A 144,179-nucleotide genomic window follows, 5' to 3' on the forward strand; every position below is an offset into this window, starting at 1 on the left:
CCTCTGCTTATACTCGTGGTCAATCAGCGCATGTATGCGTTCACAGGTGTCATCAATTGGTGTCACCCTGGAGTAGGAATCCAGTTTCTGCTAAATATCAACACTCAAATACTGTTTCTGGCATTCATAGTCTAATTTGTTTGATTGATTTATTATTTTTCAAAAGTTCATCAGGCAAGAGAAAGATGTACTTGTTCCTATATAGATAAAATATATGCCAAATATATCAACACATCCATTTTATTAAATAGGTTATCAATTAATCCCTTTGGTGAGTAGAATACATAACTATATGATGTGACTACCTTTTAATTTTGATTTTCTTATACTAGATTAAACAGTAGGAAAAATACAGACCTAATAGAAAACCATAGCTTATGTAATAAAAAAAAATAGAACAAGTATTTTTATAATAAGTGGTCAGCTATTAGAGTTCCAAAGCAGTAATATATATTGCATTATTTTTTCTATAAAAATTTAAAGAATTTACATAGAAGTTTCTAAGTCTTTCTGATTTCTTAATATAAAAATTTCAGTGTTTTTCTATTCTCTTTTTCTAAAAGCCCCATTGATCCAAATGCACAGAGAGGAAAGAGGACCTGTGGGTTACAAAGGCAATATGAGATTGTCTGAGGGATCCCCAAAGCAGATTCCTTTGCAATCACCGAGGCCTCTTCTCTGGGTGATACCATCCAGCCATCTCTTCTATAGATGTCCCTCTAAGCCATTGTTTCTAATGACCTTGGCATACTCCTTGGCTGACGTGTAAGGGACTCTGGGTCTAGCTGGGTCTTCAAAATCAACGTGGAAGAAACCAAACCGAATGCTGTAACCCTGGTTCCACTCAAAGTTGTCCAGAAGAGACCAAGCGCAATACAATTGAAGGTTAACTTTGTCAAGCTGGATAGCTGAAATTCAAAAGAAAAGGAGGGAACTATTACCATTTCTAGGAAGGTTTGATGAGAATGCAGACAAAAATCACTGAGGACCAGTGTGGGCATCTTCCTCATGCAGGAGGTCAAAAAGGGAACAGAACCAGCCTCTCAATCCCCTTTTCTGATTTACTGGTTTAACAGAGCAGGGACTTCATTGAAGAAGTGAAGTTACATATTGTTATTATTAGTGGATTATTTATTCATTTAGATACTTGTTTTATTTATTCACTAGAGGCCTAGTGCATGAAAATTCACGCACTCGGGCAGGGGGTCCCGTCAGCATGGCCTGCGCCCTGTCACAGTCTTGGACCCCTCAGGGGATGTCCAACTGATGGCTTAGGCCTGCTCCCAGGGGATTGAGCCTAAGCTGGAAGTCCGACATCCCTCTGGCAGCCCTGGAGCCCTTGGGGGATGTCCAACTAACAGTTTAGGCCCACCCCTTGGGCCGTTAGTCAGATATCCTTAGTGCTGCCATGGTGGCGGGAGAGGCTTCCGCCACTGCCACTGTGCTGGCCAGCCATGAGCTGGCTTCTGGCTGAGTGGCACTCCCCCTATGAAAGCACACTGACCACCAGGGGGCAGCATCTGCATTGAGCATCTGCCCCCTGGTGGTCAGTGCGTGTCATAGTGACCGGTCACGTTGTGCTGTTAGGGTCAATTTGCATATTACCCTTTTATTATATAGGATTCCTTTACTCTATACACATCTCTACAATTTCTACTACTTTTTAGACACAAAGAAACACACACACAACTGAGTTTCTTCCTGGTGCCTAGAATGACATTCAGTAAAGGCCCTGCCCAGCATCTAAGTACAGTTTCCAGATAATCCAGAAAGCCAACAAGTAAAGGAAAGAGGCCATAATAACATGAGAAGGAGGCCATCACTTACCTTGTGATCAAATGGAGACATGTCTTATAATTCTGGAAATAGAAACTCCAAAAATGAAAGAGGTCAGCACGCAACGCTGGCTGTGCCTGTTTCCTAGACTGAGTAGGCACGAAAATGCTATGCCATCTCCTTTGCCTCATGTCTAAACTCAGAGTGCTGCTTAAGCCCTCTAAGAGCCTAAGCAATGACACCCCCCCCCCCCCATATACATGTGCACAAACACAGCATTCTATGTAATTTCATTCATGGATGCCCCAAAGCCTACCTATGGACTCCATAGTAAGATGCCAACATGTAGAGAATTCTCTATGCAGTTTTACACTGGGTCCATCACTTTAGTCACAGAACTGAGCTCATTTTTATTAGTATTTTAAGTTTGGCAAACTCGGAAGTTGTGTAGATCTTTCCTTTGAGCATTTTTGTAAATGAAAATAATGAACCATATCTATAGGGTGCACTCTTATCCACTTCTCCATTCACAAACTAAACTTAAAAGGGAAGCTTACTTTATAAGATAGACATATCCTATAATAAGTTGGGTGAAAATGGACATTCATGTAACAAGTCAAATTTGCATTGCACTGGGGACTACTTTCAACCAAAGAGACTCCTCTACCTTCAGAAAAGCAAGACCCACCCTTAAATTTTTCCTTTGGTATAAATCTGTATTTTCCAGGTCTCTTGTAAGCATTACATCCATATACAACTACATCTGTGATGGTTTCCAAATCTTCTCATAATTTTATTGTTTTACTGTGGATATTCCATAGACAAAAGGTTCCTGTCAGGTTCATTGATGCATAACCCCTCAGTACCTTTGTGCATGGAGGCATGAAAAGTGCTTTACTTATGAATGGCCTTGGGGCAGAAATGAAGCCAAGCTGGACTGGCTCTTATGAAGTATTGTTGGAAGAAGAAATATATAACATGCAAGCACATCCAGATTTTCAGGAATATGCATTTACTCGATATTCCCTCTTCTCCTTGTCCATGTTGCCATGTGAGTCTTCTCCCCTCTCCATCACCACCAACTGCAAAATACCCCTTTTTAAAAATAATTAAAAAAACAAAACAAAACAAAAAAAACCTGACAAGTTCTGGATGATATATCCCTAAGAATTCAAACAACCAAAGGCAAATATCAGGCCAGAAAACAACCACCTCTTTTCACTGCCTTGTAATCCCATCTGGCGACATGTGAGGATCTGCATATTTTCTTTCTCTCGTTTGCAGAACTACTGCCCAACAAGCACGCCTGCTAGGTACAAAGCCAGCCAGTTTCTGAAAACATGCGCAGTCCCACTGATCAAATACAAAAGGATTGATTCATGTGCTAAACCGGGGTCTAAAAAATGGTGCCCTGCCTGCTTGGAAGGGAACAAAAAGGAAATCTGGACAATTTCATTGTTAACTGCCAGGAGTTCCGCAGCAGGTACTAAACGGGCCGAGTGACACTGGTGGATGTCTCTGCGTTTTCGCTGCAGGAACATTCAAGTAGAGAATTACTCAGTTAGGGCCGAGGAGCTGGCCTGCTGTGGGATTCCTTTGCGCTGCGCCACCACTGGGACAAATTACAAAAGCGTGCTGGAACCTGCGCGCCTCTCCTGGTCCAATCTCAAGAACAGAAAGAGACCGTCATCGCCTTTCTTGTCACTATGATTTATGAGGGTCCACATCTTAGCAGGGAAAAAAACACTTCTGTGGGTTCCCTTTCTTTCTTTAACCAGAGTTGGAGGCAAAGTAAGCAGGGACTTACAGGAAGTGTAGGTGGGTGCAAAGCGCACTGGGATGAAAGTGACACTCCCCACGGAGTCAGAGTTGGTTTGGGACTAAAAGGCCAGTGGAAAGGGTCTCACAGCAGGTTGACTATTAAGACACAAAGAGAAAAGTATCTAATCTTGCTCATATGTTATAGCCTGAGTCAGGCTGTCCTTATTATAAGAACCCCATGCCAGTATTGCATCACACACACACACACACACACACACACACACACATATATATATCTATAATAATATAAGCAAAATATGCTAATTAGACCAGATGTCCTTCCAAATGACCTTCTGGACGAAGCCGGGGCTGCAAGGGAAGCCCGGGTCCTGGATGCCTGCTGGAGGCTGGAGGGAAGCCTGGGTCCTAGGTGCCAGAGAGAAGCTGGTGCTGACAGCTGGAGGAAGGAAGGCCTACTCTTGCATGAATTTCATGCATCGGGCCTGAAATACACTGGAGATATATATATATATATATATATATATACATATATATATATATATATATATATATATATATATATCGTCTGCCAAATTGAAAAGGTTAAGGGCAGAGTCCTCCACTAGACTGCTCAAACTTTTGACATCAAATGCAAGTTCAAAGGTTTCCCCAAACCACTCTCAGTTTCAATAATTTGCTACAAGGACCCACTGAAACTTATTTTTCTCACAGTTATGGTTTATTACAGAGAGGATATAGGTTAACATCAACCAAAGGAAGAGGCACACAGGGCAGTGTCTGAGGGGTCCCAAACATGAATGTCCCTTGCCTTCCCCCCTGGGAGAGAGGACCTCCTGCTGTGGGCCTGTGACAATGCACACAGGGTGGGGCTAACCAGGGAAGCCCACCTGAGCTTCAGTGTCCAGACCGTTTAATTGGGCTTCATTGCATTGCCATGCTTGATTGACTGATGGCCAATGTAGATGAACTCGGTCCCCAGATTAAGGGGCACTGTGTGACTCCAAGTCCCCACCCTCAATCACATGATGGGTCTTTCTGGGGTGACCAGCTCCCACCCTAACAAGGACTTTCTGTGTCAGGTATGACAAAGATTTCTTCCCCGAAGCTGAGGGCAAAGGCGAATTTACTCTCTGGGCAAAACCGCATTCTTTACTACTCTCTCTCTCTCTCTCAAACACATACACACACACACACACACACACACACACACACACACAAACATGTTTTAGAAGCTCATTGTTTCATAATACTGGGCAGAATCTTCTCAGCTTACTGGTTTATAAAGTGCTGTGATCATGTCTGTGTTTGTCACATTACAAAAGGCTAAAAATTGGGCATTTGGTCTCAAGGGATTTATATCCCCCTGGTTACAAACAGAGATCGCCTTGTTTTCCAGATTGCCTGGGACTTACAGGAGATATCCACGAGTGAGGCATAACTATGAAGCTATCAAACAAACTGCTAATCCACAGACCCAAGCTGCCGTGACGAGAACCAGTGGAGAGGTTCAGGACCATGTGAGAGGCAGCAGACCTCCCGGGAGAAAAATGAACGAGATAGAACCCCAGAAGGAGTGAGAAAAAAATACAGTGTCTATGTTTCAGGCTGCATTATTTGAGCAAACTCTTCCAATGAAAACAAGTAAACATGGACTGGAAAAAATTAAAGACAAATCTTCAAAACGATGGAAAGCTGCCAGTTTAGTAGGGAATTACCAAGCCGAAGCAGAAAGTGGACATTGAGATTGGTAGCCCTGGCAGCTATGTTTGCCTGATGAAATTTTCCAGTCTTAGGAAATCAGAACCTTTACTGTTTTCTAGGGTGAGCATAGGTGTCAAAGCACAGAACCACACCATGTCAAAAATGTAGTATGAGACCTCACACCCAGAAAACTCATATCCCCAAGGACTAAACTATCAGGAGAAGGGTGAGCCAGAAGCAATCTGGTCATTGGAAAGACTCGAGTCAGCTGATGATTCGGAGACCATCAAGTTTGGATGTTGAGTTGAGGTGATTCCAGACTGGAGTACCCCAAGTGCCTGGAAGATATAGATTTAAAATTTTTCTGAAGGGATATACCTAAATTCTAAACCTCCTATTGTTATAAATATTTTAAGTGTAATTATCACACATTATCAAATATAGCCAGACAGATATGGAAACATGATGGCATTAAAAAATTACCATAATTAACAGACAACAGAAACAAACCCACAAAGATCTCAGTTATTAGGATTGTTAGACAGACTATCAAATAACCAAACCATATTCATTATGTTTAAATCATAGAGACCAACTTGAAACATCTTTAAGGTTCAGGAACCATAAAAAAGTGATGTGGCAGCCCTGGCTCCTGGCTGGTTTTGTTCAGTAGTTAGAGCATTGGCCCCATGACCAAGAGGTCCTGGGTTCAATTCCTGGTCAAGGGTATGTACCTCAGTTGCCAGTTCCATCCCTGCCCCTGTTCCAGGGTGCATGCAGAAGGCAACCAATGAATGTGTCTCTCTTGCATCAATGTTTCTTTTTCTCTCTCTTTCTCTCTCCCTCCCTACCTCCCGCTCTCTCTTCCACTCTCTCTATTAATCAATGGAAAAAAATATCCTTGGGTGAAGATTAGCCAAAAAACAAAGTGATGTGGCAGATTTGGGTTCTACATGCTTGGGTTTGAATCGCAGGGGCCTCAGTAGTTATACAGGTGAAAGAACTGTCATTTCTCATGCTGTAAGGATTGAGTGTGATAGCATGGACCCAGCACAATAACTTGCCCATGGTGGGCTTCTGCTGCTTTCCTCTCTGGCAACCCCTTAGGAGAATGCAGAATCCAAAGGAAAAACACACTCTGATGTGTTTTCTCCCCCAACCCAAACATTTTGATAAAGTAGAAACTGGTTTTATATAAAAATATTAGACTGTGTAAAAGGGGAAAAGGAGTCACAAAGGCAACATTCAGCCTGAGAAAGGTGAGTTTAAGGGTGAAGGGACAGATATAAACAGACTATATATACCTGAAAGCAAGGCTCTTTATGTAAGTTGACAGATTCCCTTTTTTCCCCTCCAGAGTGACATATCCAAGTCATGGCCTGACTTCCCATCTCACTGAGTTCTGAAGAGTGATCCTGAGATGCCCTAAAGCACTGAATTTTAGAAGTACAAGTTCTCAGACCTGCATGATGTTAGCTGAGCTGGTGCATCCTGGGGATTAGCTCTTGAGCAGAAAATCCTATCTCAGATGGGGAAAAACTAGTAGAATGAGAGTAAGTCAAGATAACATATATATTATTGATTTCAGAGAGGAAGGGGGAGAGACATAAAGGTAGAAATATCAATGATGAGAGAGAATCATTGATTTGCTGCTTCCTGTCGCTACTGGGGACTGGGCTGCTGGCAATCTGGGCATGTGCCCTGATCAGGAATCAAACTGTGACTTCCTGGTTCATAGGTCAATGCAAGATCTTACCCACACCTGCTGGGCAAGATCCTTAAGTAGTATGTAACTAAGTCATTGTTCTAATAAGTCCAAAAGACAGGATCAAAACAACCTCAGATTAAAAGTCAGTAAAATAGAAAGGAAACTTCTGAGACAAAGACACAGGAGTTAGGAGAGGTCTTGGGGAGTGACTGCAAAGGGTCATGGAGTATCTTCTATTTGCATTAATTTATTGCTAAATATGTGATGTGGAAAAATCAGGATAGTTTAAAGACAAGACAGAGTCAATGCAAATGTTAAAACATCTCAAAGTGTAGACTCTGACCACTTTAACCACTTGCAATTACCTGGGACATAGCTTAAAAAGTTCACTGGCCCAACCTTGTAAATGAGAATCCCTTGGTTGTGTTATGGGCTAAATTCATATATTGAAGCACTAACTTTCAGTATCTCAGCATATGACCTTATTTGAACAGAAAGTCTTTAAAGAGTGGATTAAGCTAAAATGAGGGTGAGCCCCAATACAATATGACTAGTGTCCTTATAACAGGAGAGAGAGATACCAGGTGCGATGTGCACAGAGGGAAGATAGTGAGGACACAGCCGGAAGGTGATTATCCCAAAGCCAAAAGAGGAGACCTCAGAAGAAGTCAAACTGCTGATACCTTGATCTTGGACTTCCAGCCTCCAGAAATGTAAGAAAATAAATTTATGTTGTTTAAGCACCTATTCTCTGGCACTTTGCTATGGCATCCCTACCAAATTATAGTATAGATTATGACCTGATAACTTCTGTTTATCCTTAATAAACTCCCTGAGTGATTTTTATACTTAATCAAGTTTGAGACTCTTAAGTCTAGAATAAGTTCTGACAGTCCACTACAATTTTTTGAACACCATTTGCAACCCCAGTGGCATAAATATTCAGGCTATAAATGTGGGAGAATATCCTTTAGCTCCTCTCCCTAAGAGTCACAGCCAGAGAATCTCTGGGCAAAGAGACACACCACCTTTCAGAAATGGATGGCTACTGAGAGCCTAAGGTGGGGATGGTGAATACTCAGAGTTGGGGGTCGGGGGGGTGTTGTCAAAATGCCTTTCATCCCACTGTTTTGTCAAAGCCTAGCCCTATTCCAGTAGATTATGAGAAATCCTCTCAAGTCATCATATGTCATGAGTTGGTTGACTGACCACACAAAAGATTTGTCACTTGAAGCCTGTAAATGTAACCTTATTTGGAAAAAGGGCCTTTGCAAATGTAATTAAGGTGAGGATTTCAAGGTGAGATTACCCTTGTTAATGGTGAGTCCTCAATCCAGTGACAAGTATCCTTATACAAGAAGAGAAGGAAGGAACACAGGGGAAAAGGCAATGCAGAGGCAGAGGCAGAGACTGGAATGATAAGTCTATAAGCTGAGGGACACCAAGGCAGCCCCCAGAAGCTAGGAGAGAGACAAGGAACACATTCCCCCTCAATGTCCAAAAGAAACCGATCCTACAAATGCTTGAATTTCAGACTTCTGGCTCCCAGAACTGTGAGAGAATATGTTTCATACACTTATGTGGTGCTAAACCACCACGTTGGTAGTCAATTGTTAAGGCAGCCCTAGGAAACAAATGTACCAGCGGTTGCCAACTAGACTTCGAGTCCCAAAGCAGCCACCTGATTTTGCTGATGGCTTATGAGAATCTCTCTCAAGGCCTGTCAAAGCTGGAGAAAGTCTTCCCAGGACACAGTTTGAAGCAGATTTCCTGGCAATTGCCCTGCATGGTAACTTTAAATATGTTTCCCTGAGTTTGGTTATAATGCACAAGAGCACTACACTACAACTGGAGGGCAGCTTTAAATGAATAACAGTTCCTGCAAGAGAATTCGTTTTTGTTTGTTTGTTTGTTTGTTTGTTTGGAGGAAAAATGAATTTCCCCCCTTTCTTTGGAGAAAAATTAAGTCAAACAACATCAGGAAGATCTAAACATAGAAAATGCGGAATAAGCTCTCCCCCCAACTCCAGGTGAATGATAGTGGCTGGACAGCATCTGTGAAAATGCCCAAATCATCCCCACTGGCACATGGGAACTACAAGTAGCAAAAACTATGACTTTCTGAAAAGAGTGTCTTTGAAAACCAAAGGCTAAAATTAAATATTTTATAGGAAAATGCCAATTAACCAGAAACAAGCCGTACAGATTTCTTAATTATCTGTATTGCTCCTTTTACTTACATTAGACTTTGGGGGAAAGAAGCTGCAAATAGCAAGCAGTTGAAAGGGATCACATTAAACTATCTGAATTATAAAGCTGATCTGAGGATAGCTACACATTCAGTGCCGTATCATAATTACGCCATCATTCTTACTTTTACAATTACTTCTGTTGTAGGAGAGAAGTTCTTATGGAAATCAAAGTTCTCAGCGAGTGAAGCTCTCTTCCACCAGGAAGGCTTCTATCCTTTGTCTTCCTCTCCCCTTCCTCCCTTCATACCTCCCTCCAAATATTCCTTCCTTCTTTCCTTCATCCCTCCCTTCCTTCCTTCTTTCCTTTTCCTCTGGGACTTACTTTCCCCTTCTAGAAAATGCAGGTCTTACTATCTTCTCCCTCGGATTGTGCTGGGTATTAAATAAATTAATATATATATAAAGCTCATTATGAACTAGGTGAGCACTCCATGTACACCACTTGTGTTACTATTGTTATTTCTCTCAAAGTCTGGAAGGGCACTGGATGAGACCTATTTTATCTCTTCCTCCCATCTGGCTTCCAACAGCTTTCAGAGGATGCAGAGTCAGCATAAAATGCTCAGTGCTGAGAACCAGAGAAATCAGGGCATCGAGGGAAAGTGTAGCATCTGGGGCAGGGTTGTGCTCTGTGGGAATGGGTCAGCTGTGGGTCATGAGAAATAAATCATTAAAGAAAAGGAATTGAGGGTGAAGCTGCCAGGAACACTAGTGCTGCCGAAGCTCCTGTGCCCCAGAGTGGTCAGAAGTGGGGACGACATCGTTCAAGATGTCTGGGACCCTAGGTAACAGCCACCCTATATTTATCAAGTACATGTTTATTGGGAATATAATAGTGGGAAAACTACACAACCCCTGTTCTTATAGAACTTAATAACCAATGCATATCTTAATCCAATTACCATCTGTGAGCCTTTAATGACATGTGCAAGTTATTATGAAAGAAAAAAGAGAACTGTGAGAAAGAACATATTCACTAATACTTATTGAACATTCAGGTACCACTTCAAGGGTTTCCTGTATGCATGAATTCATTCATTTGATCTTGATAGTTAGCCCATGAGTTAGACAGATTGTATCATTGTCCCCATGTTACAGAAAAGGGAATTGATTCACAGAGAGGTTGGGTAACAACCGAGTCTGCAGGCCAAGTCATGCCACTACTGAGTCTTGACAACATGTTCCAGTGGAAGATGCTCTTAGTCAGCAAGGGTGGGAGAATGGGGTGAATGGAACAGTTTCCTGGATGAACTAGAGCTGAGAGCTCAAAAATTAGCTGGAATTCTCTACTGCAATCAGCCAGAGTTCTTTCTTAGTTGTAACAGAAGCTGACCTTGGCTGATGAAGCTGAAGAATGAGGCTCAAACACACCTTTCAGGAACCACGCTCAAAAGCACACCACAGAACTGGTGGGTGGAAGAAACTGCTTTAACTGCCAATAACCCACTCATCACTAAGTCCTTCAGTGCAAGTTGTTGCCATCTGGACAATTTCTGCACCAGAAACTGGACATTACAACCACTGTCGTTCTCAAAAGCTGGATGCTCTGCTGCCATCCTCACCAGCACAAAGGGTTCTGCCTTTCTCAAGCTGTTCACTTTCCAATTAAATTCTCACAAGGATTAAGTCTGATAGGTAGAGACTAGCTCATGTATCTATATTCTTACTCCAAAGAAACTTAGGGAATGCCATCCTTTACTTTGCCTAGAAAAAACTCTTAAGTTTTTATATTCTTCAAATGTACCAAGTATATTCAACAAGTGCTAGACAGACAAAAATATGACATATTTTTTTTTTACTAGATGAAGAAGGACAAGAGGATTCCAAGAAAAAGAAAAGCATGCATGAAAGATCAGACACGGAAAGTTCACAGCACATGTAAGGAATTTAAAGAACACAGTTCAGTAGATAATAAAGAATATAAGAAATGCCCTGGCTAGTGTGGCTCAGTCAGTTGAACATCATCCCATGCACCAAGAGGTTGCTGGTTAGATTCCCAGTGAGGGAACATGTGCAGGTTGCTGGCTCAATCCCCAGTAGGCAGTGTGCAGGAGGCAGCCAATATATGTTTCTCACTCATTGATGTCTCTCTCTCTCTCTCTCTCTCTCTCTCTCTCTCTCTCTCTCTCTTCTTCTCTCTCTAAAAATCAATAAAAGCATCTTAAAAAACAATATTAGAAACTTTTGGAAACAAAGTAGAATGGTGTTTACCAAGGTCTGGCAGTGGGGGGAATGATGAGATGTTGCTCAAAGGGTGAAAACTTTCAGTTTTAATATGAATAAGTTTGGGGGAACTATGCACAGATGGTGATTATAGTTAACAATTCTGTATTATAGACTCAAGAGTTGCTAAGAGACTAGATCTTAAAAGTTCTCATAACAAGAAATAAAAGGTAATTGTGCAAGGGATGGAGGGTGTTAGCTAATGCTATAGTGGGAATCATTTCTCAATATGTAAGCATATCAAATCGACACGTTGTACACCGTAAACTTATACAATGTCATATGTCAATTATATCTCTAAAAATCTGGAAAAGGGAAAAAAAGGAATTATCGGGAGAAAGCCACAAAGCAAGGGCTGAGACTGTATGTCCTTCTAAAAATTTTAAGATTTTGATCTTTATCTTAACAGCAATGTCATTGAAGAAGTTTACACAAGTCACTTTGGCTAATTTGCATTTTTAAAAGATTACTGTGACCTCTGTGGAGAATAGATTTGAGTGTAGCAAGAATGGAATCTCAGGGAATTTTTAGGAATGATTGTAATAAATCACAAGGGAAATGATGGGGGGGGGGGTCATCTGGGGTAGCATAGGTGAAAATAGATAGATAAAATTAACAGGACTGAACATTTCACTGGAGATCAGTGGTGAATGGGATAAGGCAGCATTTAGCACAATTTAATGGATAATATTGTCAGTCTCTGAGGTAGAAAACTGGTCATAGAGAAGTTTTGGAGAAAAGGCAGAGAAGATAATAAATCAAGCTTTGGTTGTGATGACTTTTAGGTGCTATTTTTGACCTCCAAATGAAGAGCTTAATAGATAGTTGAACAAATAAATAAAGATTTCAAACTAGAGTCTGTAGTGGAAATGTGAAATTTGGAATTGTCATATGGTAAGATATGGTAATTGAAATCATAGTGTTGAATAGAATTTATAGAATAAGAAAACAAAACTTTTGTGCAAGAGGTATGGTATTCCATCATTAAGATAAGCTGAAAAGAGATATTGAGAAGGAGGGTCAGAAGTATCCTATGTCCTTGACCTGATACAACCATAGGTGATATATTCTGTAGATGGAATTTGATCAAAGTCACACACTAAAAGAGGAAAATTTAGAAATGACTTCAAAGTTCACAATCCTTATATCAGAATAACATGGTAAGATTGCAAAGCTAGAAAGACTGCAAATCTAGGACTGAGGGTGTCATCTAAGGGTCAAAGTCACTGTGAGAAGTATATAGCCAGACCTTAGGGAGAGCACAAAGTGGGCGGAGGGAAGGCCAGCACCTATAACATCAATCTCCTAAGAGTAATATCTGGGTATTGTAGTGCAGGGAAAATCCTCAAGGCTTCTCCATGACTTCTACAATCCCCTTATGTATCCCCAGGAAATATTCAGGATCAAAACCAGAAACCTTCTCCCAGGGAGAAATTTAGAGGACAGTAATCACACCACGTTTTTTCTGGGGTGGCAGTTTTAAAGGGAATCAGATTATAAAGTTACAGCCTCCATGTGAAGCGGGGCTCTTTTTCACGCACTCCTGAAGTCAGTGGTAAGATGGCACCGATTCTCTCCCCCTTGGAGCACACTTTGCCAAAGCTCATACTTTGTTTAAAAGTCTCTCCTTATTTCTCAATAGTTCCAAACTTTCTTGACTTGCTTAGGCCCAGAACAGAGGCAGGCTTGGTGGGGTGTGATCTGTTGTTCTGATTCCATTTCCTAGGACTTGGTCTAGTGATGTGGCTTTCGACCTATTAGAAAGACAAGTTCAGAGCTCCTAAGATGAATTTAGGGGAAACTGTGGCATTTTCAGTGTTGTTTAACTCTGGGCTTTAGACGAATTCTAGCCTGCCTCAAATCTAGGCCAAAAAAAAAAGTCATGGTTTAGACTAGCTCACTAGATTTCTGAAGACAATTGGCGGCCAAAGTCCCAACTAAGAATAAAGTTTTAATTTACTCTCTTTTTAGTGTATATATCTTCATTGGGGGGTGGGAGGGGGTGTTGATGACTCAGCTGTGGCACAATTTTGGTCATGGGTCCTCTAGTCAAAAACTCTGTGATGATTCTAAATTTTATATCTCCAATTATGGCATTTCTCTAACTTACAAACATCTATATATATAAAAGGCTAATATGCTAAGTGTCTATCTGGGTAATGATGTCACATAGCAATGCCTGGCTTCCTCTCCCTAGCAACTAGCCTCCTTGCAGTTTCTTCAGCCCAGGAACACGACTTGCTTTATAGCCAGGTGGCAACATTTTACACTTTAACCAAATGTTTGTGAAGTATTTTCCCATACCTCATCTCATTTGGTCCTTACAGAAGTCCTGGAGTAGGTAGATAGGAGACTCGGTGGAATCCTATTTTCTTTTCTTTAGCCAGAAAATAGAGACTTAGAAAGCTTAGAAACTTGACCCAACTGAAAAGAAGTAAGAAATGGTGGACCTTGAAAATGACTTCAGGTTTTCTCACTGTGCAGAATATAGTCAAACACTGCTGCAGTTAAATATTGTATCCTTTGTTCTCCCTGTGTGACCTACAATAATAATCTGCTTCGTGTTGATATTTACTTCTGTGTTGCTGACAATTATCTGAAAGAGAAGTTGGGGTGCTTCACTGGGAGGGAAAGAGTTTAGCTAAATCAGAAAGCAGGTCTAATTAAGCAAGTTTAGAGAGAGAGAGAGAGAGAGAGAGAGAGAGAGAGGGGTTAAGTTGATTCATGCATGCACCATACATATAAAGCTCTTGCTGGCGCAAATTGCATGCATATGTTTCAATCTGTCATTGTCAATCATAAATTTGGCTGACACTTCTATTATAGAGAAAGGGCGAATAGCAATATTAAAATATTTCTTCTAATTAATTTCCTTTCAATGTGCACTAATTTGTACACTGGGCCACTAGTCTATAAATAACTGACTATTTGACTTCTCTCTTTGAGGGTCTAAATGACATTTAAACTTTCACATGTATATTTGTACACTAATGTTTAATGCAGCATTATTCACAATAGCCAAAAGATGCAACACCCAAATGTCCATCATTGGACATGGAAAAACAAAATGTGGTATATAACTGCAATGGAATATTTATTTTTCATGATTAAAAATAATAAAAATTTTATAATTTTAAAACATGGGTGAACCTTGGAGAAACTATGCTAAGTGAAATAAGTCAACCATAGAAAACATATATTATATGGATCCACTTATCTGAAATACCTAGAATGTCAAATTCACTGAAAAAGAAAGTAGAATAATAGTTACCAGGGATGGGGAGGAGGCAATGGGGAGTTATTGTTGAATGGATTTGGAGTTTCCGTTTGGGTCAGATGCAAAAGTTCTGGACATGGATAGAGGTGATGATTGCACAACAAGAGGAATGTACTTACTGCCACTGGATTGTACATTTGAAAATGTTACAATGGTAGATTTTGTTTAAATATTTTTAAATGTATTTTCATTTTGAAACTTTAAAGTTAAATCTAACATTTAAAATTTTATCTAAAATTTTTAAAATAATAAAATTTGTGTATAAAACAGAACTCTTGACTTTCAACTCACTCCTCAAACCTGTCACCACTTTAGCTTTTTCTAATCCCAATAAATGGCACACATCCATCCAGTTCTTCAGAACACTTAAAAGTCAATCACGGTTGATTCTCTCTTTTCCTTATCCTCTTTCCCTGCCCACTGTAGTGGCTCTGCCTTGATCCACTCCTCTGTCCTCTAAGCTAGTACAACAACTTCCTTACTGGGCTCCCTGCCACAACTCTTGCACACAATGTAGCCAGAAAGTATAATCTTTGAAAAACCAATTTAGCTCATGTCCTTCCCTTGTTGAACTCCCCCACTCAATGGTTTCCTATTTCACTTAGTGCAAAATTTTAAATTCTTATATGAGCTTCAAGAACATATGGGATCAGGGTCTGCCTAGCTTTCTAGATTTTTTTCCTTTCTGTCATCCACTTACCATTCTCCAGGCACTCAGGGCTTCTTACTCTTCTTGAAATTTTATTTTGGATTCCCATCTGGGTATTAGAATCCTAGTACATCCAAGCTGAACAACCAATACTTCAATAGCCATTGATTCCAAGCCCCACCCAGCATCTGAGTCCATGTTATTGCTCTGCTGGGCTGTCCCTATCTCATCGGTAATCAGCCTCTGCTTCCAGTGCCAACCTGCCTACTCCAACTTTCCACCCATTCAGATCTGAGATTCCCTATCACTTTCCATTGGCCTCCTACTGTCTGACATTTCCCAACAGCTTCTCCCTGGTCTTAGCTGCTACTGCCACACTTCACCTCTGATTCTGGATATATCCCAAAGGACCATTTATTTGGCTAGTGGCTGTTTTTCTAGGGTGGTTCCTCTCATTTTCCCTTTCCTGAAAACTCTGAATGATCTTAATACAATTGAGCCATGTCTTCCCCTCTCCTGGACACAGTACTAAGCTTGAACGGTGGTTCCTTGGTCCCAGAAATCCCTTAGGTACCATAGTAGAACTCCAGAGGAAAACAATCTATCACGTAACCTTATCCCCAGGCCTGAGGTACATACTTTGGAATAGCTATCATTTTTAGACTATAAGAAAATTGATTCACTTGTATCTAGAAATAGCCTATCTATAATAACTATAGTCACCAAAGTCTAGCCCTCAAAGAAAGTAGCTGGTGCCCAGATAGAATATCAGACTCCTGTATTTCCATACACAGGTGAAGAGGTTCTAGGTTCTATGGCTCTAGAAGTGGGGATATAGGCACCATAGGTGAATAAAAATTGACATACCTCCACTAAAGGGCAAAGAAAAGTGTGTAGTTTTTCTCTAAAACTGATGTAAAGCTTTAGAATGCTAATTTGTCAAACTGTATGATAAATAAATGGACTAATATTAATACCTCCTTCTTCTTTCATTCCTCCTTACAGCCACAAAATATTAAGTATTTACTATACACCAGTTATTGTTTTTAGGCAAAGTGATTCTCATATGGGGAGAAAAATTCAGTGTAGACCTTGCCTCAAGGTCAAGTACTCAAGTAGAAGAGCAAAGACACCATATAGGTTCCCTGATATGTGCGTTCACTCAACACCTTTAACTTCCCTTTTGTAAGATGAATAAGACATGAAATTAACTATTTGTTCAGTGTCTGCCTTGTACTCCAGACTCTAAGCTCCATGGGGGCAAGAAGCACATGGATCTTATATTCAAGAAAGCCTAGCATAGTGGCCGATGAAGGACAGGTGTTTAGTGTATATTGCTTAAATAAATGAATGACTGCTAATAGATATAGAATACTGAACATACTGTTAGCAATATAAGAATAGGCACCTTGGATGAATCAATAAGAGAAAAAGTAGTTCTCAAGAAAGCAAGATTATTTTCTTGGCCAAGTTGACAAAATTCAATTCCCCAAATTCACCTTGTCCCAATAAAGTGAAAGAAATGTCTTCTTCCAATCTGTTCAACTCACTGCCTATTTTGTATGCCAGAATATCTTTCCAGGATCCCTTGACTCCAAGATCATGTCCCTTGTCAGTTACTGATATTCCTATACATATACAATAAATGCTGAATAAATTATATTAAATGCTCCTTAAAAAGCCATTCTCAGAGGAGTCAATGACACCTTTTGTTAATGACAAAGGGAGAAGGAGCAAGCATTAGCATTATCCTCACCACAATAACACCACAAAAACACTTGTATACAGCAGCCACTGTAATTGCATAGAGTTGAAAGATAGAAAAAAAAAGTGAGTAATGGAGAGGTAAGAAGAAAGAACAATGATGCCTCTTTAAAATGCTACTGTGTGCCTTTTCATATTGTTGGCACTAAGTTCAAGCCCAGGTGGGTACCCTTCCCCCAGACTGCCTGTCCTGGCCTACTGTACAAGTCTCACTAGTCTGCTTTTTAAGGACAAGGAAGGACACTGCTTGGTGATGTGGCCACAAGCTGTTCAGGGAAGAGACTTTGCTCAGCACATTTCAGCTACTGAGCAGGGCTGGGTTCGCTTCAGAGAGCCACAGAAAATAAATAATCATGCAAAAGCAGATTTGTTCTGATCTGGCTCTGACAGCTGCTCTGAGAGGTGGGTCCTTGCAAGCCCATCTTTCAACGGTGAACTGACCCAAAGATCCAGGCAAGCTCCAGACAGGACCATATGGCCTGGAATAAAAACATATTTCAAACTCTGTTTATTATGCATATCTTTCAAAGGTTCACTACTCTGTGATGAAACATTGCACCTGCAAGGCTTTAATAAGCTTCCCAAGCAGGGCAATTATAAAATTGCAGGCACCTAAAGAATTTGTCTTCCCTTACACTTAGCCATGCACTGCCCACCAATGACTGGTCTCATTCTTTTTAATTATATAGGTTTGCAGTCTTTTGTAAGCTGGATCAATACTTATTCATATAATAAAATTCCTTATAGACTTCAGAGTGAAGGCCATGAAATATCTGTCCTCCTAAACTTTGGGGACTCCAACATTATGGCACATAGAACCCTCCAGTCTTCCTGAAAAGAAAGCAGCCAATTCAATCATGCAGCCCTGCAAAGACAGGAGAGCATTTGACATGAACTTACGCTGAGCTTTATCCATCAGCAATGGCAGGGGGGGAGGGAGCATGAATAGTTTCCCTTTACAAGTGAGCTCTGTGATTCCACATCTGGTCCAAATATTTGAGAGGCACAGTTTGTTCATTATTCACTCAACAAATATCCACTGAGCAGCTATTATGCATCAGACTCCAGACTAGGTATGGTGGTTCAGAGATGAATAGCATGCAGTTTCTACCCTCAGGAGTTGAGTGTCTCACTCATAAGACAGACCCCCAAAGCACTTGTTTAGGAATACAAAAGGACACTCAGGGGGTGAGTTAGCTCTCCTGGGAAGTTCAAGGACAGTTTTTCAGAGGAACAGAAATTTACATCAAAACGTGAAAGAAACATAAGTAAGAGTTCACTAGCTAGTTAAGTAAAAGAAGATATGAGCCATATCAGGGTTAGAACTTTGTGCATGTATCAATTTTAAAGGCCTCTCCCAAGGCCATGAGCAGTGTGATTCAGCTTGAGGCTCTGAGTCCTATTTCTATCACTACATCTAATTAGCTTATGCATGAACAAGACAGGTGTGTCTGAGGTTGTTCACATGACCCAATGATGGTTATAGAATGGGGGCTCTTGTAGGTCTATTGGCACTAGAATGTCTTCAGTGTTCTTCCAAAACTAATAGTCTACATAAAATTCAGAACTCTTTTAATTCTCCACCCCAAAACAGTACACAGAGGTATATCTCAGGATTTTAGAAATTAATTTTATGAAAGATGGATTAGCTTACTCATTATACAGAGTGATGGAGTGGCTGAGTTTCCCCTGCTAAGATCCTGTCTTATTCCTCTTGAGCCCATGGTCCCACATCAAAAGAGCCTTTACCCAAATGATTGGTATCATGGTAGGATTATATCATATCCAACCTTCAAAATGAAAAATACAGGACCAATAATGGTAGATGAATTAAAGGTTTTGACCATGAAATTATATGGTAGTCCTGCAGACATGTAAAAGAAGCAACTGTGGCTTCCTACAGGTACTGATGATGCCATCAGTAATATGAAAGAAGATGAGCTTCTTTGACTAGGAGTTTTTATTTGATAAGTTCATGAGGGCATCAAAAGAAGAAAGGGTTGAAGGGAGGGAGGAAGGAAGAAGAAAGGAAATAAAGAAGAGAGGAGGCAAAGAGGGAGCTAGGAGGAAAGTAGGGATAGAAGAAGGAAAGACAGAGACAGGGAGAAACATCAATAGTATCTATAAACTGTGTTTATCTTCAGGCTCTCCACAATGGCTCACAAGTATGTTGCCAGGGCACTATCTTTTAAGTCTTTTCAGACTCAAGGAGAATAGCAGAGTTATTACCAAAAGATGGCACGTGATACTGCCCAGGTACAAAGAAAAAGGAACAGCTTAAAAATTATGTTCTTTCCAACAGCCCTTAAAGATTGATGGTGTTATGTCCATTATATGGACACAGAAAATGAAGTTCAGAGAAAGTAAAGGTGTCCAAAGTGATCAAGGAAACAGGTAGCAGAGAAAGGATGGAAACAGAGCTGTCTGTCCCAAAGTCCATACTCCTCCCAAGACCCTATCCTTCCCTTTTCCTGATTCACTTTTATGAGAGTTCACATCTCTGTTTAGGAGGTAAAGAATAGCCATTGTTTTTTCCACTGTATTTATTCTTTGAAAGACTGTTGATCACAGCTGTGTAGGTGGCCACAGCAGATGAGTGTCAGCAGAATCTGGATGAGTGCTGGGCGCTGAGCATGTGACTGACAACAGCATGCCCAACCAGTGCCTCTTTTCATTTGACCTCGCTGTCTCTCATACATCATTTAATCTTTTCTCATTTGGGGAATTAAGAAGACAATACTGTTTCAAAGAGGCATCAACAGAAAGGGAGATAGAGTAGAGAATGTATGTGGGAGTTGAAAACCTTATATCTTACTGTGAACTGGAGGCAGAGAAAAACATCAGACAAAGACAGATTTTTATTTTCTTTGGCTTATGCCAGAACTCTGTACGTTTCTTTTAAATTCTTTTTTTTTCTTGATAAATATTGGCTTGTTTGGATTTTAATAAATCCACTATTTTACGAGCTACTTCCCTAAAGTTAAGAAAACTTACAGACCCCTCTCCCACTCAATCTTTTATTGACCACCTCCAAGAGCAACATTCCTAACAAAGGAAATGGTGAATTTACTCCCATTTTGGAGCTAATAAGAGAGTAGTAATTCACATTCACTGAGTGTTTACTAGACCGAGCACTGTTTTAAGAGTTTTATATGCATATTTCTTTTGCTATTTCCAACAACCCTGTAAGTAAACCTCTTATTATTCCCATTTTATAAGATCAGAAAAATGAGACATGGAGAGACTGTCACATGCCTAAGGTCACACATTGGATAGTATACCTCAAGCGTGGGCCCTTTGTAGGCCTCTTGTAGAGTAGAAAGGATTAGCAACTTAGAGATGATACTTTAAGAATGACAATATTATCTTATTCTCTTTGAGAATAATATTTATTCTTTCATTCAATCAACATTTATGTTTTTAAGATACTAGGAATACAGACACAAGGAGAATATGATTCTAATCCTTAAGGGTTCCTCTATCGTATAAGGAAGTAAGACATGTAAAAGAGTAGCTGTGATACAATGGGATCAGGGTAAACACCAGGTGTGATAGGCCATAGAGGAAGACTCCACCTCAGTGAATGCTTTAGGGAAAGAGGATGTCAGAAAAGGCTTCTTTACAGGAGGGGATGCTAAAATAATCTTGAAGGGCAGCTAGGAGATAATGAGGAGTAAAATGCCAGAAAGCACAAGAAAAAAAAAAGACAAGGACATGTTCTGGGAACTACATCTAATTTGGTGTGACACAAGGCATCCATAAAGGTAAAAGGGCAAGAATGACCCTGGGGAAGTGCGTGAAAAGTGTGTAAAAAGCCACATCATGTGAGACCTTGCTTGTCATGCTAAGAAATTGGAATTTTATGCTGAAAGCAATGAGAAACCACTAGGGAGGTTTAGGTAGGGGGATGGGAAGATTGAATTTGCATGTTAGAACCATCATTCTGCCAGCAGACTTGGAGACTAGGGGTGAGGAGGCCAGTTAGGAGGCTGCTGAAGACTGATATTTAAGGAAATTCCAATGGGATAAGAGAGAGGGGCCAGACACTAAAAATATTAAGAAGAATCCAATCTTACAGGCCAGAAATTGGGAGGAAGAGTTTATGATGACCTTGGTTTTATAGTTATGTCAACTGGTTTAATACAAAAGATAATTTAATAGAAGGATCAAGTTTGGGCAACTCATGGCAATAAGAACATGATGATGCTTTAAAGTTTACCAATGAAATGGAGAGATTTTGTTTTATTTCTTTAAACAACCCTATGAGGTAGGTGTTCTCTTCATCTCACATGAGAGCATTGAATAGAGAGATGCAGTGGCCTGTTCACGCCCCCAAAAGTAGAAGAGGGAAGAACTAGAAGTTGAACCTTTTTTAAATCTCACTTTATTTCCACTACATGACCTGATACATATAATAATAATAGCAAAATAATAATGATGAGAGTTAATGTGTGTTGAATATCCATGCCTTCTTTTAAGAACTTTATATTTATCAACTCAATCCTCACAACTACAGTACACAGTAGGTATTATTATCTCCATTTTATAATGGAAACAAAGAGGTGCCAGCAATAAGCTGTATCAGTTTGGGCAAAAAATCAGCCTGCTGGCATTTATCCCTTGGGGGCGGGGTTGGTGCCATGGCAAACATCTTTATATTTCTTACCAGAGACCATGATTCCTTCAGAGCTTGTGGGTTAGGGGAAAATGTAGACACAGGCCCTGACTGTTTTATTTTTATTAAATATATTTTTAATTGATTTCAGAAAGGAAATGGATAGGGAGAGTGAGATAGAAACATCAATGATGAGAGAGAACCATTGATTAGCTGCCTTCTGCATGCCCCACACTGGGGACCAACCCACAACCCAGGCATGTGCCCTGACCAGGAATTGAACCATGATCTCCTGGTTCATAAGTTGATGCTCAACCACTGAGCCATGCCGGCCGGGTGACCCTGACTGTTTAAATCCATATATGAAAGATGGGGATAATTTTTCCCCCACACCCCCCCCATTTCCTTCAGTGCACAGGAGAGGATACCCAGGTCCTCCTTGCTGGGCTGCTGGTGTTGCCTTCTGAAAGCCAGTGCTAGGCTCCGCTGATCCAGTTTGAGTTTTCAATAAGGAAGCGTTTTCTAGCAGCATTAGTGTGCTGTGCTGTGCTATCCCAGAACAGGATCAACAACCCTAGGCATCACTGCTCAAAGCTGTGGAGACAGCCTTCCCTAGGACATTACTCACAAAAGCCCATTAGCCAATTACTCAGAGCCCGTTCAGTAGATGAGCTTTTCCTGGGTACTGATTGGAGTCATTTAAAAGTAACTTGCAGTGAGAAGCTGGCTCTTTGTGGCCAGATGCCTTTCTCCGCAGCACTCAGAATCAGGCACGCTGGAAAAGGCAGGGTGGGGTAGTGGTACGGCCACAAGCTCTGAGCCTGGGCCGCTTGGATTCAGATCCCAGCTCTGGTATTTATCACCCATGCGGCCTTCAGCAAGTTATTCTGTCCTTAGTTTCCTCATCGGAGAAAGGAGGATCATAGGACCTATTTCCTAGGGTTTGAGGGGTTGAAAATCAGGTATACACCTGTGTTCAGCACGTAGGAGCTATTCAATAATGTTAGCTGGTATTATTTACTTCCCTAGCATATTATGTAGAACAAACCACCTTAGTCCAAGGAATTTGACATAAAAATATATAAGGACAGAGATTTAATTTAATCAGGTTGGAGTTAATAAATTTACTCAGGGCATCTATGATGTCTGCTATACCTTTCATGTGACAATTGACATATGCTTTACTATTAGCTTGTATTACTGTGTCGCTAAATGACTTTTCATGTACCTAAGCATTAATTATCTCATCAACTTAATTGTATGCTTCTTGAAGACAGGTTCCATGTACCCTCATGCCCCCCAGTAGCAATGAAACACTCAACAGATATTTGTTTGTTGACTGATGTCCTTGAGTCAATTTCTGTCATTCCTGATGAAAACCCCCTGGTGAGTTAGGCCTACTACTCATGAATACTTGTTCTTTCGGATGAAAAGATCTCAGACTTTTTAACCTCTATTCATACTTCAGTGTCAAATTAAGCATACATACAGTCAGATACATAGAATATGATAGCAATAAAACAAATTAAGGCAAGAACTTATGCACCTGAGCCACAGGTAGTTTATTTTAATAATAAGGTTAAAGTAGATGATACTAAAGCCTTCAGGGTCTTAACGCCACTGGAGTTAGACACCAATTAGTCCAAAAAGTAAAACACAATGAAAAGTAAATTGAAGTTCTGCCTGAATTATTGTAATTGTCACTAAAGTTATGCAAATTTGATCAAATAGTTTTATTGTCTACGAAGTTTTAAGTATGTTCTAGTATGCATGAAAAATATGTTTGGTGTTATTGAAAAAATCATTAACTCAGCAACCACTTTATAGGTTTGAGTACTTCATGATTATTTACAATTATAACTGTCAAGGTAAACATTGAAAATAATAACTTCATAATGTGGTAAAAGCTAACTATTGATATTTATTCTATTTTAAAAGTATAAAAATATAACTTGATTTGTTTAAAGAAAAAATTTTTAAAAGTCCACATATTTAAGCATAGGGAACAGTTGAATGGAAAAGTCAAAACTGTACTTTCAGGCCTGTCATTCAGACAGAGTTAGGTAACTGGTTAAATTACTCTTTTATTATCAATTTTCTATGGAAATAACTTTGTACTTTTAAAAAGAGAAGAAAATCCTGAAATAGCTTCCTTTCATAAGTGTGATCACTTTCCTGATTCCACAAGCAGAAACAGGTACAATGCAACCAGCTAATGACAGCTGAGTAGACTTAAAACTATGCCTGAACACTGGACAATCAAATTATGCAGTAGCACAATAGCCAAAAATTAAATCAACACACAAATGCCACTTATGCAATATTATTAACACAAATAAAATGTACACCTACAGTACTGTGCATTAAAAATAACTTCTCCCACATCAAATAGTAGTATTTTGCTATGCCAATCAAATTAAACCACTGGAAACATACAGAAAGAAAGCAATTCTATAACAAACCTTTGAAAATTATGGCATTTATCATGTTCAAAACAGGTTAATTACAGTTGTAAACAAACATCCTTCCAAGTTGTGGCTTTTGTTTTCTGTTCTTTTCTTTTCTGTGCTGAGAATGTACTCAACACAAACATTCTGCAATCTAGCCATAAAACCCTTTTCTACCATCCTATGTGAATTAAAAGGAGAAAAACAAAAACAAATCAAATATAGATACAGAAAAATAGATATAGGGATAGATATATATTCAGTAATTTCTCACTTAACATTGTCATAGCTTCTGCAACTTTAAGTAAAAGACATATAACGAAACCAATATTACCATAAGCTAACTGATATAAACAAGAGTTAAGTCCCTATGGTACCTCAACAACATAACAAAACAACATTATTCAAGGACCTGCTGTGTGTGTGTGTGTGTGCACATGCATGTGCGCGCACACACACATGCACTCACATAAATCTACATCTCCAATAATAATCCTACTGGACCCAGACAAATTTATCTGTATTGATTTTAAGCAAAGGTAAACTAAATTCTCTGCCTAGAATGAGAGTGTAAAAATTCTGGTGAGAAGTGTTTATAGAAAAAGTTTATACACTTTTCCAAGCCTGAATCATGAAGAAATAGAAAATATGAAGAGACCAATTACTAATAAGGAGACGAAATCAGTCATCAAAAACTTTCCAAAAAAAACCTCCCAAAATTCCAGGACAAGAGAGCTTAACTGGTAATGTCTACCAAACATTCAAAGAAGATTTAATACCTACTCTTCTCAAATGCTTCCAAAAAATTAAAGAGAAGGAAGTGCTCCCAAACTCATTTACAAAGCCAGCATCACCCTGATACCAAAATCATACAAGGACACCACAAAAATAAAAAATTACAGCCCAATATTCCTAATAAAAGTAGATGCAAAAAATTTCAACATAATCTTATCAAAACAAATCAATAATACATTAAAAGGATCATACACCATGATTAAGTGGATTTTATTCCAGGGATGCAAGGATGGTTCAACATCTGCAAATCAATCAATGTAATGTACCATATTAACAAAATAAAAAATAAAAGGATATGATCATCTCAATAGATGCAGAAAATTATTTGAAAAAAAATCAATATCCATTTATGATTTAAAATAAAACTTTCAACAAAGTAGGTATAGAGGGATTGTATCTCAACATAATGTAGGTCACACATGCTAAGCCCACATCTAACATTATACTGAATGGTGAAAACTTGAAAGCTTATCCTCTAAGATCAGGAACAGAAAAGGGAGCCTAATTACCACTTTTATTCAACACAATATTGAAAGTCCTAGCCAGAGCAATTGGGCAAGAAAGAAATAAAATTCACTCAAATTGGAAAAGAGTTAAAACTGTCACTACCTGTGGATATGATTTTATACATAGTTTGCAGTCTATATCTGCAGGTTTTACATTTGTAGATTCAACCAAATGCAGATCAAAAATATTCCCCCACCAAAAAAATCCCAGTGGTTTCTGAACAGCAAAACTTGAATTTGCCATGCACCAAGCACAACACTGAATTCATGTGAATGAAGTGATATGTAGGCATACACTCCAGTGTCTGATATGCAAATATAAGTAAATGCAAATACTATGTCCTCTTATATAAGGGGCTTGAGCATCTTCAGAATTTGTTATCCATGGAGTGTCCTAAACCAATCCCCCATAGACACCAAGGTACGACTGTATAGAAAACCCTAAAGATTCCACCGAAAGAACAGTTAAAATTAATAAAGAAATTCAGTTAAGTTTCAGGGTACAATATCAATATACAAAAATTGATTGTATTTCTATACACTAACAATGAACTATCAGAAAGAGAAATTAAGAAAAAAATCCCATTTACAATTGCATCAAAAATAATAAAATACTTTGGAATAAATTTAATGAAGGAGGTAGAAGACCTGTACACCAAAATTGTAAGACATTGTTGAATAAAATAGAAGAAACAAATAAATGAAAAGGTATCCCATACTTATTAACTGAAGAATTAATGATGTTAAAATGACCCTATTACTTAAAGCAATCTATAGCAATGCAATTCCTATCAATACACCAGCAGCATTTTTCAAAGAAATAGAATAAATAGTCCTAAAATTTGAATGAAACTACAAAAGACCATAAATAGCAAAAACAATCTGGAGAAAGAAAACAACTGGAACCCTTCTTCTTCTTTTTTATCTTTATTGATTAAGGTATTACGTATATGTCCTTATCACCCTATCCTCCCCCTACCTCCCCACTCATGCCCTCACACCCCTGTTGTCTGTGTCCATTGGTTAGGCTAATATGCATGCATACAAGTCCTTTGGTTGATCTCTCCCCTTACTCCCACCCTCCCCTACTTTCTCTCTGAGGTTTAACGGTCTGATCGATGCTTCTCTGTCACTGGATCTGTTTTTGTTCATCAGTTTATGTCGTTCATTATATTCCATAAATGAGTGAGATCATGTGATATTTATCTTTCTCTGACTGGCTTATTTCACTTAGCATAATGCTCTCCAGTTCCATCTGCTGTTGCAAATGGTAAGAATTCCTTCATTTTTACCACAGCATAGTATTCCATTGCGTAGATGTAGCACCATTTTTTAATCCACTCATTTGCTGATGGGCACTTAGGCTGTTTCCAAATACAGTATTAGCTATGGTAAATTGTGCTGCTATGAACATAGGGGTGCATATATCCTTTCTGATTGGTGTTTCTAGTTTCTTGGGATATATTCCTGGAAATGGGATCACTGGGTCAAATGGGAGTTCCATTTTTAGTTTTTTGAGGAGACTCCATACTGTTCTCCACAGTGGCTGCACCAGTCTGCATTCCCCCCAGCAGTGCACGAGGGTTCCTTTTTCTCCACATCCTCGACAGCACTTGTCCTGTGTTGATTTGTTGATGATAGCCATTCTGACAGGTGTTAGATGGTACCACATTGTCGTTTTGATTTGCATCTCTTGGATGATTAGTGACTTATGTCTCTTAGTCTCCCTTCTGTCTTCTTTTGAAAAGTATCTATTTAGGTCCATTTTTTGATTGGGCTGTTTATCTTCCTTATGTTAAGTTGTATGAGTTCCCTGTAAATGTTGGAGATTAAACCCTTATTGGTGATAACATTGGCAAATATGTTCTCCCATGCAGTGGGCTTTCTTGTTGTTTTGTTGATCATTTCTTTTACTGTGCAAAAGCTTTTTACTTTGATGTAGTCCAATTTGTTTATTTTTTCTTTAGTTTCCATTGCCCTAGGAGTTGTATCGGTGAAGAAATTGCTTTGGCATATGTCTGAGATTTTGCTGCCCATGGATTCCTCTAGTATTTTTATGGTTTTCCGTCTTACATTTAAGTCCTTTATCCATTTTGAGTTTATTTTTGTGTATGGTGTAAGTTGGTGGTCTAGTTTCATTTTTTTTTTGCATGTATCTGTCCAATTTTCCCAACACCATTTATTGAAGAGACTGTCTTGACTCCATTGTATGACTCCATTGTATACTTTGTAGTCTTTCAAAGTATGTAGCACAAGAGTCTTGTCTGCAAGTTATGAGTAGATGAACAATACAGAATAGGCAATAAAGACCAATGTCTGCTCTAAAGTGCATACAAAGTAAGATGAAGGGAGGAAAATTTGTATTCACTTTAGGGCAAAAAGAGACTTTCCCAGTTACCCAGTCTGGTTTTGTAGCTGCCATCACATGAAAGTGTGGGAGGAAATGTGGACTGTAAGACTTTCTCCACTGACAAAGAAGAAATGAATGTACAATGCCAAATGCCCCTGGGGCTTCTCAGCATTTGTTCAGGTATCTGGTTATTCTTCACAAAAACAGAAACAGTCAGAGCTGTTGTGTCAAAATGAAGGGAGGAGTTGGATTTTCACTTGGGAATTTGAAATTTGCATTCTGTTAAAACCAGTCAACTAAAACTTCAAAGTAAGTTTCTTTGTTTTGCCTCAAATTTACCGTGGACATCATAATTAATTCATCAGTCCTTCACTTATTAAGCTAAAAAATATTTACTGAGAGCTACCAAGTATCAGGTACTGCCCTGGAAGCAGGGTTATAGCTATAAACCAAACAGAGAAAGTCCCTGGGAAGGGGTGGAAATAAACAAGTACAGACATGCATATGTCATATCAGATAGTGATAGATGATATAAAGAATAAGAAATTGGGGTAAGAATTGAGATTGTCAGAAGATGTTATTTTATATAGGAGTGTCAAGGAAGGTCTCACTGATAAAGTGACATTTGAGACAAGATTTACAAAAGAAAGGGAGAAAATCTTGAAACTATACAATAAGATTTTTCTAGGCAGAGGAAACAGCAAGTATAAAGGCTGCTGGATAAAAGGTTTTGACATGCCCAAGGAACGACAAGAAATCCAGGCTAGATTTGAAACAGAAGAAGAAGAGTGTTAGAGCATGAGTGAGGGGCACGTGGGGCCAGGTCAGGTGCAGGTCTTACAGGCCACAGGAAGAACTTGGATCTTATTCTGAATGAGATGGAAACCCATTAGAGTGTTTTGAGCAAAGAAGTGACATCTTCTGACTTGGCTGATGTGAGAAGAATGCACTACTAGGAAGCAAATACAGTTCAGAGAGCAGCCAGTCATCAGAGGCAGCCACCTTCCCAAAGAGCTGGCTTCAGTCAAGTCCTCAGTTCATCACCCACCACCATGAACACTGTCAACACCTGCACCCAACCCAGTATCTATGAGTAGAACCAGGAGAGAGAAGGCACCTTATGACAGTTGGCAGAGGAGCAAGCATCCTTTCTCCACCATCCCCTTCTGTAATACTGAGGGAACCCCATGGCCTTCCCCACGTTGCTAAGTCAGACTGGTGATTATTTCTTATCTGATGGGCTGAGCAGAGTGCTCAGTATCACAAAGATGTGGGATAATGGGCAGGAGCCAGGTGGCAGAGGTAAGACGGGCAGTGGTTTGGGGCCTGCCTGCCCTAATGAAGACTATCATAAAGACATAGGTAGTTCCTATGGGTTGACCAGATGCCACAAGATAGATGGATAAAAACACTTCCACAAGAGTCACTCAATAAATGAGGGGACCCTGCAGTAAGAGGACCCAGGTGAGTCACCTGCCCGTGGTCTGCAGTGAAACTGGCAGGAAGAGGTCAGGACTAAGCCACATATCTGGGGCCAGTAGGCTGTGTAGTGAAAATGTGAGGAGGGCTCTCCAGAGAGTACTCATAAAAGGAACTTGCCACACAGAAGAGTGTCAGCCAGTCAGTAAAAGAAAGCAGACTGATGCATTCTGAGAAAGCCTGAAAAGCCCCTTACCCTAAAACCCATGCATTTATGTCAGAACAATGTAATTCTAGTGATATCTGTGGACGAAAGGGGCCACATGCTAACCTGAAAAGCTCAGGGGAGGCCTACATGGCAGTCTTGCAAAATCAGAGACCTAAAATAACTACAAAGGATGGTCTGAAATTAAACATTAACTAAATGCAGTTATGGTGGGCAGTTAAGTCCTAGGCCAGTATCTACCCTGACAAGGTCAACCTTTACCTTAACTGATACTATCTGTATTTTTGCATCTATGATAACATACCCTTGAAGTGTCTGGGTAACTTGTAACTTCCCTTTTTCTGGAGCCCTTGGGGCACAACCAAACGTGCTGGGCGCCAGGACAGATACCACAAATTCCAGTATCATGTTAATTGTTCCTGCACCCATCTAAGTATGTGTCCATCATTTTACTTTTTATCCAATCCCAGGGGTTTCCCCACTTTGCTTTCTCCTGCCTCTCTAGTCTATCACCAATGGATTTCATGTAACCCACCTATATCTCTTCCTTTGATTGCAATGTATAAATACAGACGCAACCCGCCATTCTCTGGAGCATTATCTCAATTCGTTGAGGTTCTGCTTCCCGGCATATGTCGACAGTTTGGCTCAAATAAACTCACAAAAATTCTTTACAGGTTTCAATGGTTTGCATGAAAACAATTTAAATTGTGAGAATACCCCAGTGAAAATGTTCTACATAAAAGTCATCACAACAGATTGATTAAATAAAGCTTATATATTCTCCTCTTACAAAATTAAATTCAAAACAATTCAACAGAGAAGTTTTAATGGTTCTCTCATGAAGTCACATTCACTTGCTCTTGGAGACTTTCCAGACTTTTTAAATTAGGCAAAAATATCACTTTTAAATTGACTATTTTTTAAATCCTATGTATTATGAACCTAAGAAATGTCCTAGTCTGGAGGAAGGGCATTAGAAAAGTGTTAGGCTGGCTCTACCTTTTTTAGCTGTGATTCTATGGACAAGGTACTTCCTTTTTCAGGGAGTACATTCTCATGAAGGAGTTCCTACAAAGTGCTCCTAATGTGTGTATTTGTGCTCCTCTAGGCGGGAAGGGCAGGAAGGGGAGGAGGGGGAGGGGTCCTCCTAATGCCTTCTACCTCCCATTCCGTTTTGACTATAAGGTATGTGGGAATCACGCATGAACTTCTCATAGGCATGTTAGTTTTGCTGCCCCTGCATCTACCTCCCATCAAACACTTGTAAGAATGCCTCAGTTTTTCTGGACTGCCCACACTCAGTGTTCATGATTTAGATGGGATTGGCCCAATCCCCTGAATCCAAGTGTGGACACAAGATCTATTTTGGTCAACCAATATTTTCCAAAACTGAAGTCACAGTAATTGGTCCAAAGATAGACTCCTGACTCAAGCTATCTAATCAGCACTGAACCAAACTGGAGAATGATGTTCTCTTCCCTCTGATCAACCTCCAGGCTATAAGCCAGATCTGCTAGAAACCATAAGGATTAAGTCTGACAGTTGAAGAAAATCCACAGAAAACAGAGCCAAGAGATGGAGACGTAATAGATCTGTTTGGGCATCTGAGTCCAATTACTTTAAAGAACTTGGACCTTTCAGTCACTTGAGCAAATAATTTCCCTTATTTTTTGTTAATTTTTTTTGTAACTGAAACCAGTTTCCGTTAAGTTTTTGTAGACTAAAAAGAAATGTATTAGGTATACATGATCTATAAATTGAATAATTTATTCAGACTAAAACAGGGACATACAAATAGTTTTATAAGATACGTTGATTTGCCAAATAAAATACAAACAAGTGTAAAAGTTTTCTAAGACTTTTTATCAGGATTTTTTCAACCAATAGGATAGTAAAGGAACAATTAGAAAAATTTGGAAGTTCCTTCAAGTTCTAAAATCCTAAGATGTGTAAGAGACCTTGCATTACATAAATGGAGGTATAAACCTCTGCCCAAATTGGCACAAGGGATATTTTTCCTCAGAGATTAATCATTAAGCAGCTGTGTCCCTTTGCCTGATATTGTGAAATATAATAACTTTGAGACAATGATGTTACACTGTGGGTTTTGCAGATTACAGATATAGAAAGAAGGCTATGAATTATGAATAAAACGAAAAACGTTTAAAATCCAAAAGATGCCTTTTGTTTTTATCCTTTTTTTTTTTTCTTTTTGCCAGTGGAGATTTCACTCTGGGTAATATAAATCATCAATGTGCTAATTAAGCTGTATTTCTCACTTTAAGGTCTTTTCGCGCTTCACTCAAAGTGATAAAAAATGGAGCATCATCATTTTCCTTAGATCTGAGATCCCAAAATGTCCACAAGCAATATACAGTTGTAGGGACACAATAGCCAGCAAAATATGAGGCTTTCAGTATCACCCACTGAAAAACTTAGAATATAAACTGTGAAATTTACAGAGATATGACTAATGGGGTGATTTCTATTTTCCCAGCAACTGAATACTCAGTCCATGAACTGAGCACATATAACACTTAGAAAACAGTCTTAGAGAAACTGACAGATATATAGGGCATTTTATCTTGCATTGTGTGATTTGTAGAAGTAATCTCAATTGGAAGTACTTCAAAGGAAGGTGTTAAACAAGTGTAAAAATAACTAATCTACAAGTATTTATTAAATGTTTGCTATGCTGCAGCCAAGTCCAAAATGATTGAGGAGGAAATAAGAAAGTGAAATCTGAGGACCCCGCTGAGGATAACCTGAGAACTATGTCCCCCTATTTTAGGTGCCTCACTCCAACAACTATGCATGGGACTCCCTGGGTAATTGATTCAAAGCACATTCTGACTCATTTCACTCTCCAGCTCAAGTATCTTCAGTGGCTCCCTATTGCCCACTAAATACATTCTGGATCTCTCAGGTTGGCATAAACCAGTCCCTACCTAATCTAGCCTTATCTCTCGGTGTGTCCTTTTTGAGTGACCTGGGTATAGATTTGCATTTTTATCTGAAGAGGAATTGGTTCGAGAACGACTATGATGATGAGGAGGACAATGATGATGGAGAAGAGGAGACTGACATTCTGAATTCCTTGATTGGTTATCAAGTGTTAGTCATTGTGCTAAATATCTGAAGTCCTGTGGGCATCATTTTGTGATATATACACATATCAAAATTTATGCAACGTTATATGTCAGTTATAGCTCAATAAAGTTGGAGGGAGAAGAAAGTGGCATTTTCTTGGCTCCCCCAGAACAGCTAGAGACAGCCTAATTGAGTGATTAGGGTCATGGAATCAGAGTAAGACTACCTGGCTTCAAACTCTGGTCCCTCCATTTATGGAATTAATGGGCAAGGGCAAGGTAATATCTACTCCTCAGTATACTCATCTATACAATAGGGGTAAATATAGCTAAAGGTAAGCTTTGATCCAGCAGCTCAGGTGATCTCAGCAAGCATCCAGGTTCTCTCCATCTATGTGTTCTGACTTCCATATCTGCTTCTATTTCAGCAGCCCACAGAGCCCCCAAAGCTCCCCTGGTGAATATAACACAATGGCCAGAGTTTCAGACCTCTCCTTCTCACACCACCTGAGAAAGACCAAGGGTCCCCTTTAAGTGCTCCAATGGAAAAGGGGGGAATCACCTGTGTATAAACACCAACAAACGTGTTTTTGCATCCTTTACCTCTGTCCATGCTCCAATAAGACTGTCTGAGGAATGAGTCTCTGATGGACTTAAGCTAATTAGGGCTCCTCTCTGAAGCTAAGGGTGAAGTCATTCTTGCCAAAAGTAAGTGGCTGAAATGGGGACGGAATGAATTGCTCAAAGGAAATGCGAGCCAATGTCAGAAGATGTGGTACATATGCATTAGAAAGGGATATGGTAGAAAACTATTTTAGGCTGTTAATACTTTATCAGGATACCGGTATGTTCACTGATTGTCAGTGATGGCACCTGGCCTGGTACAAGGCAATGAGGAGAAGTATGTGCGGAGGATGTAAGTCTGGGTGGGAGTTGGGGAGAGGGGCGCACATTTCATCTCCTGAGGCGAGAAGTTGATACAACAGGCAAAGGCAGAAACTGGGGCAACCTGAGAGGGCTGAGTGCCTTGGGTCATGTGTGAGGATCAGAAGTTAGGAGGCAGAATAAGAGGGGGAAGGCAGAAAGGTGCTGGAAAGAGAAACTGCCTACTTGACAATTTTTGTCTTGTGTGTGAAGCATGAGCTAGAGGACAAGCAGGCTACAAAATGAGAAGAGATCGACTCTGCAAAAACAAGCATACATTATAGCAATTCTCAGATGGGATGATCCTCCAGAGGATTTAGTTATGTCCTAGCTAATTAGGCAAGTAGATGATTCATTTTACTCCTGAGATTCCAGTTTTTCCTGAGGGGGGGAAAAAGTCAAGGTCTGCAAAAACAGAGTCCCAGATTACTGTGAGTGTTGCTAAACACCAAACATCCACCCTCCAGGGCCTGTGCCCACCAAGGACAAAGCAAAGATAAATTATCCAGTTTTGGGGAGTAGCTACTCCCCTCACATTTCCCTTCCACCTGATTTCCCTGTCCCCTCCCCTAGCCTTTAGGCCTGGAGATACCCCATGCCATGGGAATGCAGATCTTAGAGACAATTCTTTTTGTGACTGCCAAAATGTTCAGCAGGCAGTCATGCAGCATGATGTGGGTGGAACACAAAAGACATGAGCCGTGCTCAGCCAGTTAGAGGAGCATCACTGTGTGGCAGTGGGTGCGAGCAGACAGCTGCAGACACGCTCTCGAGCAACACAGTTTCCCTCAGCACAGACAAGGGCTAACCAGGGCCACAGGAAAGGTGTGGTCATACCTAAAACAGGATGCAACAAGGAAGAGAAATTTGGCCCTGAAAACATTTGCCAATGTGTGTCCACCACATGCAGTGACTGGATGCCCTGAGCAGCTAATATATATATATGTTTCTCCCCCCCACCCCAGGTAGGAATCCTATCTAATAATAGACAAATATGGTAATTAACCGTACCTCCAACACACCTCCCATTGGCTAATCAGGGTGATATGCAAATTAACTGCCAACCAAGATGGCGGCCGGCAGCCAGGCAGTCAAAGCGAACAGGAGGCTTGCTTGCTCCAGTGAAGGAGGAAGCCAAGGTTTCCTGCCTGCCACTGCTGGGCTCTAAGCTTGCAGTCTAAGAAACAATGTTGTAATTATAGAAGCTAAACAAACCCCATGCTTTCACCCAGACGGCCGAGCTGGAGTTGCAACAGTGTTTCAATTATAGAAGCTAAACAAAGCCCAGATACCTGCTTTCAGCAGCCGAGGTCTCAGAGCTGGAGCTGAGCCTCAGAGCTAAAGCCGGCTCTCAGTTCCAGTGACAGCCATAGAAGGTAAATAAATCCCAGAATAAAAAAAATAAAAAAAGGAGAGGTTGGGAGCTTCAGTCACCCACCAGCCTGAAATCGGCCCTCAGCCCTTAACCCAGACAGGCCAGGCACCCCAGTGGGGACCCCCACCCTGAAGGGGGTGTGACCAGCTGCAAACAGCTATCATCCCCTCATCCAGGCTGGCCAGGCACCCCCGTGGGTACCACCACCCTGAAGGGGGTGTGACCAGCTGCAAACAGCTATCATCCCCTCATCCAGGCTGGCCAGGCACCCAAGCGGGACCCCCACCCTGATCCAGGACACCCTTCAGGGCAAACCAGCCAGCCCCCACCTGTGCACCAGGCCTCTATCCTATATAGTAAAAGGGTAATATGCCTCTCAGCACCGGGATCAGTGGAGCCATGAGGCCTCCTGGCCCCTGGAGCAGCATGACAAGGGGCAGCGCCCAAATCCCCTGATCACCCTGCAGCTCTGTGTGTGTCAGGGGGCGGGGCCACAACCTATCCGCCCTGCTCTGTTCGTGACAGAGGAAGGCACCCCAACCCCACGATCGGCCCTGCTCTGTGCCTGATAGGGGGGAGCTCCTCAGCCCCCTGATCGGCCCTGCTCTGTGTGTGACAGGGTGCGGTGCCCCAAGCCCCCCATGGGCCCTGCTCTGTGAGTGACAGGGTACGGAGCCCCAACCCCCCTGATGGGCCCTGCTCTGTGCGTGACAGGGGGCAGCGCCCCAACCCCCTGATTGGCCCTGCTCTGTGCGTGACAGGGGGTGGCGTCGCAACCTCCCCATCAACCCTGCCTTGAGTGTGACAGGGGGCAGTGCCCCAACCCCCCAATCGGTCCTACCCTGAGTGTGACTGGGGGTGGCATCGCAACCTCCTGATCCGCCCTGCTCTGTGCATGACAGGGGGCGGCGCCCCAACTCCCCAATCGGCCCTGCTCTGAGCCCGACCAGGGGCTGCACCTAGGAATTGGGCCTGCCCTCTGCCACCCAGGAGCGGGCCTAAGGCAGCAGGTCATTATCTCCCGAGGGGTCCCAGACTGTGAGAGGGCACAAGTGGGGCTGAGGGACACTCCTCCCCCCCCCCCCCCCGCCCCGCCAGTGCACAAATTTTTGTGCACCGAGCCTCTAGTATCTTTATATTGAGTTTGGAACATCAAGCTAAATGACTCTATTGTTAGTCCTTCCTGCACCAGCTAGCCAGTTTTTAAGCTTTTCTTCTTCTGTTTCACTTATAGCTTTCTCCCAGGAAGAGGATGTGTCAAGTCAAATAACTGACACAAATATCTTATGTCCTCAACAGTTGCATTTCAAGTCATAAATTAATAAATTGACATTTTGGTTTATATATCAGTGTCTTGCAAGTTAGTGCTATGAGTCTGTTCTATGAGAAATATATATACTCTGGGAATGCTCACAACACTTCAGTTCTGTGGACACTATCACTGGCCTGATAATATCTTCCACAGGGCCTCACCCGACTGGGCGGACTTTCTAGGTATTGTTCCTTTTGCACGTGCCCTTCATACTACATACTGCATTCTACATAGTACCTCATACATACTATATATAGTACAACAGCCACACAGCCTCATCAGCAAGGACAACCTCATTGTGAAGGATTATCCCCCAAATCCAAGGATTAGTCTAAGAGAGACTTTTGCATGCTGAAATTTTGTGGTCACTTTATTTAGAGTGGCCACCAGTCAAAACATCATACAGAATTTAAAAGCTGTTAGTGAGCCCTCATTCCAAAAGTGATGATAAAGTCTCAAATTAGTCAAATGACTTGTTGATGGTCACATATTTTTGGCAGAAACAGAGCCTGGGATTCTTGGTTTAAGCTAAGGTTTATTTTCCACTGCAACACAACAGTCCCCAAAGGCCATCCAAGGTTATCACCCTCGGCACAAAAAGCTGTTTCCACAACATCTTTTGCATTCACAGTTAATCTTAAGTGAATGACATTTGAAAATACAGCCAACCCCATTTGTTTGTCATCCCTCCAACAATTGTGCAGACATTTTTATTATATTTATTATATTTCAAAAGTGAAATGCTCTGACTAGTCTATAACCAAATTATAAATTCTCTTATGGGTCCTAAGATTTCATATAAAATTTCAATATTGATCAAGTGAAATCTTAATCTCAATGAGCTGTCGACTCAACATGAGTTTTTATTTTCACATGGCACAGAGTAAGTTACTGATAGTCACTGGCATGTATCCTTTTATTGGGTAAAGAAAAGGATGCACTTATTAGGTGTACCGGTTAATAATGGTGGATTTTGTAATCAAAGAAAACACGATAATTTCAAGAGAAACATCAAAAATTCTTTATTCAAAGTAATGTCCATTGCTAGCTACACATTTTCCCCATCTTTCAGGTAATTTGTGGATACCATCCCAATAGAACTTTTTTTGTTTTGAGGCAAACCATTCAGAGACCCAATTTTCCACTTCTTCATGTGTTTTGAAGTGCTGCTCAGAAAGTGCATGTGCCATCGACCAGAAAAAGTGGGAATCTGAAGGAGTAAGGTTTGGTGAATACGGCAGGTAGGTTAATATTTCCCAGGCAAGATCTTTTAACGTCTTTGGTTTTGAAGTGTGTGATGGTGCATCATCATGAAGCAAAATTACTTTGCCGTGTCTTCTGGAACATTCTGGTCATTTCAAGATCAGAGTGTGGTTCAAATTGATTATTTGTTGTTGCTAGCGATCAGTATTAACAGTTTCACCTGGTTTTAGAAGCTCATAATACACCACACCTTCCTGGTCCCTTCAAACGCAGAGCATTCTTTCTGAAGTGATTTGGCTTTGCAGTCAATGTTGATGGTTGACCTGGATCAACCCATGATTTTGTGCATTTGGGATTCTCAAAATAAATCCACTTTTCATCACCAGTCACAATTCGATGCAAAAAAGACTTTCTTTCATGCCGTTGAAGCAGCATTTTACTGATGACTTTTCAGTTTTCCACTTGTCTTTCATTCAGTTGATGTGGCACCCATTTTCCTTCCTTTAAAATCTTTCCCATGGCTTGTAAGTGATCGGAAATTGTTTGCTGAGCAACATTTAATCTTTCTGCAAGTTGTTTTTGAGTTTGACATGCATTTTCATCCAATAATGCTTGTAATTGTTGGTCTTCAAACTTTTTCGGTTGACCTGGACATTCTTTCTCTTTCACATAAAAATCATCACATTTAAAGCATTTAAACCAGCATTCACAAATATCTTGATATGGAGCATGATCACCATAAGCTTCCCAAAGTATAGGATAACTTTTTCTTCAAAATGAAGTAATGAATTAAAACTTCCTTTAAATACTCTGTTTTTGGCACAAAACTCGACATTTTTAAGCGTAAAAATATCTATGATGTTAACACCTTCAGCAAATTTGACATATGAGATTTTGAAGCTTGCTGTCAATACAAAGTAGCATACATATCAAACCACATATATGTCAATGTATGTGTAACGCCATTTATTGAAAAAAATCCTCATTATTAACCGGTACTCCTAGTATAGTATTTTCCTTTTGTCCTGGCTAGTAGGTGACTCAGCAGTGATCAGGAACAGGAATTATGCTAACCTAGTATTTTTGGTTTATTCACACCCTTCACTCTGGCCATGCTGGGCTCCTGCCACATTCAGACAGAGCTACCCCCACCCCCCAAAAAAAGACACACAAAAAAACCCAAAACCAAAACAAAACAAAAAAACATGTATGAATCATGAAGAGTAGAGGGCCTGGTAAGAGGATCTGTTACATGTGGGATGAGTTAAATAACTAAAATCCTAGCAAGATGAAAAATTGGGTAATTAGTACAAAGAGTATATCAGACTGGAGAAACTACAGGCAATAAAACAGGAGTGAAGCACACGCTGGTGAGAGAAAATGAAATCTAAAGAGAGGGGCAGCTAGGACAAGAACCTGCTGAATTCAGCACCAGCACTCTGCCTTCTTCCTTGTGAGTGTATTGATTGGTTCCCCAGCCCAGCTTACATTTCCAAAGTCATCATCCCTTAGTTTTGCACTTTTGTTGCTAATCTGCCTAATTGTATATGTTAATTGTGTTTCCATAAGAAAAAAATGTTTGAGCTGTTCTAAATTAAATTACAGCTGGCAGGAGGAAGAAAGAAAGAGACAGAGCAGTTAGCCTCTTAATAGCCACTCACATTAAGGACCACTCACATTCCTATGTATGTTGGAGCTGTTAATCCAGGCTTCTACCAGTCCCCCCTGCTTATGCATGAACTTCCAGGACTGTGCCAGTAACCAATCAAAGTGGTAAATATTTCTTCCTTACAGACTGTGCTCCTATCACAGAACTGCCTCCACTCCACCTAATCCTGCCCTCTTATCTGTAATCAATGTAGTTTCTTTCAAAACAACCTTTCTTTCCCCATTTGATGTATAAAAATAAAAGCATGTCAATCTCAGGAGGGTAGACCTGTGGCCTTTTCTATCTAGTGCCGTTGCTCATGGTTTCTATTTCATTCCCCAGGAGCTGGTCCTTCATGGCCCAGTAGACCCTTTGTTTTCAAAAGGCTTTCAACCATGGAAGTTGTTTTTTTGTTTAGTGGTTTTAAGCTCCCTCTACTCCTATATGAAAGCAAGTAGACAGAGTATAAAATTCTCATTTAAAAATATACGATGTTTATAAGAGCTAACGTGTAATGCACAAACTATATGTGGTTGGGCTAACAAACACCTGTCTTTAAAAGTATGACTCTGACCCTCACCCTAGGCAGTTATGTGCCTGGAGTATTGAGAAATAGCAGGAAGGTAAGTGTGGCTGGAGCAGAATGATGCAGAGGGAATCATTGAAGATGAGGCCCAAGGGTTTGAATAAGAAGGTGACCGTGTAGGACCCTGTCAATCAATTAAGGGTTTTCACTATTACTCTGTGTGATATGGAAAGCCAGTGAAGAGCTGTAAGCAGAGTATTTGTATGATTTAAGAAGATAAATGGCTGCTGTAAGATGGAGAAATAAGAAGTCAGTTAAAATCCTTTCCCATTACTCCAAGAAAAGATGATGATAGCTTGAACGTAGGTGGTTGGAGATTAACTTACTGAGAAAGCACAAAAGAGAGAGAGGAGAGGAAAATGACTCCATGAAAATGACTCAAGTCACTGGAAGCTTGGAGTTGCCATTGAACGAGATGATGGGCCTTGCGGGGAGCATATAGAGATGAATGGGACACGGTAGCTCTGAGAACCCACCCTCTAGGAGAGGTGATACACAAGGAAAAAGAGCCAATAAACGCAAGTTCCATTCCTTAGACACTGACTATGTACCAGACACTGAACTCAGCATTCCGCAAATATGACACCAGGCAGTCCTCATGATAACTTCATGTGGTCGATACAATCAGCTCTATTTTACAGATGAAGAAAATGGAAGCTCAGCAGAGTGACATGACTCGCCCAAGATCGAAGAGCTGAAAGACGGAGAATAGCTTTGAACCCATCACTGTCCAACCTCGAGCTGAGCTTATGCTCTTAACTACAGTCCTTTAGTCTAACTATGGCTCAACTTAATCTGAGGAAATAAGGGAGGCAGGACATAGGAAGCCGGCCCATGAGTATGGGAGCAGTTTACCTATGACAGCATGATTGCCTGATGGCTCTTTTTTTTTGTTTGTTTGTTTTTTTTTAAAATCTTTATTGTTCAGATTATTACATTTGTTCCTCTTTTTTCCCCCCATAACTCCCCTCCTTCCAGCTCCCACCCCACCCTCCACCCTCACTCCCCACCCACTGAGTTCATCCATAGGTGCATGATTTTTGTCCAGTCACTTCCCGCATCTCCCACACCCCTTTTCCCCCAAGAATAGTCAGTCCATTCCCTTTCTATGTCCCTGATTCATTATAGTCACCAGTTCATTCTGTACATTAGGTTATTTATTCACTTGATTTTTAGATTCATTTGTTGATAGATGCATATTTGTTGTTCATAATTTGTATCTTTACCTTTTTCTTCTTCTTCCTCTTCTTAAAGGATACCTTTCAGCATTTCATATAATACTGGTTTGGCGGTGATGAACTCCTTTAGTTTTTCCTTATCTGTGAAGCTCTTTATCTGACCTTCAATTCTGAATGATAGCTTTGCTGGATAAAGTAATCTTGGTTGTAGGTTCTTGGTATTCAGCACTTTGAATATTTCCTGCCATTCCCTTCTGGCCTGCAAAGTTTATGTTGAGAAATCAGCTGACAGTCGTATGGGTATTCCCTTGTAGGTAATTGAGCCTCTTTCTCTTGCTGCTTTTAAGATTTTCTCTTTGTCTTTTGCTCTTGGCATTTTAATGATGATGTGTCTTGGTGTGGTCCTCTTTGGATTCCTTTTGTTTGGGGTTCTCTGCGCTTCTTGGACCTGTAAGTCCATTTCTTTCTCCAGGTGGGGGAAGTTTTCTGCCATTATTTCTTGAAATAGGTTTTCAATATCTTGCTGTCTCTCATCTTCTGGCACTCCAATGACTCTGATATTAGTCCGCTTAAAGCTGTCCCAGAGGCTCCTTACACTATCTTCACACTTTCGGATTCTTTTTTCATTTTGCTTTTCCAATTGGGTGTTTTTTGTCGAATCTTTGGTTTGATTCTTGTGCTCCTCTGGTCTGCTATTGGGTATAATATTCTTTATTTCAGTCCGTGTATGCTTACTTTCTAATTTCTTTATTGTAGCATCGAGGGTCTCATTAGTTTTCGTGAGGCTCTGCACAAATTTATGGCAAGCCCTCAAAATTGCGATTCTTAGCTCCATATCCTCCATTTCTGTCATGTTTTTTTGTCTCCGCATCTGTTATGCTTTCTTGGTGCACCCCCTTGTGGTCTCTGTGCGCAGTCTTGTTCTAGCCAAGCCTTAATTGTTGTAGTTAACACTAGAGGGATTTGACCACCAGGCCGACTGGCGGTGGAAATCAGCTGTGGGAAAACTTCAGTCCTCAGGGGAGGCGCTAGTCCAGCCCTTGCCTGAGGCGATCGGCAGATGGCTGTGCGCAGGGTTTGGGAGGGGCGGGCTCAACAGGGCGGCGGGGAGGGAGCAGCTGTGGCCGCTCTCAGTCCGTCCCCAGGGGCTCTGCCTCTCTGTCCCAGCAATCGCTGCAAACCTCGGAGGGGCCGTAGCCAGACAGTCCCGCTTCTCCCGTTTGAGTCTGGGTCCCTAGAGACTCGCCCGGATCTGTAGCCCAGAGTCTGAGACTCGCTCCTGATTGAAAACGACAATTGCGCCCTCAGCCGCCAGCCCGCTTTGCGCGCGCACCCTCACCACCGCACCGCCGTACCTTTAAATTTTCCACACTGCGCCTCCGCTGAGTGTTGGAATGCTGTTGTTTTTGCTTCTAGTTGAAGAGTCTCTCCTCAGCCAGCCTTCCCGTGGTTCTGGTTGATGTCCGCTCCGACTTTTAGTTGTATTTTTGAAGTGGTTGTCCACGGCGGCAGTCTCCGGTGTTTACCTATGCCGCCATCTTCGATTCTCCGCCTGATGGCCCTTAATCCATAAAACCAGAAGGATGGACTCTATGATTTCCCCGGTTTCCCTCAGCTCTAAAAGCCTATAATTTTAAAACATGGTGATGCTTCTTTTCACTGAAGTGAAGGTCATTTTTATTCCTTAAGACTGACTAGCATATAACGCAACTCTCTTATTTATACAAAGCTATTCTAAGCCCGGCTGAATGAAGCCTCAATCCTTGCAGCTTGCCCATTTTAAAATAGAAAGAGTGTGAAGAGTAAAGGAAGGACTGAACAGAGAAGGGTGAGTGAGGAAAAAGAAGAGCACATCCAGGAAATAAAAATGAGGTTTGAAGAAACTTTCATTTTCCAGAAAACTAAAGAATTTTTACATCTGTTATACTGAGGCATCTTGATTGCTGACTAAAAAGTTTAGTGACAACTAAAAAGGTATCTTGCATGTGAACAGAAACTTTAATTTTCATCGTCTTTGTTGTTCCAGATCCCAGGTTGTAATATCACACCTTCGATTTATGACAATAGCAAAATCATATGAAAATAATTTCACCCAGAGAGGATCCTACACAGCCAGAAAAATATAAAGCAATATATTTATGTTTGCTTTGGATTTGGAATATGTCAGTGAGATTGAAGTAAAATTTGGCCTAGATTTAAAGAATCATAAAAACAAGTTAGGGTTTCATTAGGAAGTAACAAGCAGCGTACTTTTCTTCATCATCATCACTACATTTATAATGGGTGTCCACAACATACGTATGAATCTCTGCAGCAGTTGGCAGCTGTGGGGATTTGCTGACATTGAAGGTGAATAAAGTTACAGTGAAATTATTCCCAAGTGTTTTATTACTGTGAACAGCAAAGGAAAATCTCTAGCCTGGTGTTTAAACTGTGCCTTATGGAAGGGGAGTATCATAGTCCTCTCTCTCCCCTCTCCCTCTCGCTCTCTCCTTCTGTCTCTCCACCCTCTATCCATTTTGGATGCCTTCATATAATGTCATTTATAGAACAACACCTTAAAATCTCATTTTAAGGTTTAAAAAATGTGTAAAATTACCCTGGCCAGTGTTGCTCAACGGTCAGAGTGACAGCCCGCTCATGGAAAGGTCTTGGGTTCGATTCCCAACCAAGGGCATGTGCCTGGGTTGCAGGTTTGCTCCCTGCCCCCTGTCAGGGCACATGTACGAGGCAACCAGTTGATGTGTCCCTCTCACATATATGTGTTTCTCTCTCTCTCTCTCTCTCTCTCTCTCTCTCCATCCTCCTCTTTCTACCCCCTTCTTCCACTCTCTCTGAAAAGCAATGGAAAAAATATCCTCAGGTGAAGATAACAAAAACATGTGTAAAACTGTAGCTAAGATTATAATGAATGGATTCCATGTTTAAAAATATAAATAAAATTGATGACTTCACCTCATCTATTAAAATCATGATTATCTCAATATACTTTATACTTTCTGGGGATTGCTGGGGGAAATTACACTTTGTTATTATTTTCTTAAAACACATGTTAAATGGAAAAACCACAATAGAATGTTCAGGGGACACGATAGACACCCCACATAAGAAATTCAAATAACAAATTAATAAAACATCCAGTATTCCCTGAAATTAAAATAAATGCGAATACATACACTGAGTGGCCAGATTATTATGACCACATAACATTTGTAGGCAAATTAGCTATAATTTCGTGCTGAAGTTGCTAGAGGGCCAGACCATTATAAATAGGGAAGCAGGTTGTTTACCAGGACAGTAGAAGTGATTTTTTTCTGAAGATATGGGTAAACAATGCGATTTAATAGCCTTTGACCATGGGATATATATATATCCCACAACCTGCTTCCCTATTTATAATGGTCTGGCCCTCTAGCAACTTCAGCATGAAATTATAGCTAATTTGCCTACAAATGTAAGGTGATCATAATAATCTGGCCACTCAGTGTATATGCAAATGTATATGTCATATTAAATTAGCAAACTTTATGATGCCACAAAATAGGTAAAAATATTTCCTAAAAAGTATTAAGGAAAATAAGATTTCCAGACGTCAATTTGAAAATATGTATCAAAATGTTTTTAAACATACATAATTTTTGACTCAGTAATTTTTCATCTAGAGCTATATCATAAGGAGATCAACAGAAGCTGGGTCAAAAATATTTTCCAATGATTTATCATAACTTATAAAAGCTATCAATGTGAGCAAACAGACAGTAGGCTAAACCTGCATTAAGTCTTAAAGTCATAAGGATTGGCTCCATTTGCCAAAAAAAATGTAAGGTTTCTTGTTAGTCTGCTGGAGAGAGAGGGCAGGGGGCACCCGAATGAAGGAAGAACAGAGGGTGGATCAGTGAGGACAGAAAGTAGAGAACACACCTGTGGAAGGTGGACACTACCAACAGGAAGATCACAGCCTGAGTTCCTCCCAGATGAAGAGAAAAACAATTAGACCCTGAAAAGGAATTGCCTATCATAAGAAGGGAACTCCTGAAAATTTGAGTAAAGGCTTCACACAAAAAGAGACTTATTGCAAGGAAAGTATGCATGGTAGAAAGTTTATTTTCCCGTTTTTTGTTGAATTTACTGGGATGACACTGGTTAACAAAGTTATACAGGTTTTGGGTGAACAATTCTACAACACAGCATCTGTATTCTGTATTGTGTGTTCACCACCACAAGTCAGATCTCATCCATCACCATTTATCCCCTTCAACCTCCCCCCGCCCAGCAATCACCATATTGTGGCTCATGTCCATGAGTATTTCCTTTCTTTTCCTTTTTGCTCAATCCCTTCACCCCACTCCAGTCCCTTTGCTTGAAAAATATGAACATTTATTGTATTTATTAAACTAAAGTAACAGGCTTGAGATCTCATGGAAAGTACACATGGAGAAAATAAATTGCTGAATCAAAAACCACTCTGGTGGTAGAGATCAGATCATCAGGTATAGTTGAAACTCAAATTAGTTAAACAGAACGACTGGAAATCTGCACAAACCCCTCAGAAAGGCAAAAAGACTTAACCATAAGAAAAATAAATAAAAGACACAAAGAACAGATGCAGAGAAGCCAATACTCTAAATGTAAAAATTAGAATTTCAGTTAGAGGCCATAGTAGAGATGAAGCAGAACTATTAAATATATAACAGCACAAAGTTTTCCTGAGCTTAAGACAAACTAAAATTATTGTTGCAAATGGCTAGTGGTATTCTGTGTTCATAAAAAGACAGGAATCATCTGTTATGTATCTCAAGAATAAATAGATATTCTCATAGGCTCCATGTAGATGCTTGATCCCCTACAAAGAAACACAATCAATCTACAAACTTTGCTTCCACACACTGACATCCCCAAGAAAATGGATCAAATCCTTAATTCAACAGAGAAGAACAGGATAAGGAGGGTGGGGAGGAGGAGAATTGTAGACACACACTGATTGCTATTTATGTGCAAGGGCAATAGAAACACATTTCAGAAATGCTCTGAAAACATCACACCTGTACAAAACTCTTCCTGAAGCATTTTTCAAAAAGATTCCACCATTTCATGACTGCTCAACATCAACGAGGACACTGACCTTATGTGTCTCTTAGAAACTAGGTCTTTTTCAATTCTCAGATCCAGACTGTCTATGTTCTATGCAAATGATGCCCCACAAATAAAAACATGGAAAGTTTTAGATTGCTCTTTAATATTAGAAGATCAAAGCTCTTACACCAGTGATACTCAGCTTTATCTGCACTTTAGAATCTCCTGGGAAATGTGTGAAATCCCTAAATCCCAGGACACACCCCAGACATTTAAATTAGAATCTGTTTCTGCATTGTTCACAATGGCCAAGATATGAAAACAACCTAAATGTCTGTCTAGGGGTGAATGGATACAGAAGATATGAGATGATAGATGATAGATAGATAGATAGATAGATAGATAGATAGATAGATAGATAGATAATAGATAAATGATAAATAGACACAATGGAGTATTACCCAGCTATGAGAAAGCAGGAAATCCTGCCATTTGCAACAACATTGATGAACCTTGAGGGTATTATGCTAAATGAAATAAGTCAGCAAGAGAAAAACAAATATTGTAAGATCTCACTTATATGTGAATCTTTTTAAAAAGCCAAACACAGAAACAGAATAGAATGGTGGTTGCCAGGGGCTGGGGGTAGGGGAAATAGGGAGATGTTGGTCAAAACACACAAATTTCCATTTATAAGATGAATAAATTCTGGGAGTTGAACATGCAACGTGGTCACTATAGTTAACAAAACTGTATTATATACCTGAAAGTTGCTAAGAGAGTAGATCCAAAATAAAGAAAAAAAAGATAATTATGTGTTAACTAACCTTATTATAGTAATCATTTCACAATATATACATGTATCTAAACATCACTTTGTGTACCTTAAAATTACACCATGTTATATGTCAATTATCCCTCAATAAAGCTGGAAGAAATTATAATCACCGGCGGTAGAGCCCAGTACTTTTAAAATCTCACCAGTTTATTCCAATATATATAGTCAAGATCAGAAGCTCCCAATCTTTGCTCTATCTAGAGTGAAACATTGAGTACTAAAAAGGAGCAATGTAGGGGTAATGTTTTCTTTCCCAGTCAGAGTGTGCAAATTTCCATTTCAATGTTTTTAATTTCCCAGAGGTATTACTTTTGCAACTAAGATCCTTTTAAAATACTTGCATGTCATCCTAAAGGGACAATTTAGGCCTTGCTGGCAGGTCACCCTTCAGGATTCCAAAGCAATGGCTTGGGAAAGTTGTCTCCCTCAATCACCACCTTTGTACTATATTCCTTACTTTGAACAGATGAACTGGAACTGCATTTGGACAACATAATTTTAAACTGGATTAACTTCAGGGTCAACAAGTGAAAAGTAGACACACACAAAAGGACTTCAGCCAGTAGAGGAAATAACTTGGTCCCCAGACTATATGATCAAGGAATATTTTTAAAGACTGCTCAAGTATCTTATATTTTTACTCATATAATAATGAAAGCAAAGGTAACTGTCAGGGGCTGTACTCTACTCAGGGTCAAAGTAGCTCCCAATGTTATATTATGCAGCCTAAGGAAGCACATTAAGTCCTCAGGTCACTTTGATAGAATGTACAACAGTGACTGTGAGAAATATTACATATATTAATGAGATTCTACCACACCTGTTTCAGAAGTGTGTGAAAGATAGGACATACCCCTGCGACAACCAAGGTCATGTCTTCAACATAGATCAGAGGATTAAGACCAAAATGTTATGTTCATAATGTGATATCACAATCTAACCCCCAAAACTGTTCCACAAAAGATATTTATGTCTTCTACTTCACTGAAAGAGGTTTCCATGCCATTCTGTGATTGATTGGAGATATGATTTTAAAGAATTATGTGCTTACTTATCCTATATAATAAAAAGCTAATATGCAAATAGACTGAACAACAGAACAAACAAACTGAACAAGTGGTCGCTGTGACATGCGCTGACCACCAGGGTGTGTGTGCGCAGAACATGGCGGGTGTTGGTCACAGTGGGATGGTGGAGCAGGTGAGTGGGTGTGCCAGACCAAAGCGAGGTGCCGGTCGCTGCCATCAGGGTGAGCCTCTGGTGGTTACTGAAAATTCTTTGCTCCCGCATACCATGGTCCCGCCCAGTACTTGCACCTGCTGCTGACACCAGCCCAGCTTGCACCCACTGCCAGTGACCAGCACTGGCCCCAATCGGACAGTGCCATCAGCAGCTGCAAGCGGTAGCTTCTGGCCCCAATTGCCCTTCAGGGCTTCTCCACCTCTCCCTGCTCCTGAGGGGAGATCAGGGCCAGCAGCCACCTATCGCACCCACTGCTGGCAATGGTCCTGCTTGCACCCACTCCCAGTGCCAAGCCACCACTCCAACCCACTGCCAGTGCCAGCTCGGCTTGCATCCGCTGCTGGTACCTGATGCTGATCCCTATTGCTTGGTGCTATCAGCGGGTGCTAGCAGCAGCTGCTGACCCTGATTGTCCCTGAGGGCTTCTCCACTTGCCCTGCTCCTGAGGGGTAAGCAGGACAGCAGCTGCTGCTCACACCCACTGCTGGTACTAACCCCAAGTGCTCTGCACCTTCAGGGGGTGTGAGCAGGGACAGTGCTATCAGCATGTGAGAGCAGTGGTGGGATCAGGGCTACCAGCAGACAGGGGACCAGTGGCCACAGCTGGAGGTGCCAAGTTGGGGTGCAGAGGATGGGCCAAGACCCACACTTGTGTCTAATGCAGCTTTGTGGCCCACAGTTCCTTTTAAGGTGCACAAATTCGTGCACTGGGCCCCTAGTAATTCCACAAAATCTCTATTTTTATTAAAAAATATATTTTATTGATTTTTTACAGAGAAGAAGGAAGAGGGATAGAGAGTTAGAAACATCAATGAGAGAGATCGATCAGCTGCCTCCTGCACACCCCCCAGTGGGGATGTGACTACAACCAAGGTACATGCCCTTGACTGGAATTGAACCTGGGACCCTTCAGTCCATAGGCCAACGCTCTATCCACTGAGCAAAACTGGTTTGGCCAAAATCTCTATTTTATAATTCATGTTTTTGTCATCAATGAGAATCACAGAGGTCTAATTCTAATAACAAATAATTATCTCAACAGAGTTTGATGAAATAAAACCAACAAAATACATCACCCTGAGCTCAGCATTCACACTAATTTTCAAGACCAGGAGAGAAGAGAACCAAAGAAAAGATAATAACTTGCTATCCCACCTAATAAAAGAGTAATATGCAAATTAACCATCACACCCCCATTCCCTCACTGCATCAGTCCATCACAAAGATGGCAGCGGCCATGGAGCTTGAGTGAGCAGGAGGCTTAGGTTGCCCCCGGCGATGGAGGAAACCAAGCTTCCCACCTGCCGTGGCCAGCCCTGAGCTCTACTCAAGGCTACAAAGTTTCAATTATAGAAGCTAAATAAACCCAAGATACCTGCTTCCAGCCCATAGGCATGGCCAGCCTGAAAAAGGCCCTCAGCCCCTCACCAAGGCTGGCCAGGCACCCCAGCAGGAACCCCCACCCTGAAGGGGGTGTGGCCAGCCTGAAAAGAGCCATCAGCCCCTCACTCAGGCTGGCCAGGCACCCCAGTGAGGACCCCCAGCCTGAAGGAGGTGTGGCCAGCCTGCAAACAGCCCTCAGCCCCTCACCCAGGCTAGCCAGGCACCCTAGCGGGACGCCTACCTTGATCCAGGACACCCTTCAGGGCAAACCAGCAAGCCCCCACCCATGCACCAGGCCTCTATCCTATATAATAAAAGGGTAATATGCAAATTGACCCTAACAGCAGAAAGACTGGGAATGACTGGTCACTATCACACACACTGACCACCAGGGGGCAGACGCTCAATGCAGGAGATGCCCCCTGATGGTCAGTGTGCTACCGCAGGGGGATCTCTGCTCAGCCACAAGCCAGGCTGATGGCTGCCAGCACAGCGGTGGTGGTGGGAGCTTCTCCCGCCTCCTCAGCAGCACTAAGGATATATGACTGCAGCTTAGGCCTGCTCCTCGCTGGTAAGTGGATATCCCCCAAGGGATCCTGGGCTGCCAGAGGGATGTCTGACTGCTAGCTTAGGCCCATTCCCCTGGGGAGTGGGCCTAAGCCAGCAAGTAGACATCCCCCGAGGGGTCCCAGACTGCGAGAGGGAACAGGCCAGGCTGAGGGACCACCCCCCCCCCCCCAAGAGCACAATTTTTTTGCAACGGGCCTCTAGTATGCTATAACCCTCCATTGTCACAAAAGCAAAGCCACTAGATCCTAAGTATTCCAAAATCTAAAAATAAATGATGATTATATGACATAATAGAGGAGCTATTTATCACTATAATGGCAACCATATTACAATATATAAATGTACCAAATCAGCATGTTATATACCTTAAATTTATAAAATGTTTTATGCCAATTCCCCCCCAATAAATAAATAAATAAATAAATAAATAAATAAATAATTAAAAATGCTAAAAAGCAAAGTCAGAGCTTAAATAAGGAGACAAAAGTAGGGTTTGGCTATGAAGTGGTATTCTATTCTATGTTCTTCCTGCTGGGCATGAGGTTAAGTATTACAAGTAGGTTGGCAGTGTTTTGAGACCTCCTAACTTCAGACAGCTCTAATGTGGAATTGGTAAGAATTACATCAAAGCCTTGGCTAAAACTCCCTGAGATCCACAGAATTTAGGTCTAGAAGTTGATCGTGTGCAGACAGCAGCTGTGCCGTATATCTCTGTAGCCTCGCCTCAGAAGCAAGATCACGGTGGGTACTCAATGAATATTAGGTAGTTGCCTATGCTTGTGAGTGACCCTCCCACATGGCGCAGGCATTCTCTCCACAGTGTCTCTGACAGATGGGCATCCGGCATCTGCTTCCACACCATCTATTGACAGGTACCTAATGATCTCCTGAGGACATTCATTCCCTGACTCAGGCCCACTGATTGTTAGAAAGCTGTCTTCTGTTGAACTGAAACTTGCTTTCATGTAATGAGCCCCCACTGGCCTGAGTTCTGCCCTCTCCAACAACACAAAATGAGTCTTTTTAGCCTCCCACCTGACAGTTCTTTAACAATTTTAACCAAAAAACAATGAAGAGGGCTGTCCCTATTTAAGCTCATCCCAGGCAGTCTTTTCTGAGTACAAATTAAATTGTTAATATTATCGTTAATACTCAGTGGTTCCATGAATGAGAGATCTTATTCCAGATACAAACTGAGAGTTATATGTTGCATCTCATAATTGGGAGATTTGCCACGGTGCAAGCAAGGCAGGTTTTTAAGTGGCTATACATACATGTTTTCCTCCATGGGGCACATTCCACAATGGCTACCAGGCTTCTAGTCTTGACTCCTTCCAAGTTTCATTCCTAAACCAGGAATTTGATCATGCCACTTCCTTATCTAATATTCTTCAATGATTCCCATGATTTCCTTTCAATCAACAAAAAAAAAATTTAGTAAGTTTATATTATGTGCAGGAGCATTCTATGTCCCAAAATGGGCAGGGAGGCATGGTCCCTTCTTTTGTCAAGCATACAGTCAATCTATGCAGATGTGTCAAGGAATGAGTAAACAGCTATGGTCAAAATATAGGTTAACAGCTCAGGGTTAAGAACTAAAAATACAGGTAAACAACTAAAGTTAAAAATATAGGTTGCCCAGACAGCACAGCTCAGTGGTTGAGTGTCAACCTACAAACCAGGAGGCCATGTTTTGATTCCTGGTTTGGGCACATGCCTGGGTTGTGGGCTCAATCCCCAGTGTAGGACATGTGGGAGGCAGCTGATCGATGTTTCTATCTCTCTCCCCCTCTTCCTTCCTCTCTAAAATAAATAAAAATATATACTTTTTTAAAATACAGGTTAAGAAAAAACAGGTAAACACTGATCAGAAATGGAGGCCATATATTAGATCCTCAGTGAAAGCGTCTATGAGGGGGTGAAACTTAAGCTAAGACCTATTTGCTGAAAATGAACCATCACAAAGTAGCAGCAAGCATGTTTTTGCTCTCTCCTAACGAGCTTTATGTCATCTGCAAACTGGAAACCCATTCCTTCAACTCTTCACCCACAATCATTGATTAAACTGTTGCATGTGACAGGGTCAAGAAAAAAAGAAACTTTAGGCACCTAGAGAGTTCCCTGGTAAACTATCTTGTACAACATCTAATTACAAGGGCTTTGCAAAGCAAACATTATGCTTTCAAGATTTCCAAAGCAGGGCCGATTTATCCCTTATTAAACTCCTGTAAACAATAGAGGGTACACCGCACTTCATGTCTCTGGGTTGTTTTCATCTCCAGGCAAAGCCACCTAGTGAGGACCAAAGGAACTTTAGATGAATACACTTCTATGTATTGATACTTGTAGCACCAGCTACAGTGGGAGGCTCACAGCTTGGTTCCTCAGCTCAATACAATTCAAGCTTCCTTTCCCAGAGCAAGGGCACAATTTGTCCTTCCTTAGTAGCATGCTGTTGAGTTAGTACATGAAGCCCAGCAGAAATCTATACTGTATGTGTGTGTATACACAGGGGCTTGAGGACAATATTCTGGAAAGGGGGAAGTGGATGGGTAATACCCTCTTCCATCTCCACTTGACCTTGCCACTGGTCCTCTGTGATCTGGAGAAAACAAACGCCTTGTACATCTTTCTTGTGTTCTCCATTGATAACATGTCTCTAAAGAAAGTACAGTTTTTCCCAGTCGCATGTAAATACTAAGCACACCTATTTTATTTAGATTACAGTTGCTGACCTGTTAAAACCCACTAATTCACCCAACTCTCTAACATGCCCTGCATCAAGGACTTGAGCTTAGTATTACACAGGTTTACCTTGCACATGGAGGACATACTTGACATAAGGTCACTGTAGATTTCTTTAGTCATTGTGACCAATTTCCAAAAATTATGAAGTGTTTTGAGGAATGGGAGCCTCATTCTAAATGGTACAAAGGCAACATGGGGCTAGCTGTAGGGCAGCTTCAGGAACTCTCATGTATGAAATGCCTTTCAACCATATGAGCTCCTCAAGGTTATTCAATGCAGCACTGTTTGTAAAAGTGAAAAAAATAGCCATCATTCGGACCCCCAATGCCCACAGCATAAGAATCCTATATAATAAAGAGGAAATATGCACATTGACCATCACTCCAACACACAAGATGGCCGCCCCCATGTGGACACAAGATGGCCATCAGGGGAGGACAGTTAGGGGCAACCAGGCCAGCAGGGGAGGGCAGTTAAGGGCAATCGGGCTGGCAGATGAGCAGTTAGGCATCAATCAGGCTGGCAGGGGAGTGGTTAGGGGATGATCAGGCTGGCAGGCAGGCGAGCAGTTGGGAGCCAGCAGTCCTGGATTGTGAGAGCGATGTCCGACATCCCTCAAGGGGTCCCAGATTGGAGAGGATGCAGGCTGGGCCAAGGGACACCCCCTCCCCCATGCACAAATTTCGTGCACAGGGCCTCTAGTGGGTAAATAAGTAGAGTCTGTTTATATATCAAAATTCCAGAGATCCATTAAAAAGAGTGACTTAAAGCTAAAAGTATGTTGAAAACAGATATATATAGTGCAACATCATTTATATAAATAGTAAAATACACAATAAATATACAAACTGGTGATGGGCACATGCATTTGTAAGAAGATATATATCTGTGGTAGGTAGATACTCACCAACTTCAGGGTCATGGTTATCCCAGGTGAGGGAAGGACATTTGGGAAGGGTACAATGTGGTTTCACCTGGATGAATAGTATTTTTTTCTTTTGTAAATGTAAAATATATGTGGCAAAATATTACCATTTATTAAATCGGGATCACAATTATATGGATCCCTATATTTCCTATGTGTTGTGATAACTTTTCTTAAGTAAAAGAAAAAGGAAGTTAAACTTCATTTCCCCAAAGGAGCCACTATGTTTCTTCCCTTCTGATAATGAGATCCCCATTATCCAGTGCCTTTCCGAATCATTTTTGGAGCAACAGAGTTTTCATTTCAAATGAACATTTTTTTATAGCTTCCTAATGTATACAACCAGTAAACGCTGAGGTGCCCTGGAGCCCTGCTCTCTCACCTTCTCTCTATGCAACCTAACAGTGTCCCCAAAGATATCTCCATGGAACCCAAGGCTCCACAGAGCGCAATTAGAAAACTACTAATGTAACTAATGGTGATTCCCTTTTGACCTGGAAGCCAGAAAGCTATGAGCCAGTTTTCAAGGTTTATGCCAACATCTATGGTCAAGTCAATTGCATTCTCCTTTTCCCTCCTGTTTGTGGCTTACTACCTGTTATTTCTTTTTATCAAAGGCATGGATATACTAAAATGGCCCATCTTCAAAAATTGGCAAAAATTAATACCTCTAAACAAGTTTAAACTGGAAATTCTTAACTGTCCTCCTTACCATTTTTCTGAATAACAGAGTTCACAGTGCCTGTGTTCCCCCAAAAAAGATTTTTTAAAACAGAAGTATAAAAGAAAGATATTTTTAAATAAACACATCTTCCTTAAATAAAAGGAAAGAAATAAATGACTTAGAGTGAGTGCAATTACATATAAAAAGAGAATCCAGCATTAGGAATGTCAAAAGTTAAAAAATAACTTCCACTTATTGTGGGGTGCATTTCACAATATTTACAAATATCAAATCATTATGTTGTACACCTAAAACTAATATAATATTATATGTCAATTAAACCTCAATAAAAACATTTTTTAATATATTTTATTGATTTTTCGCAGAGAGTAAGGGAGAGGGAGAGGGCTAGAGAGTTAGAAACATCGATGAGAGAGAAACATCTATCAGCTGCCTCCTACACACTCCCTACTGGGGATGTGCCCATAAGCAAGGTACATGCCCTTGACCAGAATCAAACCCGGGACCCTTCAGTCCGCAGGCCGACGCTCTACCCACTGAGCCAAACCGGCCAGGGCTCAATAAAAACTTTTTAAAATAAAGTATAAAAGCCCTGGCCGGTTGGTTGGGCATTGTCCCATGCACATAAATGCTGCCTTGATTCCCAGTCAGAAAACATGCCAGGATTGTGGGCTTGATCCCCAGTAGGGGATGTGCAGGAGGCAGCTGATTGATGTCTCACTTTCACATCAATGTTACTCTCTCTCCCTTCCTCTGTCTCTAAAAATCAATTAAACATATTAAGATAAATAAATAAGTAAAAAAATAAGAAACATTATATAAAATTCTTTCAACTACTGACAAACACAAATATTCAGTATGACATTTCTGTGACTAATAACATACAGGTACAGAAAACCAATAAAGATATTTTAATGTCAATTTTGTAAATGTTCTTAAGTTTTAACATTTTATATTAACATAAATATATTCATTGTGCCAGGTGATCTGATTCTATATTTATAAAAATGTCATATTTGTTTAAAAAGCCTATTAAAGATTGCAATTGGCCATTCTAATCTATGTTTGCAGTTGTCAAATAGGCGTATCTCTACATGAGAAAATATATCTCTACATGAGAAAAATCACTTTGGGGCAAAATTACAGACAATGGCAGTAACAGGAAACTTACTTTATTGACTGAAGGATAGCCACCTAGTGAGTGAAGTCTTAGATACATCACAGTGTTAGAGTAGAATGTTAATTGTTTCTTTCGGGCTGTACACCTATAACCCCCACCCAAGACATCACCAAGAAAGACCTCTACATTGAACAGAATACCCTAGCCAATCCTGCCTTCATACCAGGGTCAAGTGTTGCCGGGTTTGGAGAGTAAAAGGAACTCTTTACCACCTATTTTCCCCTTGGCCTTGCTCTCCCTTTAAAGGAAACAATCAGCCTCCTTCTACCACCACCATTGCACTCACTCCCTTGGGTATGTCAACTGGCATGTGAAAGACATCATGGAAGAGAAGACTATTGGGTTGGAAGGAAAGGATTTAGGGCAAAGTAGGGATTTAAGGAAAGGCAGAATGAGACCAGACAAAGAAGGACTGATGAATGTTATGTCCTATGGTGATCAATTAAACCAATGAAGTCAATCTGCTTGCCCGAAAACATACCTACTAACTGAGGTCACAAAGGGACAATAGTGCTGATAAATTTTTGAAGAGACATTATTTTTAACACAGGTCAGTTGTTAAGCCATATCTTAAAGCAGCCTAGGACATTATTGGGGGAGGGAGAGAAGGAGAAAAACTGTGGTAAATGAAAAGAAGAATCACAAAAAGTGCTAAATAAAGTACAAAAACTTTCATCAAGAAGGTTACATAGCCTAAAAAGCCCAGTGAAGATAAATTTAAAGCAAGACTGGACAAAGGTAAAGACTGATGAAACCTCTAGACAGATTATTAATGTCAGTTGAGATGACCATCTCTAGAAATCCATAGGAACAGAACCAACAACCTTATGAACTAGAAAACATAGTTACTCATCCAAACAAAATCAGATTGGATGACCAGCATTATGACCTTGGGATCAAGAATATGCAAGGAGGATCTTGTGTAAACTCAGACTATTGTCTAAGAACATTTAAATATTAATTCTAGCCCGGCCAGCATGGCTCAGTGGTTGAGCATTGACCTATGAACCATGAGGTCACAGTTCGGTTCCTGGCCAGAGCACATGCCTGGGTTGTGGGCTCAATACCCAGTGGGGAGCATGCAGGAGGCAGCTGATCAATGATTCTCTCTCATCATTGATGTTTCTATCTCTCTCTCCCTCTTCCTCTCTGAAACCAGTAAAAAATATATATTATTTAGAAAAGATTAATTCTAGAATTTCCAGCAGGCAATAGGTTAACACATCAGCTCTGAGAATGGACATAGTACCAGTGTGAAGTGAACCTAACCAGCGAATGCCCAGTTTATCTGCAGGGCAGAATTTCGGGTTCAACAATATTCAATAAACTCTTTATTAGTCAGATAGTCAGGAAGTGAAGTGCTCCAGCTAATCAAATATTTTTTGTTAATTGTTACCACATGCAGAAGGATTACAAATTTTGGAAGAATGAGAATAAATTAAAATACACTTTATACTGAAACTAAATTGATTATAATGTAATCTTCCTCTAATTATTCAGAATGTATTTCAGGGTCATCAAGAGAAGCATAAATTATCAGTGCTTGATGACTGTGCAGGAAGTCACAATTTTTCTAAAATCCTGGCTAATAGATGCTGGGTAACAAAGAATTCACTGCAATACTCATCATTTGGGGGATTTATGTCCTAGGCATTTTGCTAGGATATGAAATATATCATTAATCCTTACCAAAAAACAAAATGTTACAGATGGTGAACTGATATTCATAGAGTTAGAATAAATTGTCTGAGATTACACAACGTGAAAGGGTGTTAGAGCCAGCTTTGGTATGCAGAACTGTCCTAAAAAGAATACTCTCCTTCACTATCTCAAACCAGCAAGTCCTTGTTGTGTAAAAGTATCCATAACATCTGCTAGCTCTCTGAACAAAACTTATGCCCATTCAATGCGTCACGTTGTTTGCTTTTCCAGGAATGCTGAGAGATTTTTCTGAGCCATTCTTCAGATTGTAACATGTATTCATTAGCAATGTATTCAAGGCAAACTTTGGCCATAAACTATTTTTTAATTTTTATTTAAATGAAAGGCTAACAGCTCATTCAAAGGATGAACAACATAGCCTGAACATCTTGGGAAGAAAAAGGTTTTAAGAGACTAAGCCAATAGAGCCTTAGTCCCATAACCAAATGATCTACCCAAAAATGTATATACTTAACATACACTCATTGCTCATATTTTATGTGATGATCGAATTTTTGTGTCTTTCCACTTATTTTAAACTATAAAACATATTTGATTTGACTATTACTTGGGAAAAAGAAACCCTGTTCATTTAAAATTATTGAAGACTTTAGGCTGGTTTTAAATCCATTAAAGAAATGAATTCCACTTAATTCGGAGAGAAAAACGTTATTTCATCAACTGAGGTGAGACATTCCTCCTCCCGTCATCTACTTGTTAGTCCGAACTCCTCAATGGTTTTGTGTGTGTGTGTGTGTGTGTGTGTGTGTGTGTGTGTGTGTGTGTGAATGTATGCATGTTCACAGGCGCACATACTTGTGTAGGTTTTTTCTTTATTGAGAAACTTAAGACTTTGCTACATCAAATAAAACCAATTTCTGAGAAAGGGTGCACATTAAAACCCAAAATAGAAAAAGAAAAGTTAATACTTTCTTGGACACAGCAGAACCAGATAATGTATATATTTTTAAATTTATCTTTATTGTTGAAAGTGTTCCAGATTTTCTCCTTTTCTCCCATTCACCCCTTCCATCCCACTCCCGCCACCTCCCCAGGCCTTTCTTTTAATTGAAAACCTCTAGGTGCTTCATACATGCTCATTATGTCTAGAGAGAAGCTGCCCAGAGGTGGGCACTGTTGCTGCTGCTGCCCCTTAGACAAGGAAAACCCCAACTCCTTAGTGTTTCCATCTGAAACATCTATGGCTTTCTGTTCACCTTCACTCACTAGTACTAATTAAAATTCTTCAAGGTTTAAATGCCTTTTCTTCCTCCACCTATAATGGTTTCACTTATCTCTAAAGAAGCCAGTGATTCCTATAATGGGATTTCACAAACACAAGGGGAAAATGGTTGAACTTTAGAATGGCACAAAATAATCTCAGGCCACGATACTGGTTCATTAGCTAATCTCATTCACACACAGGACACTGCTGTTGCTGAGGTGACCCTATTCAAAGAGACGGGTCTCCTTCCCCCTCCTCTGCTTGTAGCACTTCCAGATAAGCCTTAAGAATTACTTTCTATTGCAAAAGAAACTATTTTCATCTCTAGTACAAGGCTAATATTTTTATTGTATTAAAGAAAATGCTACCTAAACAGTAACATGGGGTAAAAGGAGTCCTGATTGGAGTAAGCTCGGGGCTCAAAATTCGGAATAGAAAAACAGACTGCCCATGTATGAAGTCTCTACACAGAATTATGGTAAGTAGATAATTATGAAAGTGCTACAACTTGATCCTTCCTTCTAATTCAGGATCTCGCTCAGAGACAAAAGTTTCACGCTCAAGTTAAATTTAAAGAAAGTTAAAATTACCATACTGCCTAACTGAATTAAATTATGCTATTATGGCAAAGCTTGAAAATCATACTTAACTGTCTTAAAACTTGATAGATTGGGTGCTGCTTGCTTTGCTCATGTTCTGAAAGGAGAGTTCACCGCTCAAATGTTTGGGACTGAATTGTCCATTCAATTTCCTCTCTGAGATTTTATGCTCTCTACAGTAACTTTGTTAAACTTGAATCTGAGATGGCCCTTCTGACTCTGAACTCTAAGGAATAACTTTCTCAGAGGACAAAAGTGGACTCATTTTCAATATAAGTGAATAGCAGAGGTAAAATCTAGATTGGGAGTAAAAAAAAAACAAACCTAGTACCTGAATCAGTATCAAGAGAAATAGTTCATTGAAGATCAAGGTTTAATTTTATGTCCAGATAAGAAAGTGTTCATATTTAAAATGGAGAAGCTAGATCAGAAGAAAGAAGAAAGTAAAAATAAGACTGTTAATTATAATCTCATACTTAATTTTATAGTCTAAGAAATTATGAAGAGTTCTAATAAAATGCGATTTAAAAAAAATATTTTTATTGATTTCAGAGAGGAAGGGAGAGGGAGAGAGAGTGGTAGAAACATAAATGATGAGAGAGAATCATTGATTGGTTGCCTCCTGCATGTCCCACACTGGGGACGGAGCCCACAACCCAGGCATGTACCCTGACTGGGAATGGGAATGGAACCATGACCTCCTACTTCATAAGTTGATGCTCAACCACTGAGCCACACCATCTGGGCAAAAGTATGATTCTTGATATGCCTAGAAAAGATACTTAGAGGACCACATAATTCTTAAACTGGAAAAATTTCCCTAAGATAGCTAGTTCAACCATTTTATTTTTCAAATAAATAAACTGAGGCACAGATAAACTTTAGAATATACTTTAACTATTGTCACAACAAACCCAATTTTAACATCAAAGGGCTAGAAGTAGCACCCATGCATAATCTCAATGTGTGGAAATTGTTCTCATAATTGTAAAAGCAATCTACCATTTATTTAAAAAAAATTTTTTTTAAAAAGGAAAATGGTGGTATAAACCTAATTATTTCAATGAAATTCCCAGGAATAATCCTGTTTTCCTGCTAATCTAGACTAAATCTCCTAGTCACTCCTTAAACATTAACTGAACAATTACTGAATGATAAGTATATAGCTCAAAACTCCAAAATTTTATCCTAGTCAGAATTTTGTCTTTAAAAAATCCTACATAATAAGAGAAACATGCAAATTAACCATCCCTCTGCTACGCTCAAGCCACGCCCACAAGTCAATCATGAGCAAGTATGCAAATTAACCCAACGAAGATGATGGCGGCCACGGAGCTGGAGCAAGTAGAAGGCTTGGGTTGCTCCTGGCGATGGAGTAAGCCATGCTTCCCGCCTGCCCTGGCTGGCCCTGGGCTATGCTCAAGGCTACAAAGTTTCAATTATAGAAGATAAATAAATCTCAAATACTTGCTTCCAGGCTGTCCTGGCTGAAAAAAAGAAAAAAAGGAGAGTCTGGGAGCTTGGGTCGCCAGGGGGCATGGCCAGCCTGAAAATGGCCTTCAGCCCCTCACCCAGGCTGGCCAGGCACCCCAGTGGGAACCCCCAACCTGAAGGGGGTGTGGTCAGCCTGATAACGGCCCTCAGCCCCTCACCCGGGCTGGACACACCCCCATGGGGTGAGGGTCCCTGCTAGGGGGCTTGACCAGCCTGCAAACAGCCATCAGTCCCTCATCCAGGCTGGCCAGGCACCTCAGTGGGAACACCCAACCTGAAGGGGGTGTGGCCAGCCTGATAACAGTTCTCAGCCCCTCATCCAGGCTGGCCAGGCACCCAAGCAGGACCCCCACCCTGATCCGGGACACCCTTCAGGGAAAACCAGCTGGCCCCTACCCATGCACCAGGCCTCTATCCTATATAATAAAAGAGTAATATGCAAATTGACCCTAACTGCAGAACGATTGGAAATGACTGGTCACTAGTACACACACTGACCACCAGGGGGCAGACACTCAGTGCAGGAGATGCCCCCTGGTGGTCAGTGCACTCCCACAGGGGGAGCTCTGCTCAGCCACAAGCCAGGTTGATGGCTGCCAGCACAGCGGTGGTGGCGGGAGCCTCTCCCGCCTTCTCAGCAGCACTAAGGATGTCTGACTACAGCTTAGGCCTGCTCCCCGCTGGCAAGTGGACATCCAGAGGGATGTCTGACTGCCAGCTTAGGCCTGATCCCCTGGGGGGCGGGCCAAAGCCAGCCAGTGGACATCCCTGAGGGGTCCAGACTGCGAGAGGGCACAGGCTGGGCTGAGGGCCCCCCAACCCGGGGTGCACAAATTTTTGTGCACTGGGCCTCTATTAGTGAATAAAACCTTGATACACACTGTTCCTACCTATGAGTGCCTATACCATTTAATGCTTTCCATTTCCTTCTAGAATGATTTTTCCCTTCCTTTCAAGGATTATAATGGGTATCATCAACAATAATCAAAATACTTCTCAAGTTCTAGATATTCAATTGTCTTATTCAATAAGTACTTAATAGTGACAGGGCTATAGTTGTGCAAGAGGCCCATGAATCAGTTTTGACACCAGTTAATGTTTTTATTCAAAATGTTGCTGATTTTCTTCTACACAATGTCACGATCTTTATTGGAAAAATAATATAGGGCATAATTAACCAGTAATTTACCCAGTAATGAGTCTAGAAATGCTGACAGAAACAATATTTATGTCTCTATAGAGTGACTGATCAGCATAAATAAAGTTGAAGCAATAAACAGGTAAGATAAGAAGACCATACAGAGAAAAGCTATAGATCTGGTGAGATTCACACTGTTTAGGGTTTGATTATCAACACTACAAACCCAGAAAGATATTTTAGTGCACTCAAAATTAATCCTCACTGATGAATTTTCAAGATGATGATTTATAAAACATAATGTCAATATAATAATTTACAATAGGGAATATCCATTTCCAAGCTTTGGAAAACTCAAGTTAAGTTTCCTGAGTAGAGAGACTAACACCTTCCCATCCATATCTCCCTATTCTTTCTATGATCCCACAGCTGTCCAATAGAATCCTTCTTAAAAGAGATATCCAGGAAACCTCTGCTAATCACACTAAGATAAATTCTATTAGTCTTGTTCAAAGCAGTGCTTTCTTTTATTCTCAAGATAACTAAGGGGCCAGGTAGTAAGCAGGTTATTTTGGAAATGAGGATTTAATAGCTAATGTAGGCAGATGTTTGAGGACCACTTCACCTAGGCCTTGGGAAAACCTGATAAGTTCACCTTCTCTCAATTCCAACAGCCCCCACATCACCTGAATATTCTAGCTCTCTCCTGGAACAGGTTTAAAAACATCATTATCTATTCAAAGTCCTCTTTTCATTTTCTTTGAATATATACACAGAAGTGGAATTGTTGGATCCATACTAGTCTTATTTTTAATTTTTTGGAGGAACCTTGATACTTTTTTCCATTGTAGCTGGACCAGTTTACATTCCTACCAACAGTGCACAAGGGTCTCCTTTCTCCAGATCCTTGCCAACACTTATCTTTTGTATTCTTGATGATAACAAAGACATACAAGCACTCCTATGTTTTATGTAGTATCATTCATAATAACCGATATATGGAAACAATCTAAGTGACTATCAACAAATGAATGAATGATTGAAGTTGTGAGAATATATATATATATATATATATATATATAACCTAATAATAGACAAACATGGTAATTGACCATACCTTCACTACGCCTCCAATTGGCTAATCAGCGAGATATGCAAATTAATCCAACTAAGATGGCGGCCAGCAGCCACAGAGCTGTAGCGAGCAGGAGGCTTGCTTGCTTCAGTGATGGAGGAAGCCAAGGTTCCCTACCTGCCGCGGCCCGGCTCTGAGCTCCAAAAGCAACAAAGTTTCAATTATAGAAGGTAAATAAACCCCAGATACCTGCTTTCAGCTGGCCGTGGCCACGGAGCTGGAGCCTTGGGTTGCCCCTGGAAATGGAGGAAGCCAAGCCCTGGCAGCTCTGAGCTCCACTCCAGGCTACAAAGTTTCAATTATAGAAGGTAAATAAATCCCAGAAAAAAAAAAAAAAGGAGAGGCTGGGAGCTTCTGTCGCTGGGGAGGCTTGGCCAGCCTGAAAACGGCCCTCAGCCCTTCACCCAGACTGGCCAGGAACCCCAGTGGGGTTCCCCCACCCTAAAGGTGGTGTGGCAAGCCTGAAAACAGCCATTAGCCCCTCACCCAGGCTGGCCAGGCACCCTAGTGGGGACCCCCACCCTGAAGGGCAAACCAGCCGGCCTCCACCCATGCACCAGGCCTCTATCCTATATAATAAAAGGGTAATATGCAAACTGACCCTAACAGCAGAAAGACTGGGAATGACTGGTCACTATGACACACACTGACCACCAGGGGGCAGACACTCAATGCAGGAGCTGCCCCCTGGTGGTCAGTGCGCTCCCACAGGGGGAGCTCTGCTCAGCCACAAGCCAGGCTGACAGCTGCCAGTACAGCGGTCGGGATGGGAGCCTCTCCTGCCTCCTCAGCAGCACTAAGGATGTCAGACTGCAGCTTAGGCCTGCTCTCCACTGGCAAATGGACATCCCCCGAGGGCTCCTGGGCTGCCAGAGGGATGTCTGATTGCCAGCTTAGGCCCAATTCCCCGGGGAGCGGGCCTAAACCAGCAGGTGGTCATCCCCCGAGGGGTCCCAGACTGCGAGAGGGCACAGGCCAGACTGAGGGACCCCCCCCCCCCCCGATGCACAAATTTTTGCGCACTGGGCCTCTAATATATATATATATATATATATATATATATATATATATATATACACACACACACACACACAATGGAATATTATTCTGCTTTGAGAAAAAGAAGTATTGTCATTTGAGACAACATAATGGGCATTTAGGTCATTATGCTAAGAGAAATAAGTCAGAGAACAACAAATGCTGTATGATATTACTTATATGTGGAGTCTTTAAAAAAAAGCCAAACTCCTAGAAACAGAGTAGAATGGTGGTAACTAGAGGCAGGGGTGGGGTGTAGGGTTGGGGATTAGGGATATGTCATCTAAGCATACAAACCAAGAACTAATAGATCATCAAGTACTAGAGAACTAATGCATACCATGGTGATTACAGTCAACAATACTGTATTCTAAACCTCAAAGTTGCTAAGAGACTAAATCTTAATTGTTCCCACTACAGACAAGAAATGATAATTATGTAATGTGATAAATAGAGGTGCTTGCTAACAGTAGTGTAATAATTATATTGCAATATATAAATAAACATGCACACCTTAAACTTAAAAATGTTACATGTAAATTATATTTAATTTAAAAAATAATTATCAAATTCTTCCTCTTTTTCCCCTTTTTGACAAGATTCCATTGAGTCTACTCTTCATATTGGAAAAGTAGCTTTCCTTCAGATAAACAATACCTCAATTATTTTACAGTCCTCTTTTAAGTTATAAAAACAAAACTGAGGTCTGTTTGCCACTCTGTCACACAAACACTCCTGACAGACTGTCATTAAAAATGGAGGGCACATTTTGAATGATCTGAAATTTTTTAAAATGTTTATAGTCATTGTGCAATTCACTGGGCTTGGGGTGATGGGGGACCTTAAATAATGATCCCCTCAGAGAAGCCCAAAGGAATGTCCATCTGCAGGGGCACAGCTTACGTATTAGAGCACAATGGAAAGAGAAGCTGAAGAATGGTTTCCAATCAGAAAGCACCAGGCAGATTCTCTGACATGTGCAAGAGCTGCTTTTCACATGGGCAACTCCATAAAGCCTGTTCCCAGGAAACCAGGGCACCAGGATCTAGGTTTCTAAGAGGGTGTGCCTGCTAAATGGTCTGTCCCTGATCATATTAATATGCGTCCCACCTGGATGAGCCTGATGAAGCAGCTCAACAACAATGTGTGTGTGTGTGTGTGTGTGTGTTTCTGAGCTTATCTAATCTAATTGTGCTGCACCAATCACCTGATTATAGTACACATCCTCCAAGACCCCTAAATTGATCATTCTGTCCTAGCAGTTGAGAAATGTGCAGAAAAAAACACACATAGAATTTGAGAATTGTAGATGTTGAAAGAATAATTTGCAACACTGAGGTCCAGATCATGTATTTTGGGCAGAGAGAAAAAAACTTAAAGGTATTTAGTAAATATGAAAATAACATTTAAGATTTGAAGGTGTTCAGAGCATACACATACATAAATTCTCTCATTGTATTTTCACAACTGACTTTGGGTTAGGCAGAATAGCAATTAGCATTAGTCCCATTCAGCAGGTGATGGAGTTGACCTTCAGACAGCTGTCATGATAACTTATCCAAAGGCTCACTACTAGAACATGGACTTAGTCCCTGGCTTCACTCTCCAAGTCCTGCATACTTCTTACCCCATCATGCTTCATTTGGGCAATGGAAGGCAAAGGTAAATATGCCTCTGAATGGGAAGTAAAGGAGAAGAAATCAGGAAGGTCATCTGGCATATCTGCTCCAGGTGAGCTCTATAATCGCTGGCTGTCTGAGTTCCTGTGTGATGTGAGTGCGTAGGTTTGTGAAACACAAATATATTGGAAGGTGTTTTTTTCATGACCTCAAATCCCACAATCTGTAAACTAGCACACACTAACAATTCTCGTGCACAGCCTTCGAATCTTATTCTTCCTTTTCTGTTCTGACATTGACTCCTCTTTGCTGGAGGCCACCCATTCCAGCCAGGGGCAACAGTACAAAGTACAGTGGGGCCTTGACTTACGAGTTTAATTCGTTCCGTGACAGAGCTTGTAACTCAAATTACTCGTATGTCAAATCAACAGTGAACGAGTGAGACACGTGATGCTGGGCTGATGTTGTGGCATTCACTGTGACATTCACTGCGCCAACTAGAGGTGGGGTATCTGAAGCTGGCTCGTAACCCGAATTTTAGCTCGCAACTCAAAGCAAAAAATCGGCTGAGAGATGGCTCATATCTCAAAAAACTCGTTAGTCGGGACACTCGTAAGTTAAGGCCCCACTGTAACTCCAACATCCCCCTCCACGTACCCTAAGCTGCAAGCATCCATGAGCTATGAGATGAACTGCTTCACAGAGGCTAAGCTGACAAAGATGTACTTTGAGAAGCAATAAAACAATAAGTATAGAGTGGGCATCAATATTCAGGTACTTGGGTCTCTATTCTGAGCTTGCAATGGATTTTTAATTGGTTGGTTTTTCTAAAAGGTCAATGCATTAACCTTTGAGATCTTCCCTTAATTCTCAGAATTCTTACATGCACATTTAGAAAAACACGGGTGTTTAACACATTTTGTCCAGTTAAGTGGGCCTCTGTGATCTGAAATTGACATAGGCAGGTGGCTGCCAGGTCTGCACTACGTTGGGAAATGGATGGATTTCTCCGTTACCCCTCTCCATGGGAAGGAGAAGTGGAAAGGGGAGGAGAACGCTGACAGACAACAGCAGGGTGAGTCTGTGCTCAGCATCTTGTCCTGGTGGTATACCCAAGCTGCAAGATTTATAGCCTTCTTGTTGCCATGCATCAGCTTCAACACTTCCAGTGAAGTCTTCAATAACTTTGATGACATCTTGCTGAGGGGTTTTGTCATTAAAAGCCGAAAGCTGGTCATTAACAAACCTTCTCTGCAGTCATCTACCGCTGTGCTAAGTCAGGCGCGGATCCGACTGGAAAGTTGGGCTTGCTCACAAACTTTCCAGAAGGCTGCTTTTTTTTTCCCCTGTGGGGGCTATATTTCTTTAGGGAAAGAAAATACAGTTCCCAATCATTTAATCATTTATTTCTCATTATCCATTGACTAACTCTTCTCAGATAGACACAACCAAATTCAACAAGCATGTGGAGAACACCTACCATCTGACAGAAATGATGCTCAGGACTGAACATAGAATTATGAAAATGACACGGCTCCAACTCCAAGAGGGTTTATAGGGCACCTCCCAAAACACAAACAAAAACAACAATAAAACCTTAATCTTGCCTAATGTGCCAGACTCTGTGTTTAGGCTTTATAAGCATTATCTTATTCCCTTTTTTTGCCACTCTTTAGAAGGTGGATGGACTTCTTATCCCCATTTTAAAGATTAGATGGCTGAAGTGTTGTCTGGTAAAGAATTTTGCCAAAACTATTGAGCTCATAATAGGCAAAACAGATTCTAAACCCATGTCTTGCCTGACTTGAAGAACCAAGTTCATGTATTCCAAACAGCAGGATTAGGCCAGGCAGAAGGCAGAGACTGTGGCATTCCAAGGTGAGGAAAGCTCATGAGCCAAGAGAAAAGCAGGTGGCCGCTAGGGAGGTGTGAGGCAGGCTGAACACAGGCTTGAATCCCCTTGGGGAGAATTTGGTCTTGCCGGTGTATTGCCCATTGGGAATAACCTTCATCCACTTCTTGCCTCCCCATAACACTCAGATTAGTAAGGTACCCATTTTCATGTGTGTACATATGGACTTACACCTGCTGCTTGCTCTAGACCAGCAAGGACTGGTGTATATTAAGGAGAGAATGAAGATTCCTATGATGTGAGAAAACTTAAACTCTCTGAAGATCACTGTTGCCTGAACTTCCACGGAAATTCACGTGGCAGAGCCATCCAGCTACCCAGGTGCCTGACAGTTGTTTCTGCTGTCAATGACGTGACTGTCACCTAATCTGGCGACCTCTCTGATGGAAATAATGAAGGAAGGGAGGTGGTTGCTGCTTCCTCCTCCACAGGACTCAACCATCAATGTTACAACACTCATTCAGAGCTTCCCCAGAAAGAATGACAGAGAAACATGCCGACAGGAGGAATATTCTGCAGTAACTTTTAGAGACTTGGTGGTGGGGTGAGTTAAAAAAAAATGTCTTAGAATGACATTTTTAAAATAACGAGGTGATAAATATATTCTTAAGAGTGCACATTTTGTAAAAATAATTATTACCATTGGTAGAGGGCCTACAATGTGTCAGGCAATTGCTAGGGGGAGGTTCCACAATAGCTCATTAAATGAAGCCTTTACAACTACCACACCAGGGGAAGTGTTATCCCATTTTTATAGATGAACTAAGAGTTTGGGAGGGTGAACCATTTGCCTAATGCCTCTCATTGAATATTTAGCAGAGCTGGAATGCAAGCCTACTCGTGTGTTATTTCAAGTTTTTGGTGTCTTCACTGTTTTGCTTTACTCTTATCTATATCTACACTAATTAAAACACAGCCTATTTAAAGGCATTTAAATAATGTAACAATTAAAAAGACATTAGCTGACTTCCTTTCCTCCCCTCTGTGAAATGACATTTTACTCTTTTCTTTTCCCGAAAGGAGACAGAAGCATTATCTTACTTTTTACTCCCCAATTAACTGCTGGGGATTTTACCTGAAGAGATCAGTAAGACCTCTAAGCGGATGCCATTGATCCAACTATAGTGTCGTTATGTGCCTGTCCATATGCGTGATGTTGAAGAGAAGGATTTGTTCATGGAAATCACAAAGCCATCATCCATCTGACTCCCTGGGTTCTGGTGGGCTCTCACCTGCAGCAATTCCCAGGAATGTCTTCGTTGGCCTGTTATTATTTTGAGTTGCTGATGGTGTGCTTTTTACTAAGAAAGTACTCAGCAATCAAGATCATCAGTGCTACCTCCGAGGAATCTCTGGAATTCCATTAGTAAGCACAGCTCTACTCCTGTGATAGCAGGCAGGATAGGGGATGTCTGAGCTCTGTCCAAGGTCACAGGACCTGACAGCTCATGTAGAGGCAACATGAAACACTCTCAAAGACTCCACGTCAGCAAAGAGTGCCAAAGATGAGCAAAAGGTTCTGTGTGGTGGGACAACAAGCTCTCTGAGTCAGAAAGCAGACCTTACCAAACACCTAACTAGTAGCAGTACTACTAATAATAATGCTCACATCCTACCTTCTTCCAGCAAAAATTACCTGGTAACTTTGTGATCTTGAGCAAATGACTTAGCCTTTTTGAAACTCAGTTTTCTCATCTGTAAAGTAGGAGCAGTGACCTCGCATAACTTTTGAAAAGGAAATGAGATGGAGTCAATTAAGACTCATTTTGTTCCAAGTGAAAGAAACCCAGTCAGAATCAGGTGAAGCAGAAAGAGCACATAATTAAAAATAAAAGTAATGTACCTCAGGAACATATACACAGCTGGGTTGAGGAAACACTGGAACTAGAGGCCCAAGTGCCATCATGAATTTCTCTTCATTTTCTGTGGCCACTTCCCCTGAGGCATCTGCAGCCCTTCCCATTGCTCATAAACTGAAGAGGCAGGACATGGCCACCAATGGCCTCCAATGTTACATCCCCCACCAACTCAAGTGAAAAAACAAGCAAACTGATTGGTCCAAGGGAAGAAATGGGATTGGCCCAGCTCATGCCATGTGCCCAAATCTAGACCAATCAATTATCTGCTGACAAGGAGCAGTATTTTATTCTACTTACATGGCTGTCCCTATGGGTAAGCCTGAGGATGGGGAAGGTGGGTATTTCATAGAAGAAAGAGGATTAGTTACAAGAAAAGAGTTTTGTGACATATGAAATAATTGGTGTCCACTGCAACAATATACGAAAAATAGCTATTACTACACCCAGTCCAGAATATATACAAATATGTATGAGTTTACTGTCAATATGTAGAATTCTGTACTTTTTGAAAGTAATATTTTTAAAAAGCAAATAAATACAGCATTATGTGTTAATTACGATGAATATTGACCATCTAATGTTGAAAATAAGAGAACATAGATGCTCTGAACTATCAATGTTTTGAGTGCACAGTACTTTGTCCATCAATTTAAACAAAATATAAAATCAACAAGTTGAAAACAGAAGTTTGTTCCCTAACGCTATTCCATTCTCCTGTCCTTCAGAAACCCAACTCACATTTTCCACTCTTGCTTTCAATTTTCAATTATTTTTGGTCTTCATTTGTTTTAATTTTGGGGTTTCACCACTGAGATTTTATCAGATATCAGGGACTGTGTAAAGTACCCAACACTATTTTAAAGAGCAATTGAAAGACCTTACATGGTTAGCACTAAACATCTAAGCTGGAGATGAAAACCGCCAATTCCTGTTTTTCCCTCTTTCCCAAAAACACACAGAACAATTTTGGACAAGTCATTTGTGGCCCCTGCATCACCCATAAATCTGCCTGGTAGTAACTAGCCTACTTGTCTCTCAGGATGAAGCTGGGAACATCAATGGATTAAGTATAAATGGGCCCATTTACAGGGAAAAGTAGGAAGAAGAAAAAAAAAATGAGAGATTCCCCTTTCTGATCAGAATGTGAATCCCCACCTAGAGGAAGAATATGTTTTCTGTGTAAGACAAATAGATTAGATTGCTTGGGTTAAATTGTAGGAATCCAATTGCACTCTGCCAATAAAGTCCAGACCTGAGTGAGGGACCAAGTCAACATATTTTAGGTTTTAGAAAGAAAGCAGTTTGTGTTACTTTCCAGAATTCCTTCTGGCTGCTTCCAGTATATTACTAATTAATTTTTGAAAGAATCATTTCAGGACTTTTCAAATAGAATGATGAGAGAGAAGGAATGCCTAACATACTAAAAGAAAAAAAAGATATTGAATGTCTCATCTTGCATTGGATTTTGTTGCTATGATACAATTCCTCTATAGGGAAGAGAAATTAAATTTATAAAGCAATAGTGTTCCAAATGGTAGCTAAAAGGGTGTGGGATCACAGTTTAGAAATGTGTGTTATCAGTTAAAGATTACTACTTTACATTTGTTTTCAAATATGAAAAGAATTCCATGAGGGAAAGAAGTTACAGAATAATAATATTGTCTAGAAACAAATATCACAAAATCTACAGGACAAAAAAGAGTCCCTAACTGGGCTACTTGGTGACAGCTTAAATGAAACATGTTGATTGAAGTCTCATGCCACTTTAAAATGTATTACACAAATGCTTAATTTTTTTTTCCTTTAAAAATTCTATCAGTTCATTTCTTGGTAGGTAGGATATTAAAATATGCAAATAAGCATGCTCTAGTTGGTCAATGCTAATCTTTTTGTAATAACTAATGTTCTCTCCCAACTGCCACCACTCCTCCTATTCATGTCACCTTCACCCAGGAGTCACAAAATGCTGAAGACAGTCGCTTTTTACTTGATTAAATTTTAGGAGGTTGAAGCTAGGCCAAAATCCTCACCCTACTCTTTCCTAAATACTTTTTCTCCTCTCTCTTAATTACACGGCTTTCCACTGATTTACATGAATTTCAGCTTTCAACATCATTGGTCTTTGCTGAATGCAAATAGGCACATAAGTTTGCACAATTGATCTTTCATCATTTCAAATGGTACCTTTGAACAGTTCTTGAAATGTCTGTCTGAAAAACTCCCAGCGTTGAGTGTCATCAAGAGATGTGGGGTCACCCTGGGGAAACCCATTCTCGGTGATGTAAATTACAGGGTTATTATACGTATCCTGGAACAAGAGAGCAGAAGTTTTATTCCAAACAGATGTAGAAAAAAAATGGCTCATAAAGTCAGGTGCATTATCCTCTATCTTCTCCAAGCTCCAGCCCCAAACTAGTTTTCAGCAAATTGCACTGACCCTATTAACTTAATTTTCCACGCACTGATCTTTTATGACTAACAATGGGAAAGCAAAACTGTGCAAATGTGCATGAAGACAGTCAAATGACTCCTGTTATAATGGGAAGACAGAAATATCTTTCTGCCATCAGCATCTGCTGACTGTCACTGCTCCTTAACCCTTTGGTCCCAGCAACAGCTACACTCTTTATCCCCCCTACACAGAGAAGGGGCCCAGAAAACTGATAAGTTGACATTTTAATTTCAGCTACCTGGATGCCATCCAGCAAAACAGAGACCCAAAAAGGATCCAGCTATTTCAACCATTAGAATGCCTTTTAATAATTACAGCCAGGACGCCAGCCTGAAAACATTATCCAAGCTATTCCTATGGCCACAGGTGACTTAGCAAAGTTAGCGAGTCCTAACTTTGACCATGGTTTTGAAGCCCTTTATCAGCCAGTTACCCCTCGCCAGTTTATTTCCTAATCTTCTCTTTCCAGGCCAATGAGTGTATATGCTATTGCCTACAATCATTCTTTTTCAGGTACATATACACATATACATAGGCCTGACTTCCCATCTTCACATATTTGGGTGTTCATGGACACAAACAATATGCATTTACCTTAATGTATTTCAGTAGTTTTCGTATTCCCCACGGCACCACATAGACCCAATCCACATTTATCCAAGTTGGGTCTGGAAAAATGTCTATCTCCACATCCCGGAGAACACCCTGTTCTCCTTTATCGTTCTCCCGGTACTTGACTAGGCGACTGGAATAATATTGCACGGCAAAAAAATCAGCTGTGCCTTTGATCATCCTCTTCTCTTCTTCTGTAAATTCTGGAAGCCTTGATGATGGATAGCCTTGCTTTTTACTCATGGAGGCGATCTGGGACTTGACAACTTCTGGATAATCACCATCAATAAAAATGGGTTTCGCAAAGAAATCCAAGTGGAAAGCCAAGGCTCTTTTAGCAGCTTCCTGGTCAGACACTGAGTTGGGATCTGCCGGTTCCACCCAGCCACAGAACAATGATAGGGACACCAGACCCTTCTGCTCTTTTCGGAATAAGGAATCATAGCTGTGCCAGGCTCTGGCATGGGCCTTAATCAAATTATGAACTGCCTTATAGCCTCCAGTTCCCAGGTGAGGTACACCAGGAGGAAATGCACCCAAATCATATGCCAGCAGGGCAAACATATTAGGCTCATTTATGGTGATCCACTGCTTGACTCGATCCCCAAACATCTTAAAACAAAACCGGGCATATTCATCAAAAGATTCGATGATTGTGTCTGACAACCAACCTCCCTGGTCTTCTAATGTCTGCGGCAAATCAAAGTGGTAGAGAGTCACTATGGGCGTAATCCGATTTGCTAACAAATCATCAATCATCTTGTTGTAATAGTCAATTCCTAGGAAAAAAAGAAGATATATAAGAAGAAAAGTTATTTTTAGTATGTTGGCAATAACTTTTAAGAGAGAGATGATCAGGAATATTTTCTAAATAATTTTTGTTCAAAATAAGGTTTATTACTTCCTACATATAATCAATTAAAGGCTGAGAGGAACCAGGAAGAATTCCAAGGAAGACTGGCCTGGCCAATTAGGGAGTGGGAGAGTAATGGGGTGACATGATTGTGGAAGATGTGTGTTCTGAATGGGATACATTTGGGAAAGTTGCTATCACATAAAATAGACAAAGTTTTTGCTACAGACTTAAGATGTTTATTTTTTATATGTAAGATTTGCCTTTTAACTGCACTGGAATACAAACCCCCTGTTAGCAAAAACTTTGTCTATTTTACCTTTGGATTCCCCAAATCCTGGCATAATACTGGAAATTTGGTAGATATATTCAATAAATATTTGAGTGAATGAGTAAATCTCAATAGTAATCAATATAAAGTAAAAGAATTTAACCAGGTAACTGCCTTAGTGCTTCTCCAGAACCATTAGTCTCAAAAGTCTAAGAAGAAAAGCGCACTGTGCATGAACAAAGGCTCAGCACCTGTCCCAGAATGTGGCGTATAGGACAGTTAGGACCTTAAGGAATGCTAGGTTGGGGTGTCTGCTCTAAAATTATGTCAGGAATGCTAGGTTGGGGTGTCTGCTCTAAAATTATGTCATAGTCCTTAGGAATACACACCACCCCTGGCTCTGGCTTTCTGCTGACTCTCCAGTGTGGTATGTGATGAAAGCGAGCTTGCAGAATTGTGGCAGAGCTCAGAGGTGTTATTAAGTCAGAGATGCTCAGAAACCAATGCCAAGATGATGTCAGGTCCAAACTGATGATGACTCTTAACTTGAAAAGACTATAGGAAGAGAGGCTGATGATAGTACTTTGTGTGATTTTAGTATAAGAGTAAGGAAGTAGCCTACACTGAGAAGAGATAAGCTATCCTTGCTTTGGAAAGGTTGTTTCCTGGACAATAATTATAAATTCATATTAGAATTGTGTTACATTAAAAGTTTGCCTAGAAATAGGGTCCCTTTCCCTTTTCTTTAACACAGTATCCTCCAATTTTTTAAAAAAGTAACAAGATAGACATTTGTATGTGTTTCCTTCAGTCAATCATTAATTTATGCATTTCTTAAATGCACATTTATAGAGAAACTACTGTATACCGGACTTAAACATAGATGTAAGATGAAACACTGTCCTTGTCCTCAGGGAGCTTATAATTTAGTAGGGACTCTAGATAAATTCATAAACAATTACAATACAGTCTTACTAGTTAAAGACGAAGTACAGAATGCTATTTAAGCCAGTGATAAAGAATACCCATTGCAAACTGAGAGCATTTGAAAATTTGTTCTAAAAGCAATGTAGCATGATAGTTTAAAAAGGGAACCATGATGCCAAGCTACCTAAATTCTATGTCAACTCCTGCACTATCTCAGTGACCTTGGCAAGTGACTTCATCTTTCTGAACTATCTTTCCCTTTCTGTAAAATGTGAACAATAATAGAAACCCAGTTCAATAATTGCTATGTGAGTTTAAAGAGTTGAAAACGTGAATATGCTTAGCACTGTTGTTGGCATAATATAAAGGCTTAGGATAGGTTAGCCAGCATTCTAACTATTTTATTATTATTATTATTATTATTATTATTGTCATTAGTGACAGCTAAGCTGATATTCAAAGGATAAATGGAAGTTACCCAGAAGGCAAAAAGAAAAGGGTGATCTAAGAAGAGAAAAGGGGAAAGCAAATGTCAAAAGAACAAAGGAGGTATGGAAATAAAACACACACACACACACACACACACACACACACAACAACAACAACAACAACAAAACCCAAATGTGAACAGAGCTTGCTATAGCGAGGAAGTCAGCCATCAGCACTTGCATTTGGCAGAGACTCAAAGGCTGTCAGGGAAGAGGGAAAGTTTTATGGTGATAAAGGGGGGACCTTTGTGTACGTGCTGATTAGAGGTTTTTGGCACAGGGCAGACGTGGGGCATCTTAAACACTTGGTTTGGGGACTATATTTGGCTATCTCTGCTTGATTCTGAATTGGAAGCAGGAGTCGGGGGAGCCTAAAAACAGAGAAACTGGCAGTTGTTGTCCAAGTTCTGACTTTTCCGGGGTGATTGCTGCAGCGTATCCAGTTGCCTTCCTGGGCTCCATAGTCGATCTGAATTTCATCCTCAAATATGGCCTGGCCATTGTCGTTTGCATATTTATTCTCTTAGAAGCATATGGATTTTTCTGGAAACAGAAAGTTCAGTATGAGGAGAGCATACAGCTCATCAGAGGAGGTATCAGAATGGTGAGAGGTAAGCAGAAGCCAAATTATGTGAGGTCATGTGCTGTCTGCCTGTTTATAAAAGTTGGTGTTTTAAACAATGGCTCATTTATTTTGCAAACTGGAACATAATGTGAATCATGGATAACAACTCCATACTTGGAAGAACCACTTGAATGCCATTACTCACTGGGTAGTCAGAATATGACCCCCACCCTACCCCAAGTTGTCCATGGAACATGTGAATGGGTTACTTTACTAGTACATAGCAAAAGGGACTTGGCAGATGTGATTAAGGTTAAGAATCTTGAGATGGAATGATTTTTCGATTGTTCAGGTAGGCCCAATCTAACCAGGAGTCCTGCGAAGTAGGAGTGGATGGCAGAAGAGTGGGTCAGAAAGAGGTAACAGAAAACCTGACAACATGAGATGGGCTCCACCCATTTTTGCTGACTTTGAAGATGGAAGATGGGAGCCATGAACCAAGAAATGTAGGTGGACCCTGGAAGCTGAAAATGGTGCTCAGCTGACAACCATCGAGGAAATGAAGACTTCAGCCCAACAACCACAAGAAACTGAATTCTCCTGACAACTTGAAAAAGCCAAGAACAAGACTGCATTCTTCAGAAAAGCAAAACAAAATAAAACAAACAACAACAACAACAAAAACACAGCCCTGTACGCAGCTTGGCCAGACCTGTCAGAATTTGGATTGACAGAATTCTAAGGTAATACATGTGTGTTGTTGTACGCAGCTAAGTTCGTGGTAGTTTGTTACAGCATCAATAAAAAACTAATACACTCACCAAAATTTATAAAATTTTTCTTTCCTCTCTCAATGAAAGACCATTCCATCATCCTATCTCGACCTCTGTAAACCCACACATCCTCATTTGTAAAATGGGATATTCAAAGATGGTATAATGGAATCATCTTGGAATTGAGTTGTGTTAAGGTTCACAGAGCCAATTCCTTCCATTGCCTTTGCATATAAAGATATCAACTTTTTGCTTTCATACTTAAGTCCAAGAGGTGGGCATTTTTATCCTTAATAAACATAAGGGAAAACTGAGACTCTGAGAGAGTGAGAACTGGACTTAAAGTGCCCATGTTGTCATATGGCACAGCCAACATTTAAACCCATTTGTCTCACTGCAAAGACTGACCGTTCCCACAGGGACATTCTATTTCTCCCATTTACTGATGTTTCAGAACCAGAAATGTAGGGATTCTGTTTTTCTAGCCTTAAAAATCACCTACTTTGGTGATCCGGCTCAGATATTGTTTATCTTTTGGGGGGGAATCGATGATTTATCTCCTGTAAGCATCATTAGATATGGCACAGTCATTAATGATAGCAATCAATGTAATTAAAACAATATGATAATTCTCAGTTATATTGAAGATTAAAAATTTACTTAATTTTTTTTCTCATACATCAGCATGGCTGAACAACAAAGGATTTCATAATTAATCCTTAACATCCTAGAATGGAGCATTTTATTTCTGGTCTGTACGGTTTATTTGATGTTGCAATGAAACTTTCCCGTGATGCAGTGGAGGGAGGTTTTAAAGATTAGAGCTCCGGAGTCAGACAATTCAGTCAAAGGGTCATGGACAAAGCACCTGGCCTCTTGACACCCAAGTTTCTTCATCTGTAGTATGAATAGTAAGAGTGCCACCTCGTGCGTATAGTGATATCAAAATAGGAAAACCCATCAAGGTGTTCTTTAGTTTTACCAGACTGATACAATTCTCTGCATAAATGCATATAAATGCATATTATAAATGATCATCTGTTACCAATCTAGGGATCTTGAAACCTTAGCTGTCACTTGGACCCTGCTCTGCATCTGGATATTAGAAAAGGATTGGTTATTTTAATTATTGACACTTTCATGGTCTTTTTATATTGTTACTACCCTCATCTCTTTCTTAATTAAGACTATTTATTTTTATCTGACCATTGGAAATATGAAGCATATTTGAGTTAAAGAGCTTTTGGATATAAGAAAAATGCAAACCACTCAGATTAAATCAAATATAAAAGTGGCAGTAGGAGCCGGTGACTGGTTGGTATTGGGATGCAGTGAGCATTCTTTGAAATGATCAAGAGATATCAACTACCAAATAACAGAAAATGATTGCAAATGGAACTCAAAGCTGGGAACTGAAAAAATCTTTGTGTCAGGAAATTCTGATCTCTCCCATTCCAGCTTTTCTGGATACGCCGACCATGTGGCTGGCTTTCTCACAGAGCCAGTTTTCTTTATGCATCCAATTTGCCATGTTTCAAAATGGCCATCTCATCTGCCAAGGCCCACCACCAACCAACCCAGCCTCTCCGCTCCTCAATTCCAAACACCCCTGAGAAAAAGAAACCAACAGGTCAAGTTGACCTTCTTCAATGAGGTTACACAAATCCAATGTCACAAAGAACTCTTTCCCTCATCCAGTCAGCTGTGGCCAGGAGTGGAGCAGGATTATGTAGAACAAAGAAATTGGGAAAATTCCCTGATGAAAATGTGTGGCTGAAATTTGCAAAAAATGATGTCTCAGTATAAACCATAATTGAACTGGAATCCTCCTAGGCAAACTATTAATGTATTAGTGCAGAATTAATTTTGATAGAGTGGCTACATGTGTCAAACATATGATAATTCTCTAAGTTCACTCCTCTCCAGACTCACACAATCAATTTCTTTCATTGCCATAGGTTCCCTTGGCACATTGCCTGTATTAGTCATCGACTGCTGCTGTAACAAATCACCGTAAACCCAGTAGTAGCCTAAAACAACACAGATGTATTATCTTACAGTCCTGGCATCAGATATTCAAAATGAGTCTCTCTGAGCTAAAATCAAGATGTCAGCAGGACTGCATCTGTTCTAGAGGCTTTCAAGGAGAATTCATTTCCTTTTCTAACCAGGCATCTAGAGGCTGCCTTCATTCCTTGGCTCATGGCCCCTTCCTCCATCTTCAAAGCTAGGACAGTAACAGCTTCTCTCCTTTCTGAGCTCTGCTCCAGTCCTTGTATCTTCTCTCTTCCTGATCTTCTTGCCTCCCTCTTGTAAGGATGTATGTGATTACACTGGAAGCACCCAGGTAATCCAGGATGATTTCCCCATCAAGAGACCCTTACCTTAATCATGTCTGTAAAGTCCCTTATACCAGGTAAAAGAATATATTCACAGTTTCTAAGAATTAGGAGGTGGACAAATTTGGGGAGGGGGGCTGCCACATTGCTCAACATAGAGTAAGAAATCAATAACAGTTTCTGGTGTTAATTTATTTACTTAACATCCCTGCTAAGTGTGCTCATATTTTAAATCTTAAAGTGAACAAGAAATTCTACATAAGCATTTCTTTTTCTTTTATTTCTAATACTTGAGTCTCTTACTAATCACCCGAAACTCATACTTGTGGCAGATATGAAAATGCACTTGAACAGTTGCGAAATACAGAAATATGTGATTTCAGTTACCAGCTCAATCTCTTCTTATTAAACCTTGAATACTTGACATTTGAAAGAGAAAGACTGTGTAACAATTCCATTTTGTAAAATATTCTTCCAATTTAGCAACACAGGATTTTATAAGCTTCCAAATGTCTTCTAATCAGGCTTTAAAATAGGGAGTCAAATACATACACACACACAAAGGGGGGTTCTTGGAAAGAACAGTGACACGAGATTTCCAATTCTTTTCATGCTCCTTGAGAAAATATTTAAACAGAAAAAAACAAATTATGGCCTTTCTGAGTTAAAATGGTTCCAATTGCTTCAACAGATCACCGCACAAGAGTGAGCAGCTGCTTATTGAAATTCTGCCTCCTGGAAGGACCTCCAGTTCCCTCTTGTTCATGGAGAAGCCTGTGATATTAATCAGCTATGGTTTTACAAAAGTTAGACAAACACAAGAAGCTCCGTGCTGGGAGTACATGACGCTCATGTGAGATTTGCATGAGTGACTTCCCCTCATTGTTCAGGTGGCCCCAGAGACTCCAGTCCCACCACCAACCCCCTCCAGCTTTTCTGCCTGCTGCCCTTGAACTACTGGCTTACAGTGTTTTCCATGAACTTCTGTCCACCTGAAGTTGGTATCAAGTAGCTTGATATATTGTCATTGGTACATGTTCACCATCCTTTATTTGAAAATCTTGGGGTCCAATGTGCTCAAAAATTTTGGATTGTAGAAAGGAAATACCGTATATTAAGTTTAACACCGCTTGTGGTGTCTGAATCAGTATCCCTTAATATTTCTGCAGTAAAATATATAAATATCCTCATCAAGCAGAAGAAACTGAGATGATAAAAATTTTTCATATCCATTTAGGTCAGCTTTTGCTGCCAAATTAGTTTTAGAACTAAACTCACTAAAAAGGATTCATTATTCAGAGACTTGGATTTTAGAATTTCAGATAAGGAATTATGGACTTATAGTATGAGCTGATGGGTTATGTTTTCATTCTGTTTTTGAGTTTTCTGTGTGTGTGTGTTTTTTTACCAACCAAATGGAAGCTCAGTGAAAACTCCAAACTCCTAGAATCATGGATTAAAATAGTGTACAGCATTGTAGTAATGGAGTGTTTCTACTTCATTTTACCAACAAGGCAACTGTTGCACAAATAATACAAGTCATTCCGTGAGGTTGTAAATGGGTTGAGAAAAGATACTAGGTTTTTGACATCAGATAGGGTTGAATCAGCCCTAATGAAACCTGTCATTTTAGCAGATTTATGCTCAGACCCAGGTTGCCATGAAACCCTCTGGTTAGAGAATTCTCTCACTCGTAGAACTATTAGGAGCATTCAATCAACAAAAGCAGGTATAAAATAGGCACAGTGAGTGTCTTATAGTACATCTCACTAAAAGCAACCTTTCCTGCCCTGAGAGTGATTTTTATGATTATTATTGACCTTATTTGATTAAATTCAGTAAATGATTACTGAATTCCTCCTGGAAAGGCACTGGACTAGGTCACAGGGATGAACAAGACAGAGTTATCTCTCATTATACCATAAGCAACTCAAGGGATTGTCATATCTTCGTTATGAGTACCAAGCACAACTGACACACAGACAATTAATACATGATTGTTGAATTAAATTCAACTCATGTGTTCACAGTCTAACAGGGGATATGATAACACTAAGAGAGAAGAATGTGAGAAATACCCTAAGAGTTTTACAAAGTGCTATGAAAATAGAAAACAAGATTTCTCCTGTCTAGGAATAGGAGAAGATTTTTAAAAAGAGGAAACATTTGTGTTAGGTCTTAACAGGATGGTAGACATTCAGGGGGTATAACTGGGAGTTAAGAAAATACCATTTCAGGCAAAAGGAAGAACTTAAAATTCTGACAAAGGTGGAAAATTATGTAGTATATTGAACAAGCTGTGGGGTGCAAGCTCAGGGAATTCATGGGTCATACACATGGGGGAATTGCAGCTTGTCATGAGTCAGGGATGCGTTAAGACTAAGTCAAATAAAACCCAGACTGATATGTGAAGGAGTATAGACTGTACATTGAGGCTTGGGGTGACTAAATATATGTTTAAGTTGCTTTGTTTTTAGCAGGGATGATGTAAACCAAATGACTTGGGCCAAGCTTTAGAAAAATTGTTGTGGTCGCATTTTGTATAAAAAAAATTAAAAGTCAAAGAAAGAGAGTGAAGGTAGATAGACTTGTCAAGGATATATCAAAAAGTCCTTCATGAGAATGATAAACACCTAAAATAGGGCAGAGGCAGAGAAGATGGCTAGGAGGGGAGAAGTTAAAGAGACATAAGTAGCATGGGTCACATTTGACAACCAACTAGATGCAAAGAGAATATTCAAAGATAACTCTTAGTTTTTAGATCTTGGGGATATGATAGTGCCAGAGAACAGAGAAGATACAGGTGATGGATTAAGAAGGTAGAAAAGTATGAGTTCATTTTAAAACTGAAGCACAAATTAACTTTTGTTCAAAATAAAAAATAAAACTTGCTAGTGATGTCAAGAAAGAAGACATTCAACCAACAGCAGTTAGTCATAGGGCTAATGTCTTTAGAATCAAGCAATGAACCTGCTAATCTTATGTTTTTCCCATTGAGTAGAGGCTACTCTAAGGACCTAGGTGACATGTGAGTCTATGAGCTGTGGTTCCATGTCATAAGGTAGAGATCCAACCTGACATAAAATGAGCATTGCAAGTGCACACAGCTATCTAGAAATTGTTATCAGATGTTGTTCTTACTATGTACAGAATCAGATCACCCACTCACACAGAACCCCTTACTATCAGTGAAGGCTGGAAGTGTGTTAAGGCAAGCAGGTCCTTCCCTCAGGTGCCTGCAATTGCCCATCTTAAATGACTCCTTAAATTTTGCAACTTAGGCACCTCCCTTGCCTCACTTCCCTCCAACACTAGGAATAGTGTAAAATCTTTTCTAAGACAAAGTAGCAATAAAGGTTCTTTATTAAGAGGCCATTATGTTGTAGTGCAGGGGTCACAAACTTTCACGTAAAGAACCAGATAGTAAACATTTTAGGCCCGTAGCCTAAATGCTTCAGCCCCAGCTGCTCGATTCTGCCACTGTGGTGGGAAAACAGCTATAGACAACATGTAATGATTGGGCATGACTTTGTTGTGATACAACTTTTATTGACAAGAATAGGTGGCAGGCCAAATTTGGCCCTCAGGTCATCGTTTGCCAGCCCTGTTGTGTGGAAGGAGGTAAGAAGACCTTAGATTTAATTTCCAGACCCACCATTTGCAAAATATCTGGATTTGGATGTGTACCTCTGTAAACTGTGATAAGTTTACCTTTCAGAAAAAATGTATGATAAATGCCTCATAAATGACAGTCTCTCAAATAGGGCGCCATCCTTTGAATTACAAGGCATAATACAAAAAATAGCTAACACTTATCGAATGATTCTATGATATACCAGAAAGTGTAAGGACTACAAAGATTATTTTGTTGAATTTTCCAACAACTCTTGAAGTAGGAACAACTGTAGTATCCCTTTCTACTTGTAGGGAAATGGAGGCACCAAGAGATGCCCAAGCGATGCTTACATAGATAGGAAGTGACGTATCTAGCACTTAACCCTGGTACATAGACGCCAGATGCCTTGGTGCTAGCCTCTGTGCTAGTTCATTAGCTCCATGAATTCAGCTTCTATGAAATGCTCAGAATCACCTCGAGTTTTCCAGGGCTTTTCCTAACTCATCCCCACACAACACAACTGAAAACAATGTATATACAACTCCTGAAAATTCACCTTCAAGTTAACACTCCAGTAAGACCCTATGTAGATAAAACACTTATTCCAACCCTCTTCCTGCCCATCTATTCCTTACCCCCTCCCAACAAAGATCTGCAGTTAAGGGAATCCAGAATATTATTGAGAAAGCTAATGCAAGCCCATTTCAAAAAATGTATCCCATAATCACTCCCCAAACTTGCAATTTCCAAGCTACACGGCAGAATAGCATACTGGATTAATTATGCCAGGCGGCAGCAATAACCTTGAATTAAAGCTGCAACCTTCTATTTTTAAGAAACACTTGCCTTTCTGGTTGATGAAACCTGTCGTCCCATCAGGTAACAGACGTGACCAGGAAAGAGAGAAGCGGTAATGAGTCAATCCAAGCTGTTTGATACATTTCAAATCTTCCTCCCACAGAGTGTAGCTGCCACAAGCTACATCGCCAGTCTGGTTCTTGAAAACTCTGTCTCCTCCCTGATGGGTGAATGTGTCCCAGACACTAGGGCCTTTTCCATCTGCATCCCAGCCTCCTGAGAAAAAGAAAATGAAACACTTACACTCTTGACATCCACGGGCATATGTGGAATGTAAATATTTGTCGCCACAAGAACATACCTCATTAACTCAATGTACCATATTTGTAACTTTAAAATATGCTTTTACAATAACGTGCAGGAGTCGATTATGTGTTCTGCTGTCCTTGATCCCTGAAGCGGACTGGTGGCAAATGAAAAATTATTGCGTAGTGCTGCCACATAGCAGGATTTCATGGTTCATTATCTGAGGATCTCCTGGCTGGTCAAGTCAGGCAGGTGCTCGCTCAAAATGTCTGAGTTGAAAACATCTCCTTATGAACATTTCCCTTGGCCATGCCTGACACCTGAGACGCCCTGTCCTCGATGTCCATGACCAGGTCCCGAGGTCTTATCTTTGGTCCTCTACACTTGAAGTCTATTCTCCTGTTATTTAACAATGGAGCTTGTAATGACCCAGTCAGTGATTTGTAGGTAAGGTGCTGGTTCCCACCATTGTTGAGATAACCCTGGTGCTGTACATTCATTCATGCATACAACATTCTGTGTCAGGCACTATGCTGAGCACAGGGGACAGGGGGGTGAACTCTGATTGCTTCCTGACCTTGGGGAATTTAGCTATAGGCAAGTGGGAAATAGCCAACCCAAAGGCCTTCGCCAGGTAACCAGGGAGTGACATTTATCCAGATGTGGGCTCAAGTCAGAAGTCTCTTACACAAATGACTTAAGACTGAAGCATGAAAGAAATGCTGGGTTATCAAGGTGGGGATGGGTGGAAGTTAGAGAAAAGGAAAGTTAGAATTTGACTAAACTCAGAGGTAAGAGAATGTTGCATATTAGAGGAACAGAAAGTAAAAATTAGGTTAGATTCATTAGGATCATATAGAAATTTTATTTAAAGAGGTAGTTAGAATACATTTTATAGTATAAAGAATTAATTATTTTTTTAAAAATCCCTTGACTCCCTAATTCCCCTTCAAAGTGGACACCCTGCAGACACACTAATATATTTTCACAGAGAGATTATATGAGGCAGAGAATCTATAATATATTGAGGCAGCATCATCTATAATAGCAAAATCCTGGAAACAACTTACACCCTATCAACAGCAGAACAGATAATTAATTTAAGGTGTATCAATGGAGAGGAAACACTAATCAACACTGAAAATGGATGAATCAGAGAATAGATAATAACCTCCTGCTATGGTCTGTGTGTTCTCCTCCCACCCAAAATTTGTGTGTTGAAATCCCAATGCCTGATGTGATCAATTAAGAGGTAGGTCTTTGGGAGGTCATTAGGTCATGAGAGTAGAACCCTCAGGGATAGCATTAGTGCTTTTACAAAAGAGGCCACAGAGCTCCAGAGCTCCCTCTGCCATTTGAGGATACAAGTCTGTCTGTGAGAGAAGGCCCTCACCCAGCAATGCTGGCAATCTGACTTTGAACTTCCAGCATGCAGAACTGTGAGAAATAAATGGTTGTTGTTTATTAGCACCTAGTCGGTGCTATTTTGTTATAGCAAATCAGATGGACTAAGCTACCCTGAAAATTATAATGTTCAAGAACATCAAAAGGGCAAAAAAATCAAGATTCAAAAGAATGCCCAGCCCGTTCATAGACTTATGAACTGGGAAGTCATGGTTCCATTCCCCTTCAGAGCACACACCCAGCTTGCAGCCTCAATTCCCAGTAGGGGGCATTCAGGAGGCAGCCAATCCATGATTCTCATTACAGATGTTTCTATATCTCTATCCCTCTCCTTTCCTCTCTCTCTAAAGTCAAGATATATATATATATATATATATATATATATATATATATAGTAATTCAAAATAATGTATACAGGGGTGAATAAGTGGAGTAGAGATATTTTCAGGGCAAAGAAACTATTCTGTGTAATACTGTAATGATGAATACATATCATTAGACCTTTGTCAAAACCATAAATGTGAACTTAGTTAATAATGTATGAATATTTCTTCATCAGTTGCAACAAATGTCCCACACTAATGCAAGAGGTTAATGGTGGAGTAACTTGGACAATGGGTTATATGGTAACTCTCTAGACCAGTGGTTCTCAACCTGTGGGTCGCGACCCCTTTGGGGGTCGAACGACCCTTTCACAAGGGTCGCCTAAGACCATCTGAAAACACATATATAATTACATATTGTTTTTGTGATTAATCACTATGCTTTAATTATGTTCAATTTGTAACAATAAAACTGGGGGTCACCACAACATGAGGAACTGTATTAAAGGGTCACAGCATTAGGAAGGTTGAGAACCACTGCTCTAGACCATCTGCTCTATTTTTCTACAAACCCAAAATTGCTCTAAGATAACAGATTTCCGTCTGTCATTTCAAAGAGTATAAGTATATGATATGTTTATCATGTTTTGTATATTTAAAAATACATGACAATCCATGTATTTTTAACATATACATGTGAGACAAACATATAGCAACATGCCTGGGGATTATAAAATTAGGCTAGTGGTGACATTTGATTTCCAGATCCCACACTCTTAACTATTATAACAGATGGGAAAAAATATAGAAAAAGAGAACAAGAGAATCAGAAAAAACACACACACATATAAATGGTAAGAAAAATAAAAGCATAAAATAAGTTGGTAGGACAAGGTGTAAATGATCACTTATGAGAATGCAAGTCAATGATCTAAATTCCTCAGATAAAAGAGAAATATAGTCATACTAGATTTTTTAAAAATTTTACTTCAGTGACATGCTGTTTACAAATTCACCTATATTTCTATAAAATATATATAAATTGGGAATCAAAACATGAATAAAAGATATCCCTGCCCACCAAAAAAACAGCTATGGACTGCAAGGAATAAAGCATTCATGAAGATAATGCGGTCCCTACATAATGACAACACTGTTTTAATGTGCATGCATCTAGAATCTAGTTTCAAAATATCTGAAGCAAAAAGTGACAAAACTGAAAAGCAACATTGACAAACCCACCTCATCATGGGAGATTTTATTCAACATATGAGTTTTACCAAACATTACTAGTAAAAAAAACACAAAATAAAATGTTATTCTTGCACAAATCATTCCAGAAAATAAAAAGAAAGAGTTCCTCAACTCATTCTTTGTGAATAGAATAACCTTGATGCCAAAACCTCTCTCAGTAGCTGAGAAAGAGAGAATAAGGATGACATATATTAACGAGCTTGATCTAATGGATATAAATGACACTGCACAATAACGAACACCACTACTGAAGAATACACTCCATTCTTCTCAAGCAGACAAAACCATTATGAAAGTCGAGCACAAATTGATCCATAAATAAAGACTCCATAAATTTCAAAGTGTTGGAGAAATGACTATGACAATCTCTAATACACTGTGCAAGAGTTTCCTAGTAATGTCTAAAGAACATTAGAAATCCCAAAAAGTTCAGATATCTGGAAAGGTACATCTGAACAACTAAAAGAAGGCATTATAGTTGTCACCAGAAAACATAAAAAACTAACTAGCAAAAAATAAGTATTAAAATATTGTGGGATCTTGTTTAAAATATTTAGAGAGAAAGCTTTAATGCACATATTAGACCAGAAGCAAGCCTCAGAGTTAGCGAGCCAAGTATCTCACTTTAAAGATATAAAGAACAAAGAGGAAGAGGGAGAAGAAACGGAGGAGGAGATAAAGGAGGAGGAGAAAAAGGAGAACGGAAGGTGACATAAGTAGGAGAAACATAAGATAATATCAGAAATAATAAAATAGAAAACAAACCAGGATAGAGATGATAATCAAAAGCAAATAGTAGTTTTTTTAAAAAAAAAAAGTCTAACAAAATATAATAAACCCTACAAAATAAAATTTTAAAATGAGAAATAAAATTTTAAAGTATTAGTAATGCAAAGGAAAACATAGCTACAGAAACTACAGCAATTATACTGATGGAAGAGTGTATTGTTTCTAAAACTTTTAAAAACAAATGTGAAAAATTATATGGAAATGATAAATTCTAGATATTAAAACATCAAAATTGGCTCAACTAAAAGTAAAACAATTGAAAGATCTTTTTAAACTATTTAAAAATTAATCAGTAGTTTATATGTTCCACAACAAAATGCCATGCCAATTGGTTCTACCAGTACAACTGAGTTCTAGTAAATAAAACTCTTGCCAAATAGTCCAGAAAATAAAAAAAAAAATTTTTAAAAAGTATCTCAATTCATTTTATGTGGTTAGAATGTCCTTGATTCTAAAATAAAAAAAAATGGCCCTACCAAAAAAAGCTATAAGTCAATCTCACCCATAAATACAAAAGTAAATAGATAAATGGAAGACTTTTTAAATTAAAAAAAAAAATCAAAATGGAACTGCAAGAGATAAAACTACAATATCTACAAGGAAAAATGTGCCAGATGGAATTAATGGTAGATTAAACATCACAGAAGAAAAGATTAGTATACTTGAAGACATAGCAATAGAAACTTTTGAAAATGAAACAGTATAAAAAAGACTCAATATAATAGAGGATCAGTGACCCATGGGACACCTTCAATCAGCTTAATATGCATGTAATTTGAATCTCCAAAGGAAAAGAAAGGAAGGACACAGTAAAAAAAAAATGTTGGAAGATGAAAACTATAAACCCATAACTCCAAAATCAATGAGCCCCAAGCACAAAACAAATGAAGAAAAAATGTGCCAAAGCACACCATAATCAAACTTGCTCAAAACTGGTCATGAAGAGAAAAATAACCAGAGGAAAAGGACATAACGTCTAGAGGAACAAAAATCAAAATACAGTAGATTTGCTGTCAAAAAAAATAATGCAAGCATGGAAACAGTGGAGTAACATCCTTAACATAATGAAAGGGGAAAATCTGTTCAATTAGTCTAATCCTGGTAAAAATATGTTTCAAAAGTAAAGGCTAAATACTTTTCCAGACATACAAAAGCTCAAAGAACTCCTCACCTGCAAACCTTCCCATAATAAATTTTAAAAAGTCCTTAGGCAGAGATATCAGATGGGAATATGGATCTACACAAAGAAGAGCACCAGAAATGGTAACTACATGGGTAAATATGTAAGATATTTATTATTTAAATCTCTTTAATAGATAACTTATTGTTTAAAGAAAACTAATAATAATATAGAATAGCACTGATAATATATGAACTATTAAGTATAAAATGCATGGCAGCAGTAGCACAAGGCCAAGAGAGGAGAAGTGGAAGTGTGCTGTTTTAAGAGTCTTTAATTATATCACAGGCTAGTCACATAGTGTTAAAACAATGTCTTTGATTATACATTAAGTGGTATAATATCACTTGAACTTTGACCAATAATTTCATTAAATGTAAATGAGTCTATACAACCCAATTCAAAGAGATCATCAGATTGAATAAAAAAACTAAATTCAGCCATATACTGCATACAAGAAACTCACTTCAAAAATAAAGACAAAAGGTTAAAAGTGACAGTTTGCAAAACATGTACCATGCTAACACTAATCAAAAAAAACTGTAGCAGTTCTGTTGATACAAGTGTAGATTTCAGAGCAAGAATATTATCTATATTCTAGAGACCCAGTGCACGAATTCGTGCATGGGTGGGGTCCATCAAGGTGGCCTGCAGGGATAGAGTCCCAGACTCCCCTCAACCCTCTTGGGATGGGAGCCAGATGCAGTTCTCGTGGCTGGTAAGCACTGCTGTGGTGGTGCGAGCCTCTCCCAATCAGGACTGGGACAGGCGCAGAGGGGCCAGGATGAGTGGGAGTGGCAGGCAGGAGCAACCGAAAATCTAACCACCGAACAACGGGTGGACCAGTCACTATGACGCACACTGAGCACCAGGAGGCAGACATTCAGTGCAGGAGCTGCCCCCTGGTGGTCAGTGCTCTCCCACAGCGGGAGCGCCACTCAACTAACCTACCCTTCCAGGCAGCCTACCAGCCCCGCAGCAGCCACTCACTCCCTCAGTAGTCCTGCAGGTCCAATCTCCAGAGAACTGGCCAGGCACCAAAGGACCGGTGCCACCAGCACGATCCTGACAGTGCCACTGGACTCCTGGAAGTCGGCCTCAGGCACCTCAGCTGCTTCCCCTCCCGACAACCAGCGCAAATGTCAGTGGGAGGGATCCAGATCCTGAGCTGGCACATTCCACCACCTGCCCAGAGGGCTGATGGCATCCCGGGCCCCTCTCCACCCCACTTGGGATGAGCGCCAGACACAGGGCTCAGGGCTCGTGAGTGCCACTGCAGTGGCATGAGGCTCTCCTGATAGGGACTTACTGGGTGCAAGCCACAGCAGGTGCAGTGGGGCCAGGATGAGCAGGAACAGTAGGTAGGAGCAGCAGGTGGCATTGGACTGCCAGTTTCAGTCCGATCCCCACAGGCCACCCTGAGGGACCCCACCCATGCACAAATTCATGCACTGGGCATCTAGTTAGTTATAAGATATTAAAGGGATCAATTTATCAAGAGGACTACATTTTTTGAAGTCATTTTTCTGAATTCATGCTAAGCAAAATAAGGCAGACAAAGACAAGTATCACATGATCTAATTTGTATGTGGGATCGAATGAACATACTAGTAATAAAATGTTGGATAAAATAGATCCAGAGACATAGAAGCATGGAACAGACTGTGGAATCTCAGAGAGAAGTGGGGTGGGGGTGGAAAGAGATCAACCAAAGTACTTGTATGCATGTATGTTTAACCCATGGACACAGACAATAGGGTGGTGAAGGCCTGGGGTGGGGGCGGGGGGCTAGAAGGGGTCAATGGGGGGAAAGGGGCTCATACTTTCAACAATAAAGATTTTTTTAAAAAAAATATTTATTGAATTTAAAGAATAAGAGGGAGGTAAGCACAGAGAGTGAAAGGGGGTGGGAGAAGGGGGAGAGAGAGAGGGAGAGAGAAATCAATTTGTTGTTCTACTTATTTATGTAATCATTGGTTGATTCTTGTATGTGCTCTGACCAGAGACAGCACCTGAAACCTTGGTGTATTGGGATGACACTCTAACCAACTGAGCTACCCGGCCAGGACAAGAGGATTACAATTTTAAATGTTTATACACCTAATAACAGACATTCAAAACACATGAACCACCTCATTCTTTCCCTTACAAAATAATACACAAATCCACAATTATATTTGGATATTTTGATTTAAAGACCAACAACACTATAGAAAAATGGCCCAAAGATGTGAATAGTTCCTTCACAGAAGGAGAAACACATGGCTAGCAAACATTTTTAAAAATGTAAGACATCATTAAAAAACTGGGAACTGCAAATGAAAACCACTATGAGATACCATTCTACACCCACACAGTTGGCATACATTTAAAAGTTGGGCAATATGAAGCATTAGAGAGATTATTGCATAGCAGGGATGTTTATACACCATTGGAAGGAGAACATTATGGAAATAGCTAGTAAAGTTAAAAGAACACATATATCAAAACCCAGTGATTCATGTACCACCATATACCCTGTTTCTACAATGTAGACCAGGATATATATATATATATATATATATATATATATATATATATATATATATATATCTGTGATGCAACAACAACAAAATCCATGCTGGAAACTGCCAATTTCCTTTGTCAGGACAATGAATCAGTGAAAGTATAAATAAACTAGAGCATAGTCATATACTGAAAGACTATACAGGAGCAAGAATGAATGAACAACATCTACACAGATCAACATGGATAAATCTCCCAAATAAAATATTGAGAGGGAAAAGCAAGTTGCAAAAAAATACACACAATATATTTCCACTTATACCATGTTCAAAACATGTAAAATTAAATAATATATTTTAGCTGTGCATTCTCATGTGCTAAAATCATAACAAAAAGCAAGGAATTGATAAATGCAAAATTCATACATTTGGGAAGAGGATTAAGGAGGAAATATTAGAGAAGGGTTCTAGAAATATGGTGACTAGATGAATATTAGTTTTATTTCTATATTATACACATAAAATATAACTTATTTTATCTATCTTTATGATACATTTCATTGTTTATAATAAACACAATTTTTGAGTCTTAGCTCTCTGTCAGTTCTACACCAACAACTTACATCAACCACCTCATTCTTTCCCTTACAATAACTCTTAGAAGATGTCCTATTATCATTACTAACAAGATTAAAAGGAAACTAAGACTCAGAAAGATAAACTTTCCAAGATCAGATATCACATAGCTAATTACTGTGAATATCAAAATGTGATACACCAGTCCTAGCCTGATTGACACCAAAACATTAAACTCTATGAAGTCTGTTGTTGACAACTTAGGTGAGTCTCAGACTAAATGAAATCTTTCTTTGTGAATTAATGTTTTAGTCCACATTTATACATTTTGCAAATAATAATTTTACATCCTCTTTCCTTTGAGGACCTCACAGTCTAGTTAATATTAGACAAATAAATCGTATACCTCGTCAAGATGAGTTTTATGAAGATTGAACAAAAATACTATGGGTGAATCAAGAAGCAAGCATTCAAGAGTTACTTCTGTCAGACAAACTTACCCAAGAGGAAACATTCTAAGGCAAGTGTTGAAAGAAGAGCAAGAGTTGTCACAGTGAACCCAATAAGGGCAGAAGCAAACCTGTCACTCAGTGGCAATGTTGGAGGTAAGTGGCAGAAAGAAGCCACTAGGGGCACAAAGACCAGTTGGCAGATTATTTCAATATTTTTGGCAAGAAATGATAAGGTCCTATATTTTATTTTTTAGTAATTTTGGAAGAAAATGAAAATGTCTCTGATTTCTATGACACAGAAGGCATTCCCACAAAATTGTAAAATATTGGTATTAGTTACAAACCTAACTATCGAAGACTTCCAAGGCTGCAAAGCATTGTGGGAAGAGCACAGGCCTCAGAGATGAGCAGAGGTGAGTTCAGTCATGATTCTGCCTCTTACCTAACTTCTCTGTATATAAATATCAACTTCATGGGGTTCTGGAAAACACCATTTGAGCCAAAGCAAAAGTGCCTAGCGGGGTGCATGGCAGATGGTATGCGCACAATAAGTGTCCATTTTCTCCTCTTCTCAACTCAATGCAACGACACTCATTACACTTCCACAACTCAATGCAACGACACTCATTACACTTCCACAACAAGGGACCAGTTTCTCTTTTCTTCTTCTCTCTGCAGCCTGCAATTGAATTTATCTCACTAAAAATACATGCAATCTTGCCTGGGGTGATGAATCAAGTATCTGGGCTTGTCTGACTTGGTCCGTGGGGCCTCAGGCTTCCTGATTTAGAAGCCATCATTACAAAGAGGGTCTTGTCCCTTTCACTTTTACCATGATAATGTCCTTTGAGAGGATGCAGGCTTAAATAGATCTCAGTCCTTTGCATAAAGTAAATCATGTCTAGTAATAAATAAATGTGTGTGGGGGTAAGTATGTGTGTGTGTAGACTTCTTCTTCAAAGCCCAAAACAGACTTACCACATCACCTGTTTTTTTTAAATATATTTTTTTATTAATTTCAGAGAGGAAGGGAGAGGGATAGCGGATAGGAATATCAATGATGAGAGAGAATCATTGATCAGCTGCCTCCTGCACACTCCACACTGGGGACCTAGCCGGCAACCCGGACATGTGCCCTGACCAGGAATTGAACCGTGACCTTCCGGTTTATAGATTAATGCTCAACCACTGAACCACACCGGCCCGGCCCACATCACTTCTCCAGTAGCATTTTCTGAGTCCCCACTGCAATCCTGCCCTCCTTGGTGCACCCACTACAAAACTAAGACACATTGTCATCTTTTAAAATATCTTGGCACTCTGTAAGGCGGGGTCCAATCTGCACGCACTTATCTGTGTCTTTCCAGTAACAAGACGGGATATGGAAATAGTAGGTGCTGACTAAAATCCTTGTGTGTTATACTTCACATAAAATAGGAATAATAATGTTTGCTGGCTCACTGCCTCACAGAAATATGAGGAAGTTATCTTCATGCCTGTAAGTTATTGCAGTCTTCATTTGAAAGATGAAACGTGGCTAAAAATTCAAGTAATTGCCATTTGTAAGGCATGACAAAAGTATTTATTTTTATCACTACCATTCATTAAGTGTATTCGACATGACTATTCTCTGTGAAACCTTGAGGTTGTGGTGAGCAGATACTCTGATCTAGAAGCAGCCCTCAGCTTAAAGCTAGTTCAAAAGATAAAAGGGCCCCAAACTGACAAGAAAAACCACCACACTTCATGGAAGCACATTTTACTATTGAGTCACATGAGGATGGTGGGTTCCAGAAGGAATGTCTTCAAGGGGAAAAAAATAAACAAACACCAACTATGAAGTATCTGATGTGTTTGAACACGTCAAGAGGTAATTTACATTTCTGGCAGACAGTGTGGGGATGAATTAGTGAAAGAATAATAGAAGTGAGGCCAACCACAATAGACAAGTATTAACTCTCAGGCAAGATAAAGTCCGTGCTAGACTAAAAGGACGTAAGGTAGCTCAGCTCTGCACAATATGTACATAAAACAATGACATAAAAACTGAATGACGATTTTAAACAAAACTTGTTAAATATCCAAACTAGAAAAATAGAGAAGAGAAAGTTGGCTTTGTGAGGATAATGCTGTAAGCAGGCTTTAAAAAAAAGCCTGCTTATCTTACATATACGAAGTCAGTATGTTATATTTTCAACTAAAACATCAAATCATAGCTGTGTATACATGCTATTTAGAAACATAGAAGTAAGTACTAGAAAAAGATAGTAAAGAGGCTCAAAAGTGTTGGCTTTGGGGAAAATAAATAATAAGTACAGTGGAGTGACATAAAAAAATAACCTGTCTTTGTTGTTAAGTATTCCAATTCTCACAGCACTTGAGTTTTTAAACTATGGCCATGTTACTAAAATAAAATTTAAAATTAAGTTAGGAAAATAAAGATAACCACAAGAGAAGAGAAATTGTAGACCTAAGCCCCAAACTGGTAAGTTCTGGTTCAAGGTCAGAAGTGGTATGCCACCCAGAGGAGGATGTGGAAATGGGCAAGTATGCTTCACTTATCCCAGAACTGGACACCACGGATATTTAGTGGCAGGGCCAGCAATGAGGTCCTGCCAAGGGCTGAGCATCCACACTCAACTAAGAAATGGCCCTACCCAATGCCAACAGCTCCTCCTCTGGGAAACACTGTGCTAGATGGAAAAAAAAGAGTAAAGAAATATATAATGTGGGTGGGGAGGTAAAAGGGCGAGGGAACAAAATGAAACATTGCATTAAAAATTTAAAAATAGTGAAGTGGCAAATTAAAACATGGGTATTCATAAGAATCATAAATCCTGGAGTAAACAGCAAATAGAAGCAGAATGATGTTAAGGAAGAATGTGTTATTAAAATTCTCTTAAGGAAAGGCATATACCTGAAAACAAACATTATTAATACAGCAAATGATTTAAAATGAATGATTCCTTGGCAGATGGAGGCTGAGGTCAATGGCTGGAGAGGGAAAGTGACCAGCTGAAGAAGACAACCTGATATGTATCTGGGATGGTAGGATGCTCCCAGCAATGGAGAGGTCTCTGAAGAAGCCATAAGCATGTCCATGAGAAAGAGAATCAGCTCTAAATATCTGCCAAAATCAGACGTTGTGAAACCACCTTAAGAACTTTTTATGACCTCACCTTCAACCAGGTCAACCAGCTTCAACCAGGTCAGTAGCCATGGTAAACAGGAGGAACTATGATAAGCAGGGAAAGAAAGAAGGTGACTCACACCCTGACCTCCACTAGGGCTATGAAAGAGTCTTAACCCTACATCAGACTTGGAGTTGCAGTATTTCATAGATTAATTATTCTGAAGACCAAAAGTGAGACTGTGTTTTGCAACCAGAAGACGCCATATGTATCAGCCAGGGTCCCAGCAGAGAACAGATGGCACTCATGCTGGGTAACTGAAGAGAGGTTCACAAAAGGACTGTTTACAATGGTGTAAGTAGGGCCTGGGGGTGGCGACCAGGGATGGTGCAGGACCTCGGGGCTTGCAGCAGCAAGAAGCCATTAGCACCCATGAAGGGGCTAGGAGCAGAATCTTTCTAAAACCTACAGCCAGGATTGGCTTGCTGAGAGCTGCCTGGCAGGAGGGAGACACCACCAACCCACTGCAATCCAGCAGAGAAAGAACCAGAAGAACAAACACTCTGGTTTGTCTCTCCTCCCACCTGACTCTACTGTCTCCTACTAATGCTTCCCATTGATCAAGTCCAAACCCAAGCCAAAGGACAATGCTACCCAAATAGGCTGGCTGCCCAGAGCGAAGAGGAGGAAAAGGTGGAAAGTGGATCCTGATGGACAAACAGAAAATATCTAGTTAACAAGAAGACTTAAGGCCACCAGAGAAACAGACACCGCCCCCCCCCCCCCCCCGACATGTTTTCTCCTAAAGGAAGAGGAAGGGCTGACCCCACTAAGGAATGGGTAAACAAAAACCAACAGTACAGTGTTCTACTTGTGCACTGTACTGATATAATACATAACAGAATGTGACTATAATTTAAATGTGGATGTAGTAATTCAGAGAGGTGATCAATTCTTTGAGGAATGGAGAGTGAGAGGAAATATTTCAACCTGGGTTCTGGGACTCAACCTCCTGGGCTCCAACCCCGTACTTGTGTCCTTTGTTCTCTGAGGACCATAATGTCTTTAACTACAAAGATTTCTCAGAGTCCCTCTGCATAGACCTCAGTCCCATTTCACATCTCTGGCTTTTTGTCTTAACTGCCTCAGCCTCTGCTATTCTGCTGCAATTACTCTTTCATCTTGCGGTTAAGTCTCTTTGCATGCAGCCATTGATGCTTGGGACCACTCCCTCTAGTGAAAGACACTTGCCTCTCTTTGGCAGAGAACCTCTCCTCTCCTTTTCATCCATCAGAGCATTGCATGAATCTAAGCTAGCTTCAGCTTCTGATTGCCACTATGCCAATCCGAGCCCCACTTAAAAGGATGGAACAATATACTGGGGAAATGCATCATAATAGTAACAATATCTATCATTGCTTAAGACAGTGATGGCGAACCTATGACACGTGTGTCAGAGGTGACACGCAAACTCATTTTCTTGGTTGATTTTTCTTTGTTAAATGGTATTTAAATATATAAAATAAATATCAAAAATATACATCTTTGTTTTACTATGGTTGCAAATATCAAAAAATTTCTATATGTGACACGGCACCAGAGTTAAGTTACGGTTTTTCAAAATGCTGACACGCCAAGCTCAAAAGGTTCGCCATCACTGGCTTAAGACCATGCAAGCATTTTACATGTGCAGGGAAGGAAAACGTTTTCCTTGACCCTCCTAGGGTTCCTGACTAGGTCTACAAATTAAACCAACAAAGACAGAGTGACAGGTAAAAAGCATACAGATGCATTTAATATAAGAAAATGAAGTCCTAAAGAAATAGTTAGACACCTGGATGGTGTGGCTCAGTGGTTGAGCATTGATCAAGGAATCGTGGTCACTGGTTTGATTCCTAGTCAGGGCACATGCATGGGTTGCAGGCTCAATCCCCAGTAGGGGGCATGCAGGAGACAGCCAATCAATGATTCTCTCACATCACTGATGTTTCTATCTCTCCATCTCTCTTTCCTTTCCTCTCTCTTTAAAAATCAATAAAAAAAATATTAAAAAAGAAAAGGAAAGAAATAGTTAAACCTGGGTACCTTATGCCAGGTGTGATGAAGGGTGGACAGCTATGGAGGCATATTGTAGGTTAAGGAGTATGAAGTGTAATAAACTGGGGGGAAACTTAGTAAGGCCTGTTTGTTCAGATTCTCCTCAGGGTCCCTGTGTTTTCAGAGCTAAAGGTGCTCCTTTCCTTCAGAAATAGAGACGGTACCTCTCACACGAGTGTTTTATGACTTGTTTCAAGGAAGAAGGATGGGGTGAAGGTCACGGTGACATTCCTGTTGCTGCTGTTTTCTCAAACTCCTTCAGCTTCCAAGGTGCCATATTTTGGGGTAACATGTCCTGACCCCATCACATGTTTTATTCCTATTACTATCACCCCCATTTAGATATAAAGGAAGCTGAGGTTTCCTTAAGTTCAAGGATTTGGAAAAGTTCATAGAGCTGGAAACTGATGAAACTAACATTTAAGCTGTTGTCACTGAACTAAGACTGTGCTCTTGACTACATTCTGTGGCCTTTTCCCCATATTAACTTATCTCGGGGCCGTACTATACCTGTGGCTTCAAAAATTCACTCAACCTCTCTGTGCCTCAGTTTCTTCAACAGCAAAATGAAAATGATGACAATACCTGGGTTGTCCTCTTGGAAGAGTTATTGAGAAAATTTATTGGATGCACTGCTGGCATTGATGCATTTTTTAAAATATATTTTATTGATTTTTTACAGAGAGGAAGGAGAGGGATAGAGAGTTAGAAACATCGATAAGAGAGAAACATTGATCAGCTGCCTCCTGCACACCCCCTACTGGGGATGTGCCCGCAACCAAGGTACATGACCTTGACAGGAATCAAACCTGGGACCCTTCAGTCCACAGGCAGACGCTCTATCCATTGACCCAAACTGGTTAGGGCAAGGCATTGATGCATTTAAAATTGACTCGCTAGGAGGCAGTGTATAATGTTGTCGATATACAGTTTGGGGGCTATCCTCTCTCCCCTAAGAAAAGATCCCAGAGGACTGGTCCTTTTAGGAACCCACTGTGTCTCCCTGGCCTCCTTGAGGACTCCAGTCCTGGTTCCTTTCCTGGCCCAGCTGGCTGCACTGGCTCTCTGAGCCAGAGACCACCCAGACCTGCTGGGTGTGTCCAGGGAAAGCCACCCACACAGCTCCGGGGTCCTCTGTTGCCTACATTTGGTAGTCACTCTGGCCTCAGCCCCTTGAGAAGGGCACTCTTCCTGTTCCAGAGCTTTGGGGCAGGAGGTCAGGGCTCCTGGACAAAATGCACTGTCAAAGCTGTCCCTTAGGGGCAAGTACTTTTCTCAGAGGCCTTTTTTCTGTTTCCCTTGAAGTAATAACAAAGTTTTCTAATTACATAACTATGAGACAAGAGATCAAACAGCAGTGCTTAAAATGCAAAAGATGGCCTGCCTTCACACTGCTGTTGCCCAGAAGAAACACCCTCTGCAGCTCTTACATCCGTTAACTCTTTCCTCCCTCTGCTGCAGGAAAATTACAGAGAGGCCCATGCGATGCATCAGCTACTTCCTAGTGACCTCATGTGGGACATTAAATACTCCAAGAAACCGTGACTCCTGGGAATTTGCCTGGTCTGATTCCAGAAGCAAATGAACCCAAGAATTTTAGAAACACTAATTTGATTTTCGTATCGACTCCAAATCACAGGTTTTTATTGTACAGCACAACTAAACCAAAAAGTGGGTTCCCTGAATCTATTCTATGAATTGGGCCAGGTAAATCAATTCTGCCCACCAGTTAAATTCAAATGCCTTATTTTAATGAATTCCGTTTTGATATGTTTCCTAGGATTCCTATCTAAACCTGGCATTCGTGAAAATGGGCTCATGACATCCTTTCTTGACACATGAAAAGCACAGGCTTCACCCTCAGCTGGATCTTTCTTCCATCAGACCAACCATAGTCAGGGATCACACATGCAGGTACTGCGGCAGGGCTCTGGGGTTTGAACCCTCGTCCCCAATTCCTGAGAGAAGTGAGGAGATCTGGGGATGGACAAACCAGGAGGTCTTGACCTGCAGAGAGGCTGGTCATATCCAGATATTTACAGGTAGAGAATTCTGAGCCCGCCAACAAATAGGACAAGAATTCCTGCCAACCTGCCTAATCAGGAATGTGGGGGTTTATTTTTTTCTGCAATTAAAAAATTTATAGAATTCCCATGTACTAATTCACCCTGGACAACTTCACTCCTTTAAGTCTGAGCCCTCATCTATAAAAACGGGGTAATTATATAGGACGTGTGTAAAATCTCTGGCATGGTGGCCAATAATAGTTGTTTAAAAAGGCAGCTATGATTGTTATTGGTATTAATCTTTGATTCCCATGATAGCAAGCTTTTTCTATATGTATTTTTTTATATATTTTCAATGATCTCATGAGACTTGCTAAGGTATATTTAGATTTATGCACTATACTCAAATGCATTTAATGACAGCCTATGTCATAAGGCAACAGTGCCGTAGTCTTTGTCTTTTAGAAAACTGCGCTCAGAATCAATGTGTCACATAAATTAAAAGCCCAGCTTGAGGTATTATTGAGTCAGAGTCCATCACTGGAGGACAGCAGAGCCATCCATCTCCAGAGACAGGTCCACACTGGGAACCTGTGGATCTTACATACCTGTATGGGATCTACATTTTGTTGTACTTGAAATGGTTAATTAGAAGAGGCAGGGGAATCTGAAATGTCACAGCAAGCTTCTCTTGGCCCGCTGTCACGTTTCATGAATTCTCGAGCTGAACCCATTTGGATTAAGCAGTGACCCAATCCAAGCAAAGCTCATCTGTGCCTCTTATCTTCTATCACTATTTACGTGCCAACACATCTGCATTGTATGGTGCAGGGAAGTCCATTAAGTTCCTGAGCAGTGTTGATGGTTAATGTTTTTTTTTTATTATTATTACTCTGAGGCTCATATTTCTCACAATAAAGTGATAGGAAACTAATGTGCAGTGAGTAAAATACTTTTAAAAAATGGGGGGGGGGGGGTAGAAATATAAGAGGCCCAGCCAGAGTGGCTCAGTGGTTGAGGATTGATCTATGAACCAGGAGGTTGAGCTATGAACCAGGAGGTCATGGTTTAATTCCTGGTCAGGGCACATGGTCAGGGCACATGGCTAGGTTTCTGGCTGATCCCTAGAAGGGGGCATGCAGGAGACAGCTGATTGATGTTGATGTTTCTCTTTCATCAATGTTTCTATCTCTCTCTCCCTTCCCTTCCTCTCTGAAATTAATAAAAATATTTCTTCCTCTCTGAAATCAATAAAAATATTTTTTAAAAGAAGCATAAGGTGCATGATGTCAGTCTGGGAATCCTCAGAGCAACCTATGGATGAGAGATGATTTCTTGCAGCCTTTAGGTAAAGACCCAATTTACATTTCTTTGCAGACATCAAACTAAGAAAACATTCATTGCTGTCAATGCCTCTGGCTTTAAAAATATTTCTAAGATTGAAATAGTTACCTGGAGGCAGACATTTTATTTCAATGTCATAGGTCAGGCACATTGGCTAACACCCCAGATAATATTGATGGACCGTCCAAATTTAAAATAATGTTTGTAGAATTGATTTATTCATTCTTATATAGAACACCCACCCTGAAGTATCTGGGACACTGAACAAGGTTTACATAAATCTGACTGTTTTTTTCCTCTGGGCCATTTGGCTCAGTCTGGTAGACCATAAATATTCAATAATACTTTACAATGACAAAGCATCTTTTATGCAAACATCTCTAAGCACATTATTCACCAATATTGCAATCTCCTTTTTAACCTACTGGTAAAGTCACAGAAACTAATTGACTTTCTTCAAGGTCCCACCACAAATTGTTTGTTCTGTACATTGGAGTTCAGGTGTCCTGATCTTAGCTATAACTAAAGGGAGAACCAAACAGACAAATGCATTTGTTAGGTGCTGAAGCTGATGACCTACACTAAATATTCCTAAATTGAATCTATTAGGCAAAACGTCCTCCTTAAAGATGTTAAATGTTGGGATGCATCCAATTGAATTTTATAACTTTTGTTCCAATTTGCCCAAAGGCCAGTGACAATTTTCAGAGCCCCAAGAATGACCTATTTTCATTGAATCCTGTTACGAACACTTAAACTTTTACTCTTTAATCAAATCAAGTTTCTAACTAGAAATTAAAGTAGGATCAAAAGAATAAAACTTTTCGGGGAAGTAATGGCACAGCTGCACCCACATGTTTAAGTAAAGAGAAAAGCTGGGGATTATTGTGAGATCCGGGCAAGTCTCAAACAGTTTGGGTTAACCAAGAAAAAAGAATATATTTTGAAATCTTTTATTTTACCTCTTCTCCCAAATGTTAAAGTAGTGCAGATTAAATAGAACAAAATTAATAAAAGGCCAAAATAATGAGAAGAGTTTTGTAGATCTCTCACAACTGTGAGACACTTAAGAACACACTTGCAAACACCCAACCTCAAAGGACATAACCGGCTGCAGGCCCCAACTGCTGAGGCCCGAAATCCATTACTTGTGCTGGGGTTTGCATTGAGGCCACACATCCCCAGGCTGGTCCCAGGCAATGTCAAGTGTGACAAAGCCACTATGACACCCTGATCCCTGGAAGCTGTGAGACTCTTGACAGGTGACTGTGGGTCACCACAGACTAAATGCTTCTCTCAAGCTTCCCTCTTCTTTTCCTCTCTCCTTCGCTCATCATGTCTGTATCCCAGCCTCTTCTGGTTCCCACTACAGGTTCTTTCATGGGCATTTCCCCTAATAAACTTGTTCAATACAATCCTGGCATCTGCTTCTTGGAGACACAAGAACGCCATGACTGCCGGGGTTCTTGTTCCAGCATTAAGAAGGGTTCAGCAATCTGGAAAAGGGGCTGTGTGTAACTTAAACAAGAGTCCAGAGATGAAATATAATTTTGAAAGGCATTTTGGGGTCAGAGGAGCCTAGCTTAAGAAACTAAGATCTCCTCGTCTCAGGACCCCATGCTTTTTATTAACATAAATTGTCCTGAGGCAAAGCAGAGATATACACTTCAAAGGGTCAGGGTTTCATATACAGAAGCATTGTCAGAATGGGGAGAATTACCCTACGGTTGTTCAGGTGTTTGGCCAGTAGGAGGCAATAACATGTAGATTCAGATGCCCTGAGCTGTCTGGCAGCAAACAATCATCCCTTTTCAGGTTTGGGGAAATGCCCTCAGCCATTCCCAACAGGTGATAACATATGTGACTCAGCCCTTGTTGAGTCCCCAAGTTCCATCAACCTTTCGATGAAACTCTTGCAATTATGACATGCTGGAACTGGCTTCCCGCACATGACAGTGATGATGATGATGGTGGTGGTAGTCATAATGGTGGTGAGGATAATGACAATAAGGACTAACATGTATTGAGTTCTTTAAAAAAAAAAAATTATAGGTCCTCTGCTAAGAGATTGCCAGAATGACTTTATGTACTACTCCCAATAACCCCCAAAAGGTAGATGTTATTCACCTGAGGGAAGTAAGTTATAAAGAGGTTAAGTATCAACACCAAGACCAATTGCTTGTGAAAGTCAAATTAGAAGTCTTGTTTTTCCTAATTCAGGAGTTAGTAGGTGGCAGTACCTAGTAGATTATATTACCACTATGTATTGATATTTTGCAGCATTATCTTCCAGTCCTTTTTCTGAACAATTATTACATAGTTATAATTAAACTTAAATTAATAAATGTCATAAGGCTTTTTTGTAAAAAAAAATATCAATTTTTACTTGAGTTTTTTGATTCGTCTATAATTTGCAAATATCTATTTCACTTTGTTTGTATCAATGGGGTCCAATCATTCAAATACTGTTAAGTTAATTCAAATATTTTTGATATTTGTATCCGGTATATGAAGAACCACTATATCAACTCTTGTGAAGTTGGGGAAATTTTTCCAAGCTCTTAAAACAAACAAAGGTCAAACAAGCCAAAGCCAAGTAACTTAGACAATGGGGTCCATTAAAACGTCCGAGATAACAATACCTAGTCTCCAATTCTGGAATTTATTCACACTATTAAATAGACCACTTAATAACAACCTGATGGGCTTTTTTTCCCCTAAAAGAAACAATTGGTACAATGAGATGCACTTTTAAAAGATTTATATCCCATAAGCATTTTTCTAAGAAAGAACACCAGCTTGGAACTTGCTGCAGCTTGCTAATTCAAGAGCCGAACCCTCTGAGCAGCAAACGCCATTTAGAATAATTTGAGATTCCTTTGATGCATAAATGAATTGACTTTTCTCAAGGTCCCCCAGGATTCACTGGGTCAGCCTTCAGTCTTGGCAGATTTCTGCTGATGTCTCAAAACAACTCCCTGAATACAGAGTTTTCTGTACTTTTCATGTTAAAGACTGACTGGTAGCTACCAATCATATCTACTGTATGCCAACTGGCAGAATAGAGAAGTCTTCCATCAACAAACCCCCAGAAACCGCCTTCTTAAATAAATATGCATATGCATTCTAATAAGCAGAGCATGCTGACTTTGCAAATATTACTTTAAGACAAGTTATGAAGACATCCATCACCACCCAAGCAAGTTGCCCCTCTGTAACCTCTCCCACGTGGAAAGGAAAGCTACTCTGTCCTTCACTCTGATTCTCCAGCTTACCCCATCTTTAAAGTTCCACTTCCAGGGGAATTTGGCTGGGGTTGAGCAATAATTGGGATGCAATACATGTGACAACTGCCTCCACTTTGTAGAAGTTGGAGAGACTCACTTTCTTTGTCCAACCCAGCACAAACCTTTAGCTTTGACTTTTAGATGGACAAGAAACAGAATCCCTAAATGTTTTCTTAGCCTCTAAAGTTAAGCACCCCTGCCATTCCTTCCATGAATGTCACTACTCGGAATTAACCCCTCCCTTGGAACCACCCATTTTCTGCCCCACTTGTTTTGGCTATGGGTTCCATGTTGCCCTTTGTTACTTTGTTTCTTAAGAGCCTTTTCACATCACATCCCCCCTGTGTTGCTACTGATCATGTCAATTCATCTCTCTGGCCTCCATAAAATAATGAATGTACATAGATGTTGATGTTGTAAAACCATCTTCCCCGGAGAGGAGTCAAGAATTGTCATGTGGGGAACAATCGATAAAGAGTGAAATGCTGGGCAGATAGGCACAGGTCCTCCCTTCCTCACCCCAACCAGAGAGGCTCCATCTGAATCTGTTTTATTTCACATCTGAGTTATGTTTTCCTTGAAAACCTAGATCTTCTACATTTAAAAAAATGTTTTCAAATCACTGGACAGAAAGTTTCCTAAAGATCTTTCTAGTCATTCTAATATTCTGAAAGAATGTTGATTTCACGTGGGTTCCTTCTGAGTCTTTTCGATTCTTTTCATCATTTAATCCAGAATTTGCAACTATTGCTCCTCTTTCATTACCTCTAGGGCCCTAGTTAAAGCATTCTCTTCCATTATGACTTCTACTATCAGATATAAATGGGTTACTACCAGCAAATTCAACCAGAAATGGATATAGGATTTTCTAGTTACCTCCAAGGCATTCCCACTTAAATACCCTAAAGGAATAGCGAACTAAATTGAACCTAGTCACACCAACTCCAAACCTGCTCCATCTCCAGGGTATTTGATTTCTATTCATAGAACCATCAGCCAGACAGTTACCTAAGTTATAATCACAAGAGTCAACTTAGTCTTCTCCTAGTTCCTTCATTCCCTACATTGTTTTCATGAACACATCCTTCTGGTTCTCTTAAGATATCTCTTAAGGCTTTTTCTCCCTTTTGTCCCCTTCAACCAAATGCAGGTCTTAATCATCACATGCATCATCTGCAATTGCCTAACAACTGTTCCCTAGCCTCCACGTCTCTATCTTTCCGTGCATTCTCCACACTGCAGGTAAACTCTAATATACAGATCTGATCGTATTATTCTCTTTGCTTAAGAATATTTTATGGCTACCAAGAACCTATTCCACATAATACCATGGACCTATTCTATCTTTCCAGCTTCAAATCCTGTCAGTCACCCTATCATCAGAAAACATTGCCTGTGGCAGGCTTTCTCAAAGCATGAGCAAGCTACAGCACAATCACACAGAGCTCTTGTAAAAAAAAAAAAAAAAAAAAAAGTAAATTTCTGAGCCCCATCTGTAAACACTGCTATATATTATGATGCCCCCAAATCTATATTTGAACAAGAACTCCAGATGATTCTAATACATTTTAAAGTATTAGAATTCTAAACCATTTACCTACCATTCTGCTAATACAGCAGGAATATTCATACTTTTGTGCCTTGGCTCAAAATGTTTCCTCGATAATATGCCCTTCCTTATGTCTTTCCCTGAAAACAAAACATAACAAACTTCTTAAAAGCCCAACTTTGATGCCTTTACAGTAACCCCCTATTCTTGTATCCCCACTCTCCCACCTACTCTCCAATAGCATTCTGTCTGTCTACTGTTAGAATTGTTACATCATATCACAGTCTCCCTCACTAGAATATTGGATTCAAATGACCATATTATTTACTTTTTTATACCATCAGGATCCATTATCTACAGTAAATAAGTATCTAACAAGGATGGCCTACATAGTAGTAATTCAAATAAACATTCATTTAATTGAATTTAATTATTAATTCATGCCAGAGAACCAAGGCTCTCAGTACAACATGAATACAGACGATTTCCTGTACCTTACCTGAACACCGTAGGCAAGGCCAAAGACCTTTTATAACATTTCACCCTGTGAAGCAGTCTCAGTCTCCCTCACTCTGTTACAGAGGGGCTGATGGGCATCCCACCCGTGCCTGGATAATAATGTATAAGATACATGATGTAATAGACCATCATGAGAAAATGTTACTCTTTCACACATCCCCAAGTATGCATCTGTATGATGGACTACAATGACTCCAAAGTAAGATTATTGTTTTTAGAGTACATAATGCACTTTTTCTCCCAAGTCTCAAAGCCTGTATTTAAATGATTGTTCGTGGGTGTTGGGGGGAACCTTAAGCTTTAGCTTGGTAATTCCCAATGTAAAAATGGGTAATGTTTCAAAACCTTATTTATGAATCAACTGCCCAGAAACTCACCATTGTCTCTTACAATATGTTCTAAATTCCCAAGCCAACCTCCCAAAGTCTATTTATTTCATTACACACTGAAGGGTATTCAGTGACACCTATCCCTATTTATAAGATTGTTCCTTAGAGAAAATGTCCTCTAAATTCCCCGTCAAGTGACATGTAAATACATTTCTCCCTAAGGGGTGCATGGGGAAAGATGAGAGGATAAAAATGAGAAGAGAATGAGCTTGGATATTCCCAGGAATCAGGATCCTGTTAATCATATGCAAACATTCAAAAAATGCTCTTCTCTCCATGATGATTGCTCATTAGGCGCGAAGACTTATAGCCCCCACTATCAAGAGAGAGATTTTCAGAATTTGAAGTGACTCCCACTCTCTTCCTGCTACCTAGTTGAAACATAAACACGGTTATAAGAAGATCTGACATTGAATGTGAATCTGGCCAACCTCTCATCTATATTTAAAATTCTCCCCTACCTCTATTAAGTACACATTGTAATTGATATACATTTTAAATAGGTTGTAAATGGTTGCATCATAGAATATGTATTCCTACTTTGAATCAACTTAACGACCAAATACATTTACAGTTTCAAAATATAAATTGGGCCCTTTTAGATTAAAAAAAAAAGAAGAAGAAGTAGTCAACCAAGTTTGGAGTTTTTTCCTATTATTAAAATGTAAAGGATTTTAAAAATCTCATTTATTTTGTCAATTGGTTCTGCTTAACATTCTTCAGCCCAGTCCACTCTCAATTATCCATGCTAAGGAAGGGGGATCAGTGGCCTGTATAATCTAAAACAGCAGACAATTTTAAAAACCCTTGTGTTTGGCCCGGGCATACTTTACAATCAAACCCTGATTATTCACACTAATGAAAAGAAGAGCAGGCACCTTGAGAAAGGTCCAAAGCCAGCCTAGATCTGCTCAGCTGGTTCAGGGCACCTCAAACAGAGGCCCATGTAGCACAGCAGAAGGAAACAACAGAACCCCAGCTGCTGCCATGATGACCACCCATGACTCTGAAATACCAACTCTCAGCTACAATATCCATATCAGCACCTTTCATGATAATAGTCATCTTTAGGAGCCTGGAGTTACACCCAAATGCCCCCAAGTAAAAAGCCATAGTATCCATGTTTTTCCAAAAATCTATATATATGAAAGCTAATATGCTAAGTGTCCCTCCAACTGTCCAAACGGTCGCTATGATGCGCACTGACCACCATGGGGCAGACACTCAACGCAGGAGCTGCCATGACGCACACTGGCCATTTACAAAGAAACAGCACCAGGCACCTGGCACCGACAAAGCAACACTTAGCTTCCCCCAAGTGGGAACAGGCCCCGCCACCACCCCGAAGCGACCGTTGCAGCCAATGCTGCCAAGACTCCATGGCACAAAATGCAGCCCACAGCCCAGCCCAGCCCAGAAATGGTCACTGTGGGCACTGGGTAATGATGTCACATAGCAACACCTGGCTTCCTCTCCCTAGCAACTAGCCTCCTTGCAATTTCTTCAACCCAGGAACACAACTTGCTTTATAGCCAGATGGAAACATTTTACACTTTAACCAAATGTCTATGAAGCATTTTCCCATGCCTCATCTCATTTGATCCTCACAGAAGTCCTGGAGTGGGTAGAAGACTCAGTAGAATCCTATTTTCTTTTCATTAGCTGGAAAACTGAGATTTAGAAAGCTTAGGTACTTCACCCAACTGAAAAGAAGTAAGAAATGGTGGACCTTGAAAATGACTTCAGGTTTTCTCACTGCACAGAATATAGTAAAACACTGCTGCAGTTAAATATTTTGCCCTTTGTTCTCCCTGTATGATCTACAATAATAATATGCTTCGTGTTGATATTTACTGCTGTGTTGCTGACAATTATCTGAAAGAGAAGTTGGGGTGCTTCACTGGGAGGGAAAAAGTTTAGCTAAATCAGAAAGCAGGTCTAATTAAACAAGTTATATATAAGTTCTCGCTGGCGCCAATCACACACGTGTGTTTTGACCTGTCATTGTCAATTATGAATTTGGTTGACACTTTTATTGTAGAGAAAGGGTGAATAGTGATATTAAAATATTTCTTCTAATTAATTTTCTTTCAATATGCATGAATTCGTGCACTGGGCCACTAGTTTAATATAAGAATAAATTTTTCACATGTACTAAATGCTGCTTTGGGGGTTCCCTTTACCCCACCTCATCACCATCACCTAGCACCTTCACCAAGCTCACAGGAACACACCAGCCCCCAGTACCTCTACCATCCTCATAGGAACACACTCAGGAGAGTAGCATAAAGGATGAATATGAAAGAGAAAGTATGTTGGATTAGGAGGAGATGTAGTCTGGGAGTTACGTGGCCTGGATCTCTGTCCCCTGCTGGTCTCTGCTCATGCCAATAGCCAGGTATGCAATCAGAGGGAACAATGTGCACGATGACATCAGAAGGTCATGGCACATTTAAACAATCATATGCATGTCACTTTGGTCAAAGAATAAGGTAAAAATGAAGAAGAAGCAAGAGATACATTAGGGATGAAGTCAGAGGTAAAACACAGAGGTGTTGTTGCTTTTTTAATATATACTTTTTATTGACTTCAGAGAGGAAATGAGAGGGAGAGAGATAGAAACATCAATGATGAGAAAGAATCATTGATTGGCTACCTCCTGCACACCTCGCACTAGCGATCAAGCCGGCAACTGGGCAGAAATGTTTCTTATTAATGCCATGCAAAAAGATCAAAAAGTATTCTGTAGAAGACACTGCATTTTTAATTAATTGTTAGCATGTATATTTGAACCCATATAGTTTGCCCACCACTATTCTAGGCAGTTGATGTTCACAAACAAATTTAATATTTATAACAACCCTGAGATAGGCAGTGTTACATTCCCATTTTAAAAATGAGGAAACTGAGGCATACAAAGCTCGCTCAGATATCTCCCAAGATCACACAACTCATTGGTAAGTGGAGGAGTCAGGGTTCAAACCTAGTCTGTTTGATTTCAAGGCTCATGCTATCTCTCAAAAACTAGAATGATGTGGTCAGAATTTTTCAAGACCATGCTAGCAGCAATATGCCAGAAAGGTTGGAGCAGAGTGGAGGGGAGGGAAGCAGACTTTAAGAAGACTTAAAGGAACTTTAGGAATGGTGAGTTTCAGAACTAAGGGAAAGGTAATAGTAATGGTGAGGAGGGATGCAATCAAGAGTTTTAGAGAATACAGAATAAAAATTAGTTGGTTAAATAAAGGAGAGAATAAGAGGAAAAGTCTAACAAGAGTCTATATTTCTGGCTTGGGCATTGTGTGACAGTGTAATAATTTTTAAAGAATCACTAAACCTTGTGCATCAGTGAACTTACCTGGAAAGCAATCCCTACCAGATGGGCAGGCCCAGGAAGGAACAGCAAAATAATGCCTTTTGTTTTCCAGTATAATGTCGCCACATATTCATCCAAATAGACAAATGTCCTAGTTTAACCGATGAAATTAGTGGTGACAAAAAAAAGTCATGTACAAATACGTAGGACGATATATAGAACCTTCAATCCATACAAATCATTGAGAAGCAGCAGATTTGTTCTTGTTTTACAAGGTTAAATATATTGACTGACATGTGCAACTATACACAGATAGGTAAGGGAGAAAGGACACCAGAAGAGTAGAAAAGATGCAGACATGTTATAGTCTAATGAGATATTTATACATATCTTAAAGAAACCAAAACCATTTACAGAATGTTCCTATTAGGATGAAAAAATCTATATATATAAAAGCCTAAGCAACCGGAATGCTGGAACTACCAGAACAACTGGAACAACTGGTCACTATGATGTGCACTGACCACCAGGGTGAAGACATTCAATGCAGGAGCTGCCCCCTAGTGGTCAGTGTGCTCTCACAGCCAAACTCCCATGGCCAGCCAACTTCCCGTCCCCGTCCCACCCCCCTCCAGCAGGCCCTGGATGGCAGTTGGTGGCTGGCAGGAAGGCAGGGCCGGCTGGGGGGAGGGGCTGAGGGAGGGAAGGCTCCAGTCAGCAGCCAGAAGGCCCCGATCTGCCCTGATCGCCAGCCAGGCCTAGGGACCTCACCCATGCACGAAATTTGTGCACCGGGCCTCTAGCAAATAAATAAAATCGTATGTGTGCCTGAAAGTCTGTGAATGTATAAAGACTGGAAGTACATACTCAAAATTTGAAAGTTCCTCTCTAGTTAATTTTTAAATTTTACTTCTTCCTTGTTTATGTTTTTAATGTTCCACAATTATCTTACTTTTATAATACAATCATTTTGTTTTTCTCTAAACATATGTGATTAATATCCATTCTGTCCTCACAACTTTACTGATACAAAAGAACAAACAGCAGGGAGACCCTTACTGATAAATAACCAACATAAAATTACAGTGCTGGCAGTAGATACCTTTCAGCACTGCTCTTGAAGCCAACAGAAATACTGGAAAATCTGGAACATGGAGAATTCGTGTATTGAGAATAAAGGGAGGTAAGACATAATGGAAAGTGAAGATGGCCTGGAGGAGCTGGCCTCAGAAGCAGATGCCTAGACACACCTTCTTTCTTGGTCACAGTAGCCCTCCTTCACTGTGGCTTTCCTCTCATTGAATATCTCACTTTCTTTTGTGTGGTTGTCTGAAATTCCATGTTACCTATCTTCTAAAAGCATAGGGCAAGAAAATTCAGATCTACAGGTTGGATGTGTTAAAGATGATGAGGAGGGTGATAATGGTAAGAGGATAAGGGCAAATTCATCTGTTAACTTTCAATAATTCATGGTCTATGGAGCACTTTCATATATTAATGCATATTAATAAAGACTTCCAGTTTAAGATGAGGAGTGGAGTATACATATTTAATTCTTCCCCCTCTCACATCCCCAATAGACACAACAATATTTTTTTTAGAAAAGAACCCACAACAGAGCTGAAAACAAAAAGTAAAGTTCTAATAGACTATCATATTTACTAAGTAATTTCTAGATAATTGAAAAAAATAGGACTGAATTGTCTGAGAAACTAAAACAAAGAACTACAACATAAACTTACATACTGGAGATGACTGATAAGGAGTCCCCTAGGGCAGCGGTCTTGGTGGTGCTCAGACCACTGGTGGTCCTTGAGGTCGGAAAGGTTGCTGCCCTAGGGAATCTGTGGGTGGAACAATGCAGAGAGCAGAGCAGGCCTCAGAGCAACCATTACAGTAATTAACACAAAGGTTATCTGTCCTATCCTACTGCTGGCCGGATTGGCTCCTCTCCACATGAACCAGGGGGGTGGGGAACATGCAGCCCCAGGGTTTTATAAGGCCTGAAAAATCATTTGGTCTGGCCCTACCAAGGAATTAGGGGTAAGTTAATTAAATGTTTGACCAAAATAGCAGGCTAATTTTTAAGTCGATAATTTGTATGGCCTGTGAATGATGTTATAAATACCCAAATGTCCCTTGGCAGGAAAAATGTTCCCACCTCTGCTATAAACAGAGCAGCCAGTGCTGCCTTTACCCCATGTTCAAGTCCCAAGAAATGCTTAATAAAAGTGACTGGTAAGGATTCCTAAAAAGGGTAGAAGCGTACTGAGCTGGTCAAGAAAAGTCATACTCTAGAGCTAAACATGAACTTGAAGGGCAGTGGAGAAAAACAAACATAAAGCAAAAAGCATACACATCCTTCCTTAAAGTCCTCGCCATATGGCAGTTATTGGGGTCTAAATCTTGGTATCCTCCCCTCACACACATTGTCCTTTATGAGGACACTGCCTTTCAATAGATTCCAACCCGCTTACACAGAATCCTCCTTCTTCTAGAGCAAGCATGTCAAAGTCATGGCCCACAATGAATATTTTTGTGGCCCAGCCAATATAACAGTATGTAAGAAACAAAAATAAAAATTTTATAACTTAATTTTAATAAAAATTTTATAACTTAATTTTTAAAATATCCTGTTATACATAATTGTTATTAATGAACTACAACATTCGCTAATGACTGATTACTATAATCGTGTTGCATTCATTTCCCTTACGCACCACCTTACGCACAGGCGCACCATTTCTCACCACTAATACTAGCAGTAAATATTTTAGCAGCCGATTGCCACGTCATTAGTCTTGTACTGACTTGTTTGGTGTGCGCAACAGGAAATATTTTGCTTTCAGAGAACAAGAAAAAGAGATTTATTTGCATTACGCTTATTAGTTTGTGCAGTTATTCAGTGTCTGGTAAGTTAATGTTCAAGAAAAAATATTAATTTGTATTAAAATGTTCTATTATTTTATGTTAACGATTACTCATTTATTTCAGCCCTTTGCATTCATGTTTCTATCAAAATAAACCTACATGTCTATGAAAATTGAAGCTTTTGGTTTTTTGTGGCCCACATAAACTTAAACCTTGTTTATTTGGCCCATGTTAGCCTTTGAGGTTGACATCTTGTTCTAGAGTGAGCCCTGTTTCCATTAAATAGAATTACCTAACTTCAAAGGAAGCTTACCTCTCTTATGGACAGCAATCCACCTATTCTTTCATTCACGAGCATGAACAGGCACTCAAGGATGGCCATACATTCGCCAAAAACAAATAACATGAAAGGTAAAGTCAAAAATAAACAAATAACCCAAAGATCTCAAAGTAATGTCAGAAAAAAAGGAATTATAAAAAGAGAACTTAATTTTTTAAACTAGCATTCTTAAGAATATTTGAAGGGTGATTACATCCAGAAAACAAAACATGGCTTCCTAAAAATGAAGCAATCAAAGAGTAAGCATGAGTTCCTAAAACCTAAAATTATGATGGTCACCATTAAATATTCAATAGAGGGGTTGAAAAAAAAATAGAATGAATGAAGCTAAAGTCCAAATTAGTAACCTGGAAGAAAAAGTTGAGGGAATGAAATTTCAAAAAAACACAGACATGTAAGATAAAGTTCTCCAATATTCATCCAATGACATTTTGAGAAAAAAAGGGATCAGCATTAGGAATATTGCAGGTGAGAAATCTGAGGCTTGGAGAAGGTAAGTCACTTAACTCTCTAGTAGTCCACAAACAGAGTTGGAATATCCCAGAGGTACTCCACTCAAATTCAAACAGCATATAAAAGTGTGGCCCCAATGGTTGTTTATAGCTGACACCCACACTGATTAGTTATATGGGCACCAGCCTGGTCCATAGCAGTTGTTGACAGTTGGCATCCACTCTCATTAATCAATGCAGGTGTCAATCTAGTCTACACCTATTGTCTGTGGATGACATCTGATTGGTAATCCTATCAGTTTATGAATATCGAATATCATTCCTGCATAAGCCCATTCTCTATCAATGATGCCCATATAATTTCACTGTACGATAAAAAAGGGGAGGCAATATTTGAGATTTTTATGGATCTCAAATTTGAAACTGGAGGAAAGAAATGAGAGTGGTTTCCGTCACATCAACATTTAAGCTATGAGAAATTTTAAGGAAAAGTGTTCATCCCTCTTCTTTCTTTTTCCCTGTGCACCATGCTTGCTTTCCCTCCTTTCATAAGTGGCCCAGACAAAAAATAGGTGAGTCCTGTTCTAGAAGGCCACCTAGGATGGCCCAAAGGTCAGGTCCCAAACAAGGATGTTTAATCCAAAGAGCTTAGCAGAATATAGGAAACAAGATACACAGCCCAAACTGGTTGAATGGAGAAAGCAAACAGGAAGTGGTCTAAAGAAGTATGGGACCAGCCCTAGCTGTTTTGGTTCAGTGGAAAGAGTGTCGGCCTGTGGACTGAGTCCTGGGTTCGATTCTGGTAAAGGGCACAGTGGAGGGCAGGGGCGGGTGGCGGGTGCCATAGGCAGTCGATCAATGATTCTCTCTCATCATTGATGTTTCTCTCTCTCCCTCTCCTTTCCTCTCTGAAATCAATAAAAATAAAAAATAAATAAGTATAAGATCTGTGCTAACAGCTATGGCAGATAGATTAAGTATGCCTCTAGCTTGGGTTTGTGTGGACCAATTGCATTTTTAAAAGGTACCAGAGAAGAAACAGCCTTGATAGAAGCACCACAAACTATACCTAAAGCCAACTAATTCAGCTGTCCCATTTCTTCTCCCATATTTTTAGTGCAAAATTAACCCCAAATTTCTCAACTATAGAATTTCACCTTCAACACACCAAGGCAGATAAGTGGCCAAAGTTTGATGCCAGCCCCAATTTCTGCCAACATAAGGGCAAAGTCAAAGTTAAATCAAACTCGAACATTATCTTGGTATCCAGTACAGTATCGAGGTGAATAATGACATTCATAAAACTGAGGCCTTTGCCTCCTCAGGAACCACAAACCCAGATCCCACCAGGAGGCGTTAAAGGAGTAGTTTAGACTTTGTTTAGGGTTTGTGGGAGTTTGCAAAGTACATTCACCCTTAAGGAGCCCTCCCTGAAACCACTGGGAGTTATAAGCCAGTGAGGGCTGTAACGTTGGGTCTTAAATGTCATTTTCACACTCCTCCACGGCTTACCAGGAGAATGTAAATAAAATACCACTGAGCTACCTGCTGTTTGTGCCTCCTATTCCCTCCAGGCAGGAACAGAAGCAAGTCATCTTCCCAAAGGGTTAACAATCCTGGAAATGTTTCTGTGCTTTGAAATATTACATGAGACTCACTGCTGTAAAACGATGATTATCTGCATTTTATCCCCTGCCTCTTCATCTAACAAATACATTTTTACAGGTTTTACAACGTTCTTTACAACCCACCTAAAACACATCATTTTCCTCCTGCTTATACCACTTGTTTAATATTTATTAGGTTTAGATTGTGCTTTCCTCCAAAAGGCGTGAGGCACCACACAGCCAACTCTCATATAATAAACGTGACATTAAACTCATCTTTAAAACCCTAAACAGGGAGGTCATGAGTGGCAGCAGAAAGGAAATGAACAAGGTCAGGAAGAAGGAAGAGCCAGGGGTCTGGTGAAATATGCAACCAAGGAGACAGTATGTTAGGAGAGCCAGTGATCAGAAGCTACTGTCCTGCCCTTCAGTCAGCCCTGCCTGCAGGGACCCTGACAGCGCCTTGTCTCCCAAACAACAGAGCCCCAATGGCTCCATTTCTGTGCAGGGGTGCGGTACATGCATACAGGTGAGTGGGGAGGTGGTGGAGTCTGAGAATTATAACTCAGGGCTCTCGAGAGGGTATCTGAAAATAAAGAAAGCTACACAGACAATTGTGTTGTGAACATCAGTGGAAAGAGATACACGGTAATGTCTTCTAACGCATTGTTATAACAAATCATGGAAACATTAGTTTTCTTTTTTTTTTTTTTTTAAATATATTTTATTGATTTTTCACAGAAAGGAAGGGAGAGAGATAGAGAGCCAGAAACATTGATGAGAGAGAAACACCGATTAGCTGCCTCCTGCACATCTCCCACTGGGGATGTGCCCGCAACCAAGGTACATGCCCTTGACCGGAATAGAACCTGGGACCCTTCAGTCCGCAGGCCGACGCTCTATCCACCGAGCCAAACCGGTTTTGGCAACATTAGTTTTCTTAACAAGCACACTTCACGTTCAGTCCTCCATTCGGCTGAGTGCCTGGGATCTCCAACGGCTCTGCAGACTTTCAGAGGCCAAGGAGGCCCTGAAGTTCAGATTCTCAAAAATCAAAAAGTGACAGGGTGGCCTCAGCTCCTAAACCCCGGGCCACATGGATTTAACAAAGCCACAGGTTGACGGCCTGCACATGTGGTCTGGGCAGTGGGGACAGGGTATTTAAATAGCAATTCTCCCAGCAGCTGCTGGTAGAATGAGCAAGGAGGGAGCATATTCCAATGTGCTATCCAAAGTGGAAATGAGCATCTTCATTAAACAGAGCAGAAAAGTAACTTACCTGTCGCTACAGACTAGGAGAGAATCCAGCCAGGAAAAATAACAACAATAATAATACTATTTTCACCTATAGTAATAGCACCAGTATTATTAATAGTGTTATTGCTGTTATTTTCTGGGTACTATGTACCAGGCACGCTTGTGGTCCATTTACATATGCCAACTAGTTTAATTGTAGAACAAACCTAGAAGGTGGGCATGACCATTTCCCTAATTCTACAAATATGGAAACTGAGACAACTATGTTATTTGCCCAGAGTCACTCAGCACAAGAGGGAAGGTAAGAGGTGGGAAACAAGCAAACATATAGAAGTCATTGTGTGAGTTTAACAAAGAGAGCAGTCACATTGGATCAAGTTCCCCGCCCTGAAAGCTGTTGATAGAGAGTAAACAGCACAAGAGCAGTGTGAGAACACAAATAAAGGCCTTAAAATCAGGCTGTAGCCAGCACAAAAGAGCAGGAGACAAATGGCCTCCAGAAGAAGAAATTGGTGCAGTGACATTGAGATACTGAGACCCTGTGAGGAGAGCACCTCAGAATGGACAAGCAATGTCATTATTCCTGAGGCCTGAGCAAGCAGGACCTAGAAACTGGTACCCAAAACCCACCATCTTGTCTTGTATAACTGATTGGATATTCCTATCAATTTAACTGTAGAGTCCTACAGTGAGTCGTTCTCAGTAATCCCTTTGTGATCCCACTAAATATAGTAAATGCCATGCACTGAGCATTTACTCAGCCCCAAGCAGCTAATATACATCATCTTACTTAACTCACAGCAACATTATAGTTATCTCCAGCTTACGGATGAGGAGGCACAGAGAAGTTGAGTAACTTGCCCAAAGTAACACTGAGCTGGTAAAATGTAGAAATAGTGGAGGCTTCTCAAAAAATTAAGAAGAGTTACTATATGAGCCAGCAACCCCTCTTCTAAGTACCTGCCAGAAAAAAAATGAAAATATTTATTCACAAAGACATATGCACCCCTATGTTCATTGCAGCATTGTTCATGGGGGCCAACACATGTAAATAACTGGAGTGACCTTGGATAGATGATTGGATAAAGAAGACATGGTACATATATACTATGGAATACTACTCAGCCATAAGAAAAGAAAAAAATACTGTTATTTGAGACAACGTGGATGGACCTTGAGACTATCATGTTAAGTGAAATAAGTCAGACAGAAAAAGTTAAGAAACCATATGATTTCACTCATATGTGGCACATAAAACTGAAGACAACAAATGAACAAACAAGAAAAACAAACAAATAAAACTTCATAGAGACAGACAACAGTATTCTGGTTCCCAGAGGAAAGAGGGGTGAGAGGGTAGTAAAGGGTGAAGAGGGTCAGACAGATGGTGATAGAAGAAAATTCGACTTTGGGTGGTACGCACACAATGCAATATACAGATGATATATCATAAAATTGTATACTTGAAACCTATATAATTTTATTAACCAATGCCACCCCAATAAATTTAAATTTAAAAAAATGTAGAGATAGACCCCCCAAGTTTAGGGGGTCTGGCTCCAGACCCCATTGTTGCCATTCTTGCTGCTGCTAGAACCTGATTCCATTCACTTCATTCAGCTCTCCTTCTACTCCTCTCTCTGACCATGCCTTTGGTCTGTCTGACCTCTCTCCTGACAAGTAAACTAACCAAGGTTGTCTTGCTTTCATTCCTGGAGGGCCAGCCTATTTAGTTACCCAATATTTTTCCAGTCAATAGGAAACATTGTTATTTTTAGGGGTGTTGGGGCAAATGTGTTCCAAGAAACCAATGACCAATGCCAAAAGCAGCTGGTCCAATGTAAACTGATGTGAGAGGTAAGGTTGGACGGACCAAAAATACAGCTGCAGTTTGGTGCTCAGCTCTCCCACTGTCCCCCTTGTGCCTCAGGAAAGGACCATGGAATGTGAGCCTCTTCTGCATGCAAAGGGGCACAGTCCATTTATATAGTTATAGACTCTGCAATCCATTGCCTTCTTTTTCTCACCCCATCCTTTTCCCTAGACACACAGAACCCACAAGAAGTAACTCATCCCAGCCCTAGCCAAGGGAAAGGATCGTCTCCTACCTTCCACTTGATAAGCCGCGGTGGCTGCCCCCCATCCAAATCCCGCAGGGAAAGCCATGGTTCCAGGGAGACAGCTTGCCATCTGGACACTCAGCCCACAGGAGCACGGTGGCCTATTGTCAGAGCAGCCCAGCAATTGTGCAAATAGTAAGTAAACTCTCACCCCTGACAAGGGTCACAGAGAGCCACTGTGTATGCAAATGAGCAAAGGGACAGATTAAAGATTAAAGTGACTTGATAAAATGCCAGGCACTTTGTACCAGGTGAGCATTTGGACTTTTCTCTCCAGGCACTCCCTGATTCTTAACGAACCTGGATCAGCTTGGGTGCTGTCCTAGTCCCTGCTTTGGCAGGTCACCCATTCATCTGATCCTTTGCCTTTTCATGAAATACATGGACATTGTTTTTTTAAAGCCACATAATCCTACTAGAATTTTCCCTTAAGCAATTCCTCCCAATTCCTAATCCCTACTTCTTAGAGGTAACTATTTTCAACTGTTTCTTCTAGTACAGTAGCAAGCCCTTCCCCCACCCCCGCCCTTATTTGATGGGGATATGTTCCAAGATCCCCAGTAGATATTTAAAACCATGGATAATACGGAACCATTACTCTAATAAAAGAGTAATATGCAAATTGGCCATCACTCCAACACACAAGATGGCTGCCCCCATGTGGTCAAAGATGGCTGCCACAAGATGGCTGGCAGGGGAGGGCAGTTAGGGGCGACCAGGCCTGCAGGAGAGGACAGTTGGGGGCGACCAGGCCGGCAAGGGAGGGCAGTGTGGGGTGACTGGGACAGCAGGGAAGGGGAGTTGGAGGCAACCAGGCTGGCAGGGGAAGGCAGTTAGGGACAATCGGGCCAGCAGGGGAGCAGTTAGGCATTGATAAGGCTGGATTGGGAGTGGTTAGGGGGTGATAAGGCTGGCAGGCAGAAGTGGATAAAGGCAATAAGGCAGACAGGTAGGCAAGCAGTTGGGAGGCAGCAGTCCTGAATTGTGAGAGGAATGGGGCCTAAACGGGCAGTCGGACATCCCTTGAGGGGTCCCAGATTGGAGAGGGTGCAGGCTGGGCTGAGGGACACACCCCCCCCACGCACAAATTTTGTGCACCAGGCCTCTAGTCTATAATAATAAAAGCGTAATAGGCTAATTAGACCAGACAGCCATGGCGGCGGGGGCCAAGGCAGAGGCAGTTAGGGGTGATCAGGCAGGCAGGTGAGCAGTTAGGGACGATCAGGCAGGCAGGTGAGTGGTTAGGGGCAATCAGGCAGGCACATAGGTGAGCAGTTAGAAGCCAGTAGTCCTGGATTGCGAGAGGGTGCAGGCTGGGCTGAGGGACACCCAACACCCCCACCCCCACCCCCGCCCCGCCTCATGCATGAATTTCATGCATCAGGCCTCTAGTCTATAAAAATAAAAGCATAATATGCTAATTAGACCAGACATCCTTCCAAATGACTTTCCAGATAAAGCCGGGGCTTCCAGGGAAGCCCAGGTCCCAGGTGCCAGAGGGAAGCCAGTGCCGGCAGCCGGGAGAAGGAAGGCCTACTCTTGCACAAATTTCCTGCATCGGCCTCTAGTATATATATGAAGTTTAATTTCTAAATTAGGCCCAGTAAGAGATTAACAACAAAAACTAATAAATAGAACAATTTTCACAATATACTGTAATAAAAGTTATGTGCGTGTGGTTTCTCTATCTCAACATATCTTCTTGTGCTGTGCTCACCCTTCTTCTTGTGATGAGGTGAAGGGAGGTGAATGACACAGGCACTGTGACAGAGCATTAAGCTACTCTTGCCTCTGGGGCCACTTTTAAGTACAATAAGGTTTCCTTGAAAACAGCACTTTGATGCCATGTCAGTCAATCTCATCACTTACCAACACAACACATGGGGAGTGTCTACAGCGCGGAGCTGCAGGACAAAGGGATGACTCAGGTCTTGGGCAGGACAGAGCCTGACATAAGATTTCTTCATGCTACTCAGAAAGGTGTGCATTTTCAAACTTAGGAATTGTTTATTTCTGGAATTTTTCACTTAATATTTTCAGACCACAGCTGACCATAGGTAACTGAAACCTCAGAAAGTGAAACTGTGGATGAAAAGAAAAGACTGCATTTACTTCCATGTGGTTTAAATAATAGGCTGATACTGATGCTTCAGAATTTGCTTTTAGATTTTAGAGACCGATCATTGATTTCTGGATACAGTAGAAAATCCTAGTTCTCTTTCTCTCTCTCTCTTTCTCCCCCTTCCCCCTGCCCCTCACCCCCCACCATCCACTAAACAGGATAAGATACCTGTTCTGTTTAATAAGTATTTGACATTTACATTACTATGACTACATACAGTTCAAAATTGAGCCATGTGGTATACCATGCTTATATGCAACTTTTTATTTCCTCTGGGGTTAATCAGTTGTCTGGGTTTTATGTTTATTTTTTTTCTATCCCTATAACTAATTCATCCCCAAACACCCTGACAGAACCATAAATCTCCTCGTTGTTCAAACACCTCTGTTTTCCTGCTCCATTGTGCACTGTTTGTTTTTAGGCGGCCGAGGAGCTAAGTTATATCATCTGCTACCTGCTCCCCTGTCTCCTGGGCTTTCTCCCTGTTTCTTCTTCCTTTTTTAGAGAAGCAAATCCATGAATAACTTCCCGACAAAAGGGGCGTGGAAGGTACACTTTTTGAAACCTTGTAGTTCTAGAATTGTCTTTATTATAACATCACACTTGCTATGTGGTTTATACACTATAGGATTTTCTGATGAAAATAATTTTCACTCAGAATTTTGAACGCATAGGTTTGCAGCTTTCTAGCTTCTATAGGTGACCTGTTTTGCGGTCCAGCCCACCCTCCCTGCTCCCCAAGCTTCTATTTCCGCAACCTCACAGTCTCATGCCTCAATGTGGGTCATCTCATCCAGGCGCCCAGCATGTTCCACAGGCATGTGGAATGTTGACAACAGGGGAAAGTGGGTGAAGAGGACACGGCGTCTCGCTGGACTGTCTTTGAAACCTTTCTGTATCTCTAAAATAGATCCACAGGGAAAAGGTCATTCACTTTTAAATGCCCATGGAGAGAGGAGTTAGGCGAAATCAAAGTGAAAAAAGTTACTTTTTTAGTTCCCCAAAGACAGCACTAAATCAGGAACACAGATTGGAATGAAGTATATCCCACCCTACAGGGTTATCCTAACCCCAAGGGGAAGCATTAATATAGAAGGAAATGAAGGGAGACATTTAAAGGTACATATTTGGTGATCTAAACATCGGAAATACAGGGCATTAAACAACTATTAACTGAGTCCCTACAGTCCTTCAGTTCTGAAGCAATCATTGTAACTCCAATGAAAAAATATATTAAATTATTTCCATTATGGACCACTAGATGGCAGTATTGCAACTTTTTTTAGGCTTACAAGTTAATGTATGGAGTGTTACTGAAATTTAGTTATCCCACCAGTGGCCACCTACCCCAGCAATCCCTAGCTAACTACAACTGCTCTTCGACTGGTTTTCTCCAGAAAGACTATGCTACCTTCTCAGCAATCCACATTCTCTGAAGTAATTTGACCACAAATGGTAGAATTTAATTTTCCTCAGCTCTGATGGGATTCTCTAGCATAGGATTCTCAAGTGTTTGGAGTAAGGACATCTTTACATTCTTAAAAATAATTGAGGCCTTTAAGGGACTTTTAAAATTGTGGGTTATATTTATCAACATTTACTCTATTCAAAACTAAAACCGAGATTTAAAAATAATATTTACTGATGACTTCTTTTAAATAGCATTAAAAGCATGTGAACATAGTAAATAACATGTTTTAGGAAAAATAATCATGTACTCAGAAACAAAAAATACTTAGTGAGAAAGAGTTTTAGATTTTGCAAATCTCTTTTATGCCTGACTTCACAGTGGACAGTCGGATGTTCATATCTGTTTCTGCTTCCATGTGCTGCCTCTGGAAAATTCCACTGCAAACTCAGAACAAGAGCTGAGACAAATCATGTCTTAGTATCATCACGACAAGAGTTTTGATCTCGTGAGTGCCCAGAAAGGTCTCGAGAACCCCTGGCGAACCTTAGCTGTTCCGGCACTCTCTCCAGAATCTTCCTTTGCTACCCACACCTCTCTGCCTCTTCTCACCTCTCAGAGATCTGATTCTACCAACATTCCCTGCATGAAAGTCCTTATGGCTGTAAGACACGTGTATTTGCAGAATTTACACACTATCTTGGGTTAAAAGCATTATTTTATTTATTTATTTATTTATTTATTTATTTACTTACTTACTTACTTACTTACTTATTTATTTATTATCTTTACACAAAAATAATTCTGATATCATGGTCCTATCTAGCAAGACTAGCTGGTAACTTAACTTGTCATTCTCTCAGTCCCCTTCATTCCATGTTAGGGCCATACATTACCGTAAAAGTCCTACAGAAAAAGTAGGACTTACATTAAATGAAGACTACACATAAGAAACGATGCCTGGTGTCCCCGTTCTCTCTGCTCACAGCTTTGGTCCATAGTGATGAATGCTGAGACGCCCACTCTCCAACCTCCAGGCCAGCCATGGTCCTTCCAAGTCCACTCAGGGACTCTCTGCTTTGGAGGCACAGGGTGTAAATCTGAGGCCTTAGGTTCAACCCCTCCTCCAACTACTCAGTAATCTCTGTGAGATCCTGCCGCCTTCCCAGGGTACTGCCTTGGAACAGCACACCAAACACTAGCATACAGGACAGGTACCAACTCCTGTCCACAATCCAAGCTGGAGGGGAACATGAGACCTTGCATTAAGGTCTTCACTACAGATGTGCTCTCTCTAGAAGTCCTAGAAGTGGTGAAGGACTATAAATACAGTGTCCTCCTGGGGAAAAATATATATTTTTTTCTTTGTTAGCTGCAAAAAAAGCTGTTTTTCAGGAAGGATTCAGCCCCATTAGTCATTACTTTGAACCTCCCAATTTGAAATGCGGAGATTCAGAAATCCTGGCACTCAAATGTTCCTGAGAACCCCTGTCAGGAGAAAAGTCTGTGTCTAAATGGGCGTTTTCCCATCTGCAGCAAAGACAGCAAAGAGCCAAGCCCTATTTCCTATTCCCTCTGGGCACACAGTCAGACCACATTTGTCAACCTCCCAACCCCCCTGCCTTAGATGTGGCCATGCGACTGAGTCCTGTCCAGGGGAGTGTGGGCAGAAATGAGGCCCACCACTTCCAAGCGAGGTCGCTGAGATCTGCCCACACAGCCACTCGTGGCATCCACATGTCACTGGTCCCCTCTCATCCACCGACTGGACACAGAGGCGCAACTGGAAAACTGGAGGCCCTCAGAACTCCTTGGATGGAAGGAGCTGTTTCCCGTATCCCCCGCGGGTAGCAGGGCCCAGTACCAACCCCAGACCCAGAGGTAACCCCCTTCGGACTATGGGTTGCTTGTTTACTTTGCTAAACCACTGAACTTAGGGAGGTACTGAAAAAAGACACTGTCTAAATAATGACTACATTTTGAAAAAAGGCCATGGAAAAAAATTTCATAACTTCAAAGAACTTTTCTCCTGCAAGGGGAGCCTTTTTGGTGATATCAACCACAGGGATGGGGGGTAGGGAGAAAGTAAAAGAGAAGTGAAGGGGGCCAGGTGGGAGAGGCACACCAAAGGCCAAATCCACACGAGGTTAGTTTCACAATGGATTATTCATCTGGACTTCCCTCATTTGTCAACCAGATCTAGCCAAATCTCGACCGCAGATGCATATTCTAAGAAGTGCTTTGTGAACAGACCCCCTCGCTCCTGAGAGTCATCGGGCTGTTTTTAATATTTCAATAATTCTAATTGCAATTATAAATTCACTTCCTATCAGCTCTCCCAGGCTATCTAAAGCATCCATATTATTGCTCTTGACTGAATTATACAAACTCATTGTGCTAATACCAGCTTCCCATGCATGAAAATGCAGAAATGAATTAGTTATGACAATGCTCTCACTTTCGTTGTAGCAGAAGCTGTCAAAACACGAAGTCCAGAAAGTACACTAGTGATAAGAGAAATCTTTCATTGTGTGAATTCTGACAACCTGTGTGTGTGTGTGTGTGTGTGTGATGGGGACCCTGGGGGGAGGGACATGTATTCATGGGAGCCACCCAGGATTCAGGCAATTCTCAGGGCTCTCTTGCCAACAGAATCTAAATTCCTCTGGGTACCTGCCTTGCTCCTATGCAGCTTATATGCTCCTGGGGAAGCCCATGCTCCACCCACCCAGTAATCCACCAGCTCCAGGGATTAATTCAGGGCTATCTGCACATTTCATCTCATTATTGACAGGGATTGGATTAGAGGTGGGCTGGAGACCCCACTAAACAATGTGATGAGAAAATGTATCTTGGGTTTCTGAGGAAGCAGCTTTCGTCCTCTTCCATAGAACCATCTAGAAAGATTTACCCTCCTACCACCCAGAAATGTGGACATTTGGGGCAGTCATTTCCTAGATGTAAAGAGAACTAGCTATGGGATATGGAGGAAGGATGGAGGGAACTGAACCTTTGAGAACCAATAAATTTCCTGTATGATTTAAGCCTATTTTGTTGCTTTTCCTATTACTTGCTACCAAAAGATTCATATATGGTATCATATAATTGGGATATGTGTATCAGCATCTTATCTATATCTATATTTACATATACATATGCACACATGTATACATAAATGTGTATATATGGAAGATACATTATGTTATATTTATTTATACATGTGGCTTGATATAGATGTACATGTATATAAATGACTACAGAAATAGACTATAAAAGTAGATGTATGTTATTGTGTGTCATACACATGATTCCCATGCATGTCCACATATCCTAAACCCCCTCTACATACAGGTACTTTACCGGATACTTTCCTAGCTAACTTAAGTGTTGCCCCATATCACCAGCCCAGGAATGAAGGCATATGCAAGATCATTAATGGCTGGCTCGAGTGAAATTCAATTACATTATTTGCATTAACTTACTGAAGGCCATCCACCCCATAAGATACATCATGAAAGCAATATACAACAACATCCGTGCATCACTCAATATTTCAAAAAGCCACACTGCCACTCAATTAAGGATTTACTATTGAGTCATTTTCAAAACAAACTCCCAAATGATCTGCCCTTCAATGTGTTGACAGGCTGCTACTAACAGTGGCATAGAAGGAGTCACAAAAACCACTCAATACCACTCAGAGCTCTAAGAATAAAAGGCAGGCAGTAGAGGTAGAGCCCTCAGAATGCCTCTTTGGAGCCTCCCAGGCAGTGCCCATGGTGTGGCATCAGATTCCAGCAGTAACACGTTTCAGGACATTATTCTGTGGACCTCAATTAGCCACTCAGGGCATCCTCCACCAACACAACCAAAACTCCCCTGCATTTCTGGGGAGTATTTGGAGAAGTGATGAACTGAGCTGAAATTAGGGTGCAGCAAGTGAGGCACGCGGGCTACAACATTAAAGCAGGCACTCTGCCTCGGCCCTGGCCCCTGGTGGTAGTGACCAGAAAGAACACACTCAAGTTCAAAGGCCTGGCTAGTTTTACCTGTAAACTGTCTGTGCCAACGCACAGGTGTGCCACATGCCTCGGGACTAGACTGTAGCTAATCCCCTAAATCCCCCGAGTGTTGGCACCTTTGAGAGTATCTTTGATTGTTAATCTCACTCCAGAGATGGGGTTTGGAACTTCAAACGCCTTTTCCTCCCGCGGTGAATAAAGCAAGGCCTCGGAGGCCCACAATCGGGAAAGCAAGTAAAAAGGAGTGGAATGGAGCCAAATAAAATATCAACCCAGAGTGAAAAAGAGCAATTTCAGGGATCACACAATGACTGTAGATGAACTGTAATGGAACAGCCAGCAGGGTTTTCTGTACAGCCATGGCAATCTAGGGGAGGCCACCCTGATCTTTCTTGGATCCTCAATCAAAGGCCACTACACACCCTGGACACTGCTCTGAGCCCCTCCCTGACCTCCACCTACTTCCTGCCACATGCAGCCCACCTCCGAGCACTGTTGACACTAAAACCTTGACATCTCTTCCCTAGGTCAGTTTACCTTCATCCCCATGGCCTCTTCTCTGTGCAAAGGCAATAGAAATCATCTCAAGCCTGGAACGTTCTAAATAGATACACAACTTCCAGGTGTTTTTTCCCCATCCAATAGATTCTACTGCAGCCTGACCCATCTTTTTAAAACACATAGTTCAGAGATTGCCCCTGCCCCTCAAATTCAAACATCTTTTTTTTTTAATTATTGATTTTAGAGAGGAAGGGGGAGAGAAAGAGAGAGAGAAACATCAGTGATGAGAGAGTCACTGACTGCCTGCATCTGGCACACACCACACTGGGGATTGAGCCTGCAACCCAGGCATATGCTCTGACCAGGAATCAAACTGTGACCTCCTGGTTCATAGGTTAATGCTCAACCACTGAGCAACACTGGCTGGGTATCAAGTTCAAACATCTTGATCTATGCAAAGCCCACATGGCCTAGATCCCGCCTCCTTCTGTTCATATTCACACAGTGTTCCCTCTCATAAGCTCTTCTCACTTTCTTCAGCTTTTCAAACCTACCATGCTCCATGCTCTGTGCTCTTCCTCAACACTGATTCTTGACAAACGATGCTCCCTCTGCCTAGGACTTTCTCTGCCTTTTCTGGACTATCTCCCTTATCTTCCATTGGCCAGCTTAGGTGACTTTTTAAGGGACACAACACATTCCCCAAGATGAGTTAAGTCTCCCTTTTGTATGCTCTCACTGTGCCTTGTGTGCCCCTCATAACACTCGTGGCATTTTATTTAAAAATATGTTTAGTTGTCTGACTTCCCCATCAATTGATCGCTTTTCTGAGAGTAGAGATGGCCTTAACTGGCAAGCTAAAAATGAAAGTCTGATTTGATGTACTTCCCCCGACATTAATCAATTCATTTACTAAATGAATAGCGAGCAATTACTATGAGCCAGGCACCATACTAAACCCTAGGAAGAAAGTGGTCAAGCAGTCTGACTAAGTCAATCGCTCATCCATCAGGGTTGGAATCAACTTCTAATCTTCTACTTACAGTTCCCCAACTTTGTTTTAATATCATCCTGTTTTACCCCAAGTTACCAAGGGAGAAAGTGAAGAGTAAATAGAGTTACCTATAGTTTTCCTAACGTATTACTGACACTCCTTCCCCCAATACCTTACAGATTCAGAGTAGAGAATGGGGAAGTATAGGAAGGAGGAAACAGAGTACAAAAATGAAGGGATGCTCTGCTCTGCTGCACCCAAGAGATCGATGGAGAGGGGAACCCTCTGGAACCACTGGCTGAAGTGGATTGAGGATTTAAGCTCAGAGAGATGAAAATAAGGATGCTCAAATCCGAAAAGTTGTCTGTGAAGCTACTCAGTCTTAGGGTCTTTGACATAAAGATCCATCTGCCCAATTTGGTGTGCTGATGGTAGGAGGTATCTCACGACCCCTGTACAAAGCCAAGAAGCTTGTCCTCCCTGTCTCCCAGAAGGCAACACTATCAGGTATTCACAATCCTTTTATTTGGGAACCCCTGCACTGAATACATTAGCACAGCACAAGCCCTCAGCTTACATTTCTGTTCATACCATTTAGAGCTATAGCATACTCTGCCCATTTTAGTGATTACAGAAGATAACTACATTCGAATTTCAGGTGTGAGTTTTATGTGGTTGCATTATGACTAATTACTTCTTTTAAAATATATTTTATTGATTTTTTACAGAGAGAGGAAGGGATAAAGATAGTTAGAAACATCAATGAGAGAGAAACATCGATCAGCTGCCTCCTGCACACCCCCTACTGGGGATGTGCCCACAACCAAGGTACATGCACTTGACTGGAATCAAACCTTCAGTCCACAGGCCTACGCTGTATCCACTGAACCAAACTGATCAGGGCGACTAATTACTTCTTGATTGTAATCTTTATATATAATAATCAAATTGCATAAAGAATGAGTGATATATTAATATGATTCATGAAGTCCAGGTGAGGCTATTAAAATATACCAAGACAGTTAAAATCAGTGGGAAGGAGCTTGTGCCAAATGAGAATTTTCCCCCTGCAAACCTCTTTTTTTTTTAACATTCACTCCATGTGCTTAAAATTTCATTGAAGAAATCAACATTACATACACACACACACACACACACACACACAAAAAAAAAAAAATCTAATCATAATGGTGATAAAAACAGAAGTTCTAGCTTCTGATAATGGCAGAGTAGTTTGAATCAGAATAATCCTTTTGCCAATTTCAACGGCAAACTCTAAGCATAACACCAAAGACAACTTCTGAGGAACTGAAGATGATGCAAAGTGGGTAGAAACTGGGGAAGAATCAAACCACGAGAGAAGGGAAGTGCGCTAGAGTGCCATCCATGTCTAAAGGTGTGTACCCTGGAGATGCTCCTCATAGAACTCAGCAGGAAACCTCTGGAGGGAGAGAGGAAAAGGAGTTTGAGGGAGGAGAGAGGGCTGGAAACTGAGGGGAAGCCCTAAAAACGTAGCTAAACTTTAGTAAAATTACCATGCTTTAACCATATATGTTTTCTTTCTGGTTACCTTTTACTTAAAACACGTAACACTGGATTATTAACTTCACCTCCAGCGCCTCTCTCCTCTGCAGAGAATGCGAGATGGGGCTAACAGTTCCAAAGTTCCCATCATGTCTTGGTCTTTCTGGTGACCAGCCCCATCCAGGACACACCAAAAGGCACCTCATTGGAACCAAAGATGCTCCTGTCATGCAGGAAAGTAGAAGGGTCTTAGGAACTCTGTGTCAGGAATCGGGAATACTCACATCCGTATAACCTTTAAGAAAATGTTATGTAATCTTTGGGGTCATCATTTCCATATTCCAAGAAATATTTGCTACAATTGAATTTCAGTCCAACAATACAGTTCGGCAAGTTTTTTTTATGTAGTTCTGTCATGGGGTTGGCCTTACATTCTTTAGAGCAACAATCAGAAAATGTAAAAATGAGAGAAGAAATGGGGGATATTAAGGATGAGGTCTGCTCTCTTCTATGTTAGCACATGTGGATATTACTTTTGTTAGGACAAATACTAGTGTGTATCACCACATCCATTACTGGAACACATTCCCCATTTTGTAGCTTTTGTTTTACTTCTGTCTCCGTTATTTAGAAGCCTGGAGACTTTAGCTAAAAATAAGAACTTTGTTTTATGGCATAATGGTTAATGCACACAGCAAATATTTAATTTGGGTTGGGTTTTTTCCTCAAACTAATTGACCTCTTAATCAATAATTTTTGTTTTAATTGGACTGCTAATAATTAAATGTCAAACATTGTTAAATTCCCCCAAATTGCCTTTATTTCCCTACAATGTTAATTTATTCCATGTTGGGTCTGGTCTGTTGAGGTATGTCTATCCTAATTTTTTTTTCTCATTTTCTCTATGGTGTACTTTTCTCTTCCTCCCAAATATAAAGATCTGAACTTCCAAAAACTTTAGTGACTGGAATTTTGTGGCAACAGAAAGAAGGATATTTACCAAAGATCCTTTTTCCTTCATGGCAATCACCCATATGCATCCCCACTAAGAATAATGATAAATAAATAAAAATTACCCACTTAAAAGAAGTGTGATTCTTTATTTTACCTATTTTTTGATGCCTTAAGCATAACTGTCAATTTTGCAGACGATGGAAGCAAACATTTTTACTTGCAATAATTTCCACAAATGTGCTATGTATGGCTCCTAGTTAAAAACGCATCATCTCCTCCAAGTGTAAATATTTTCTTGGGATGAGAAACCCTCCAAAACCACAGGTTCCTGGCCTTTGTGGTTGGCATAAACAAGCTCTGCTTGTAGAGCTTTCAGTCTCAAGATGTGACCGTCACGGTGTTATTTTAAAGCCTATACTTAGCATTTTTTTCAAAAGTCTTTGCAAGATTTATTCACATGTGGTTCAATGTTTCCACATCTCTGAAGTCACCTGCTAGGATCAGCCCGGCTTTACATATGGGAAATCATTTATGGGAAGTGAACAATATTGTCTTTGTATCTAACTACAAGCTGGCTCGGCCTCACCTTCACAATTAACTGAGTTTCCAAAATTCTTTTCCTGGCACACACTGCGATTCTTTTCTTCTCTCAGACACAGAGAACAAAATTGCCTTATCCCCAAGTCCTTGCTCCAGCTTTTGAATGTCAGCAATGCTTTTGCTCATCTGAAATGTTCGCCAAGCCCCTGAGGACATGTGTACAATGTCCAGAATCTGGAACTGCTGCAAAGGCTACTTAACTTCTCCAGGTCTCTTTCCATAGGTGCATGTATGTGTTTCCTACCACCCATGTCACTTGGGCTTTTTATTAATATACTAGGGGCCCAGTGCATGAATTCATGCACCTTGAAGGAACTGTGGGCTGTGAGGCTGTGGTAGGCACAGGGGCAGGTCTCAGCCCATCCTCTGTGCCCCCGCTCAGCCCCTCCTGCCATGGCCTCCTTTCCCTCTTCCCTCCCCCTGGTCCCCTGTCTGCCAGCAGCCCCGCTCACACCTGCTGCTGGTGCTGGCCCCAATCACTCTGCGCCTTCAGCGGGTGCGAGCAGCGGCTGCTGCCCCAATTGCTCCTCAGGAGCAGGGGGAGGTGGAGAAGCCCTCAGGGGCAATCAGGGCCAGCAGCTGCCACTCGCACCCACTGATGGTGCTGAGTGATCAGGACTGGTGCCAGGCACTGGCACCAGGTGCGAGCGGGGCCGGCACTGGCAGTGGGTGCGAGCGCCAGGTGGGACCGCAGCGCATGGGAGCAAAAAATTTTCAGTAACCACCAGAGGCTTGCCCTGATGGTAGCGGCCAGCGCCCTGTCTTGGTCTAGTGCCCCCGCTCACCTGCTCCACCATCCCATGCCATGTTCCGTGCATGCCCCCTGGTGGCCAATGCACATCATAGCGACCAGTTCTAGTTCTGCTGTTCGGTCTATTTGGATATTAGCCTTTTATTATATAAGAATTTCTTTAAAGTTTTGTTTGCAAAATGTGCCCATGTCTTGGTGTGGAGATTCTTATATTGATTTTCATCTTCATTGGTATTTCTACAGATGTTTGATAATAGTATATATGTCAGAACGAGGAAAGCATTTTTCTTAAAATGAGACCACATGAGGAACAGATAAATTCTACCGACCATCAACCAGCCCTGATTCTAACCATTAAAATTCTTCAAAGCAGGTTGTGCATGAATTCCACTCTACCACGTTCGAAGAGAGGAAACACAGAGCCACACAGCCCCAACTGTTTTTGAATGGCAACATGGATACATTGAGTAATAATGCCACAACTGGCTGCCAATCATTTGGGGCTAAATAAAGCGAACATTCCAGAGGCTGTTGACCTTCCACACTGCTTGGTTTTTCTTTGTCCACTTCAGCACATCTTTTTTAGGAAGCAGAAATGCCTGGAATACAGCTGTTCTCTGTGCCATCTGGTAGAGCAGTTAACAACCTACAGCCCCTTTCCAGACCTTTCCTCTCTTTCTATAGTGGTCAAGTGGAAGCAAGGTCTTCATTCAAACATTATAAAACATAGAACTAAAAAGGCCCTATTCATGAAGTTTGGAGAGGAATATTTAGTAAGAGTCATCGAGTCTTGTGAGCTAAAAATGAGTTAAAGGTCACCGAGTAAGGTGCAATCATTTATAAAAAGGAAAGAGGCCAGAGAAGTGCCTGGAAAAGCACTGTTACAAGTCAGCAGAGCCAGAACTACAGTCCAAGTGTCTCCATTCCAAGGCCTGTCTTTCCAGCATTTTTATTCCATTTGAAGATACAGTCTATTACTATTCTAGAAGGCTGGACACATTTCTACCCTAGTGCCTATGCAAGAACATTTCCCAAATTTTCTTTGATTTTTTTTTTTTTTAGCTTGCTAGGACATCAGAGAATTATATATTCCTTTTTACAAGCACTTATTTTTTACTTGGTAGTTCTACTTTTCAACAGCCCTGTAGCTAACAATACCCAAAAGGACCGTGAATATTCCACTCCTGGCCAAAGTTTCTTTGCTCCATGCCTTTAAAAAAAAAATCACCTCCTCTCTACTCTTTCCCTTTCTCTGCCTCATATAAAAGTAAAAATGGCAAAGGGAGCAACAAGTCTGGAAATATGTGTTGATAAATGCTTGGCACTGGTTTTCACTCCACTAGAAGAGAGGAGACTGGTGATATTGTGGCACATAGACTAGAAAACAGTGAACCAGGTTTCTAAACCAAGAGAAAGATTCCAAGGTATCGGCATATTTTGGACAGATTATCTCTGGCCAGGATCAGCATAGCCAGAATTCTGTCACGCCATTTTTTTTTTTTTGATTGACACTATCGTTTTTAAAAATGCTTTCGTTTGTATTTTTTCATGATTGCTATCACTCTATAAAAAGAAACAAAGAACTTACTTGGGTGAGTTTATGTAAATTAGAATACTATTTGCCTTTGACAAAGAGGAAAAACACCATGTTTCCCAGAGTCAGATCAGATCAGCCCTAGCCCTGTAATTTTCCACTTCAGCTTGGAACTCATATTCCAAACACAGCCTGATTCTAGACAACCATACTACAAGACCAGGCTTGCGTAAGGGAGTATGGTGGGTTTCCCAAGCCAAGAATTGACTGAAGGGATTTAGAACAGGCCTCCCCAAGATGGGACCCTTGGGCCTGGGGATTATTCTGACCTGAAGGCAATCGAGAAACTTCTGCTCCACCCTTCACTACCTGGAAGAATCTAAATTGGGGTCCTTGCCCATAATGAAAGTTATTACCAGAAATAACTTTTCCATGACCTATCTATATGGCAAGGCAAACATCTAATTACTGAAAATCTGCTTTTTACTGTCTTGCATATGACCTTCCTCCCCTCTAAAGCCCCTGGTGCCTTACCTCATCCTTAGCTCACAATGTGATATATACCTCATTTTAATTTCCTGTCTCTGAACCTCTCATTTGGAGCAGGGATGTCTTTTACTCTCTCATCTACATGGGGTTCCCATACATAACTATGTATTTAAATGTATTTATTTTCTTTTGTTTATCTGTATCATACAGATTTAATAACTAGACCAGCCAAAAAAAAAAAACTGTGAACAGTAAGATGTCTCTCTCCCAGGCTTGAACATTTACCTCACTTCTCCTTTCTCTCTTCACAAATACCTAATGCAAAGGCAAATGGATCATTGATGAAGGACAGATGTTTTGGGGAACAGGGAGTGGTTGGAATAGCAGACATAGTATCCTTTTAATGACTGTTGGGGACATGCATGGGATTGGGTTCACGTTGCTGACAACTTTAACCACTTTGGTTTGTCTTAAAGCTTTTCCCATTCTTCATAGTGAAACTGGGTATTTATGAGGGAGAGTGAAGGGAATCAACAAGTGTAGACCAAGGATCATCCTATCCACTTTGCCATGCAGACTTAGTTCATAATCATCCTGAAGGCCAAGAAGTCTGATTCCCTTTTTAAAGATTTAGAAATGGAGGGCTAGCAAGTTGAGCAACTTTGCTTAATTCAAAACTAGAGAAAAAAGGTTTGGGGATTTATTGGACAATAAAACCTAGTGGCTTTGCCCTAAATCATGACACCCAAGTTTGAAGAGCATGTGAAGACGTTAACTATTCACTCTTAGGCAAGAGGACCAGCCTGGAGGCCACACCCACGCTTCCTGTATGTGAATCTGAGACCCTAAAATACCACCATTTTCCATTTGGACAAAATCCCATAATCCTCTAAACACATAGTACCTGGGAAAGAGCAGGCTTAGTCCCTGGAGTAGGATTGTGTATTCATGTTGATACATGAAAAAAGCCACGTGGAGTGTGGGGACCCTGCCTGATTCACACAGGAGTCACTGGGGACACAAGCCCCAGAAGGCCCCCCTCCCTTTTTATTGGGAACCTGCTGTTGCACAGATCACCTCTATTTGGGGCTCTGACTTCTGACTTCGTGGATGACAAACACCTTCATTAACATGCTCTATCTCCAGAGGGGCTGCTTCCTTTGTATAACTGAGGCTTGCCCTCCCTTCTTAAAGGTAGATTTTAAACTCGTTATACCGGCCCTGACTCAAGTATTTTGACATATACAGAGAACCTGAACTTGTACTCTGGTAGTTCTCCTGAATAAGGCAGCAGGGGAGGAAGGGGATTAGAGGGGAAGTGATAAGGTTTGGTTAATGCTCCCCCACCCCCAAAAAGCTGCTGTTTTCCAAGCTCTGCCACATTTTTTCAAATCCATTTCCATGAATCATCTTGGTCATTCTCTTTCTCGTCTCGATGCCTCCCTTTATCTATTTTTAAATCATAAATTAGATAGACGACCACTCAAATGTATGTCATCGGCAAAATTTAATTTTCTGTTGGTGGACAAGCCCAGACTCTAAAATCTCATGATTTGTGACCTGTTCCTGATGTAAATAAGTCACTCCAGGAAAGCAGCTCAACAAGCTGGATCTGATGCCCACGGCAAGTACCACAGCAGTGGGTGGATGTACTCTACTGATATAATAATGTAAAGAGAACACTCAAAGAAAGGAAGAATGCCAGGTGTTCTTACTTATGATGAGAACGTTTCTTAGAAATTACTTCTGCTTGCCTTATTTTATGAAGGAGGAACTTAAGACACTTGCTGACAGCCACTCAGACCAACGGGAGTCAGTCCTGTAACTCATTGCCTTCTATGTGCTCTCATGTTCATAACTCTAGGTCAGCTAGCGGTGCCCATAAAAGGACCAGAATGCGATGGGGAAACCTATCCATTCTGAAGTCTTCCTTGCAAATAAATCACTGTATAGATTTATACTGTGATCACTATTACAAAGCATCGCTATGGATATGCAGTCAAGACAGAAATATTTTTGTCGTCTTAAAAATGCTTCTTATTTTGTATTTACATTGATAAACTCCTCCAAAATGTTTTGTTCTTGGAAAAATAGTAAGATGCGGTGGTGACAAGGTTACGCCCTTGTACCCTGTTCTAAGCCTTCATATCCAGGCTCCATCACGGAATAGCTGCAAGTACCTGGCACCAACTGTGCCTCAATTTCCTTACCGGTGAAATGCAACTGGTACCTGTTTTAGGTGGTTTTTCGATTATTTTATCTCATTCATTCACAGGGAACATTTATAATGGTGCCAAATATACAATGAACATTAATATTAATGATCATATTCATGTGAAAGAGACATCTCAGACTTTGATCAATTTCGTTATGGGAAGAAAAACAAGATGGATGGTGTAAAGAGAAAAACAAGGTAATGTAAGATTCCAATACCTACCATGAGGATACTCGGAAAATTGTGATCCTGGAATCAGAAGACTTGAAGGCACCCTGTCAGCCAGAATAGGGTGGGTTTGGGAACGTCTCCTAAAAACCTCTGTTTCTGATGGTTCTCATCTGTCTGCCTCCAAGCTTGTTTCAGGACCAAGTGAATCCTCCGCTGGAACCTGTTACAACCCGAGAAACATGATACACACGTCAGTTTGGTTATCTGTCTCAGTGTTAATTTTTACCAAGATTATTCTGACAATAATTCTTATTACAGTCTGTTAAATTCTATGTCTACTTCCAGCTTCTTAAAGCACAGTTTTAATCCTGTCTTTCCATTGGTGGCTTCCACAAGTAAAATCAAATTTGTTCACAGACTGAATGTTCACGTATTCCTTTTCTAATGCTACTTCTGCCACATGGAATGTTTTTCTGTCTCCATCTCATCTGTCCAATTATCAGTCATCCTTCAAGGTCCAAGCGCCACTCCTAGGAGACCTTATTGGGTTTCCTAGAGTCAGCCTCATTTTCTCCCTTCTCTGAACTCTGTTGGTGCTTTGGTTGTAGAGCCATGGGAAATCACAGCTCATCTGGCATGCCACTGCACGCCAACAGCCATGGCAAATGCTGTGTTCTTCCCCAAGTCAACGCTGCTTCTCTCTCCTGGGAATCTTTGTACACACAGGCTCTACAATCTGAGAAGCTCCCCATCCTCTCACTCACTGAGTGGACTTCTAATCCTGCAAACCTTAGTCCAAGTGCTATCTTGTCACCAGGATTCTCCCAGGCAGAGTTAAGTAAACCCTTCCCACCATCTCATAGCACCTAACAGACTCTGAGCACTTTAAGGGCAGTGGGAAGTATAGTTTGTGAAACTGATAATTTTTATTAAGTAGGTTAAACTTACTCTAAAATCCAGTTTCCTCCACCAAAAATTAAGAAAATGATTGAGAGAGAAGAGAGAAGAGAGAGAAAGAGAGAGAACACATTAATGTTGGGAAGAAACTACTATAATAGTTTACAAAGTCTTGAGAATTTGCAGCATTGTGGATAAAGTATATTAGAGAATGAATAAGTCAAATATTTTCAAATAACTCTATTTTAGCACCTACTATTATATATCTCAATAATTTTATTGATGTTCCCTCTCTACCATGAGCCCCTGGCAGGGAGCTATCATGGAGCATAAGAGTCTTAGAACCTGACAAACACCTGGGTTTGAATGCCAAACCTGTTACTTAAGAGCCGTGGGTCATTGAGCAAGCTCCTTCCTCTCCTGATGCCTCAGCCCCACTCCCTGTAGTGTGCAGGGAACATTAGCCACTTGGGAGGATTGTTGGGAGGATCCCAGTGAGTATGAATAAGAAGCTCAGAAGAAAATACAAGACTTAGTGACTGCTCAACATATGACAGTTATTTATTTGTAAAACCAATGGCTAAATATAGAACATAGCAGATGTTAAGTAAACATGTCTTAAATAAAGAAATGGCCCTAGCTCATTTGGTTCAGTGGATCGACCGTCGACCTTCAGACTGAAGGGTCCTGGGTTCCATTCTGGTCAAAGGCACATGCCTGGGTTGCAGGCTCAATCCCCAGTAGGGGACATGCAGGAGGCAGCCAATCAATGATTCTATGTCATCATTGATGTTTCTATCTCTCTCTCTCCCTTCCTTTCTGAAATCAATAATTAAAAACATATTTAAATCTACCACTATTCTTTAATTTCTTCTAGGACGCCAAGGTCCTCAGCACCTTGCTGACAAAGTATGAGACATGTTCCCTTCCTTCAAAGCACACCTAATATCCCAGTGCTAATATTTTTAAATAAAATAAAGATTATAAAGGAGCCACTGGTTAGAAGCAGAGCCCATTGGTTCTCAGTTTAAGGTTAACAACGTGGCATATTCTTATTCCGGGCCATTGTTTTCCACTATGGCCAGAATCTGCTGATTCCAGTATTGTAAGCATTGCAATTGGGCAATTTCAACACCAAGTTTTACAGGAGAGACATTTTCAAAGGGCCATCTCTGGCTGCTTCTTGCTTGTCTCATGTATGTTACCTTCAGCCTAACGGAGGGTGCCACCTTTGTGACATGTTTCACTTTTTGCAGATTCTAATGTCTTTCCCAGCATCCACCTTACCTTGAACACTTGTCTGTTCACCTCAAATATAGCAGCTCTTAAAGGTGACCGTGAGCTTTGGTGTTAACAATAGATACATAAAGCACCATATTATTATTTTTGACTCTATTGGGAGAGCCTTAAGACACTTCATTTAGTTTTAAAGTTTTGAACTGCAAGAGTTGCCTATTTTGTAAGATTTATGCTAGTATGCCTTCTTTAAATTTTTTAAAATAACTGATTCTTTGCAGCCATTGCATATGTATTATTTTTCACTTGTATAATGTTTTGGTAACTATTTAATGATTTGTATCTTTTTCCTAGTTCCCCTGACAATAGCCATTAGTTTGAAATGCTTAATATGTATCAGACCCTGCCCTATGTCAGTGAGTTCATACAACAACTATATAAAAAAGGTATTATTATTTTAGTGCCATCTTACATCTGAGAAATAGGCTTATTAAAGGTATATAATTTTTCCCAAACGCCTATAGCCAGGAAGTAAAAAAGCAAGATGGAAACACAGTTTTCTGACTCCAAATGCTAAATCTTCAATTACTATGTCTTAGCAACTCCCAGACCCCAGGGAGCATTTCTTTAGAACAGAAACAGTGTGTGGCTCTGATCTCTATATCTCTCCCTAATACCTAGCACAGAGCCTCTTTCCTAGTAGCTTCTTAATAAATATTTGTGAAGAAGAAGGAGGAGGAGGGAGAAGAGGAGGGAGAGAGGGGGGCGGGATGGGGGAAGGAAGGAATAAGTCCCAAGACTGGTGTAGCAACTGCACTCAGGTTGCTTCTTTCTCAAAGGCATCCCTATGCCTCTCTCAAAGCCTTGGGCTCCAGCCAACCATGCCCACTCACAGGGAGGGGGGTGAGGGTGGGAGGTGGGCGGGCAATGCATTTCTAATTTTCTGCATGGATACCTTAGTTACTATTAAGATATTGTCAAAGGGAAGTAATTTCAAAGAGGAGAAGCTAGCCTGATTAAGAAGATCGATTGAAATTAACTTTTGAGAGAATATTAAAAGCTCAAAGGAAAAAGAAAAGATGAAGAGTAGGAGGCATTAAAGGGAGCCTTCAGATACTGGGGTGGCAGGAGACAGCTGCTCGTTGGCATAGCAGAGCCTTTATAGAAACAACGCCTTCTATGATAGCAATCCCAGCACAAGGGTGCATGGTCAGCCTGCTCACGGCCACGCACACCCATGGGAGCTGTGGATCTAGTAAGCTGGCGTCTCCATTCAGAGCTAGGAAGTCCTCAGTTTAATCATCATATACCCTCCAGGCTTACTTCTCCTGTAGGGCAGATCGGGGATTAGACCCTAATGATAGTACATGGACTTGAACTTAATCCCACACCTTAGATTCTGTGAATTATTATTTTTCTCTTCTTAGAGATTTGCTAAGACCAAGGTAACCATGCCAATTACTTTTCATTTAAACAAGTGATTGATTAGTTTTAAACAAGAGTATTACCATATGTCAAGCTCCTAGTCTGTGGCATCCTTGGCAGACAGTCTGGATTCCTGTAAACACCCTTCCCTTCTGGCCAGGGCTGCCCTGGAGCTGCTGATCTGGCATTTGGCCTCCTGAGTGTAGCCAAGAAAGGATACTGATGACTAGTCCTCTGGGGGATCTCAGGGATGGGGCCTCTCAGGCCAGCTGACACAGAGGTCCACGCTCCTTGACCTCTGTGAATCCGACCTGTCTCCATGTCTGGGTTTTATATCTTTGGCAGCATTTGAAAGCTGTCACTCAAAATGGACTCTGGTCACTCATTCTCTGGTCAGGCCAAATGTACTGGAATTAAGTGTTCTTAACACAAACAAGTAAGGAGACAATGGTCAAGTTGGCCATCGTGGGCACTGTAGCCAGTAGGCAATGCCTAGAAACTCTATTACAATTAAAACATTGGGCATCCCTAGGAGGGACCAGGCTAGGAAATTGGACCTACCAGAAGACTAAAGAGGTTCTTTATATTTTATTTTCCCGAAATTTCTTTAGTATAAGAAGTGAGACCCTGAATTTTGAAATCACACACTTACACAGAAAAAGTGGTCAGTGGTATTGCCACCCCAGGAGTTTGTAAGGACAAGTAGAAAGCTTTTGCGTTACTGTAATGCACGTGTGCTCAACCTTTACGGAGTAGCTAACTTGATGAGACACAGCAGTAACGTCTTCCTCAATTACTCAGGAAATGTGAAATTGAAGGTGACAACAGCTTGCAACTTTCCACTTACCTCCACGATCCATGTAATAATAGTCTACTTTTAGAAACCCAACGAGTGGGTATGTTTGAGGAATGAGGCAACCGGCCAGAAATACATGACATGCCTTGAAAGTAGACATTAGAATCAGGTTATGTTCTAATGTTACATCTATCTGCCTCAACACAGTGAACCACCAAATAATTCAAGGCTAATACTTTGTGTGTGTGTGTGTGTGTGTGTGTGTCTGTGTGTGTGTGTGTGTGGCTTTAGTCAACTTAAAATAACTTTCACTTTTTTCTAACTTCTAAAAAATAAGTAATCATTGTAGGTACATTAGAAAAAACAAGGAAGCAAAAATAAGAAGAAAGAAATCCCACTCACAGAGGTAGCTAGGATGTAACATCTTAGAGTACATCCTGTCAGTTAATGTTACACTTTGCTATTTTAAACACAAGCACCACATTTCATTACATCTTTCTTCACAGTGCTCTTCAATAAAACAAGAAATTAGTGTCTTTAACCAATTTTTACTATCTCCAGAGTAGATCTGAGGGAGCAAAAAGATGGGATACATCTGTTTGTATGCTCATGTGCACAGAGAATCAAAGATAACATTTTAAAACTAAAGGGGACTTCTTAACTTAGGAATAAACTCAACCAAGAAGGTAAAAAACCTGTACTCAGAACACTATAGGACATTGAAGAAAGAAATAGAGAAAGTTACAAATAAGTGGAAGCATATACCATTTTCATGGATTGGAAGAGTTAACACCATTTCAATTCAGACAATGGTTCTCAGGTGAGATCGGAGACTGATAACTGACTAGAGGCCGCTCCAATATCTATTCTAGATTCTTTTCCCGAGACTCTGGGACTCACGCACGGGTCTGTTCTCTACATTTGCAGAATGCAAGACAAGAATACATGTGCAGGCTCAACTATGCTATGGCTGAATATTAAAAGTTGTAAAAAATGGTTAATTAACTCTTAAATATGTTCTGCTCTCTCATCTAGAAAAGAATATTTCTTTGTAACGCCTGGATAGGGCCACGCAAACTCACAAATCTGGGACGTCTTATTTTGTTGCAGGAGGTGAGGATGCAGGGACTGCCAACCGGCCCCAGTTCCCAGCGGTGAAGTGGTCCCGTTTTCTTTCCTCTTCTAGCTTCATCCCATAGGGAAAGGGCCTCATGCTGATGTGTGCAGACCCCACAGCCCACACATTCAAGCTTCATCTACACCCCACACACAGCCCCCCATGCCTTCCTCTTTGACCTAAACACTGAGAGACTGATTATACCAATGGACAACTGCCAGAGCAGACAAAAGTAGAACTCTGACCCACAACCTGCAGCCAAGTTCCCAGGAGACCAATCCATGTATCTACGGTAAACAACCCAGGAAGCGGCTGCTCTAAGACCTACAGAAAGCAGAGAGCTCAGGAAACTAAATCAAATCTCCTCTAACAAATGGCCCCAGTGGACAGGACAGCCTCCCTAATTTTGGTCCTTGCTTCCAACTTTATCCGGAGACAACCTTACCAGCAATGCAGGCCAGTAACTGGAGTCAGGGCCAGATCTGGGCGCCAGGAGCTGCAGGGGCCTGGGCCAATCCAGCTGAGCTGTCAGGGTGTGCATGTGCGGCTGTAGGGTTAGCCTCAGACACACACCTGGCCGTGGCTCTGGCCCTGGGGGCCTGGACTGGCCTTGTGCCCACACACAGCTGCAGAGTCTGGAGCTGCTCTTGGCAGGGGGCATGGATACTGGGGTCCAGAACCTGGGTCACCCAGGGCCATGCTGGCTGAGGGTGGGGGTGGAGAGGGACTCAGGCAGCAAATGCAGAAACCCATGGAGCCCTCAGGGGAGACATCTGCAGGGGTCTGTGGTGGCTTTGCTGATTATTGGTCTCCTCAGTGGGGAAAGCTGCTGGGGTCCTCATGGTGCAGCCTCCTGGGGTCCATGGCGTAGTGCACAGTGATAAAGTCTGCAGAGACCACAACATCCACAGGGGCTTCTGAAGTCCTCAGTGGCAAAGGACACTGGGGTCCTCTGCTGAGCAACCACAGGGGCCTGCCGTCACCTCCAGGATGGGGCTGATACTGGCAGCCCCTGACCCTCCTTGTTCCTGTCCATCTCTAGTTGTATCAGCTGTGCCAGTCGTTGGGTGGGGCGCAGGCAAAATGAAACTGTTCTTCCTTCTGTTTCTGTGTGATTGTTCCTAGGGGTTTTGCTCCATGGTGTTGCTGAGGCTTATTAAGTTACGACTGAGCTCTCCCACAGCTGTCTGCACTCAGGGATTGTTGTCTGTTATTCTTTGTGGGGCAGTGAAAGTTGGGTCTCCTGCTCCGTCATCTTGGTGGGTCACCCAGCACCCCTCTCCCTTTGTTCTGCATTAGATTGTGGGCCCACCCAGGAGCCACTGATGCTAGAGGCATATCTCCCCCCTAATTTCTACAGTGTGTGTGTGTGTGGGGGGGGGGCAGGCATAGGGCTTGGAGGCAGCGAGACCAGAGTTTGAATCTGGGCTCCACTACTTACAGCTGTAGGGTCTTCTACAAATCATTTGTCTTTGCTTAAATCACTTATCCTTATTTATACACTAGAGCAGTGGTTCTCAACCTTCCTAATGTCGCGACCCTTTAATACAGTTCCTCATGTTGTGGTGACCCCAATTTCATTGTTACAAATTGAATATAATTAAAGCATAGTGATTAATCACAAAAACAATATGTAATTATATATGTGTTTTCTGATGGTCTTAGGCGACCCCTGTGAAAGGGTCATTCGACCCCCAAAGGGTCACCAACCACAGGTTGAGAACTGCTGCACTAGAGGCTCAGTGCACAAATTCATGCACGGGTGGGGTCCAGCCGGCCTGCCCCGATGGGGGCCCATTGGGCTGGACTGGTGGGGCTGTGGGCATTTGGCTGGCCATCTACGCCCCTGATTGGGGTATTGGGGGCTGATCTGGGGCCGGGCTGGCCGAGGGGTGTGGGGGGGTGGGCAATTGAGGCCAGGATCAGGCTGGTTGGCTGCTGCAGTGCACATCATTCTGGTCATTCCGCCATTCTGGTTGCTGGGCTTTTATATATATAGATTTTCTCAGCTATAAAGTGGAGATAATAATGGATTAGAACAATGGATGTTTACATTAGAGATGGTTATGCTATGGTGTCTGGCTTATAGTTGCTGTTATAAAATATTTACTACTGCTGCTGCTACTACTATTGAGGTTATTGTCCATCCTTTCACTTAATATTCTATCGGCTTTGGGGTAATGCTTGTTTCCTATCAAATTTTGCTAAATAAGTGTAACAAATCATGTATTTCTGTAGCTAAGAGAGAATTCACACACACACACACACACACACACACACACTGCATGACAGAAAATAATCTTGCATTGACAGGAGGAAGGCTAATGATACCCAGTGGGTCTTTTCCATTTCCAATTTCAGTCACTTTATGTCCCTGCGATTACTATAGCTGACTAATCAACTAAGCGCAATTACGCATGATTCCAAACATATTATAAAGTAATAAGGCCTTTATTTTTCATTGTGCCATGAATGCTTGTATCATCAAAGAAACAAAAACAGAATTTAATTTGGGCCACAGAATGGAAAGTCAAAGGAATGGAAGAGAAGAAGGCCTAGTTGTTTTCCTTTGTAGCTTTAAAATATCTAAGCACCTGCATCAAATTCTAAAAGTGGGCTAGTACCCTCACAGCTGCCAGGTCACCTGGGGGAAACTCACCTTGTTCATGTCAATACTGTAAGAATCTTATCCTTGAGTCCTTTGAGGGCACCTGTAAGTGTCAGAAGTCTCTGATGAAATACAAATGATCAGAAGTATGCTGGAACAACTAAACACATCTGTGCCAGGATCACTCGGGCATGTCTTGATTGTCCCACAGCCTGCAAACATGCCTACTTCCACAGTGTTCAAAGTTAAGACTGTGTGTATAAGTGGAAAAAATTAATTTCAGAAGCATATTCATGAAAAGCAAGTTCGAGCATAGGTTTTTACCAAGTAGTTGTGCTATAACTCCTATAGGATATCATTAAATGAAATAATGAATGCCACCCTGTTCTATAATCTATAATATAGTGGATTAAGTTGAGTCATTATTATTGCTAGTGATGAAACCTAATAAAATTCTCATCATGAGAACAGAACTAAGATAAGCATCTTATCCAGCATCTTCCATACATAGCCTGGTATAGTAGCTACCAGGAAACACTTTGTAGAGAAAACGTAACAAAACCATACATGCACTTTCAAAATGAAAAGAACAGAAAACCCCACAATTAATTTGAGATGTTTTAACAATGCTTTCTGCATTAGAAGCTGAAATACAGTGGTACTAAGTTCTATCTCCAAAAATTAACAAAACCAGAGGTCCTTTGGAATTCTGGATGCATTAAATCCTAGTTACCCTGCAACCTGATCTGATTTGCATCAGCACAACACAAAACTTTACGCTATGTCCTCTCAGGTCTCTTTCTGCATTTGTTATTTAAATTTCCATGCAGAACACTGAGCATAGCTAAACATTCATCATTCTCTAGGCAAAACCATGTA

The 144,179-nt window shown here is 40.8% G+C and overlaps 1 protein-coding gene across 1 annotated transcript; it reads right to left on the reverse strand.

Moving 5' to 3' along the window:
• Nucleotides 1-224: 224 nt before the first annotated feature.
• LOC139007473 (cytosolic beta-glucosidase) lies at nucleotides 225-118,039 on the reverse strand. Its single transcript, XM_070410949.1, has 5 exons — nucleotides 117,925-118,039; nucleotides 82,915-83,142; nucleotides 72,219-73,015; nucleotides 71,357-71,480; nucleotides 225-908 (listed from the first exon to the last, which is right to left on the reverse strand). Exons 1-5 carry the CDS (start codon nucleotides 118,004-118,006, stop codon nucleotides 706-708), a joined length of 1,434 nt encoding a protein of 477 aa, XP_070267050.1. The 5' UTR covers nucleotides 118,007-118,039; the 3' UTR covers nucleotides 225-705.
• Between the last annotated feature and the right edge of the window lie 26,140 nt (nucleotides 118,040-144,179).

This window comes from Myotis yumanensis, unplaced genomic scaffold (assembly GCF_028538775.1).
Source record: "Myotis yumanensis isolate MYYU_CA2020_CCGP unplaced genomic scaffold, mMyoYum1.0.hap1 SCAF_1, whole genome shotgun sequence".
NCBI classification, from domain to species: Eukaryota; Metazoa; Chordata; class Mammalia; order Chiroptera; family Vespertilionidae; genus Myotis; species Myotis yumanensis.

Bases quoted from the DNA above. Each gene is read 5' to 3' on its own strand.
- LOC139007473 (XM_070410949.1), bottom strand. From the start codon at position 118,006: ATGGCAAGCTGTCTCCCTGGAACCATGGCTTTCCCTGCGGGATTTGGA. The intron at 83,143-117,924 runs GTAGGAGACGAT...TCTTTTTCTCAG, and splicing joins CGCGGCTTATCAAGTGGAAG to GAGGCTGGGATGCAGATGGA. The intron at 73,016-82,914 runs GCAAGTGTTTCT...TTTTTTTCCTAG, and splicing joins AGGTTTCATCAACCAGAAAG to GAATTGACTATTACAACAAG.